The 102,313-nt window shown below is 28.1% G+C and overlaps 3 protein-coding genes and 2 long non-coding RNA genes across 12 annotated transcripts; 4 read left to right on the forward strand and 1 right to left on the reverse strand.

Moving 5' to 3' along the window:
- The first annotated feature begins 3,711 nt into the window (after positions 1 to 3,711).
- Positions 3,712 to 60,303, forward strand: LOC147816022 (uncharacterized). 5 transcript variants are annotated; one of them, XM_087158020.1, is made up of 9 exons: positions 3,712 to 4,058; positions 4,987 to 5,176; positions 10,307 to 10,476; positions 10,570 to 10,688; positions 11,718 to 11,890; positions 22,995 to 23,101; positions 41,295 to 41,412; positions 45,273 to 45,362; positions 50,394 to 53,535. In XM_087158020.1, exon 9 carries the CDS (start codon positions 50,405 to 50,407, stop codon positions 52,793 to 52,795), a length of 2,391 nt encoding a protein of 796 aa, XP_087014146.1. In that variant the 5' UTR covers positions 3,712 to 4,058; positions 4,987 to 5,176; positions 10,307 to 10,476; positions 10,570 to 10,688; positions 11,718 to 11,890; positions 22,995 to 23,101; positions 41,295 to 41,412; positions 45,273 to 45,362; positions 50,394 to 50,404; the 3' UTR covers positions 52,796 to 53,535. The 5 variants fall into 5 exon arrangements, 4 of the variants coding, with proteins under 4 accessions (XP_087014146.1, XP_087014145.1, XP_087014147.1 ...); XR_015431601.1 differs by lacking the exons at positions 10,307 to 10,476; positions 50,394 to 53,535 and adding an exon at positions 60,088 to 60,303; XM_087158019.1 differs by lacking the exon at positions 10,307 to 10,476.
- Positions 24,476 to 30,210, forward strand: LOC147816023 (uncharacterized). The gene is made up of 2 exons (XM_087158023.1): positions 24,476 to 25,092; positions 27,709 to 30,210. Exons 1-2 carry the CDS (start codon positions 25,086 to 25,088, stop codon positions 29,772 to 29,774), a joined length of 2,073 nt encoding a protein of 690 aa, XP_087014149.1. The 5' UTR covers positions 24,476 to 25,085; the 3' UTR covers positions 29,775 to 30,210.
- On the reverse strand, positions 53,689 to 55,048 carry LOC147816024 (uncharacterized). Its single transcript, XR_015431602.1, has 2 exons — positions 54,772 to 55,048; positions 53,689 to 53,786 (listed from the first exon to the last, which is right to left on the reverse strand). It is a non-coding gene; the product is annotated as an uncharacterized LOC147816024 (long non-coding RNA).
- A 4,995-nt stretch (positions 60,304 to 65,298) lies between the features above and the next one.
- Positions 65,299 to 69,477, forward strand: LOC147816025 (uncharacterized). Its single transcript, XR_015431603.1, has 3 exons — positions 65,299 to 65,402; positions 67,120 to 67,236; positions 68,182 to 69,477. It is a non-coding gene; the product is annotated as an uncharacterized LOC147816025 (long non-coding RNA).
- An 11,640-nt stretch (positions 69,478 to 81,117) lies between these two features.
- LOC147816026 (uncharacterized) lies at positions 81,118 to 97,087 on the forward strand. Of its 4 annotated transcripts, none has more exons than XM_087158014.1 (4): positions 81,118 to 81,951; positions 86,220 to 86,255; positions 86,462 to 86,578; positions 96,172 to 97,087. In XM_087158014.1, exons 1-3 carry the CDS (start codon positions 81,904 to 81,906, stop codon positions 86,564 to 86,566), a joined length of 189 nt encoding a protein of 62 aa, XP_087014140.1. In that variant the 5' UTR covers positions 81,118 to 81,903; the 3' UTR covers positions 86,567 to 86,578; positions 96,172 to 97,087. The 4 variants fall into 4 exon arrangements, with proteins under 4 accessions (XP_087014140.1, XP_087014138.1, XP_087014137.1 ...); XM_087158012.1 differs by having other exon boundaries at positions 81,121 to 81,874; XM_087158011.1 differs by having other exon boundaries at positions 81,186 to 81,655.
- The last annotated feature ends 5,226 nt before the right edge of the window (positions 97,088 to 102,313 follow it).

A 102,313-nucleotide genomic window follows, 5' to 3' on the forward strand; every position in this document is an offset into this window, starting at 1 on the left:
AATTTTCCTGATATTATGATCATTTTGTAGAAAAGTTTATCTTATAATGTGTCATTAGAATTTCTTATAAATTTTTTTTTAAAGAAAGCAGATGAAAAGACATTGGTTAATTGAATGTTATTTTATTTCATAACCACCGTTGAACGGGTAACACATTTCTGAGTTAACGTATATCGATGTTCAATTCTGTAGCCTTAAAATTTGATCCCAACCCAGAAAACAAGGAAGCTCCTGGGTCAAGCATTGCGAAAATCTAGCCTTCGTGCAGGACTTTTTGAAGAAACTAATCACACTTACGATAAGTAGGTATGTATATACCCCTTGCCTTTAGGATATAAATAGTAAAAACGCATGACCAGTTAGTAGAACAATGTGTATGTTTGAGTAGTTTTAAAGTTACGGTAGTGATTTTTATATGTTATAACCGTCGTTGAACAGCCGACCCACTTTTGTTTTGTGTTTACGACTACTGATGTTCAACTCCGTAGACTTGTACTTTTGAACTAATCCAGAAGAAGGTAACTCCTGGATCAGTACCCCCAGAGGTTTGATTTGTTATGGGGACATGGGGGGATTTTGTGACTAGACAGATTTAACGTGCATCAGTCACCATTTACTGCCCGGGAAGTATTTAGCCGGCGGGGTTCGAACCAGCGTCCTCTTGGACATGGGCCCAGTGCCCTATCAACCAGGCTATCCCAGCCCTTCGGTAGTGATTTCTGTTAAATAATTTAACTTGAGCCGCGATGGTTCAGAGGTAAGAGCGTTCACCTTCCAATGAGGTGAACCGGGGTTCGATCCCGTCGATGGCTGGTCGATACGAATTCCGCATCCGGCTTGCACTGACCACAGTGCTGATATGAGATATCCTCAGTGGTAGACGGATCCCCTAGCCGTCAGGCTAACCGTGGGAGGTGTCTTCCTCTCCATGTAACGCAAATGCGGGTTGGTTCCATCAAAAAGTCCTCACAAAGGCAAATTTCTCCCAATATTTGATCCAGGACCAATATTTGACCCTTTTAAAAAATAGAAGTCATAAAAGTCTGCGTAGTGGGAGTCATGGATTTAATAGAGAGGAAAAAAGAAAGAAAACGCTATCAATCGCCGCCGGAGGGGTCGGTCTGAAAACATCAAAACTTGGTTCACTGATAGAAGAAATATGGAGAGTTATAAAGCAATTATTAAAAACACCAAGTTTAAACCGTATTCAAGGTGGTTTTAATATTTTCTTTACCAACTTCCTTCCTATAATGGTTCGATTTTGACAGAAAAAAAAAATTCTTTTTCTCTCTATCGCTGAAATACCAATTTGAGACTTCTAATGGTCATTTTTTTTAAAGGATTCTGAAAGTTCATAATAAAAACTTTTTTACGATACAAACTGCATGTTCTGGATGTTTTAAATCCTCGGATTTCGAATTCATAACAAACTTAAAATAATAATAATAAATCTAGCTCGACCTCTTCGTATTTCACTCAAGGAAAAATGAAAAAATAGAATCCTTGAATATTAATAAATAAAATTTTTAATATTATTTTTAATCATATAAGAAATATTTTCAACTCGAAAAATTAACATATTTTAGTTTGTTTTTTCTTTATTCGTTTTTATGCGATAAGGTAAAATGAAATTTAATTCATTGAAACCAGCATACAAACACTTTTTTCCCCCACTATCATAAAAAAAAAAAAAAAAAAAATTCAAGTATTTCTCTTTATTTCAAAAGAATAATAAATCACGAAAAAAACACTCTGATTATGGCGCATCATAATTATATCTTGAAGGATGGGTTTTCAAAACAAAAAGATTAAAATTAAAGGCGTTAACTCGAATTTTTAAAAAGATACTATGATCATCAATCATTGAACAGGCGACCTTTTCCCAAATGCAAATACATCGTAACCTTCTCAAGTACTGAGGTGCAAATTTCTACGCGCATCGTTGAATTTGCCAGATTGGGCTACAAGTAGCGGATTGGGCTACTTTTATAACTCTCCGTTACACAAATCGAATTTGGGCTACCCGCTACTTTTTGGGCTACTCATTATTTTTCAAAAGCTACAAATCTTAAAAATGCGCTACTTAGAGAATTTCATGCTACTTATCGAATCATTGGCAAATTTTCCTTTCCTATTATAAAATGGGAGATTCTGTAAAATTTGCAGTTTCTTTATCTTTTTTAAAAATATTTTCTTTTATTTTTGAAAACGCATCAGCTTTAGTTTTGAATTCTTGTTTTGTTTTGCCGCGCAGAGTCCAGAATCTCTCCATACCTATGCATCTAAATCACGTGAAAACGCAAAGATATATTATGAAAAAATGCACGGCTAGTATGATGGGGGAAAAAAGCTTAAACTCTAGCCATTATTAATCGCTTATCATCTGGAAAAACCGCGTGGCCTGTAATCTAAGCTAAAACGAAATATTGAATTTGGCGAAATTATGAACGCCGCTCATTGAAATTTAAGTCCCTCAGTGGACTGATCGTTAAGACACGGTTCCCAGCAGATCATTGAAGTCAAACATTGAAGATCCCGGCGATGGCTGGTCGATACGAATTCCGCATCCTGCTTGCACCGACCACAGAGCTGACGTGAAATATCCTCAGTGGTAGACGGATCATGGGTTTGAGTCCCCTTGCCGTGAGGCTAAACGTGAGAGTACTCGTGGTTTTCCTCTCCATGTAATGCAAATGCCGGTTAGTTCCATCAAAAAGTTCTCCACGAAGGCAAAATTTCTCCCAATACTTGATCCAGGAGTTCCCTTGTCTTCTGGATTGGATTCAAAATTACAAGGCTATGGAGTTGAACATTAGCAGTCGCAAACCCAAAAAATTGGGTCGGCTGTTCAACGACGGTTATAAAAATATTTAAAGAACATCCCTGGCTGCGGTCAGTGCGCGGGTGGGTGACCAAGTGGGTCAGTCTGCGTAGGGACCGAGGTCGTGCAGTATGGGTCCTCGTTAAACTGATCTACCGTAAAGTCCTCGACTTCGCGTGCAGGTCGTTGGGCTTCTGAAGCGGGGGGTGCCATGACCTCTGCATGGGTTCAAAATTGTGATGGCATGTCTTTGGATCATCGGATGTTTCCCAGCCGTCGCCGATCGTAAATGAACTACAACTACAGCATTGAAATTTGACTTATTTTTTTTTTTTTTTTTTTTTTTTTTTTTTTTTAATTGTCCCGCAGTGGACTGATCGTTAAGACACGGTTCCCAGCAGATCACCGAAGTCAAGCATCACTGGCTGCGGTCAGTGTGCGGGTGGGTGACCACTTGGATCAGTCTGCGTAGGGACCGAGGGTGTGCGGTATTGGTCCTCGTTAAACTGTGCTACCGTAAAGTGCTCGACTTCGCGCGCAGGTCGTCGGGCTACCGAAGCGGGGGTGCCATCCACTCCGCAGAGGATCAAAATTGTGATGGCATGTCTTCGGATCATCCTCCGGGATGTTTCCCAGACCGTCGCCAATAGCCCATTGTGCAGCTCTAGTGCGACGTAAATTAACAACAACAACAACAACAATATTTTTTTAATTTAGTAAAATATATATATATATATATATATATATATATATATATATATATATATATATATATATATATATATATATATATATATAACGTAGTTTTTCGGGCTACAAAATGTTCGAATCCGCTACTTTTGAAGCTCACATTCGCTAATTTTTAATCTTAAGTTCTGGCAACACTGCGCGCATCGTTGAATTTGATTGGTTAACAAATTCAAGGCTTAGGCGAAGCGCTGTTATTGGAAATCTTAAATTAGTTCTTAATAGTCGTTCTGTCTGTGCATCTGTCTTTATTTCTAGGCAGATATATTAATTTTATTTTAGTAAATACAGTAGAATATCACATCCGTTATTTTAAATAAAGTGTTTTTATTTACAATTTTATGTATTTACTATTAGTATTTCTCAGTTACTGCTGCCATAATGAAGCAATTCATGAAATCTTTAAATTAAAAAGCACTCTTTTTATTGCTTAATTATAGTATTGACCATTTTATTTCAGTAACAAATTGACTTTTTGTTATTGGATGAAGTTAGTTCATAAGCTTAACTTTGCAAATCTACTATTTGAAATGTCTGTTGTTTCTTGTGTTTTATTTACTTTCCTATATACTACTATGATCAGCGGTGGTCTAAATTGAGTTTTAAAACTGTTTACATTTTCAAATATAATAAAATGTTTTAATTTTCCGGTAATTTTACAACACTCAAATTTAAAGAATACTTATTTATAGTTTAGCTACATAGAATTAACCATTTAATTTGAATAACATGTAAGCTTTCTGTTAGTTGCTTTGGTTTCACATTGCAATTTGTAATTTTTGTTACTTCTTTTGTTTTTTATTCTTTCTATCTACTAATTTGCTGACCCTTGGCCTAAATTAAATTTTAATATAGCTTTCATTGTGAAATATATTAAAATGCAATAGGTATTTCATGATTTTATTTTAAGGGTAATTATTTTTGAGCTCAGTTTAACCATTTATTATACTAGTAAATATTTTATGCATTTCTATATTGATTTTCTTAAAAGATATAAAATGTAATAATTTTCATTTTTAAATTTTTCTAAAATGTAGGTGTAATATCAGTAGTATATTATATTTAAAATTTCGTTTAAGTATTCATACTTAACATATGATTATAAAAATTTCTATGCTATTAGTAGTTGTGAATTAAATTTGTGATTTGGAGTTGTGTACCTGTTATATTTAGTTGTATTAATTAAAATTCATTATATTTGAATAATTCTTTAGATCATAATTTTTTGAAAAAAAGTCTTTATATTGTTTATGTAAAATATTAAAGGATTACAGCTGTTTTAAGCCGTATTTTAGTTATCACATATTTGAAAAAGATTTATTATAGCTTGAAAATCTTTATTACAATCTATATTATCAATTAGATCGTAATTATAAGATGTTTTAAAAAAAGTTGTTTTAATTTTGATATTTCTCTAGGAAAAAGTGTTACTCGGAAGTAAAAAAACATATATATTCTTGGGCAATGGGAAGATTTCCCTATCATGATCTGTAGCTGAATAATCTCCAAATATTTGCAACTTCCGGGCAGTGGTTTACAAGGTACTGGACACATTACAGACGAGGACCAACTTGAAGGATATATATCTCATGACCTCCAATCAAGCTTGTATATCTTTTTTTCTTTAAATTGAGATTTTAAAATCTATTAAATGCATTGGCAATTGCAGTTTGCACGACAGGTTTTTGTGATATGGAAAAATTCCTGGAGAGATTTCATTTACTATCCAGGGTTTTAGTTTTTGCATCAAAAGCTGGTTTTGACACGACATGTCAAAAACCTGTCGAAAAGTATAATAAACTGTTTGTCGAAATGTGGCAAAAACTTATAAAAACCAGTGACATGTTTCTTTTTTGTCATTAAAGATATTTTCAGGGTGGCCACCCACCTGGAAAACCTTGAAAACCTGGAATTATCAGGGAATTTTTTTTATACTGGAAAAAACCTGGAAAAATCAGGGAAATATGGATAAAAACCTGGAAAACCTGGAAATTTTAAAGAAAAGCTGGAAATTTTTTCTTATATATTTTTTTAATTTCACTAATTTAAATTATTTGCTACTTTTCTTAATTTAAATTGTTTCATCCATTATACCCACCTTTTTTGGACGGAAATGTATCTCCTAACAGTTAAAATATCATTAATTTACTTTGCTTTCATCAAAATTTGCTCCGTTATAACCCTGTTAAACTAGAATACAACATAAAATTCTCCCATGCAAATGTAGAAACCTTTGATCTCTATGCAGACTGTGCAATTTAGGAAAGGCAAAGATTATGGTGGATGTGGAAGACGGGGTTAGGATTCGGTTTTTAAATTCTGTCCGTGTTGACACAATGACTCAAGTTTGTTTGCAATTGAGAGTGGTAATTTTTTTCTATTTTGACAAAATGAGTCAAAATGTTTTTGTATTTTTAACTTTATTAAATTCTCTAAAAATTAGTTGGTTATAATTTAATAATAATAGATTTTATATTGCACTCCTTTTCTGAAAGCTTTTGAACTCCCATTCAAAGAAATCTGTAAATTATTTTTTCTCAGCAAACCAACCAATCACACATTTCCCCCCATCACTAACAGCAATGTTTGTCGACAAATTGTTACAATTCTATCATTAATGTTAATTTTTTTTATTTCATTTTAACCTTTTATAGTATATTTTTATTTTGAAAAAAGTTTTTTTTTTAGAACTAAGTATATATTAATATCAAATTTTATGGTTTTGTTGGTAAATATTAGTTTTTTGATTCAAAATTCAAATTGTATAGTTATCACAATATCGAAAGTTCGTAAATGTTGCTTGCATACCAGAGATGATATTTCAAAACTGTTCCTCTTTTTACCTAAAAAAGCTGACAATGACTAAGGAATATATAGGAAACATATTAAATGATGTATATACATAAAATATAATTTTTTTTATTCATGTGTGTTTAGTCAGGAGTAGGAAAACGAAACTTAGTGTTTTAGTTTTGCACTGTACAAGATTCCAGTTGTTCAAACAAAAACAATTAACTATGCTAAACTAAAAAAATGTGTGTTTAGATTTTAATTCTTTAAATGTTTTAATTTCAAATAAGAAAAAAAATCAAAAAAGTATAAATTTTAAGGAATTTTATCTATTTTTTTTTCTTCTATAGAGTATAGAACTTAAAATTAGACAATTTTACATTTCTGACATTTATTTTTTTATACTGAATCTCTTAAAATAAAAATGCTATTTTAAAATACCATTATTTAAAAATTTGACTTGAGATATTGGTTTAAGGAAAATATGATCAGTGAATTTTATAAAAAGCACTGGTAAGATGAAATACAGTATAATGCAGTATACAGTACAGCTTTATATTGAAATGTAATTACAGTGATTCACAAAAGTGTTGATACACTTATGACTTTCAATGAAATAAGACTATCCATTAATTAAAATGAATGTTTCAGAATGTATATTTAATGATAAAAAATGTGTTCTAATTTTATCAAAACTGAAATATTTTAAATGACAATATGAAATATTTTAAAAACAAAGGAAAAGTTTATTTTTAAGGAATCAATCATCAAAAAGTGACAAAAAATTTATCCCACAAAAGTCATCATACACTTTTAAAGAAAAAACTCAGTCTATTAGTAAATCTAATTTTTCGTTAAATTAACATTTAGTGGAGTTTCCTTTAGCATCTACAATAGCTTTTAAAGGTTGAAACTACGTGTAACTAGTTTTTTTTTTGTCAGGTGAAATTCATGCAGAATATTTTTTTAAAATTTTTACAGAAACTTTTACAACACTCAATTGCAAATTTATGAATTTTTCCAGAAAATTTATAATTTTAATCTCTGATATGAAGTCCTTCTTTTAAGCATTTTATCACATATTACACAGTTCAATTGAATACAGTAAACTAATTTAACATATTTATTACTGATTTAACTCTTATGAAGACAAATAATCGAATTTGGTCTATTTTATTACGACCACAAGTCATTTTTAAATGATGAAATAAAATATTACGGAGTTAGCAAGCAAAAATTAAAATATAATTATGCTATTATAGGTTTGATACTAAATTGCTAATAAAGAAATAAAAAATTTAATGAAAAATAATTAAATAAAAAAAAGCAGTTGATGATAATTTTAATTCTGAGATCCAAAACATTTAAATGTACGATGACTTTTGTGGAGTAACATTTTTGTTACTATTTGATTAAAAAATCAACTTTTGCTTTGTTTTTAAAATATTCCGTGCAGTTTTGCTAAGAATAAATTATACATCTTATTATTATCAAATACCCATTGTGAAATACTAATTTTAATTATTGAATTTTTATTTCCTATTTCAATATAAGTTATAAGTGAGTGAGCACTTTTGGGGGTTACTGTAATTATTAAAAATTATTGATATATCATCACCTGAAACGGTTTTCTTTTCCTTAATGAAAATATATTAAACAATACTTATCCAAGGTTTTATTCTGATTTTGTCATTTTGTAGGTCCACTTTGAGCAAATACTACTTAAAGTAACACATTAAATTCAATAAAAACAATTAAAATTATTCAATAAAAAAATATATTCTGCAAGCTAAACATATTATTTTCTCCACGTCTTAATTTTTTAAAATCTAATTTTGTACCAGAACATTAAAAAATAATAAAAAAATATCTTGTAAAAAAATAAATTTTTTTTCAAGATATGTTTAAAAAAATGACATTTTGAATAAGATATTTTATAATGCAGACACTTTTCTTGTACACATCCTACACTTTATAAGAAAAAAGGAAAAAAACACAAACCTGGAAATTTTAAGATTTTTACCTGGAAAACCTGGAAAAATCAGGGAAATTTGAAATCTGTTTTGAGTGGCCACCCTGATTTTATTAAACATCCATCTACATAATTATTTCAATCATGCATAATATTTGCATTTTAATTACTAATATAATTATTATTCATAATATACATCATATATTAAAAGTGTATCTAAAATAATTTATTTGCTTTCTTAATGACTAATGTATTATTTATATTTTAAGGTTATTATGTTCGATATATTATAACTGTTAAGTTTACATTACAGATAATTACTATTGTTCTAATTGTTGAGTTGGTAGTTGTTATTCGTCTGAATATTGATGGTACAATTTAGACAGATTTCTTAGCTTAATTAAAACTAAAGTTGTCACTAATAATTGTATAATCTTAACCTGTGAATTTTTTTTTTGTAATTCACATTATTTGTTTTTCATACTTATGTGTGCAGCGTGAAAAAAATAAGCAGACCACCCAGGATGATTTTTGATCTAATGACCAGATCTTCACATTCTCTGACTCAGTCCTAATGGTTTGAAAGGGTGATTTCAAATATGGCAATTAATTAGTGCAGATGACATTTTAAGGTACAAAATCAGATGGATTAAGGTATCTGATTCCCAAAATATTCTGAAGAATTAGGATTTCTGACCCACAATCGTGGAAAAGGTCCCAATAGTTTGGTCAGGAGAGTAGTCCAAAATTTGTACCCCTTGATGTTAAGTTTTATATTTCATCATATCTGAAGAACTTTTTAGTTGAATTGAAAATTTTTTGCCCACAATTATTAAAATGGTTTATCCAACGATAATTCGATGCCAAAAATTAACTTGCATGTTTTATTTAGCAATAATAATCTAAAAAATTTTATACTGTAAAGTGCACAATTATATATATTTTGCGGAATAATTTTGCTATGTAATCATTATATCATTTACTCGTATAAATCGATTAATTTTTTTCAATCAATTGGTTAAAGTGCTTTATCAAGTTGATAACAATATTTAGTACAGTTATTAAAATAAATATCCCAATACTCCGGTGATTTCACTAGCTTTGATGGAACTGCAGATCTTTAGGAGCCTGTAATTCTAAATTTCTGTTTTTTTTTTTTTTTTTTTTTTTTTTTTTTGTAAAAGCAGGTCTCTATTTGAAATTATTTAAATATCTCTATTTTAAGAATCTGCATAAAATGTAAAAATTTGAAAAACTGTGATTTGCAACTAATTCCGTAATAGTTCAACTAAGAATTTTAACAAGAAGCGCTTTGCTAAGCATAAGATAAAACTAAATCTGTCCATTGCTTGTATGCAAAATAATTTAAAAATGAGTGTATAATATTTGGTAGCTTCAGCATAACTTAATATGAAAATATTGTATTCACACAAATTTAATCAAATAGATTATTTGCAATAAATTTTAGTTATCATATAGGTAATTCAAATGAAATATACTACTAATAAACTGCAGTAGATTTGAAGTGAAAATTAAAAATTTGACTGTAGCAACTGTTACATCTGTTAAACTCTGACTTATTTTATTAGATCTGTGGGGAGGAAACAAAATTTACTTCTATTTTTTTTATTTCATAACTTTATTTATTATACTTCGTATATTTCAGTGACTGCACTTTGTGCAGGAAAAAAAATCATAATTTTTTTCAATTTCTATATATTTTTCTAGTAGTAAATTAGATAAATTGCAATTTTGCAAATTCTTAGTCATAATTATTCAATATTTATTATTGATAATCAATCATCCTCTTCACCAAAACTTATGATTGTCGACAGTGATTGTCAAAACTAAAAGGGGGGTTAATGTCAGAACAATTGAACATCATAGTTGATCACTTGTTATTTTCTATGTTTATTTATTTATAATTACTTCACATTCATATTAGCTAATAATTATTTTCTTACCTAAAATTTTAGGTTTCTGATATGAGTGTTAAAACTGTGGTTAAATCTGGATAAAACAGTCAATTGTCTAATGCGTGCCAACTTTGACTTTAGCGTTTTCTCCACTGCGAATAAACCTTGTCCTCTTTGCTTCAATTTTGATTCTTTTCCCCAGGCATGAAAATTTACTTCATTTCAATGAAGTAAGTTGTCATGTCTTTACTCGAAAACATTGTCATATACTTTTCTATGGATGTTTAGTTGAAATTTTATAACATTTTTCTATTCTCTTTCAGAGCATATTCTCAGTTAAATAGTTTGAAATGACTTTTTTTAAAGTGCACTGGATGATGAACAGAGGTTCTATATCTATTTATCCTTTTGGTATTGGTGGACAAGAGGGTACGAAAACAAGGTATTTTTCAGTTAGCTAGGCGCAAGAAATTTTATTATTTTATTTAATTTTTATGTGTTAAAAAAAAGTTGGAAGTCTACATTTTTCATCAAAAATATTTGTTTATGCAGGTGTAATTATTTCTTATTTTTTTGCTGTTTACTTATATTTTGTGGCTTTTTTTTTAAAAAATAATATTTACTTTGTAAGAGGAAGATATAATAATTTGTATTTATTAAACATTTCTATGTTTAAAATTTTTCTTTTAAATTGTAGTTTTTGACTAAGTATTGTAAAATAATAAACATTTCATTCAAATTATTTGTTGATGAAATTATTTTATCTAAAGTCTGTTTATTTTTATAGATTAGTTTTTAGCTTTCACATACAATTTATTTAATGTTTCTTTTGCTTTTGTTACATTGCTTCAGCCAAAATTTTTTAAATTTTTGCAAAAATTAATGATCAATTTAATAATTTATGCTTGCCATTTTAAAGTGTTTATAATATTTTTCTCAATGTTTTCTGTCTATTAAGTAAATAATTCTATTGTGTATTAAGTGCAAAATTTGCATGAAATACAAAATATTTTCAAGACAAAATCTACCGTCCTTTTTTTTTAAACTCTTAATTATTAAAGATTGTTACTAATTGAAGATAATCTCAATTCACATTTCAATTTTATAACTGATTTCTTGTATAGCCAGGCATGAGATTTATTTGACTTGTCCCCGGACAAAATTTCAAACTTTTTAAACTTTAGAATTCAATAGAAAATTTTTTTCATTATTATTTTGCTAATTCCTAATATTTCGACAAATTTGGCACCCATGCATATCATTTGGGTGACATTTGTAGAACATTTTACGAAGATTGTTGCCATATTGGCATAAACCTTATAAATTTTAATCAAGTTCGTTGCAGTATTTAGTTCTTATGATACCGATCTATTTAATCAATCCAAAAAGTTAGAAATTTCAAACTGTTGATAGTTTCCCATAACATATATTTATTTTATTATATATTTTATTAATAATATTTTATTTTTAGGATTAAATGGGCCTTAATAGACTTCATCCTAATGGCTGTGATAACGATGGGGCTTCATAGCTATTGTTTTGCATAGCTGCAAATGCACTGAGAGTCCCGCAGTGAACTGACTGATCATCAAGATCTCAATAGAACACTGAAGTCAAGCATCACTGGCTGCGGTCAGTGTGCGGGTGAGTAACCTCTTTGATCAGCATGCAAAGGGACCGAGAGTGTGCTGTATCGGTCCTTGTTAAACTGTTTTAAGCAAAGTGATTGACTTCGCATGTCATCAGGCTACCGAAGCAGAGGTCATCCCCTCTCCAGAGGATGAAAAATGGTGATGGCATGTCTTCGGATCATCCTCTGCGATGTTTCCCAGATTGTCGCTAATATCCCATAGTTCAGATCTAGTGGGACGTAAACCAACATCAACGGAGACTCACAGATGTTCTGTATTTTAAAAAATTTAATTTAGAACTACCTATGTATAATCATTTGTGTGGATCAGCTCTTCTTTGTCGCTTTGTTTTCGCTCTCACTTTTATGTCATTAATTTATGTAAATGCCATCTTTAATGTAAATTTAACTTCCTATGTTTGCTTTAAAATTAAGTTATTTTAAATGACCTCGGCACATAGTGATTTATTATTTAGCTACCTCTGAGTGTACATTTTTTTTTACTCTTAAGTTTATATTTTTTTTAATTACCCGTATATATTTTATTTACCTGTCCACAGTAAATTTTCATTTCAAGATCATTTAAAAAAAAAGATCATTTAAAAAAAATAATAAAATTCTGTTTTCAGTTGTTTAATAGCAATTTGTTTTGTTCATTAGTATATTTCCCTTAATTTCTTTCATGAATTATAGTTTGTCCGTTTAAAACAAGATCAAAACCAAAAAAAAAATTTTTTTTTAAAAAGATAAAGCCTGGTTTTCTTATAATTTTTTTTAATTTTAATAAACATCTTTTTCAATAAATTTTCTGCTATTTATGTGAATGTTTTCAGTTTGAATATTGAGAAATAAAATAGAAATTCTCACATTTGTTGCAATTTTGAGTTTAATTGATAATTGGAATTCACCTGTTTGAAATAGACATAAATCTGCAATTTTTAATTGCTTATGTAAAATTAATTCCCCCCCCCCCCGAAAAAAAGCCTGTGTAAAAGAAATTAATGCAATCAATTTTTAGATAAAGTCATAACTCTTAAAATGTTTAAAATAAAATAGATTGTTAGTTATTCCCTGTTATGTTAGTTTTTTTGTATTAGTTAAATTGTGTGAATTAAAGACTGAAAGACTTAAAGTTTTTCAAACTTTATTTTTACAAACTTGTAAAAGATACATTTTTGCTGCAGTCAAAGGTATAAACAGGAATGAATTACTTTTCTAAATTTTATTTTAACAGTTTAATTTCAGAATTATTTTTTATTATTTAGGTGAACAAATTTGTATTGTATTTATGCAGTATGCTTATATTTATTATTATAATATTTAAAATTGCTATTTTTATACTTTATTTTTAAAAAAAAGTGAGAAATTTTTTAAAATATTTTTAATTTTAATTTTTTTTGTTGTTGTTTATGCTGAAATATAACAATAAGAACATTGTTACATTTAAAGCTAATGACCAAAAAGTAAATTTTTTTTTTTGTGTGTGTGTTTTAGAACCATTAAGGCTGAAATATACTTTTACAATTTTAAATGTTTGTAATTATGTAGCCCATTTATCAATTTTATTATTTTCATCATTTTAATTATATTATTTAGTTGAAATATTACATTGTCTTGTTTCTCCCATGATGCTGCATTTTAAAATTGCATTGATTTCACATTTCCTTGATCACATTGATTCAAAGCAACCAGGTTGTATAATTTTTATTTGACCTATATCAGTTCTTAAAAGCATGTCTAAGCAATAACAAAAATTATCTAAAGACGACTGTTATAACTATAAACTTATGCTCACAGTAATTTGGTTTATATGTGTTATTAGTATTCATTATCTGTACAAAATTTTTTGTTGCTTAATAATTTAAAAAATATGCCGCGACAAATTTCTTTTAAAAAAAAAATATTACCAAGATGATAGACATAATAAAATAAAAATCTTAAAATTAATCAATATTCATATTTTTCTTTACAACAAAACTTGTATAATCATTCATTGATTCAGTTAGATTTTGAGAACTATGGGTCTCTAAGACTTAGAAAGTCTGCTGTTAAAGAAAATTGTTACATATGTTTGAGAAATCAAGGCTGATTAAGATTGGTCAAACACCTGCATCTAGGAAAAACTGTGTAATATGATGCTGAAAATTATTCTAATTTTCTCGTTAAGCTATTTAATTAAATAGCTTAATTAATTAAATATTTAAAGTTTTGTCTACCATCTCAGATAAAAATATTTTAGTGGATCTGTTAATAACCATTTCTTTTTAAAAACTAATTCCAATTTCTCAACATTACTTTTGTTGAAGAAAAAAAATAGTTACCTCAAAAGTCCTTGAAAATCATTAAATAGGGAGTAAAGGTTACTGAAATTTTTCGCGACTGGTATACAGGGTTTAAAAAGCTATTTTTTTCTTCATAACAACCCAAAAACCAGGTGTTTTTTTATTTTTTTTATTTTAAACGAAAGGTTAAATAGTATTTTATATCTAAATGTTATCTTAGTAATGTGTGAATATGTATATATATTGTGACGAATTTTAATGTAAAGGAGAATGAGATATTCAAGAAAATGTATTTTTTCAAATAAGAAATATTTAATAACAGATTGATGAAAAAAAATAAAATTGATAAATGTGTTACATAAATATATACACACATATTATAGTAAAGATGGGTTTTAGTTTTGACCGTTAGAAAAACAAAGAGTTATTTACTTTTGTGTCATTGATTTTAACATAATTGAGCTTTAAATATAACAATGTTCTTATTGACATATTGCAAAATTATGAAACATTTACTTAAAAAATATTTTAAATGAATTTTAAAATAATGAATGTAAGCATAAAATTCAAATTTGTATACAATTCAAATTTGTTTATCTAAGTAGCAGAAAACAATATGAAATTGAACTGAAAAAATAAAATTTAGAAAAGTACCTTATTCTTGTTTATACTTTTGTTAGAACAAGAATTACTTTTGAATTAGTTATGGTCTAATTTATTTTAAGCATTTTTACAAAACCTCATGTTTTTATTTTAAATTTGCTTACAATACTTTATTTCACATTAGTATTTTTGTGAAAACTCAAATTCTACCTTAACATTTGAAAATTGCAGTTTTGTGTTTATTTAAAATAACGGAATTTAACTCAAAATTTCCAAAAAGGTGAGAAAACCATCTTGTCACTTAAACAAATAAAAAAATCAATATGAATACAGGAAACTTTATTTATTAAAAAGATACTTTTAAAAAAATATTCTGACTATGTTTTTTTCTTTTAAATCATTTGGTTTAAACGGCATTGTTTTTAACCAGCTAAGTCTGCTAAAGAGGTGATTGTGCTCCGGAAAAATACCGGATTTTTCGCCAACAACACTCCTGAAGTTTCTGGAAATCCTAGGTCCATCAAGAAATCATCGATCACGTGTAAAAATTCTTGTCTATTTTATTTAAAAATATTAGAACTAGAATTTATACTTGGCATCTTTCATTTGTAAATATTTTTTCTGACAGAATAATAAATGTGATTAGAGATTAAAGTAAACTTATACATAATTATTCATTTAAATTATGCTGTAAATAATTTATTTAGAATTTAATGTTTTGAAAATATAAATGATTTAACTTTATAAAGACATTAATTTTTTGAAATGCGTCATTAATGATTTTAATAAGAAATTTTCAGGATTTTTGAGCAGGGTTCGTTGATTTAAATCAGCTTGATTTAAATTACGATTTAAATCATGATTAAAATCAAATGATTTTTTTAAAAAAATCATTGATTTAAATCAACTAATTTATATATATATATTATATTGATTTTAAAAGTTAAAAAACAGTGCTTTAAATATTGATACTTTTATTATTTTCTTTTCTTAGTTTTAAAATTTATTTTAAATAAATTGCTGCATTAATTAATTTTAGTTAACGAAATTACTTTCTTTCTTGGTGTGTGTGTCAGGGTCACGTGATGTAATAACACGCATTTTCTGATGTTGCGAGCTAAAAGCTTGATATTATAGATATGATCATTTTTTTTTTTGTTTTGGTTTTTGAAGAATGGATGGAAAAGAATAATAAAATGGTGAATTAGTTTTTGTAGAATTTTGCGTTATTTCTTTTGTAAAAGGTTACGACTGACAAATGTGCGGGGAAACCCCAATGGATTTCGAAATAAAAGATTGGTAGTTGTTTGTTCTATGAATTTCAAGTTGTTTGATGGAAGATAGTGAGTTATTTAGATTGTCTTGAAATTGGTTTAGGAAGTGGCATTTTTTTTTTGTAAGAAGGTGCAGTTTAGAAAGTAGTAGGTGAAAAATGGCATTTTTAGGAAGAGCTTTAAAAGTAGATTTGAAGTGTTTGGCGGAAGAGTTAGGAGAAACGGCAACGGAAGACATGAGAGTTACCGAATTAAAGAAGATTATGTTGGCAAGTACGGAGTACGAAGAGGAGTTTGTGAAGGAATTATTAAAAAGAATAGTTAGTGGAAGAGAAGAAATAAAGCGCCAACAAAAAGAAGATGAAATTAGGCGACAAGAATATGAAATTAAGCAACAGGAAAGGGAAGACGAATTAAAGCGGCGAGAACAGGAAAGGGAAGATGAATTAAAGAGGCGAGAACAGGAAAGGGAAGGTGAATTAAAGCGGCGAGAACAGGAAAGGGAAGATGAATTAAAGCGGCAAGAAAAGGAATATGAATTGGAGAGGTTGAAGATAGAAGCTTCATTGGTACATACTGGTACTATAGGAGAGACGAGCAGCTCTCGAAATGAAGAAACAAGAGAACATGTATCTGGTGGATTGCAAAAATTAATGCGTACTTTTGATCCAAAAGAAGGTGATATAAGTTTTTATCTAATATTGTTTGAAAGACAAGCACGAAGAGTCCATATAAAAGAAGAAGATTGGGTAACGCATCTTGTTGGAGTATTGCCTCTAGAAATGGCGAATTTAATTGCAAGGGAGCCTGAAGAAAAAGCAAATGATTATAAACATGTAAAATGTATGTTATTGAAAAGGTTTAAATTGAGCCCAGAAGCATTTAAAATAAAGTTTAAGAGACATTGTAAAGCGGCTGAGAGCACTTGGCGAGATTTTGGATTTGAATTGGCGAACTATTTTAACGAATGGGTTTCGGGACTAAAAATTAATGATTTCGACAGCCTGAAACAACTTGTCATTGTCGAACAGATAAAAGAACGAGTACCTGGAGACATACAAAATCATTTTATTGATGAGTGGAGTAGAATTTGCTCAGTTGACACACTTGCTGAGAAGTTAGATGAGTACGAGAATGCAAGGAAATATAACCAAACTACTAAATTCATTGCTTCTCAACCATATAGGAACTTATACCGGGAAAAACCAAACATGGTTAGTAGAAGATATCATACATTTGGTGAAGGATATAAACATGAGCATAACAACCATGGCAGAATTGATAAGCGGAGTTCTTCCCAAAATCCAGTCACATGTTTTAATTGTGGACGAGTAGGACACTTGGCACGATTTTGTCGAGATAATAAAGAGAGGAGAAGAAACATTGAAGGCAAAGTGGCCGAGGTTCAAGTATCGGAAGGGCAAGTATCCGAAGTTAAGGTACTCAGAAATGGAAATATCGAAAGCAAAGTAGTCACTGCAAGATTTAATGGTGAAGTCATGATAGGAAACAAAAAATGTAAAGGCGTTCAACCAAAAATAGCTGCCCTTAAGAAAGTTAGAATTTCATATAATGGAAATGAATACGAAGCTGTAGTAGATTCTGGTGCACAAATAAGTGTATTTAAAAACGATATAGTGGGTAAGGAAGTGGATTACAAAGGACATATAATACTACAACCTGCGTTTGGCGAAAGTCTAAAAGCTGAATTAAAAGAAGTGGAAATCGCTTTGGTAACGGAAGGATATATTACGCCTATAATTAAAACGATGATAGCAGCCGTCAATGGGTTAAATGCTGACATTTTGTTGGATGCTGAAACTTATGAGGCATTATTAGAACAAAAAAGAGTATACAATCCCAGTTTTACTGCTGCTATGAAGCTAAGATCAGATTCCCGAAAGGAGCAGTTATATATGAGTGCAAGTGACGGAGAAGAGCAGCAGGAGCCAACAGTAGGTGAATGCGGTGATAAAAAGAATGGAAATGAAACCGAACGATTCAAGATACAACAACAAAGTTGCGATACTCTCCAAGAAGCATGGAAATTGGGGAAGCAAAATAAAGGAGGGTATGTGATACAAAATAATATACTATGCCATGAAGAGCTGTTGGACGGGAATAGAATACAACAATTAGTAATTCCCGAAATTAGAAAAGGTAAAATACTAGAAATTGCCCACGAGTCAGTATTCGGAGCACATCTAGGAGCTCGTAAAACAATTCAAAGAATTAAATTTTCCTTTTATTGGCCAGGGATGGTCAAGGAAATTAAAGCTTATTGTAGCTCATGTCATGGGTGCCAAGGTAGAAGAGTTGTTCGTTCAGTAGACAAAATTCCGATCACACCTGTGTCACGTCCTGAACTTCCATTCCAAGTGGTGAACGTAGATCTAATTGGTCCTCTAGATCCAGTATCAGCACAAGGACATAAATATATCCTTTGTTTGATGGACCAACATTCAAGATGGCCTGAAGCAGTCCCGCTCAAATCGTTAACGGCAAGGAATACATGTGAAGCACTGCTCGAAATATTCTGTAGGACAGGAATTCCAGAAGTAATCGTGGTGGATAATGCGACAAATTTTACGGCAAGTTTAACGCAAGAGTTTTTGAAGGTTTTAGGAGCTTGTCCGCGATTTTCAACGCCATACCATCCGGAAGGGAACGGATTGATTGAAAGATGGAACCAAACTTTCAAAAATATGCTACATCACATTATTAGAGAAGTAGGAAGAAATTGGCATCGACACATACCATTTGTACTATGGGCTTATCGAGAAGTTCCAAATGCAACTACAGGAGTACCACCTTTTCTGCTAATGTACGGGAGAGAACCGAAAGGCCCGTTATCTATATTGAAGTCAATTTGGGCCGGAGATATGTTTTTACCTTTGAATATGAAAGGATCAGCGGAGGAATATTTAAAAGAGTTAAAAGGAAAATTAGAAATAGCAACCGAAAAGGCAAGGTTAACAAGTGATGTGCAACAAAGTAATTATGCCAAATATTACAATAGAAGGAAAAAATACCGGGAATTTGCGCCAGGAGATCAAGTACTTGTGCTAATGCATGATTCATCCAATTCATTATATGCCAGATGGATAGGTCCAGTAAAGGTAATTAGAAGAGTGAAACCGAATTCGTATTATTTGCAAATGCCTGAAGGAAATTTAAGATTATTGCATGTTAACAAAATGAGAGAATACAAAGCGAGAATTCAAACAGTTGGAGTTGTCTATGATATTGATGATGAATTTGGTGAAATATACGAAACACCAACTCTTCCTACAGATGTGGAAAGCTATGAAGCATTGAAAGGATTAAATTTGGATTACTTACCCAAAATGCAACAAAATCAATTGAAAGATCTTTTACATAGACGCAAAACGTTGTTTTCGGGGAAGATAAGGATAGCTAAAGTTGGGAAACATGCGATAAAGCTGAAAGCTGAGGAGGATACGATGAAACCAAAAACGTATAAGATACCAGAAAACTTAAAGGGGAAAGTGGATGCACAGATCAATGAATTGCTAGCGTTAGGACTGATTGAACCGGTGGTAAGTGAGATAGCACACCCGGTAGTATGTGTTCATAAGAAAGACGGAACAATCAGGTTATGCATTGATTTCAGAAGTTTGAATGCTCTTACCGTTCCGGATGCATATCCAATGCAAAATATGATGGAGTTGAATTTCTTAGTAGGAAAGAAGAAATTCATTACTGTGCTAGATATGTTGAAGGGATATTGGGCTATACCGATGGAGAACGGCAGCAAACACCTCACAGCATTCCGAACTCACCGAGGCCAGTACCAATGGAATGTATTACCCTTTGGATTAAGAAATGCTGCTGCAACCTACCAAAGAGCTATGTCTAAAGTGGTTCAGTCCATGTCTGATTTCACTTGTGCTTATATCGATGATTTAGCAGTATTTTCTGATACGTGGGAGGAACATTTGATTCATCTTGAAGAAGTTTTTAAGAGATTGGAATATTTTAATTTCTCCGTGAACTTGAGAAAGTGCGAATTTGCTAGACAAAAGGTTAAATACTTAGGACATATTATTGGTTCAGGTAAACATGCTCCTGACAAAGAACGAATAAGAGTAATACAGAAATTAGAGGCACCCAAAACCAAAAAACAACTGAGAAGTGCTTTGGGATTATGCAACTTTTACAGGCAGTATATTCCAAACTTCGCAAAGATTGCTCTTCCACTAACAGAGCTTACTAAAAAGAAAGTTCCTAATGAGATTCCTTGGAGCGAAGAAGCTGAGAAGGCATTCAAGGAATTGAAGACGTCGCTATGTAAGATCGCAGAGTTACAAGTCCCAGACATAGAGAAACCATACTACTTGCATACGGATGCATCTCAAAATGCGGTCGGATGTTGTTTAGGTCAGTTAGATGAAGAAGGAAATATTCGTCCCATAGCTTTCGGTAGCCAGAAGCTGAATTCAACTCAACAGAAATGGTCTACAATTGAAAGGGAAGCTTATGCTATTATTTGGGCTTTGCAGAGATTTGAAACCTTACTCTGTGGTGCTAAGATTATTTTATTAACTGATCATAATCCCCTAGTATTTCTGACGAGTGCGACACCCCAAAGCCCGAGGTTGCAGAGATGGGCGTTAGCCATTCAACGCCATGATATTGAGGCAAGTCACATCAAAGGATCGAAACTTAGTAATGCAGATGCATTGTCCAGACTGTAAATATAAACTAAAATAAGACTCTGAACATTTTTTCCTATTATTATTATTAGGTGATTAAAGTAAATACCTAGTGTTAAGTTAAACCTAAGATTCAGTGAATATTTGGGGGAATGTGAAACATAGTTTGTTTATGTGTAAAGTGTGACCCTTAAATTATTTGCCATATTCGATCTTTGGATCTAATATGACTCTGGGGGGAAGGTGTCAGGGTCACGTGATGTAATAACACGCATTTTCTGATGTTGCGAGCTAAAAGCTTGATATTATAGATATGATCATTTTTTTTTTTGTTTTGGTTTTTGAAGAATGGATGGAAAAGAATAATAAAATGGTGAATTAGTTTTTGTAGAATTTTGCGTTATTTCTTTTGTAAAAGGTTACGACTGACAGTGTGTTAAACACATTTAAAATTACATGTTTAAAAGTCTTTTGATTCTTAACATTGAAAGTACAGATTAAAGTAAATATTTAATGCTGTCTTAATATAGACTTGCATAGCTGTAGAAAGTAAATAAACATGATTTTTTTTCAAAAAGAAAAAAAAGCAAATGTTAATTAAAATGATTAATAAATAATAATAAAAAAGCATGGAATTCAAATCTACATTATAGTTTATTGATGGAAATTTCTATGTTTCTAAAGTGCGAGGTAATATTAAAAAGAAATTACCTTAATATGCCAAAAATAGAAAGGAAAAAAAAAGAAGCTGAGTTCAGATATTTTTTCCTGATATAGTGTCATTCTTCCCTTACAAAGTCTATTTGAAGCAGTAGGGTTTATTAACTAGTATTATTTCTTTTTCTTATAATATGTTTACGGTATCTTTGAAATTATCAGATTTTCTTTTGTGAAAAAAATTCCAATGAGTACATAGATTTTTTTAAAATGTTTTTTAGCTTAACTTATGTATTTTGATATAGGATTAAAAATGAATATTTTAACATAAAAATTTATAGATTGAATATTTATTTTTTGATGAATGACAACATTTATAAACACAATCTGTTGCATTTATTTTGCCATTTTATAAATCATGAGGAAAAAAAAAGAGATCACAATTTTAAATTTAAATTATGGTGGGCTAATTGAAACTTTGTGTTACTAGTTAAAGTAGTATTCTTTAAATTATCTATTTTATCTTGTCTTTTAATTTCAATCATGCCCTTGTATCAAAATGGTCGCTATGCATTATAATGAAAAATTATTTTAGTAAGTTAGAGCTTCTAAAATATTGTTATAATATAGTTTTAATATTAATTTAATTTTGATTAAACATTTATAAGATTTTTTTAATCATAAATTAAAGCTCTTATAGTGTTTTTGAATAGAAATAAAAAAAATCTGATTTAAATAAAAAAAATCCGATTTAAATCAAAATAATCCGATTTTTTTTAAGAAAATCAAAAAAATCACGAACCCTGTTTTTGAGTTGGGATCACAATCACCCCTGAATAATTCAACAATACATCGGAATAAAAATCCAGATAAAAAAATATATTTAGGAATAGAAATGAGGCAAATGATTGTTACAGTGATCAAGAGTTTTATGGATAAAATGTGATAATTTTCATTTCTAAAGATATGAATGTTGAACATTGTTTGATTGACATAGTCCTTTGACATTTGCTTAAAAACTTATAAAATAGTTGATATCTAACGTCTAAAATTAAATTAAGGAAATGAAAGTAAAATACAGGGTCGCCACTCCACAGGTAGAATAGGAAAACCTAAATAAGAAAGGGAATTAAAAAATCAACTAAATTAACAGGGAAAATGCAAGGAATATTTATTTCTTATTTTCTTTTTTTACAAAATATTGTCCTCTTTAAGTGCAATCTATGGGGTATTTAAATATAGTTCAGTTGTACTTTACTATTTTATTTGCTGTATTTTTATTTTTTTTATGTATGTTAAACTGTTCCTTATTTAAGTTTTTCTAGCAATTAAAACTAGTATTAGTTATCCTGATATAGCGTACAAATTTGTGCAGTAATTGTGTGTTACCTCTTAGTATATTGTGTATAATATATACAGGGAAAACGCAGGGAGCTTTTTTTTTCTTCCCAGATTTGAGTAGCAACCCTGTAATAAATCTATAAAATAACTTTTTTGCTCTATGAATTATTAATTATTTCTTTTAAATTAAATTTTGTAATTTTAAACTATATTTGTGAAAAAAATGTCATTCTTTTTCTCGTGTCTTTATGTAGATATCTCATTTTATCAATTTTTGGCATTTAGCTGAACAAGTCAAAAAGGGGCGAGTAGTAACAGCTCAACAAATAAAGTCTTGGCCATATACTCAACTGATGTTATTTCTTGGCAAGATTGGAAGTAAAAAAAAATGAGTATGTTCATTTTAATTTCATAAATTAGCTGTAGTATTTTAGTATAAAATTTTTTAATATAGCCTTGAACAAAATCCCTGTATTAAATTACACTTGTTTCAGATTGGATAAATTAGAATAGTTATGAGTGTAAATTAAATAATTTGGTTTCAAAGCTCAAAAGATTTTGAAGTTTTTTTTTTAGGTTTTACAGTTGTGTACTGTTAATTATATTTAATAACTGTGAGGCAATTATCTTTGGTGTTCATTTAGTTTTGACTTCTAATTGATCTTGCTTTTTTGAATAGCAAATGGGGAAAAAAATGTTCACACGTTCAAAAACTTTTTCAATTTATGATCAATAGAGAAACAGGTTTAAGTTCATGGTATCTACACACCAGTAAAGTCTTGAATCTTGGTATTGAACAAAATTTGTCATGAAATGTCTTGATTTTAACTATTTATTTTTAAAAAATCACGGATTCAGGGCCCCCAAAAGTCTTTTTTTAAAATAGAATTTACCCCCTCACACTCACACAATTTCATGATGTACCGAATATCTGAATTTGTAACAAAATCCCCACTTACAGTCATATTTTATTAAAGTATAAAATGTTTTTATTGTGTTCTTTAAAAATGATGGTGTTCTTTAAAAAAATGAAAGATAAAACATCATTTCTAGAGCGAATTATCTTTTAAACTTCTGTGATTTCAGAATTTTTGTTATTATTTTTATTTTGCTTTATTAATTTAAAATTCTAGCTGAAGCAAGCCAGTCATTGGCGATTTTTTTCTTTATTCCAAAAAAAGAACAGAACTATCAGGAGTATTTCTTTAATCTCCGATACACAAGAAAAGCATCTTTAAAATATATTTCTGCAGTAAAAAAGAGGAGGAACAAATTGCTTTTGTATTTTTTTCAGCTATTTTATTGCTTCAACTTTTTCTTTACTCTGTTTTTTAAATTTAAAATAAATATGAAGATGCAGAGTATGAATTTTCGTAATACCTATTATTTCAATTAATGTTATAATGCTTTTATAAATTTATTGTTGTGCTTTTGTCGGAGAAAATAGTAACTTCGTTAAGTCATGGAATATTCTTGGAATTAGTCATGGAAAGTCATGAATTTGAAAATTTAAAATGTAGTAGATCCCTGCAAGTTGCAGCTTGTTAAACAAAATGATTCATGAAACGAAGATTTTTTTCTGTTTGGAAAGTGATGATGTCCAATATTTCTGTGATGGGCAATCAAATATCTAAGTAGGCCACGCCCACCATAGCCCTTTGAATAAATGTACTTGTTAAAATTCCTGTTTGTGTGTAAATAAGAGCAATAATTTACACTAATTATGATTTTTATCTTATTCATTAATTTATCCTTACTATCAGGGTTCGTGCGGTCCTAAAATGTCCTAAAAAAGTGCTAAAATTTTTTCCCATCTTTTTTAGGGCCTAAAAAGTGATAAATTTTCTTCTGAGTGCTAAAAAAGTGCTAAATATTTTTTTATTTCGGCGTTTCGAAAATTTTTTTGTGCGATTGGTTTCGCACCATTTTCGGATTGTTGCTAATCCCGTAGAGGATGCGACGTTGCATTGAGTTCTTGTAGAAGGGGTTGAGAAACCGGGTAAAAACTGCATGGGGTAAGGGAGATAAAAAGAAGAATGGAATGGAATGCAATTCTTTATCGTCCACGGCAAGGTCGAAGGTCATCCATGTAGGTGATTGTCATTCCGTGTAGTTTGATTCATCGTAACTCCTCTTTTTAATATCGGCCTTCTCTGTATTTATTTGCCGTTATTTATTAATATTTTTTTATATTTACTTTGTAAATAATGGGGAAATGTGTTTTTAACACATTCGAAGGACGGATTAACATGGACGAAAGACGAAAGATTCAAAGACTGGCTTTGTTCTTCAGACAATCGTCACAAAGCTAAGTGCCGTCTTTGCAATAAAGAGTTTGATATTGCCGGACAGGGCGAAGGACAATTGAAGTCTCATATGAAAGGTAAGTGATCGACTTTTTATATTTCTAATAATTTCGTTCATTGGTATAATATTTTTTAATTATATTTCCTCTTCCTCTCCCCCCACCTCGAACGAACAAAAGTGTATCAAGCGCGTGTTTTTATGTTTGATGGCATTATCGAATTTATAGTTTTGTTTTGAATTATCTTGTTTTTTTTATTTTAAAGAAATTTTGTTAGTGAATAACAATTTTGTTCCTTGTAAAAGTAAGGTGGAATTTTCAGCGAATATGAGCTTTGCTTTATATTGAAAATATAAAAAGAAAGTTTCTAAACAACGAATTTTATACTATCGTTTGCTCTAAAATTGTTTTTCTAATTTCTAACATTTATTCTATACGCATAATTTTTTAAAAAGATATGGGTTAGGGATCGATGAAAGACTGTATGACGTCATCGGAATCAGAAACTAATTTTGACTCGGAATGAACTTGCTTGTCTTGTATAATAAAATTAAGCGTGTTCTTTAATAAATTGATTTGAGAATACGCATCATTACCTTGGACATGCTCGCGCTTTGTTAATCTTTTAAATAAAAAAGATCGAATTTCTTATTTTTGGCTGTTTTAATTTCAGTAGTACGACAGGACATCGATCAGTTATATTGTTTGTGAAAACGATCACTTAGCTTATATTTTTTGTGCAAAATATTTTAATAATTCTTTTCTTCATTTTTATTACGCTTATAAATTGGAATTCAGGGGATGTTTTATTATAACTTTGTGTTTTTATTTTATAGCCTGGTTGTTATAGATACGCATTAACATTAATTGTTTTTCTGATAGTTTAAAAAAATCCCCGACGTTTTTCGTTCATTTTTCTTATATCCCATTTTCAACATTTCGACTATTATGCGTCGCCGCTTTTCTCATTTTATTCAAGTAAATTAATATCCTTTATCAATGAATAAGAATAAGAACACCAATTTAAATATTAGATGCTTCATTCTTATTATATTAAATATTTAAAGTGTTCTATTTGTAACAGGGATGAGAATTTTCCTCTTAATGCCTTTCTATACTGTTTTTACTAGCATTTCTTTATTTTCGGATCGTCAAAATTGTAAAATTCGATTGTGTGGTAATGGACAAAATTAATCCGACGTCTTTTTGGTCGGGAAAAAAAAAATTCGGCACATGAAATTGAATTTTATTTAAATATGTATTGAAAGATAATACTTCGAAAATAAACTATCAATAAAAATCTCGGAAAAAAAAAGAATTTAGATGATTTGAATTCAGATTTCATGGTTCTTGAGGAATGAATTAACAGTTCTTTGTGATCGTAATACACTCAGAAAATGAAATAATCCGAATCCTCCGAAACAGAAATAATCGTTTTTTCTACAGCTCGAGATCATTGTTCTCATTTTTTTTTTACATAACATTTAGTTACAAAAGACGCTCATCCCGCAAAAAAAGAAAGAAAGAAAGCTAACAAGGAACTGCAGAAAAAAAAAAATGAACAATTAATGCTAAGAAACTAACAATGAATAACTGCAGAAAAGAACCAAACAACTGAAAAGGATTTAAAAAAAAAAAAACAAGTTAACAATTAACAAAAAAAAAGTAACAGTTAATGACAAATATAAAGATAAATTAATCGAATAAAAAAAAGCAAAAGGGATAGAATTCATTTTGTACACCACCTGGTAGGGTGTACAAAATGAATGTCAACAGGGTGTGGCCAATTTATGGTGAAACCAGAGAGGGAAATCTGGGGGGGGGGGCACAAAGCAGTGAAGCACAGCTGTCAAGATTGATTGATCAGTTTCTCCCAACTTGCATTTCTTTATTTTGTTCATTGGAAATGGAAATGTTTTTACTTTTTTTTTTCCATGATTCTTTTTAAAAGATAAAATATAGTTATTTATTTCAAGAGAAAAAATTCCAAATAAAAAGAAAATATGACTGATTTTTTTTTTCTCGTATCAATAAAAATATCTTTAGGGAAAAAAAAAAAAAAAGCGGTCGTATTAAGTGCCGAATTAGGGGTCCCATACTGTATAAAAAAATATTTTTTAAATAACTTTTTTTAATGGCTAAAGAAGTCTTTAAAATTTTAACTTGTGCCCATAAGAAGTACTCATATTTTTAACTTATTATATGAAAAATAGTATTTTCTTTTATATTATATATTTATTATATGTATAGATTTTTGGAAAATAAAATGCTGTAAGTGTAAAATAAGGGAAAATAGATTTTGTCCTGTTTTTTTTTTTTTTTTTTTTTTTTTTTTTTTTTTTTTTTTTAAAATTTAAATACTTGCCACTAATAAAATAGGTAATTGTATATTATAGCAATAGGATAGCATCATTTTCTTTGGATTGTGAAATTATTGTTCTGTGGATTAACTTAAATGACCCCGGGGTGTACCGTTTTTTATTAGGTCTACTTTAGCTTTGTGCTTTTAATTTATAATTGTTTGTTAATTTTTTTTAAAAATTTTCTTTTATCTTATTTTTATTCTATTTCATATTTAAGTCGGTTTACCCGTGAACATAGGTTTTAACCCTCTTGCTGCGTAACTTTTTTTTCTTGAAATTTAAAAAAATTTAATTTTAGAATTTAATTAAATTTTAATGCTTCATATTTTAGGAATGAAGCATCAACAACTGTTCAATGCCATGAAGACCAAAGCAATTTCAATGAATGAGTTTAGAAAGGTTGTTCCCTCCACTAAATCCTTAAATTCTGTTGCCTCCTGCTCTACTGCTGCCTCCAGTTCTCCTGCTGCCTCCAGCTCTTTAGAAGATTCTTGGGCTTTGGGGAAAGAAGTTCTTTCGTCTGAAATTTTATGGGCTTTGAAAGTTGTCGAAAGCCACTACTCCTACAATTCTTCCAAAGACACTGGAAAATTATTTAGTGTAATGTTTCCAGACAGTTCAATAGCACGTCAATTCGCCTGCAATGAATCTAAGTGCAGATATCTCTGTCATTTTGGACTTGCTCCTCATTTTAGCATGCTACTTCTGAAGTGCATTGATAATGCCAAGTTTTATACATTGCTTTTTGATGAGTCTTTGAACAAAGCGACGCAGCAGAAGCAGTTGGATATACATATCCGCTTTTGGAACTCAGATAAGAACATTGTAGAGACGCAATACTTAACATCAGCATTTCTGGGCCATTCTACAGCAGATGACCTTTTAGCTTGCTTTTATGCATCAGTCAAAAATTTAGACCTGAAGAAATTATTGCAGATTTCTATGGACGGTCCTGCTGTCAATTGGAAGTTTTATAATAGTATTCAAGAAGATTTGTTAAAAGAACATGGTGTTCAATGTATTTCAATAGGAAGCTGTGGGCTTCATATTTTAAATAACGCATTCTACAAAGGTGAATCTGAAACAGAATGGCTCGTTGGTTCCATCCTGAGCTCAATCTTCTATCTTTTTAAAGATTCACCAGCAAGAAAAGAAGATTTTATTAATCAATCAACTGAGAGCAAATTACCACTAAAATTTTGTAACCACCGTTGGCTGGAAAATGCACCTGCAGCTGAAAGAGCAATATTGATTTGGAATGATCTAAAATCTTATGTGAAAAATGTTGAAAGTGGCAAGTTTGGTAAAGTGAAGTGTAAATCCTTTTTAACTTTACAGGAAGCAACAAAAGACAAATTAATTCTTGTTAAGCTGAACTTTTTCTTAAGTGTGTCAGAGCTAGTTTCACCATTTTTGAAACTGTATCAAGCAGATCGGCCACTTTTACCATTTTTTGCTGCAGATATTCAGAATTTGGTGTTACATAGTGTGCAATTATATAACATTCTGAAGCCAGAATCTATAGAAAACTTAAATTCTCTAGAGAAACTGTGCCATTTTAATTTTTGTGATGAAAAGAATTATGGTTCTCTGACAAAAATCAGTATAGGTTTTAAAGGCGACCAAATTTTAAAACAGCTGTTGGCCTCAAAAGTTATTTCTGACCAGGATCATATGAATATAAAGAAAGATTGCAGAAAGTTTATCACCAAAATGTTGGAAAGTTTACTAGAAAAATGTCCAATAAACTATTCTGTTGTAAGAAATGCTGCTTGCATCAATCCAAAATTAATGTCAGAAAACAAAAGTAAGTGTGTTCTAAAAATGAGAAACATATTAAATTACTTGAGTCAAAAAAAGAAAATTGAGGAAAAAGATTGTGACAAAATTAAATTGCAATTTGTAGACTTTTTAGACAGAATTGTTAAGTGCAATTTAGTAGAATTTAAACGTTTTAATGAAAAAGAAACAAGGCTGGACACATTTTTGCAGAGTTATGTTGGTGATGACAAGAACTTTGCAGAACTGTGGTATGTTATGCAAATAATAATGACATTGTCCCATGGACAAGCGTCTGTTGAGAGAGGATTTTCTGTGAATCGAAATATTGAAGTTGAGAACAGAAAAGGGGACTCATATATAGCACAACGTGTTATTTGTAACTATATAAAACAAGTTGGGGGTGTATTAAATGTCCCTATAACTAAAGAACTGCGGGTGTCTGCTGCCAGTGCACGTTCTAAATATCGAAGTTTTTTAGACGATCAAAAAAAATTGCTGAACATCAGCGAAAATAAGAGGAAAAAGGAAGAGGACATTTCATATTTAAAGCAAAAAAAAAAGTTTTTTGATGAAAGATTGCGAAGAATCAGAAAAGGAAATAGAACTTCTAACTAATGAAGCAGAAGCTAAGAGAGATATAAATTTGTTCATAAAATCAAATAATTTGAGGAAATCCCTTTCTGAGAAAAAAACAAAAATAGTGGAATTAGAAGCTGAATTATTGAAGAAAACTGCTGAATAAATCTTTTCTAAGTAGTTAAAAAGGAACTAAATTCCCTTTTTATTTATTATGCAGTTCATTTGTGCAATTAAAATTCTTCCATTTTCTGTCTGAAACAAATAAATGTTATGTTTGTATGTGTATATTTGTTTTTTGTTCTTGCTTTACACCATAAATTGATGTCTTATGTTCTGTGTTTTAGGCTTTGTTAGGGGAGCGTGTTGTACCTTGCGACGCTTTTCATATTTAGAATCTGGTTTAATATCTTAAAAAATATTTAAATGCATTGTAACATTTACACGTAATAAAATACATTGTAATCCGTAATTAAATACATTGTAATCTATTTTAAAAAAATGCATACACTTTGAAAATAGAATATTGTCAGCCATAAAAGTTAGTTACAAGCTCTGCCAAAGTCTTGTTGTACCTTGGGCCATCATATATGTACTTAAAACAATTTTGTGCTTAAAAACAGCAAAAAATAAAGAAATAAATTCTACCCAATGCCTTTGCCTTAAGTCTAAAGAATAAAAATGATTGTAAAATAATCGTTTTTGCACCAAAAAATTTTAAAGGTTATTTTTTTTTACATTGTGCTAGGCTAGTTCTAATTGTTCAGTTTCATACTGCTCTCTAGTATAACTCATAACTTCACCTTAAAATTGTGTAACATATTATTTGTAAATTTTTAACATAATGTACAGATTAATTATGTAATTTTTACTTCATGAAACACTTTATTTGTATATTTTTAATATCATGCATAGATTAATTATGTTATTTTTATTTTACATCAAGTGCTAATTTTTTTTTTTTTTAGTCATAAAAAAGTGCTAAAAAAGTCCTAAATTTTTTTTGAAACAATTGAGCAAGAACCCTGACTATATTCTCCATAAAACATTTCTTAGTTAAAACTTTATTGATCTTTTTTTTTTTTTCTTTCTTTCATGATATCTCAAAATGGGCTAATACGAAATGCTATTTAATAAAGTGATGAAATTAAAACAAAATAGAAATTTTGCAAACTTATATGAAAATGACTTAAAGAATTGTGATAATATCAATCTAAAGCTCAAAATATATTTTTATAAATCAGAAAATTAAAACTGATACACCATTAGTACAAAAAAAAAGTAAAAAGTTTTAAAATATCTTTTTGTAATTTTTTATAAAAATAAAAATTTAAGATAATTTTTTATTTCTGTACATTTTTGTATTTCCAACAAAGTTTATTTCAATAGTTGTATTGAAGTTTGTTTGATGTGGAAGAAATATATATTATGATTTTTTTCTTTATAAATTAATGTTTTCTTCATTGGGATTTTTTTTTTATTTTTACATGAAATAAAAAATTACATAACTCCGATGCATAGATGAGTTTCTGTTAACTGTAAAAACAGTTACATTTTAGAACTATAATTGATTTGAAAGAGTGAAACGTTTTGAATAAGATTCAGTTTGTGTTTTTTCTAATCATATATTTTTTTAAATGTAAATAATTAGTAAGATCTATCAAAAAAGTCAAACATGGATGAAATGAGTCCAGTTTTATTTTGATAAAAGTATCTATTGTTTATAACCACTGTCTCCCTTTATACTTTTTCCTTTGAGTTTGTATAGCATTTTAAATTTTTACTTTTCGTTATTCTTATTTCAGTTCTTATACAAACTTTCTCAAACAAAATATTGAGTCTATCACTTAAAATCAAAGCATGCCAATAATTATTGCATTAATGCTCCTGAAGATTTTGCTCAATATGAGTGTAGGTTCTTTACATGATTTTCTCATGACATAGTGCAAAAAGTTACACTGGTTGTTATAAATTAAGGAAAAATGATCAAAAATTATATCTCAAAAAGTTAAGTACAAAATGTTGTACATGTAGAAAAGTTCAATAAAATTGACACGCTGGAGTGCACATATTAATGTATAAAATAACATGAAGTGATAATCCCTGTGTCAGAATCATAGAGACACGCCGTCTGAGCACGTTGGAGTTCTTGCAAAAAGATCTTTCTTTTGAAAAGTAAAAAAAATATATATTTAATTTTCTTTTTAGAAATTTACGCATAATATTTGAATCATGCATATAGATAACCAATTTTTGACATGCTCAATTTACGCAGATAGTATTGTAAATCAATATAAGGTTTTAATTGTATTTTCAGCAGTTATTGATATTGATTTTCACTTGGATATTAAATATCCCCATATATTTGAAACAATACGGAACATTCGTATCGTGCATTTGAGTATTTACTTTTTAAGGTGATAATTCTATCCCACTTTTTGCAGTTATTGCTATTGATTTCTCCATTTTTTTGAAATCTGATATTTTTTTATGCGCTGTTATTTATTGCAATAAGGTAATCTCGAAACGAAGCATTTGAGGAGCATTGCGCGCATTTAAGGAGTCTGATTCGAAACACGTATTTGTGGAGCCGGATTCACATGATTTCGTCAATCTTTGGATTTCATACTTTTTATTTATTTTTTTATTGTGATGATTATTTACAAAATGCAAAGTAGGAAATAATTTGTGTCCACCCCACCCCTACAAAATGCGAGAATATCACCCATAATATTAAAATTAAAAATTATTGGATGTTTTATTTAAAAAATATAAAAAGTTTTTTTTTTTTTTTTGTAAACACAGCACTTTTGTTATCTTAAATTTGAAACATATATGTTTGTTATTATTAAAAGTGTCTTGCAGAAAGATATTAGTGCTAGAGTTTTGTCGCAGATAGCTCGAAAAAATTCTGCCGTAAGGGTGATAATTATTATGGTATTACAGAAATAAGCCTATGCAGCATCAAATATTCCCAAAAAATCTTTGAGACATTTACTAAAAGGCTGGATATTTCCAAATCTTCTAAATATCCATGAAATGCTCCTCTGAAATCCAGGAGTTACAACTGTTAGATATCAAGCAGATATTTGGATATTGTGACATCTGTTGTATATCCTAGAAACATCTGACACATACACGTGACTTATCACAGATATCCATGAGATATCTGAGGGACTTCTTTCATTTATGAATTGTATGTATTATCTGGATATCTCAGATATATTCTTATTGGATATTAGAGCAATGTTTTAATTGTTCAAAAACTTTATTCTATTAAATTTGATGATCCTATATAAATAGTAAATTTAAGTTTTATATTCCATAATTTTATGAGTAAAACTGGTATTACATCATTTAATTTTGCAGAATAAGTTCATTAACACTAAGCATACCATCACTTAATCTATACCTATTTCTATCATAGCCGGTCATGTTTCTTGATTGAATGTATAAAATATGGATGTTATGAAAGAAATAAACTAAAAAAAACTTTTTTATGATTAAATAAATTGTATATTGGCAATTTTTATGTATTACAAACACGAAGAATAAAATTTTTTAATTCATTATTAAACTCATTTTTTACATATACAAAGTGTTTCCATTGTACATTTTCCACAGACATATTTCTTGTAATTATTATTATTTCTATAATTCTTATTATTATTCTTATAATTATAAGAATTATAATTCTTATAATTAATATTATTTCTTATAAGAACTTGTGCTGTCTTGATTGTTTTGACATTTTTCTTTGTAAAAACTAACAATTTGTTAGAAATGAAATATAGCTATCAAAATAAAATATAAGCTACTTACGAAAACAGTTTTTGCCACTTTTTCTTTCACAAAAATGTCAAAATCTAAAATTTTAGGTACTTTCTTGAAATTTGAATGCACAGTTATTCTGATTGAACTAATATGCAACAGTCTTAGCAGAAATGGGCAACTCACCGAACGCAATACATTGAATGCGCATTACATCGTAATTTCTGATCCGATAACCTTATAAAGCAATAAATTGTTCTCCCGGTCAAATGACTGGCTGTGGTAGAAACAGGTATATGACAAGTATTATTCGAAACAAACAAAATACCAAAAAATATAATATTAACTGTTTATTATTGTTAGAAAAAGTCATGAAGTCAAATGTTAAAAAATGATAAGATGATAAGCACATTTTCGATGCAAAAATTCTTAAATAGTCATTTGACCGGTAATGGTATGTTTAGTGTTAAATTTAAAGTTCTGCGAATTATTCGTGATTTATAAATAACGATGTTGGAGAGATGTGTAAAATAAAAAGTGTTTATGTTAAAAAAGAATTTACTGTATTTTGGAAACTTTTGCATGTAGAGAAAGAATCAAATTATTAATTTTTTTTTACTGACAGGGATATTTTTTATCATAAAATCAAACAAAATTATGTAAACAATTCAAGGCTAGATGGTCATTCGTGATCATACTAGTTTTATTTATTTTATTTCAAATTTATAATTGCAATAACTTTTTTTTATAATGATTTTTTATAAAGCATCAGTAATTGTAAATCTGTGTCTGTTTAACATTTGGCTTTGTGTATTTGGTAACAGAAAATTTGTTTTCAGATAAATCTGTTACAGTGAATTCTGTAATATGAAATTGTGTCTTCAACAAGATAAAATACACTTTAATTAAATAATATTTATGGTAACATGGCCCTAATATTTTGAATAGAAGTACAAACTGAATAAATTTTTCAGTACAAATGTAGCAAAGTAATTAAAATGTATACTTTTTAAACTAGATGAGAGAAAAGTTAATGACAATTAAAGTTAATAATAATTAAAAGTTTCAATCAAGAAAATGCTTAATTTTAATCTAAATACTTTGAAATTATCTGAAACCATTTGTTTTTACTTTGTTTTGGCAATTTTGTAAATGAACAAATTTCAATTATATTTCCAGTCTTAATAAATATTAGGTAATAATTTGTAATAAATCTTTTTTTAAATAATTAATATAAAAATTTTGTAACAAATATAAGTGCCTAGTTCCATTATCCTTAGAGCTTAAAAATTTTTACATCAACTTATTATGCTGTATGAATTTAAATTAACAACTACTTTCTAAATTAACAGTTAAAAAAAAAGAATTTTTTAAACAAACTTTTATTTAAGTTCTATATTAAGTTCACTTACTTAATACTTGGATTCTTAAATTTGTTTAAATGAACTATGAAAAAGTAACCACTTTTCATAACGTATATGTACATATATATATATATAAATCCCATTCAGCATGAAAGGGCAAATAAACGTCAAAAATCCGTTCGTCCGTTATAAGGTTTTGGGCTAACGTTAATTTCATGTGATTTTCAACATTTCTTCAGTCGTTAAAACGTATACGTTAAAATGACGTTATTTTAACGGTATCAATTTTCCCTTTAAATATTTCGTTAGAAATACGTACTTAAAATACGTTATTTTAACGTGTACATTTTATCCATTTTTTGACCGTTTTAAAATCGTTTTATTAAGGAAAAAGTGACGCTTTGTTGCAGAGTTATATTTACGTTATCCTTTTGGGATTATAAATGTAAATTTAAAGGTAAAAATGTTTCTAAAAAAGGGTGTGAGTGCCCAAGAAGGATATTATTTAAAAAGGAGTTTTTAAAAAATAATTTTAATAATTACTAAGAAATTTGTCTACTTTTAAATTCCATGTTCTTACTGCAATGAAAGAAACATTTATTTTAAAATAATGATTTAAATTTTTTTTATTTTTACAGAAATTTCATAAATAGCAAAAATAAAATTTAAGTATTTTGAAAAATGTATCAATCTTGTTTCTTTAATGTAGTATATATCTTCATTACTGAAAGAAAAAAAAAAGCATACGTATCAAAAGACAGATAAAAAGGAATTCTCACAATTAGTTTCCGTAATAAAATTTAGTGTAGGAAGTTTTAAAATAATTGTTCTTATTAAAAAACGTTTCTACACAGAAAAAAATTGATTACATTTTGTTTTGAATCTTGAATTTTATAATCTAGAAATTGTTTCATAATAAAATCGAATATGAAAATCATATATAATAAAAAATACGTACTAAAAATATGTTTTTTAACGTGCACTTTTTACCCATTTTTCGACTGTTTTTTAAAGTTGTTATTTTAACGAAAAATTGACGTTTTGTTGCATAGTTATATTTACGTAAATTTTTTGGGATTATAAACGTAAATTTAATATTAAAAATGTTTCAAACAAAAAGGGTGAACCTGTGAGAGCCCAAGAAAGATATTCTTTTACTTCTCTCTTGAATTCGAATAAACTGTACATTGCAGATTTTCATTACAATTCATATTTAATTTTTAAATACTTATAATTATTTTTGTTTCATTAAACTGGTTATAAATATTTGCTTGTTGATAATATTGAGTCAGCTCATCATCAGTAATTGACAAGGGAAATATGAGTTTTAATTCTTATATAACTAAACTATGATGAAAATTAAGAAATTTTCCAAAATACTGAATAAAGTAAAAATTTGCTACAACTTGACATGCAACGAACATAACGTAGAAACACATTACTTAAATTTAAATTATCTCAGTCTAGAACAAGAGTCGTGGTGTAGTGATTACAGCATTCGCCTCAAGGGTACGGCGTCCTAGGTTCGATCCTACTCTAGAGTGGGATGCTAATATGCGAATACTTATAATTATTATTATTCAAAGATCATAAATTAAAAAATGTATTTTTTTGTTATTATGTAAAAATTGATTCACTATTTTTTTATATTGCAATTATCGCTCACCGTACGAGTTTATAAAAAATAATTTTAATAATATTATTATTATTTTCTACTTCAATCAACATGAAATAGAAACGATTATTTTTGGTTAACTTTGTTAACATTCATTTATTAATTTCTTACTTTGCAATTATCGCTTACCCTATATAAGTTTTTTCGAAATAATTACTAAGAAATGTGTCTACTTTTAAATTCCATGTTCTTACTGCATGAAAGAGACATTTACTTTATTTTAAAATACTGATTTAATTTATTTTCCTTCCAAGAACTTCATAAATTATAAAAATAGAGTAAAAGTATTTTGAAAAATTTATCAATCTTGATTCTTTAATGTATATAATATTCATTAATGAAAAAAAATATATATGTATCAAAAGACGGGTAAAAAGATAATCCTCATAATTAGTTTTCGTAATAATATTTAGTGTGGGAAGTTTTAAAATATTTGTTGTTATTAAAAGACGTTTTTACACACAACAACGTTTTTACAAATTTATTAAATTTGGCTTTGAATCTTTAATTTTGTAATCTTGAAATTGTTTAATTATAAAATCTTAATTGCAATAAGTAAATTATTTATAAAAATCATATATAGTAAAAAATAATATAAATTTATAAAATATAAACAATAATATAAAATAGCATAAAATATAAATAATAATTGTAAGTTTTGTTGTAATGTCAGAAAAATAATTTTTTTTATAAAAGCAAGTAATGATAATTCTTTATTTCTTTGCAAAATATTATTTATGAGTGAGTTTTTGTGTATGTGAAATTGAAGCACTTTTAAAAATAGAGCGTTGGTTCGGTTTATTTTTCTGAACTGTCAGTTTTTGGCTTTCTTGCATTGAATAGCCTGTTTTTTTTTTTTTTTTTTTTTTCATATTGGACAATAATGTTACATAACAGGGAATTTTAGTAAAATTTACCTAGGGACACAATGCTTGGAAGATTTTAAATAGTTACTGAAGTTAAATAAATTGTTTTTAATTATTTAGATCATATAAATAAAAAAGAAAAGGATTTAAGTAAGGAAAAGAGAAAGTTCCTCAAAAATTGAAATTAAGATCTAAATTTTGCAATGCTAATACATAAACCCTAAAAAAACAAACTCACCTTTAAGAACAAAAAAAGAAAAGAGAAATTAAATATTTGTTTTTTCATATTTTGACATTAGTGCGACAAATTTTTTTCTATGTTTTTTGAGCAAGATTTTTTCATTTAAACTTAGTTCCCGGTTAATAGGGGTTTTAAGGACCATTCTAGTCCTTGACGGGGGCAATGCTCGATCCTCGACACCACCGAGTACATGCGATATATGTGCTGTTAAAATCTGTGGAATCGAGAGGCCTGTGGTCGGTCGCATTGCTGTACCAAATTTACAGGGATCTGGAGAAAATTCCCTACCCCTTCAGAGATTTACAGGGTGGCCACCCACCTGGAAAACCTGGAATTATCAGGGAATTTTTTTATACTTTAAAAAACCTAGAAAAATCAGGGAAATATGGATAAAAACTTGGAAATTTTAAAGAAAAGCTGGAAATTTTTCAAAATGAGTCAAAATGTTTTTGTATTTTTAACTTTATTAAATTCTCTAAAAATTAGTTGGTTATAATTTAATAATAATAGATTTTATATTGCACTCTTTTTCTGAAAGCTTTTGAACTCCCATTCAAAGAAATCTGTAAATTATTTTTTCTCAGCAAACCAACCAATCACGACATTTCCCCCCATCACTAGCAGCAATGTTAGTCGACAAATTGTTACAATTCTTGCATTAATGCTAATTTTTTCTATTTCATTTTAACCTTTTATAGTATATTTTTAATTTGAAAAAAGTTTTTTTTTTAGAACTAACTGTATATTAATATCAAATTTTACGGTTTTGTTGGTAAACATTAGTTTTTTGATTCAAAAATTCGAATTGTATAGTTATCACAATATCGAAAGTTCGTAAATGTTGCTTCGTTCCAGAGATGATATTTCAAAACTATTCCTCTTTTTTTCTAAAAAAGCTGACAATGACTAAGGAATATATAGGAAACATATTAAATGATGTATAAACATAAAATATTTTTTTTTATTCATATGTGTTTAGTACAAAGAAGGAAAACGAAACTTAGTGTCTTAGTTCTGCACTGTAAAAGAGTCTAGTTGTTAAAACAAAAACAATTAACTATACTAAACTAAAAAACTATGTGTTTAGATTGGAATTCTTTAAATATTTTAATTTCATTTAAGAAAAAAAAGTATAAAATTTAAAGAATTTTATCTTCTATAAATTAAGCTACAAAAAGTTAGACAATTTTACATTTGTGACGTTTATTTTTGGATACTGAATCTCTTAAAATAATAATGCTAATTCAAAAAAAAAAAAAAAAAAACATTATTTAAAAATTTCACTTGATATTGGTTTAAAGAAAATATGATCAATAAATTTTTTAAAATGCACTGTTAAGATAAAATACAGTTTACAGTACAGCTTTATATTGAAATGTAAATCCAGTGATTCAAGAAATTGTTGGTACACTTATGACTTTAAATGGAATAAGACTATTCGTTAATTTAAATGAATATTTCAGAATGGATATTTAATAGTAAAAAAATATATTCTATTCTTATCAAAACTGCATGGAATATTTTAAAAACAAAGCAAAAGTTTATTTGTAAGAAATCAATCATCAAAAAGTAACAATCACTTTATCGCACAAAAGTCATCGTACACTTTCAAAAAATCTCTGCCTATTAGTAAATATTCTAATTAGTAATATATTAGTTTCCTTTCACATCTAGAATAGCTTTTATAAGTTCGTAAATAAATGTAACTAGTTTTTTTTTTTTTTGTCTGAACAAATTCGAGCAGAACATTTTTTATAAAATTTTACAGAAACTTTTTCAACGCTCAATTGTAAATTTATGAATTTTTCCACAAATTTTATAATTTTAATCTCTGATATGAAGTCCTTCTTTTAAGCATTTTATCGCATATTACACATTTACAGCATTTTATCGCAAATTGCAATAGGACACAATATATTAATTTAACAATATTCATTACTGATTTACCTCTTATGATGACAAATAATCAACTATTGTTTTATTATGACCATGAGGCGTTTTTAAAAGATAAAAGAAAATCTTACGGTGAAGCAAAAATTAAAATATAACTTTAATTTTTAAAAATATATAATTTTGCTGTCTCAAATTTGATACTAAATTGCAAATAAATATATAAAAAATGAAATGAAAAATAATGAAGTGAAAAAATTAAAGCAACAGAAGATAATTTTAATTCAGAAATCTGAAAACATTTAATTTTTCTTACTATTTCATTATTGATGTCTTAAAAATAAACTTTTGCTTTGTTTTTAAAATATTCCATGCAGTTTTGCTTAAGATTAGATTATACATCTTATTGTCATGTATATACATCTTATATTAATTTTAATTAATGAATTTTTATTGTCTATTTCAATAACAGTTATAAGTGAACGAAGACTTTCGGGACCACTATAATTATAAAAATGTATTAATATATAATCACCTGAAACGGTTTTCCTTTTTGCTTAATGAAAATATGTTAAACAATACCTATCCAAGGTCTTATTGGTCATTCTTTTTTGCCATTTTCTAGTTACACTTTGAGCAAAAACTACTTAAAGTAACACATTAAAAAAATTGTATTCAATAAAAACAATATATTCTACAAGTTAAACATATTTTTTCTCCATGTCTTAATTTTCTAAAAGTTAATGTTGTACCAAAACATTAAAAAATAAATAAAAAAATCTTGCAAAATTGTCAAGATAAATTATTTTTTTCAAGATGCTGTGTTAAAAAAATAAGATTTTAAATAAAATATTTTGTAATATAGACACTTTTTTCGTACACATCCTGCACTTTATAAGAGAAAAGAAATACAGACCTGGAAGTTTAAGACAGTTACTTGGAAAACCTGGAAAATAAGGGAAATTTGAAATCTAATTTGAGTGACCACCCTGCTCATAAAAGTTGCTAAACCTGAAAAATGCAATATTTTAAATTTAGCAATATTTTATATCTGTTGCTGAAAAAAATATATAAAAATTTAAATTATAATATGTTTGATGATAGATAATTTTTAAAATGAGGAGTAGTTTGTAACATTTTATGATTTTCAACTTTTTCGTTTCACGATATATTTTATGTTTTCTAATGTTATGTTTGTAACATGTTATGTCCATATATTAAACCATTTTATTTTGCATTTGAAATTTGTTAATGAAAACTTTTAGCTCTATTTTGTTTTGTAAATAAGACGGCAAAATTATCGGTGTAGGTGTCTATGATTAACTAAAAATATCCTAAGTTTAGATTTAGAAAACGTATTAATTTGAAAGAGAATCACTGTAATTTGTGTAAACTAAACCACTTTCTTTAGATCTGAAATCTTTTTTTTTTTTTATTAAAAATATTTCTTTAGTTTTTTTTTATATAAAATAATTGAAAATTTTTTTAAACTGTTTTAAATGTGCTGAGAAAATAATTAATAAAAATTAGTTTTTTAATTTCTCAGAATTTTTTTTTATGTGGACCTCTGATGCCCAAATCTTCTATGCTTAATGCTTGCATATATTATGTCAAATATATTTTTGTACAAATTTTATTAAATTATTTATAATTAATGGAGATAATTAAAATGCAAATTCTTTTACCAAAACTTATATTTTGGTTATTATAATGAAAAATATTTAAAGATTGTCATTTTATTTCAAAATTTAGAACTGGTGGCCATCAGTGGGGTTCTCCAAAAATTTCTTCTGGAACTGGTGGTGTGAACTGGAGTCCAAATACACCTGTGTCAAACTATGTTGGTGTGCCACAGAATGTACCACCTGTGGTAAGAACAATATTTTTATAAAAATTGATTTTAATATCTTTCAAGGTTGCTAAAAATTTTTATTTAAGAAAAAAAAAAAGAAACAAACTTGTAATTTTGCCCTCTATGTTACCTTACTTGTTAGGCATGAATTTATACTTACAAAAGCGTATATCAAGTTTAATTAAGTTTGCATAAGTGCAATTTCAAGAATGATAATTATAGCATGTTTCTTGTAAAAATGTAATATTACATTAACTTGCATATTGTATGACTTTAAAAAAAGTGTTTATAAAATTTTGTTCGATTTGTTAAGATGTTTGTGCACTTCAAATTTCAAAAACATTTTTCACTTTTGTCTTCAGAGAAAGCTATTTCTTTTATTTTCTAACAGTTGACCACTCTTCAGAACTCCTGAGGGCTGAAATTAGTCTTGAGAAAACGCAAGAGACCAGAATGCCATAGGACAATTAATATCTTTCCAATTTGATTTTTGAATTTATCAAGAAAAAAAATTATTTCTTCTTTAAAAAATTAAACAAACATACCTGCCAAGTCTTCTGTATTTTACGATCTCCTGTTAACCCATATGTTCTCAAATTTCTCCGTATTTGTTCAAGAAATTTAAGAAAAAAAATTTGGTGATAAAATATCCACTGATGGCAAAAATAATTATCTTATTACTCAACAGATGATACTATTGCTAGTACTGTAGTATGCTGAATGTTAATAGTTTAAGAAGAGGCTGGGATAGCCTGGTTGGTAGGGCACTGGGCCCATGTCCTAGAGTTTGTGGGTTCGATCCCAAACCGACCGAAGACTCCCCGTGTAGTGAATGGTGACTGATGCATGTTAAATCTGTCGAGTCGCAAAGTCCTACATGTTCCCATAACAAATCAATATCTCTGGGGGTACTGATCCAGGAGCTCCCTCGTCTTCTGGATTGGGATCAAAATTACAAGAATACAGAGTTGAACATTGGCAATCGTAAGCCCAGAATTGGGTCAGCTGTTCAAGTAAAATAGTTTAAGTAATTATGAATAATGGTTTTAAATAATCTTCTTTGGATTAAGATTTGTATGCATATTTTTTACTTCGCTAAATGTAAGTGTTATATTATTTCTGAATTTGAATTTTTACTTTTTGACTAACATAATTATGCATCATGTGTCAAAACTTTACTCATAGCCTAAAAAATGCTGCTAGTAAAATCTCCGTTATTTTATTTTTCCAATGTGGACAGATATGAACAAATATTTTTGGTTAAAAATTATTTAAAATAATATGTACTTTATTATTACTTTATAATGAAAATATTATTTGTCGTAAATTGCAAAATAATCAAATAATGATGTGACACCGCAATGAAAGAATTGGACGGATAATACTTCCAACGTCTTCCGTGTTGGATCTGCTTCAGTTTGTTCGCGCCCCCCCCCCCCATTTTTTTAAATTTTGAAAGAATTAAAATGGAATGCTCAAATTGGAGATTTTTTAAAAAAGAAAATTTGTAGAGTTAGGAATAAAAGTTTATGATATATAGAGATATGAATGGCTCCAAGAAAAAATTATTGTTTTTCAGCAAATGGTGTTTATTTTAGGCTTTATTTTTTAAAGGTTTTTATTTTTCATGTTGTGTAGCGTTTTTAAAATGTCCTTAAAGGTACTTATTTTCGATTTTCATTTTTTTTAAAACCCTTACAGGTGCTTTTTTCTTCGAGTATTCTTAAAAAGTGCTTTTGAAAAAGAGATTTTTTTCTTTACCATGTCGATTTTCGGCACGTATTTTGCTAAAGCGTGGTTTTCACCTTGTTCTATTCAACGTTTTCGCATTTCATTCAACCACAATCCATTTCGGCCTATCGTCTGTCCAATTGCGTATGAAAGCAGCTATCACTTTTCATTTTTCATGAAATACTTGCGAGACCGCATGTGCGTCTCCTGACCTGAGTTCTTGGAGAATCTAGCACTCTCATGTGCAACTCTGCTGCATTTTGCTAGATATTCTCAATTCCAGGTTTCATTTTTCACCCTCATTTTCGGACAGAAAAATCTCTCGATCTTTTTATGGTGGCTAATATAATCAAGAAAAGAGTTCTTAGTCAAAAACTAGTTATTTTATCACGATCATGTAAACTCTTTGAAAACAATTTAGCATTTTGTTAATGTATGCTTAAAAATATTTTTTTAGAGCTTCAAAAGTACTTAAAAGGTGCTTATTTTTTGTTGAAAGATTTGGCTATGTACCCTTTTTTTGTTTTGTTTGCTGTAAAAATATCTATAAATATTTTTTTAAGAAAAAATAAACAAGTCATTTTTATAATATGTGGACCATTCTCATGGAAAAATGCGTAAAAAGTTTAAGATTATATTATCAAATTCGAAACGCATTTTTTGGAGTAACAAACTGGCTCATGTGAACATGAATAAATGTATCTTAATTATTCCCTTGTATTTTAATGTAAGCCAATTTCTTATTCACACCCATTTTGAATATATGTGTAAACTAAGTTCTCTAGCAAAGTTTGTCTCAAAGTAGTAAAGTAGTCACTACAATACAAAAATAGTTTGTAGTCAGTTCATTTTTTAAAAAAATACTTGTGGTTAACTACATTTGTAGCAAGTTGTAGTTGTAAATTCTGTGTAGTTGCAGTGAACTACAAATATAATGTGGTTTTTCAAACTACTGGCTGAAACTCTTGCTAATCATACATTGGTGAATCTGATTAATTTAAGCTTAGAGTTCATTTCAAAAATTGAAATATATTATGTCAGAATATTTTGTCTCAATTCTCAGGGGTCTGTTTAGAAGAAATTTGGGTCTGTTAATGGACCCTTCATAAAATACCTTTTCATAAAAACGGACCCTTCACAAAATAATTTATCTTTTAATCGGACCCTTCACAAGTGACACTCGAAAGATGTTTGCGTATTATTGTAAATGGGCAGGGAAAATTGACTGATGCTGAGTGTTTTGTTAATCATGTTTTTCTGCTTTAATTCTAAGGCTAAGTTTGATCTCATTTCATTTATATTAGATCCCTTAACTTCTTCGAAGTAAAAAAAAATTTATACATTCAAAATGTAGTATTCAAAGAAAATATATCTACTTCTACAAACATCGTCTGTACATTCTTATTGATATTAAAGGATATTTTTTTCTAAATAAATAATTGAGCAATATATTATTCATAAAATGTATTGATAAAATATTATGTAAATAAAAATTAACTTATATCAATTTTTAAAAAAAACTATTATAAATTTAAGAATTGTTTAAGTTTACTTAATGTGTAACACATTAAGAGTGATACATGACTAAGTTATGTTATTTAAAATGTGTTCATTGAAATTATTAAAAATGTGAGTGATTTTGTTTCCATTATTTGTCCGAAATGAATATTCTGTGTTCTAATTTAGTAGCAGCAATAGCTGTTTATTTTTGAAAATTAAATATTTTCAATTATAATTTTACAGTGTTGAGCATAATCTTGTGTCCATTTACAATTTAAAAGCTCTTTGAAAAGGTTTTTTGCAATAACGGGACCCTAATTGCACAAGTTCACAAAACAGGACCGCGGTTGAAAGAATGTGACTTAACGCTTATTTTCTATTCACAAATCACGAGTAATTTTTTCACAATTTTACAAAAACAGAACCTTTCACAAAATGTCTTGACAGACCCTTATTCTGGTATAATATTTTAAATTATAATTTTTATCTAAAAAAATAAAGATTGTTTATTTAAATAACTACATTGTTTCTCAATTCCATCATACTTTCACCGCTGGGTTTAAGTTAACCAGCTTATAAATGTTAGCAAAATGTAATTTCTTTGTGATAAGCCTAAATGGAATGAATGGAATTTTTTTTTCTTCTAGGCTGCTGTTGGGCAAGGAATGGTCAATGTTCCAGTTTATGGCTATCCTCAAACAGTAATACCTACTATGATACCTGCTCAATCCTTCAGGGTAACCAATACAGTTACATCTCTAAGTGATTTTAGGAAAAACTTTAAAAAGTTATTCCAAATTGGTTTTGCAGAAATTGTTTTATTTAACAAAAAATTTGACAAAAAGCCCATTTATTAATTTTAGAATGCCGCTGCTGGAAAAGCTGTTCTTTAGATTAGAACTATGTGCAAACAAATTGTTTAAAACTTTCTAGATTTTTTCCCCCTAAGAGTTTTAAATAATGAAAAAAAAGTCATTTAAAAAAAAGATTTTTTTTCTATGTAAAATTATTATGCGTTGCTGTTTTTAGCATTTTGAATAAATAACTCTTAATTTTTATTGTCATTTTATTTGCATGTAGCATTTTACTTGATTTATAAAATTGGAGCTGATTTCATTTGTATATTATACCACATTATCCTTTTTTTTATTGTTATCCCTGTTATTTTATTATTATTTTTTTTATTGTAATCCCTGCTATTATAGTCCTTTTTTATTGATTTGTATCAGGGTTTGTTGATTTAAATCAGCGCGATTTAAATCACGATTTAAATGAAATGATTTTTTTTTAAAAATCATTGATTTAAATCAACTAATTTTTTTTATATATATTGATTTTAAAAGTTAAAAAACAGTGTTTCAAATATTGATACTTTTATTATTTTCTTTTCTTTGTTTTAAAATTTATTTAAAATAAATTGCTACATTAATTAATTTTAGTTAACGAAATTACTCTCTTTCTTGATGTGTGTTCAATTCCAACACATTTGAAATTACATTTTTAAAAATCTATTGATTCTTGAGATTGAAAGTACAGATTAAAGTAAACATTTAATGCTGTTTTAATATAGACTTGCATAGCTGTAGAAAATAATTAATAAACATGACTTTTTTTAAAAAAAAAAAAAATGCAAATAATGCTAATTAAAATTCTACCTTTTGATTGAAAAAGTATGGAATTAAAATCCACATTATATTTTATTGATGTAGGATTAAAAATGAATATTTTTATATAAAAATATATAGATTAAATATTTATTTATTTTTTGATGAATGACTACATTTATAAACACAATCTGTTACATTTATTTTGCCATTTTAAAAATCAAGAGGAAAAAAAAGAAATCACAATTTTAAATTAAAATTGTGGTTTGCTAATTGAAACTTTGCTTTAATAATTAAAGTACAGGGGTCTGTCCGAGCCAAATTTACTACCGTTTAGAGCTACCTTCACAAATTCAACTTTAGGAAAAACTGTAGAATAATTTCACAAAATACTTTTTCTTAAAATTTTAGTTTTGTGTTTCGTAGGAAGCGATAAATACATATTTTTACAATATTTTTGTGTTGCTTTTTTAATATAATTTTTTATTTTCACAAATTATGTCTAAATTTTCACAAAATAGGTGCCTTTCAGAAAAACTTAAACAGACCCCTGAAGTACTCTTTAAATTCTCTATTTCATCTAGTCTTTAAATTTCAATCATGCATTTGTTCCAAAATGGTTGCCCATGCATTCAAAGCTATGTATTATAACGAAAAATTATTTTAGTAAGTTAAAGCTCGTAAAATATTGTTATAATATAGTTTTAATGTTAATTTAATTTTGACTAAACATTTATGAAGTATTTTTAATCATAAATTAATTTTCTTACAGTGTATTTGAGTAAAAAATCTGATTTAAATAAAAAAAAAATCTGATTTTTTAAAAATTTTTTTTAAAAAAAATCAAAAAAATCTCAAACCTTGCTATGTATACACTAAATTGAATGAGAATAAAACCAAGCTGTCTGATTTAATAGTGAAGCAATTCAAAATTTTTTAAATGTTTCATGTGTAGAAAGTACAATTTTTTGACTTTTTTATGCAACTGACATTGCTATCTAAACAAATGAGACATTTCTTCAAATTCAATTTTTTATGCTTAACTTAATAAAATAGACCTTTGAAATCATTTTTAAAAGGAAATGAGGGTTTAATGTATGAAATATGCATTTTCTGACTTACCTTTTAATCTTAAAATATTTGTAACATCAAAACTAATAGATCTATCAAATCAATTCTATTTTTTTACTTTAGTCTAAAAAATACACAATAAATAATGTCTCCGGATTTATTGTCATAAAATTAATTTACATTGCATTAAGAATTGTCGCTTTTTATTTTTTTCCTTGATTTTTATTCTTTTTTTCATTAAACTAACTGATGTTCAGAAGGATATGCACCTCCATTAACGATTTTCCATAATAAAAATCATAAATTTTTTTTTTTCATTTTATTTAGAATTTAGTTGACATTTTTATTTATATTTTTTTTATTTACTTATTTTTCTTTAGTAGAACTTTTGTTTTTATTGCCTAACATGTTAATTTAAGATAAGTGTCATTGTTCAAGTAATATAATTAACTGTTTCATAAGTAATTTCAAAAGAATTTTTATTAGATAATCACTTTAATCATAATTTATAATTTTATACTTGAAATAATAATTTATCAAAATTCTTCACTTAAAGAAAGTATTTAGTTGAATCTTCTCTCAAAAAATTTGTTCTAATTAATACTTACACATATCAAAATTCTTGCCCCCCCCCTCTAATTATCAATACTGATATTTATTATAATTAATTTTTTTTTGTTTATTTTACCGTCAGTGTTTGACTAGGGTTTTTATTTATAGTTAACTAATTGTTGCAAAATGTGTTGTAATTATTTTAGGTTTTTATCAGGTACTTAATTTTAATATAATTTGTAAATAATTGTTATGAATCTTTAAGAAAATGGAGAAAGCAGAAAAATGCAAATAAAATTTTTTGTTTAATTCATACAGAATATATAAAACTAAAGAATCACTCTTAATTTTATTAATGTACTTAATTATATAATAATCATTAATATATAATAAAAGTATAAGTTGTTATTAAAAAGTATTTTAATAAATAAGAATTTTCATTTATTCCAAAATTATTAAGTTGTACTTGATATTTCAAATTATCATCATCATAGTTGGCCAGACAGCCCAATGTGGGCCAATGCCTTTCTCTGAAGATTTCTCCATAATGACTTGATTAAATCAAATTAACAATGATAAAATTAAATCAAAACATTATTTGAAAAAAAAGTTTAAAAATGTTGTTAAATTCATACAGAAGATATAAAACTAAAGAACCACTATTAATTTTATTAATGTATTTCATTGTAAAATAATAATTAATGTAATAAAAATATAAGTTATTATTGAAAAGTATTTTAATAAATAAGAATTTTTATTCCAAAATTATTAAGTAGTACTTGATATTCCAAATCATCATCATCATAGTTGGCCAGACAGCCCAATGTGGGCCAATGCCTTTCTCTGAAGATTTCTCCATAATGACTTGATTAAATCAAATTAACAATGATAAAATTAAATCAAAATATTATTTGAATCAAAAGTTTAAAAATTGTTGTTTAATTCATGCAGAAGATATAAAACTAAAGAACCACTATTAATTTTATTAATGTATTTTATTATAGAATAATAATTAATGTAATAAAAGTATAAGTTATTATTAAAAAGTATTTTAATAAATAAGAATTTGTATTCCAAAATTATTAAGTAGTACTTGATATTTCAAATTATCATCATTATAGTTGGCCAGACAGCCCAATGTGGGCCAATGCCTTCCTCTGAAGATTTCTCCATAATGACTTGATTAAATCAAATTAACAATGATAAAATTAAATCAAAATATTATTTGAAACAAAGGTTTAAAAATGTTGTTTAATTCATACGGAAGATATAAAACTAAAGAACCACGATTAATTTTATTAATGTATTTTATTGTAGAATATTAATAAATGTAATAAAAGTATAAGTTATTATTAAAAAGTATTTTAATAAATAAGAATTTTTATTCCAAAATTATTAAGTAGTGCTTGATATTTCAAATTATCATAATCATAGTTGGCTAGACAGCCCAATGTGGGCCAATGCCTTCCTCTGAAGATTTTTCCATAATGACTTGATTAAATCAAATTAACAATGATAAAATTAAATCAAAATATTATTTGAAACCAAGGTTTAAAAATAGTCTTGCATTTATCGTGTAAGAAATAAGCTTTTTCCTAATTGGAGATTTAAAAGAAAATTAGTAAGTTTTCGCGAAAGATCTCTGTATTTATAAAAATTGATGGCATTTTGAAAGTTTAAAAAAACATGCATTTTTAATGTAATAAAATAATTATAAAACATGTTTAAGATTGCGTGTTTAGGATGATGTTAAAGATTATGAGGATTTGTTACTATTTGACTGGACAATAGTAGAGTGAAAAGCAGATGAATTTAATATCAGTGTGTTGTCATGGCTACTCATTTAAAGTTAAAGTAAAAATATATATGCTGTTTCACCTTTATAGGTTCACTTGGAAGATATTTATTTACAAGTAAAATATATTTAATCAGTGTAAAACTAAATTTATATGTCATATGCAAAAGTCCCTCATTTTTAAGTCATTCTTTCATAGCTTTATATACATTTAAGCTATTTTAAAAAAGTTATGTCTACTACTCTAGGTATATTACATTGCGTGCCTTTATGAGTGATGGCAGCCTAAGGTGAAATTAGCTCTTTTAAGTTGCCAGCATATCTTTTATCAATTTTGTTCTTTAACTGAAACATATTTTAATTATTATTTAAAACAATGTTCATTAATATTTTCTATCATTGTTAGTTTATGTTCTTAGATTAGAACTATTTAAATTTATTTACATAATTATCCCTTGGACAAGAATAATGGAAGGTATTTAACTATTTGGCCTTCCCAAAATTTATCCTACTCAAATATTTCTAAAGGTAGCCATATTTTTAATAGTAATAGCATACTTTTGGTAACGCTAATAGTTATTTGTTTTCTAAGGCCATAAATTAAGGTTCTGTAAAAATACTTCAAATTTTGAGGATATAAGGTAGTTTGCTCATTACTTTTCAACTTCATCTTTTGTATTTTTGCAAATATATTAAATTTCAATGCTATTATGGTTTAGATACTAATATTTTTTTTTATTTTTAAGGTTTAACAAAAATGGGAAAATGTAAATTTGACAGTCGATGGTTGGAGAAAACTGATGAAGATGGACATAAGATTAAAGATTGGGGAAAAGAAGAAAAAAACAGTTTATTATGCTTAGTATGTGACAGTTTAATCTCGATTGAGAAAGGATTCAATGCCATCAAAAAACATTATGAGACTGTTAAACACAAGAACAATTTTAAACTGAAGAAGGACTCCTCGCAGTTACATCTTTCATTTTGCGGGACTTCTGACGAAGACAATTCAAATAAGATGCCATCTTTACAATTATATTCTTCTAAAGAAGCTGCTTTATGCGCTGAGCTGATCTGGTGCATGAAAGTAGTTGCATGCAACATGTCGGTAGAAACGACTAAAGACATTGCTCATTTATTCAAAGGAATGTTTCCTGGAGCTATTCCGGAGCAATTTTCTTTGAATCCAACCAAAGCAAGCTACTTAATAACAGATGCGCTTGCTCCGTATTTTAAAGAAATGCTTTTAACAGAAGTACAGGGAGCTTTGTTTTCAATTCAGTATGATGAGACAACCAACAATGCGGGACAGAAAAAACTGCAAATTTTAATAAGATTTTGGTCAGAATCCACAGGAGAAGTGTGCACAAAACATCTGGAGAGTGTTTGCATGGGTCATGCCACAGCAGAAGACATAAAGAAGAACATTTTGGAATGTTTAGATAATGCAAACCTTCCTCTTTGTAAGATATTAATGTTAGGAAGTGATGGGCCAAATGTCAATAAAAAGGTATTTAGACTGATGAATGAAGAAATGAAATTGGTTCGAAATGAAGGGCTGTTTGATGTAGGCTTCTGTAATATTCATATCATGCATAATGCATTTCAAAAGGGGTTGGGGGAACTAGGATGCGATGCATCAGATTTAATTATTGGCCTTTTTAACTATTTCCAAGACTGGCCATCCCGCTGGGAAGACTTTTCAAACATCCAAATTAAGAAGAAAGTGCCACACTTGCATTTTCTTAAGCACGTGACTTCAAGGTGGCTCACTCTCGAACCTGCTGCAAACAGAGTTCTGCAGCAATGGGATGCGATTGTGGAGTATTTTTTAACTTATATTCCATCAAAACAATCAAGACTAATGGCCACAATCAGCTACAAAAAAATTGTATCTTTCTTGCAAAAGAAAAGTATGAGAGCTGAGTTGAATTTTATCTGCACAAGCTCTTCATTATTCACTAAATTCACAGGTTTATTTCAGAAAGAAGAGCCATTAATACATGTGTTATTTGATGAAATCAAGGAGTTAATATTAACTATAATGGGACGCGTTTGCAAAACAGAAGCTGTAACAGAATTCAAGCAAGAACCGAGCCCGGATGCTTTCAAAGCAGAAAATTTGTTGAAAGGAAAGGATATTTTTTTCAACGAATCACTTTTAAACTGCCTGTCATCACTTTCACAAAATGAAAGAGACAATTTTACTTTACGTGCTAGAAAACACTATGTTGCTGCTGGAGATTACATTTTAAAGAAGAGAATTGTCACTGGAAATGGAGTTTTAGAAGCTTTAGGTTGTATGCAACCTGAGAAGATCAAGAATCCTCAAAGTTTGAACGATATTGTGAAAATTGCTAGTTTATTACCCATAGAAGTAAATACCGATCATCTCATTGATGAGTGGAAGTTATTGCAATTAGAAGACATTAAACAATGTGATGGTCGGATAGACCATTATTGGAACACTTTGCTGAAAGATCAATTAAAGTACACTAATCTTAGCAAAGTAATTAAACCAGCATTAACTCTTATCCACGGTAGTGCAGATGTGGAGCGAGGATTTTCTAGATCAGCTAGAATAATGACTGAGGATAGAGCCTCCATGTCAATTCGGATGTTAAATGCAAGATTGACTGTTAGCGATGCTCTTAAAGTATATAAAAATAAACCAGAAGTAGTTCCTGTGACAAAAACGCTCCTCAATTTAGCTAGTGTAGCTTATAAAAGCTACAATAACTATATTGAACAGGAAAGAAAAAAAAAAGAGGAAGAAGCAAGAAAAATTAAAGAGGCTGATGACTTGAAAAAAGCAGCAGAAGAAAGTCTTTTGAAATTAAATAGGAACAAACAAGACATTAAAAGTTTATCAACCGAGCTGAAAGCTGCGAAAAAAGAGGAAAATCTTCAGATCAAAGTTACTGATAAACTTCTTGAAGAAGCCAATAAACGATTGAAGAAAGCTCTCGATAAAGGGGATTTTACAGAGGCTAAAATTGCACAAAGCATGATTGAAGGTGCAATGAAATCTAAAGAAGAGGGAAGTAATAAACGTAAGATTGTTGATACCCTAGAAAAAGAACTTGAGAAAAAAAAAGATTCTTTAATCACAACTTTTTTTAACAAGAAGCCAAAAACAAAAGAATAGTTTAGCATATGTGTAATAGCGTATGTGTAGCTTCAGATGTATTATTAATGTTTTTTCCTGTTTTAATTGATTTCTCTATTCTGTACAATTAAAATAAGTATTGAGAATGTTTAAATATAAAGTTAGTTTACTTCAGTGATTATTTGTTATTTTTTATATTGTTTTTTATCATGTTTGTAAATTTCCAGTCTTGCTTTGGAGATTAAATAAAAGAGGTTGGAAAAAAAATCTAGCTGTTTTTATAGTAAATTAAGGTAAAGGAAACTTGTGAAATTTATATCTTTTTAGTAGGATTCTGTTTTAAAATTTCTATGACTGATGTTTTTTAATTTTTTGGTAAAGATATCGAGTCAAACTGTATTCAGGGGTGCCACAATAGCAACTGTTACAATTGTAAATGGTGCTAAGTTTTTTTTTTTTAAAGTCTTAATTGGCCCTCCTAGGTCCTCTTTTTCCTACAAATGGTCCTCTTTTCCCTTTTTTCTTGTCTAAAATATGTTGGGAGCCCTGATTAAGGGATCATAACTTCTATTCATCATTTTCTCATTGCATATCAGGAATATCATTTTTATGAAAAACCAATTTCTTTTTAAAATTATTTTTGAAATATACGAAGATTTTCAATTTTATACTTGCAATTTATTATTGTAAAATTTAAAGCATTCATTATTGGTATATGATAATTTAATTAAAAGTTACATCATTTATTTTAAGACAAATTTATTGTAATATATACACTATATAAAATCATTAATAACTAGGAAAAAAAACTGTATTTTATAAAGAGCATACTTTTTCATGTACCCTATTATTTTGTTATTGGCTTTAAATGTGTTTTGTATTTTAAATAATACAAGAATCAATTGAAAAAGTCAAGTGAAATGTTAAGAACCTTATTCATTTACATTTTTTATTTTTTAATTTCATTCATAAAAATTTTGCAACTCTTTCCTTCTTCACCAAAAAAACCTTTCAAGATTCCACAAAATATCTGAAATAAAAGAAAGAAATCACTATCATGATAAAATTTTACACATTAACATTAGAATAAGGGGGATTAAATACCATTAATTTGAAATCAGTTAAGCCGTCAGGTATCCCTTATAAACTGATTTAAAGTTTGCCAGATATTTTGATTATAGTTCTAAGATCTAATGATCTTCTATACTCTAATGAAAGATGGCAGATATTTGGTTTTGTAGCTTTAATGTTTGGGCTGAAATTTGTTTTAAAAAAATAAATTGTATTTATAAACGAAGACTATTAAAAATGAAAGTATATTGAAAAATTAGTAAGGTAAACTTACATACTTACTACCATTGTAGAAAAGTAAAGTATCAATAGATAAATGTTAAGTATAAATAAAAAGTAAAGTATCGAGAGTTAACTTTGAATAATAATAAACAAAATATTATGCAAATCATCATTTAACAAAAAAAGAGGGGATGAATGTAGAAACAGATAAGCGAATTGGGAATTTGTATTTTTAAAAATTACTTCTTATGTATAATACTACTACGTTTTTTAAAACTTTTCAATAATTACCGAAAAATGGTGTAACTTTGTGAGAGAGAAGATAAATATTCATGTTTTCTAACTTGTTTTAAAATTAACTTTAATAAAATAATTATTTCAATAATAATGATAATAAAAATAAAATAAATTTTTCAAATAATCAAACACATGCTTTAACAATCAGCTGAAATAACGATTAAAGTTTAAAAATAAAAAAATACAATGATTATTATATTTTATGTTACAATAATGCAACAAAGTTTGGCGAGTTGCTTGGCGGATATTTCAAAATGAAGTTTTTCACCAGTATAAATCTTTACATACATTAAAATAGAAATTATTTCTATCCAAAGTAATTAAAACTTTTATTGGAATAAATTATAATAAGTTTTAATTTTATTAGTTTAAACCAAATATAAATATTTTAAAAGAAAATGTAGAAAATAGTTTACTGCACTCACCACTTTTGAAATGATGTGCAGGTTCCTGTTATGGTACATCAACTTCATTGAGATTCTCATCTCATCATGTAAAAGTATTTTTAATGCTTTAATTTAAAGGCAAATGTTATTATTGAACTAAAAAACTGTTCTGTTTCATCAACAAAAAATTTCATCTGATTATTTTCCTCATCAGCGTCGCCGCCATTTTTATTTACCTTTGTATATGTCATCCCACAAAATTGAAATGTCATAAAAAGCAAATGATCTGAATTGTTCAAGTGTTAATGGAGAGAGAAAAATTGCCTAAGCAGTTGCTAATATTTCGGGCAACCGTGATTTCTATATCGCATGAGGATTTTCGAGCAATTTTTGGAGAAAGTGGAGGATAGCGATTGACTTGCCAGTTTCATTGCCGATAATTGTCATCGTGTGATCTAACCATAATATGAATTTTGCTGCTTCTCTAAGCTGAAAACTTTTTAAGGAAATAAATTGGTTACATATTCTTATTTATATAAAATAATCATGTTTGAAAATTCGTTTGGCATTTCTCATACATTTGCATTCTTTTCCAAACTTTATTTTTTGACGTTTATTTCAAATTAGCAGTTTTTAGTGTAATGTTCTACTTTTTAAATTACTTCTAACGTTATATTAAGAACCCAATTATGTTTCTTTTTAAATCAAAATTTGTATTATTACTTTTGTGTTAAATTTGTCTTAATGTTTATTGAATTCATTGTGTCTTGTCTATGTCTTGTGTCTTGTCTATTTCTTGTGTATTTGTCTTTATTCAACTGATTGTTTTACCTTTTTCTGATATTTGCAAATAAATTCAATAACTGATAATAATAATTTTTGTAGCATGTATAAAAATGTATTCCTCTTTAGATTGTGTAACCATCAAATTGCTTCATTTTGAACTTTTCATTTTTGATTTTAGGAAATGTTGTGGGGTTTGTCAGAATCATTCGATCTCTCTCTTTCTCTGTGTGAAAGCATACATTGTTGCAGTAATGCTGTTAGATTTTTTTATTCCTAATTTTGATGAGATGAGTTAGTTAAAATTTTTGACTTATGTAAAGAAGAAAATTTTTCTGAATATAACAATATCAGCTGTATCAAAATTTGATTCAGTCTGTAACAAGCTCTCAAAAAACTTCTCAGAAGGTACTTAGCATTTCAAGGTTAGTGTTTAAGTTTCATTGAATAAGCTCAAACTTTAATAAGGCATTTTTATAAATTATGTTACTACATAATAATTTCTTTATATTTTACTAGTAATAATATAAATTTACTCAAAAATAATTTAAATAAAATTTAAATAAAGTTGTGTGTTTACAGAGCAGCACTTCATCAGGGGACACACTGTCTGTAAACACACAGGAGCCTTTCTGTTGTTAGTGGCAAAGTCAAAACTAACAGTGCCCCGAGGCCCCTAATGAAAATACAAGCACAAAGAATAATAATAATTACCACATTAAAAAAATATTTACCATTATAACATTCATATAAATTTGCAACATAATCACCTTTACTGAAACAAATATACAAAGCACTTAGATGACATCAAAAAAACTGCCCCCAAAGCACATATAAATATTCAAAACAGTTACAGTTAGTAAAAATGAAAGAAATTCCTTATATATTCGAAATCAGCTCAAAAAATAATGTGCTGACACCTAGATAAAAATCAACAAATTAAAGAGCAATAGAATCCAAGTGCTGCTATCAGTCTAAAAAATCCCAACAGAATAAGAAAACATAATCCCAAGAAATTCTGTAAATGAAAACAAAATCCCAGTAAATAACAAGATGAAAACCAAATAATTCACCGTCTAGGCCTGCTTAGACGGGCTTCAATATCGGCCAAGTTAATAGGATTTTTTTAAAATTTCTTTAATCAAAACATCAAAATTATTAAAGTCAAAAGGAAATTTATTTTTCTTTAAGCTGTTTTTTAATACCTCAATAGCGGTCAAAAAATCTATACGGTTATTGCAAATGAATTTGAATCTCAATATTTGACCAAATGCAATGTTCTTGAAAATTTTATAATAAAGGTTGGAATAAAAATGCGTAAGGCTAATAACATTAAAATTGAAATCCTTCCTTTTATCATAAACCCCTATGAGATTATTGTTATCAGAAATATTTATATCAAGATCTAAAAAATAAGCACGAGAGTCTTGTGAATTGGTTTTAATTAAACTCAGTTCTTCAGGATAAATATTATTAATCAAATCAAAATCGCAACAATTGAAGATGATTAAATCATCAATGAACCTGAAACCTTTTAAAAAATTATTCTGTAGAAATTTATGTTCATAAAAATGAAGGAAAATATTAGCAAATGCACTTGAATAACTATTACCCATAGAAATACCCTTAATTTGCCTGTAAAAACTAATACCGTTAAAAAAGTAATTTTCAAAAATGTTGACATTGCATAAATTAATCCAGTATTCCTTGTCAATACCTTCATTAATCAAATAATGTTCAAAAATTTCAATACAAATATTTTTTAAATTATTGTGAGGAATACTGGTAAAAAGATTTTCAAAATCACAGTTAAGAATTGTATTAACACGAGTGTTGTTTAAATATTTAATAACTTCTTGGTTGTTATTAATGATAAAATGCTGAAAGAAAACACAAATAATTAAGATCAAAAGGATAAAACTTTGAAAAAACTTCTTTGAAAAAAACGCACTAAGAAGCAGCAGAAATTTCAGAGAAAAGTATCAATACAAGAAACAAATAAAATAAAAATATGACCACCGAAGCCGACGTCTTCAGGGGGTACCGGCTTCGGTAGCCATTAAAAACAAAACCATTTCTATTTGAGGGAGAAGCAAAAGCTTAAAATATCTCCCTCAGTACCCCGATGGTTTTGTATAGAGGTCCAGGAAAAACAAGATACATTCAAAAGAATAAACAAATTACGAAAAGAAAATCAATAAAAATCATCAGAAAATTAAAAACTCACAGTCACAGGTCAAGAATCAACTTCAAAAGCGGAGGAAAAGAAAACACTAAAAACTGAAAAACAACGCCCCCTATAATAATGCGCAGTAAAAGTTTAAAAATGATATGAAAAGGTCAGGAGAAGGAGATACGTAGATAAATTAATAGAATGCTTAACTGGGGCTGCTCAGTTAAGACTAGAATTGCGCCCTGTTAAAAGAAAAAATATATAAAAACTTAAAAACCATCAATCATTTTTTTAATTAAAAAATTAACATTACAAAAATTAAAAGGAAAATCATTTTTACTCAAATTATTTAAAAAATTATCCACAGCTTCCCGAAAACTTTCAACATTATTGCAAATTTTCTTGATCCTAACTAATTGCGAAAAAACAAGATTTTTGAATATTTTACTACACAAATTAGTTTTGATTTTTAATAATGTTTCTAAAGTTGAACTGATTTGCTTTTTAATAATGTTTCTAAAGTTGAAAGGGTTTTTTGTACGATTAATTTTCATGATAAGAATTTTGAAAATGCTAAGTTACCACAGATTATTCATGGTCTTCCTGATTTCTTTCCTTTAGAACAAATTAGGGTTTCTGCTGCTTTTAAATATTCTTCTACACTTAGGAAAAAGGTGTGTAATCATAATTTGTTAAGTCGAAATCTTAATTGTATTTCTAAATTTGATTGTTATTGTAATGAGGAGGGTTTTTCAAAATTTATTGATAATGATTATGGACATGTTATTACCGGAAATTTAGAAATTGTGGGTGATCAAGATTTAATCAGCATTTTAAGTAAGGGTTCAAAATTTAGAACCAGAGTTAAAATGAAAAAAATTTTATATTTCCGTTCGAAAAATCCTTCTATGGGCCAGTTATATTTCCTTGAGCACTTTGCGATAAAGCCGTCTAAATCTTTACTAATTGAGGAAATGATAAAAGGCAAATTATAATTTCTTCTTGGTCTAAATTTTGTACCAAGTCCCATTAGCAACCTTAGATTTTTATCAGTAACAAGGTTACCCGTAACTATGTGTCCGTGATCTTTATCAACAAAATCTTTATAATGCAATTGGTCACACAAACAGATATCTTCAAGTTCCATTAAATTTTGACAGTAAAAATTATAGTTACATATAATATTCTTCAACGTCTTGCTATATTTGAAACAAATCGAAACACTAATCTTGTCCTTAATAGGAAAAAAGTCACCAAGACCATTAACAACCATTGGTAATGAACCTCTTTCAAAAACCCTATCAAGAAAATTAACAACACAATATTCTTTATTAGATCCTGAAACATTTAATGTATCAAAGTTGTGGATATTAAGTTTAAATTTTATAAGATCTGAAACAATAAATTTTAAATCAGGATTTGAAAATTTGACAAGTTTCATTTGAAATTTAATAAACCATTTTAACACTGAGTTCTTAATACTGAAGATGAAGCTTTTAATCTTTTTTATGTTAATATCACTAACATCCAAAGAACACAAATTTCTGAAAAGGACCACATTAAATTTATTTTTATGAGATTTGTCCTTATGCTTACCCCTGTTACCTCTTAAATTTTTAACAAACCTGTCGTTAAAAATATTTAACTTTTTGTAAATACAAACAGAATTTAAATCGAGGCTGCCTTCTCCATTAAGTTTACTATTAAGTCCATAAGGGTTTAAAGTTTTTAATTTACAAATATAAATATTTTCATGATCTAATCTCAGATTCAAATCTTCAATATGTTTAAGAATAAGTATATTAATGTCTTTAAAAGAATGTTTTTGGAAGTGAATAATTTCGATATCAGAATTATTATTTTTTTGAAAGTTTTTAATAACTGAACGATGACTATTTATTCTTTTATTAAGTTCAGTGCTTGTCTGTCCAATATATTTTTTAAAGAGCAGGTTTTGCATTCAATGAGATAGATAATATTTCTTTGTTTGCAAAAAATTAATTTACTGGAATCAGAAATTTGATCTGAATGGTCTTCTTTATATTTTCTCATATATAGCTTTTGGACATTTGGTCCTGCTTTATGAGATCCAAAAAAATGGGCATATGAGAATTTTTTTTGTCTTTGTACCTCCTCTCTGGTAATAATTTCTTTTTATATTGTATTTCTTTGCTAACCATGTATCTTGATTAGTTACCATGTATCTTGAGCCCATCAGTTTTATTAGCAAAAATTAATAAGTTTTAAAACTCTTCTCGCTTTTATAAGTAATTAGTATTGGTGGAAGTCATAAGCATTTTTTGTATCTTATACTTTTCAAGTTATTTTTTATCAGCTTTTTAAAACTTATTTTTGCTAATTAAAAATATTTCTACTAAATTTAATTTATTTTATTTCAGGTTAAAGAGGATGCTTCTGACTACAGTTTCTTATACTAGCACTGTGCAGTTTTCCCTACTTATGTTGCTGATTTGTATGACAATGGCACTGACACATGATCAAACCTGATACAGGCATGTAGATTTTGTTGTTATTTCATTAATGCTCTGCGTGTGTATATATGTCTATATAATATAGCATAATAAATAAATACAAAAAGGACAAAAAAAAAACAAAGAAAATTAAGAAAAACAAGTTTTATTTTTTAATACGTTTTTTTTGTTGTCCTTTTTAGATTTATTTATTATGCTATGTTTTAGTGATTATATTTAATGCAGATTAGCTCTTAATGTTATCTACTATTAACTTACTTTTATTTTCCTTTTGCTTCCATTTATTAATTCTTTTTTCTAATTTCGTGTGCTTGGGACGTTGTGTGTGTTTAGGGCGTTGTTCTATGAGCCTATTTTTATGTGTTTAAACAGTTATAACAATTTTGTGCCTGGTAAAAAATATGTTTAATGTTAAAAAAAAAAATTTTTCACTATTTAAATTATTCTTCATGTTGTACCCGGTACAAAGAGCCTAATTCAGAGGGGAAATGCGGATAGACATCTTGCTACTCTGGAAGATAAAAATTTTTTGAATTACATTCCATGCCTGCCAAGTCTCCTGTTTTTTAATGAAGAATCCTGTATTTTATAACTATCTCCTGTTTACCTGTACATTCTCAAATTTCTCCGTATTTGTTGAAGAAATTTTTAAAATAACTTTTTGCCTATAAAATAATTGATGGCAAAAATACTTCTCTTCTTCCTCAACAAATGGTGCTATTGCCAGGCAGTATGTTGAGTGTTTATATTTTAAGTAATTATAAATATTGCTTTAAAAAAATATTATTTTGAGATTATGAATTATATACAAATTTTTTACTTCAACTAACAGTAACTGCTTTTAATATTTCAAATTTTATATCTTTCTCTTTTTGAGTTACTTGATTATGTGTGATGTATCAAAACTTTATTTGTAGCCTAAAATATGTCATTAGTAAAATCTGTTCTTTTATTTCTCCAATGTTGGCAGGTATGACATTCAATGTCTGAAATTTTACTGGCTTATAAAGCGTGTGGTGTTAAAAGGTGCAAAACTTGCCCTAATATTGACCACAAACATACGATTCTTAATAACGATAGCTCCATTTTTTTTGTATAAGTAAAAATTTTATTTATATGTAAACCTGTGGTTTTTATAATATGAAATATGTTGGACAAACCAATAACTATATTAATATTTGAATTAATCAACACTGTTCTGATAACAATAAACAGTAATAAAATTATCAATAATCTGGAATTGAATCATTATAGGGAACATAATTTTCACAGTGTCAAAATTAATATTTTAGATATAGTAGAAGATTTAGATTTAAGACTACAAAAATAAAATTTCTGCAGACTTTTATACAAAACAATTTTGCTGTATGGGCTAAACGATACCTTCCAACATACACAGATTAACTTTAACTCCTCAACTTATTCACTTTTTCATATAAAAGATAAGCGTACAAATCGATGTAAACGGGGATCAAGACGTAATAGAAACTCTCTTAATAGTGACAAATTAAATATAAATTTCATTTCTAAAATGGAAAAAGATTTTAATAAACATTATAATATTAAACCAATTAAAGATTTTATTTCCCCCCTTAAAAATAATGATGTATATAAGCTTCAAGGTCTTATTATTAACTTTTCTTTTATTAATTTACATTACTTTGTTTGGAACTTGTAAAAGCTAAAATGAGTAAAATTTCCCCGAATAAAAAGAAAAATTTAGATAATTAATATTTCGTTAACTTTCAAAATTCTATTTTCAATAAGATCAAATTTCATAATATTTTTGAAAATGTATTTCCATTAAAAGAATTTCACATAATTAAAAGCTTTAAATATAATCTCTTGGTAGAACTATATTTAATTATAATGATGTTATCAAAAATTTTGGGAAAAGTTATATATCCGATTATGAATGTCACTGTGAAGAAGGAAAACATTAAAATATTATTGATAAACATATTATTACTGGTAATTTAAATATTATAGAGAACTTAGGAATTTAATGATAAAAGGCACAAAACTTAGACCCATTTACCATATATAGGGATGAGATTCTTCCGCGGATTCGCGGATTTCCGCTTTTTTTCAGATTTTTCCATTTTCTCCGCTAATTTCCGCTGAAATTTTTTTTTGCTTTAGTTAAAATATTTTATCAGGAATTTAATTTTCCGCGGAGCGAAATCATTGAAGTCCTTATTCCTCCCTCTGAAGTTTGTTTAAAAATCATTTTCTTGGGAGAAAACTGGTTGACCTTTATATAGGGATGAGATTTTTTTTGTCTCTCGAATTTCAGCCTTTTTATCTAAAACTCCGATTCTCTAAAAGTTTCGTTTGTGTTATATATAAATATCCCGCTTTTCTTTTAAAATTCAGTCGTTGAAGTAAAATAATTATATTTATTTACGGTTTTCAAAGATAAACAGAAAATTCAAACTACGTCCTAGCTGCTAACCCTTCCGCATTCTTACTTATATTAGCTATTTTCTCCGATTTCATGCACAGAAAATAAGATTTTCCGTATTTTTTATTTGTTGGCGGGATAGCTCGTATTTTCGTAATTCAGACGTCGCTGCTTCTTGTATTCTGGCGTGAAAACAAACAAAAAAAATAGAGAAAAAAATAGAGGTGGATTTGCGGTGAAAATATTTATTTGCTCATTCAATTAATCATGTAAATTTTTATTTATTATATCTAAACAAAAACAATACAAACAAGCCTTTTAGAAATCCCAAGTCCAGACTCAGCAAATATCTCGATTTTTATTCACGCGATTTTAATATCAATCATCGATTTTCGTATTTACCTGATTTAAAAGTTGCGCATTGCGATTCTTATTTACGCTATTTAAATATCGTACATTATGATTCTTATTTACGAGATTTAAAAGTTGCGCATTGCGATTCTTATTTACGCTATTTAAATATCGTACATTATGATTCTTATTTACGAGATTTAAAAATCCAATATTGTGTTTTGTATTTATGCATTTTTAAAATCGCGATTTTATTATCAAGCATCGATTTTCGTATTTACCTGATTTAAAAGTTGAACGTTGCGATTCTTATTCAGGCGATTTAAATATTGTACATCGAGATTCTTATTTACGAGATTTAAAAAAACCAATATCGCGATTTGTATTTACGAGCTTTTAAAACCCTATGTAGCAATTCGTATTCACGCGAGCTTAAAATCCAATGTCGTGATTCGTTTTTGCGGTTGTAATATCGCGCGATTTAAAAATTATGCATCGTGATCTAAAAATTACGCATCAAGATTTGTATTTTCGCATTTTTTAAACTCGATGTAGAGTTTCATATTTACGTGATTTAAAAGCCTTATATCGGGATTTATAATCACATGGTTAACAAGTTTAAAAATCGAACTTTTTTTGTCAAATTTTTGTTAATATATATATATATATATATATATATATATATATATATATATATATATATATATATATATATATATATATATATATATATATATATATATATTGGATTTCCTCTTTTTTACTTTCTGACTACTCTCATCCCTGCATATATCAATTAAGAAATTTCTAAAATACTTTCTTAATGATCTCAATAGTTTTTGTTGAAAGATATCAAATAGGTTCTCTTTACCTTTAAGTATGTTAACTGAATGGAAATAGGTTCTTTATTATTACTTTAAAAACTTTGTTTTTAATAATAAGGATAATTTAAATAACTGTAACAATTCAACAAATTTTTCTATAATTGTTCAATAAATAAAGCAACTACAAAAATATTTTATAGTTTCCCCATAGACAAAGCTAACAGTAACTATCCAATCTTCTGTAAAAAATTCTATATTGCACTTTTAAATACGGAGTTAAAAATAGTAAAAATTTTTGGCTTTATATAAGAGATTAAAAATTAAAATTAGCAATATACAATTTCCTTACTTAATTATCAGTCCTAAATTTCATAAAATTCCTATAAAACTTAGAACAATCCCATGTCACTAATACTTACCTAACTAAATCTGGCACCATTTTCTCTAATTACTGAAATAAAATTATTAACAATATTATTAAAGAAGGTTTTTCTTGGATTATCACTAACAATCAACCGATTTTAGAATTTATTAAACATATTAAAATTAATTCTATTGTGACTTTTGATTTCCAGGATCTTTTCAATAGCATTTTCCTTTTTAAACTAAAAGATGTACTTTTGAATTTTTACTATGCTTTTAAAAATATCCTTAGTCATGATTTTGTTTATTGGGAAATTCTAATTAATTTTTGTATTTTTAATAATTATCTTTGCGATGAAAAAGATATTTTTCTTTAAATTGATGGAATACCACAAGGATATAATTTTTCATCTCTCTTATCTAACTTATTTTTGCACTATTAGTAAAAAAATTATACTCTTAATATTAAATTTGTTTTTAGATTTATTGATGATTTAATTATCTATAATTTTCAAGATTATACTTTTTTATTAAACAACATTTACCCCGAGGAATTATTTTTGCTTTGTAATAATGATGATAATATTAATTTCAATTTTTTGGATTTGGGTATTATAAAAGAAAATATCTGCTTTGTGGATTTGTAAGATAAAAGAAATGATTTTAACTTTAATATAAATAAACTAATTACTTAGAATTCTAAGAACATCTATTTAAATACCATTTTTAATCAAATGAATAGAATTGAATGAATATGCAGTAATATTTATTTATCCAAAAAACAAATAGAAAAACTCTTTCAAAATTTATTAGAAAAAAAACAATGGACAACAACTAAAGTAATTAAATTCTATATAAAATCATTTAGTTAATTGTATATTATTGTAAATAAATTTACTAAAAAACTTCTTTGTTAATTTATATAATTTTTACCATGTGCAAATCCATGACAAAAATTATTTACAAAATAGGCAATTCATGTTTTTTTCTCTTTCCTTTTTTATTTTTTTCTTAAATAGAAGTTAATTTTCTAAAATTATTAATTGTTAACTTCTTTAAATTATCCATTATAATTATTACCTTGTGCATATCTATTTTCAGGCCCATCCTTGGTAACTAACAAATCAAACGCACTTCAGTACTGCAGTAAGAATCCACTATGAAACAAAACCCTATATTTATGCTTTTACCTCAATTTGAGCTTCTGTTTTCATATTTTGTAACCTGGCAACCTTATTGTAAAAATATTTTAAATCATTCTTGAAAAAATTCCAATTTATGTAAGTTCAATTGAATATAGATTTTGTTTTATGTTTTATTCTGTTTTTCATTTTATTTTCTGATTTTGCGTGATATTTTTACTTAATGTGTTCTATTTTATTTGTTGTAATTTTTTGTAAAATTTTCTTTTAATTGCTCCTCACACTATTGTATTGATATATTTTGCTTTGGCTATATTGATACAATATTAGAAAGCACTCCTTTCTGCGGATATAATCGCTTGAGCTGATGAAAAGATTATTTACGGCGTTTTATTAATTTCCCCCCTTTTTTCGGATTTTTATTATTATTTTTCTTTTTCCCCTTTTTTCATTGTTCTATAATTTTTTCCATGTTTTTTTCTACATTTTGAATTAAAAAAAAAAACTTATAAATTAAAATTGAAAATAATATTTTTTATCGATTTAAGAAGGTTTATTATTTATTCTATTCCTGAAATGATCATAAATGCTCGTATGCCACTATTCTTTTTGTCACCTTTACAGTCTATAGGAATCTTGAAATTTTTTTTTTTATCAGGAAAAGAAATTTGTAGAACTAGAATGTGATGAGGCTGCAGTGTTTCCATCTTGTAAGTTGAAAGCATTGCTCGGGAATCTGTTGTGTAGTGATCATCTGCATGCCAAAAGAAAAATTATAATTTGCTAATGCACAAGTCTACTCATATCGTGTCTTTATCGTGACTCATATCGTAGCTCATAGCCCAATCCACTTTTACTGATGAATTCATTAAGAGAAATAATAGCTAAAATTTTTGTAAGACAAATTCATCTATAAATTCTGATTGGGAATAAGATCTATAGAGTTCTGTCCAGATCTGGATACAGATCTACAAGTTTATTTATTAATTGTTCTTATCTCTTCAGTTTTTTTTAAAGTATGTTGAGCATTCTATATCAAAATATAATGAATAAAATGTAACAATTTATTTCTAGTTTTCTTTTCTTTCTTAGTTAATAAAACCTCAATGATTATTATGCAATTTTTATAGTAATTTTTACCTGAAAAGTATTTCAATTCACCCCTATTTGTTGTGTAGTGTATCTACCACTACAACAGAACAACTACCCGGTCACCAATGTGGGGGAGAAGTTATAGCAGATATCAACCTTCGCCTATGAAAAGCCACCCCACCATAGAATCGAATTAACATGTTTTATATACTAGTGAAATGGAATTGTATTTTTGTAGTGGTAGATACACTACAGTTGCATCCTCCCTTCCGCGCAATTAAATTCTGTATTTAGTGGTGTGCCGAGATATTTCATTAATGATTATAAATATGCTGACATAATTTAAATTCCGAAAATATACCAATAAGCAATCATGTAAGTAAATTAATTAAAAATACTTTTCACGTCTAGTTTTTTCTTTTCATAAACTTCCACCAGTGAAGGTTACCGCTCAAGTTTTGAACATAAATGACACCCGTAAGTAGTTTATGACCATAACTGGACAAATGGTGCATTTTGATTATCTTCTAAGATTAGGTTTAAGGAGTGCTTGAACTTGAAATATGTAACATTGTTGTAGAATCTGTTTCGTATATGTGATGTAAATGTAAATAATGCAAAACAGAACAAACAAACAAAACTGACAGCAAATTTTTTTTATTATTTTGTAATTTATATTATATCTGTTTTGCTTTGTATATTAGATTTAAAATCTTATAAATGTTGATGTAGTTTTGTTTCACTTGTAAAAATTTTTTTCCAGTATATGGTATCAGCATTACATGACAGTGTCATGTCAACATTATCATCTCATCATGAATTTACTCCTGAGGCTCGGCTGTTTGCATTTCAGAAGAAAATTTACCTTACTATAAAGAAAGTTAGTATTTGAAAGTTCTTTTTCTTCTTTTAAACTAAAAGAATGTTCAAAATTCGAATATTTTTATTAATGAATTAATTGTTCACTTTTCATTTCCTTTGTTCTCCAAACCTTTTTTCTTGCTAGAAAATATAATGTGTGCTTGTCTTAATATCACTTTTTTAAAAAAAATAAATTGGTTCTTATTTTGTTTTTTTTTCAGGAAACGTAGAGTTCATCTTCTATTTTTCAATAAGTAGCAATAATTACTGAGTAGTTAATAGCTTAGAAATGATTTAAAATAAAAAATTGGGAAATAAAAAATTTTCTTTAAAGAGACTTACTAAAAGTTAAAAAAAAACTGATTGATTGAGAAAGTAAATATCTCATTCATTAAAATATAGATGTTTTTAAAGTTTCTTTTGAAAACTTATAAGAAAGTTCTTTAAATTTGGCAATGATGTGATGTATATAAATTTCACATTTTTATAAAAATTTGATTTGGTTACTGACTTAAGGAAATTCATTAATATGTGCCTTCAAAAATTTTATTAAAAAAAATAGTTTAAAACCGTTTTTGTAAAAAGTTTCATTGCTTAAATACAATGTTATAAAGATTAGCTCAAGTTAATTTTATTTGTGTCATGTGTTATAAATTACGAAATCACTTGTGTTCTATCTGTTTTATTAACATCATTGATTATTTTTAAAAAAAACTTCAATAAATATATATTTTTCAAAAAATATTTTAGAAAGAATTGCAATTTATATACTAGGAAGTTTTAAAGGGCATTCGAATGAAAGGAAAGCTTAATCCAAGGTGCTTTTTGGGAGCAGTGCTTTCCTCACAATCACTCTAGTGCTGAATATTTTTAAATATAAAATAATTAAACTGAAATCTTAAGAAAACAAATAAATTTTTGTATGTTAACCCTGTTATATTTTTTAAAATAAATTATTTTTTAGGCAGACACTGTTGGAACTTGCTTCAATGAAATTGTTTTCTCCTGAAACTTATTTATCACTATGCCACTGATCTTAATATGAGGTAGAACTAATGCTGTTTCATGTAATTTTTTTTTTTTTGTACCAAGAGCTACAATTTCTTCAAAATTGTGAAGTTACATCTATAATTAAAATCAATATACTACAAAACAAATACTTTTTAAGCAAGCTTACTTTTTACAATTTTAAAATAATTTTGAACTACTGAAAAATGTTCTTACATCTATGTTTTCATAAATAGACCTCTAATATGAAAATATGTAGTAATGGGAAAGATTGAGGAAAGATAAGACAGAAACATAGCAATAAAAAGCAAAGCAAAAATGTATGTAAAGATTTATGACAAATATAAAAATTGCTTTTGAAGACTGATATAGACTATTGCTATTATTTCATAATCCTATTGCTAGTACCTAAATCATTAGATAAAAATTAAAATTATTAAAGTGAGTTTGGACTATTCTACAATTTGCATTTAGATGCTATATATTATTTGTTGTTATTCATCTGTCAATTTTCCCAACTTGTGCTGTGACAAATACTTCCATATGATTGATTGCATGCATATATTTTTACTTTCGGATCATTAATGCATTCTTTTTCCTATGAAATTGCAAAAAAAATTTCTTATTATGAACAATTAATAGTGACTAATCAGAATTTAGAAGGATATTTGAAACATTAAATTATGTTTTAATAAATTTACAATTGTTACTAGAAATGACTCATACGTATTTAATTGCAATACCAATATGCCTGTACATTATGCATAAAACAATTTAATACTTTGTTACCTGGTGAATCAAACTTCACTTATTTACATGCAATTTTAATGTTTGAAAAGGTTAATTTTAATAATAACAATTAATTAGAGCCAATAAACTATTTTTTTTTTTTTTTTGTCTGAGTAAAGGTATTTTTTCTTCCAATGGATTTGGATTATTGTATCTTAAAATAGTGGGAATTGCTATCTGGAAATTAACTAAACCAGGAGAGTAGGCATAAGTTTGGTCCCCTTAATTGTCATTTTATTTGTTTGTATTTATAGAACCATTCAAGCAAATCAAAAGAAAAATTTTGTCACTCGTAAAACTTATATAAAGAAAAAATTTTTAACTTTTGAATACCGAATTCGTAACGAGGTTCATAACTTTCTGTATTGTAAAACAGAATAATTTTCTTTGTATAATGTGTGAATTGTAAGGTATATAAATTTTGACATTGTTTAAAACTATAATTTTTAATAATGAAATGCAAAATTCAGGATTAATCACTAATATAGGAAAGAATATATAAAATAAGACTTTTCTCGAAATTTTATACTTTTTCACTGTTTCTAATTGATCTTTGGATTTTTCTTTTTTAAAATTACTTAGTTTAAAATGATGAAAAAATTTTTGTAGCTCAAAATTGAAAATGTTTTGCTCATTATTAAAATATTTTGTTAAAAAAAAATTATATAAATTACATTTTCAATGAAATTATCTTACAATAAATTATGAGTATAATATTATCTTACAATAATTGAATGAGTTTCATATCTTTTCAAAAAAAATTTTTTGATTTGCTCAAATAGTTCCAAACCCATGATCAAATATGCAAAAATTAAAATTAACACATTAACTTTCAATGGCTGTTCAGACTAAATTACTGTGGCCATATTTTACAGATGTCCACTTTGAAGATTAAGAATTTGAATCTGTGAGGGGAAAAGAATGCAGAGAGATTCAGTTAAGTTTTAACAGACAAAAAGTTTTTAAGTCTGATTTAGTTACTTTAAATATTATCTGCTCTAATTAGCATATTTAAGGTTATTCCTTTAAATCATTAGGAATAAATGTTAGGGCTATAATATGATGATTACATTAAAAATAATTTAGGTGTTTTTTTTTAGTTTGTGCATTGAGCAGTAAAACTTAGGAGCTGACTTATCTTGTATTATGTACAGAATAGATTTAGTTTCAACTATCTCCTCTTAAAATCTTCGATTTAACAATATCTCAAGTTTTTATTAAAGGAATAGTTATTTAATATGTATATTTTTTGAAAAAAAAAATAAGCATTCTCTTTTTTTATTTAAAAAAAATTAAATTTACGCTATCGCTTCTGTATATGAGAATAAGAGTTTATTTTAAAAATTGAATTTTTTTCCTTCTAGAATAACTTTAGTAATTTTGATTTAATTAACTCAAAAAACTAGTTACAATTATTTCCTCTACCTTTCTTTACTTTCTATTAACTTTTGAAATTTGATAATTACATGAAATATTTTTAAAAACAGCACACTGTTGATTTTAACTGAACTACTTTTTCACTAGATTATATGCAAATATCATGCTCATATAAAAACGTTTTGCAACTTTCACCCTTATTTGGTTCATTTTTGTCAGTGTTCTATGTTAGCAGTGAAGACATTGAAATTAAAATCTATAGCTTTTCAATTTTAATATAATGAGGAATCTGAAGCTAATTTGATCAGTATTATTTTTCTAACAATTGCTTGTAGTGATATAGAAACTGAGCTCCATTTACACACTACCATTATCATTTGCAATTAGATGACAGAAATCCATTCAAATTTGGCAGAAAAGAATTTAATTGTCTTTTCAGACTTCCATCACTTCACTTGTTTAACCACTTTGTTAGTGTTAAGTGTAAGTATCTCAATCAGTTCATATATTTCATTTTTATGAATGATTTTTTTTCCTTTAAATCATTAGGAATAAATTTTAGGGCTATAATATGATGATTACATTAAAAATAATTTAGGTGTTTTTTTTTAGTTTGTGCATTGAGCAGTAAAACTTAGGAGCTGACTTATCTTGTATTATGTACAGAATAGATTTAGTTTCAACTATCTCCTCTTAAAATCTTCGATTTAACAATATCTCAAGTTTTTATTAAAGGAATAGTTATTTAATATGTATATTTTTTGAAAAAAAAAAATAAGCATTCTCTTTTTTTATTTAAAAAAAATTAAATTTACGCTATCGCTTCTGTATATGAGAATAAGAGTTTATTTTAAAAATTGAATTTTTTTCCTTCTAGAATAACTTTAGTAATTTTGATTTAATTAACTCAAAAAACTAGTTACAATTATTTCCTCTACCTTTCTTTACTTTCTATTAACTTTTGAAATTTGATAATTACATGAAATATTTTTAAAAACAGCACACTGTTGATTTTAACTGAACTACTTTTTCACTAGATTATATGCAAATATCATGCTCATATAAAAACGTTTTGCAACTTTCACCCTTATTTGGTTCATTTTTGTCAGTGTTCTATGTTAGCAGTGAAGACATTGAAATTAAAATCTATAGCTTTTCAATTTTAATATAATGAGGAATCTGAAGCTAATTTGATCAGTATTATTTTTCTAACAATTGCTTGTAGTGATATAGAAACTGAGCTCCATTTACACACTACCATTATCATTTGCAATTAGATGACAGAAATCCATTCAAATTTGGCAGAAAAGAATTTAATTGTCTTTTCAGACTTCCATCACTTCACTTGTTTAACCACTTTGTTAGTGTTAAGTGTAAGTATCTCAATCAGTTCATATATTTCATTTTTATGAATGAAGCTTAGGTTTTAATCTTTGAATTCCAAATTGCTATACAATAAATGTTTGTATAATTTGTAATACATAAGACAAAAATAACTTCACCTTTTATTTCAAATATGTAAGTTTCCAATAAGAGAGAAAGAAATCTTACACTTGTAGCTTATAGTTTTATTCACAAAATTCATTCTACTGTGTGTCTATTTTTTTAGTTGTTTTCATAATTTTTGTGTATTAAATGAACATTAGGTAGATACTTTCCCAGTTCAAAAATATAAAATCATAAGAAGAAAGATAAAAAAATAGCATTACCAATACTATTTATTTATAAGTTTTGATAGTATTTTAGAAAAATAGTATTTAAAGTGATAAGTTTGAGGAAACTTAAAGAATAGTGGTTCTTGAAATAAACCCTAAAATGTTTCTCTTCTGCTCTGTCATATTTTAAACTTAAGTGTTAAATACTCTTAAAAGATTCTATAAAGATTGTAAAAATAAACTAATAAAAATGTAAACTTTTTTTTAAAACTTATTACCGCTGTCCTTAAATTGATGTCATATTTGTCAGCACTCATTTACTTTTTTTTAAGCTACTCAATAGAAATTCGTGGATGGCAACACTTGTTTATCATTGAAGACTGTTTCGAAAGGAAATCATCTACTTTGAATGTTCTGTTTAGTTGATGAAGCTTTTTTTTTACTATGCCTTGTCTGTTATCATAATTATTTGTATTAAAAATGTTTATTTATTCAACTGAATAATTTAGCTTTTTAATTTTTTCGTCTAAATTAAATAGAATTTATTGTTTTTGTTTTCTGATTTATTTTTTTAAGAATTAAAATACTGTTTTCTGAATTTTCATTCTTTTACAGACATGACTCTTTTTGAAAAGTTTTTTTTTAAAAACTTTGTTTGCATTCAATATTATTAAAATTATGCAAGAAATATTTTTGTCAAGAATATGTAAAAATAATAAGTATTAAGGCAACAGACTTGCCAATCTTTATCATATCGTATCTAACCGAAAATGTATTAATTAAAAATACTTATAAAAAATATGAAAAACATTTAAATAATAAAGAAGTTTATTTACTTTTGTATTTTTAAAAATTATACACTCTGCATTATTTTTAATTTTCATGTAATGAAAAAGTGTTTTTTCTTTTTCCAGTTTTCGAGTGACACCAAATTAAAAAAATGATTCTGTTTCGATTGAATGGCTGGAGTTTTTTTTAAAAAAATAATTCTAACAATTGTTTTTACAGCTATTTGTATGCCTCTTTTTATATTAGGGATGAAAATCTAATAGAATTAAAATACTGGAATATTTTATATAATGTGAGAATATGTGTGAACTTGTTTGCTTTAATTTCAGTCTTCAATAGGGAAATGCATTTATAAATTTTAATTATAAAATATATTTTTCAAAAAAGTGTGTTGCATGTTTATAATTCTTTTTTTTTTTTAAATGTAAGTATTGTTTTCCATATTATATATGTAAACATCTGTTATATATATATGTGAACATTATCTTGACAAAATATTTCATAATTTAACAACAGTTGCCCTTCACGATTGGAAAACATATGGTGAAATGAGGAGCTTAACTTCATATAAGTATCGCTTAGAAGCTGTCAATGCCCACCTTCCTAGTCAAAATTTAGAACAGGTTTGTTTTAAAATTTCAACATTTTTTCTGCTTAAATAATTTTTTTAGGGTTTAGATGTTCTTGAAATTATGAGGAATACTCATTTAAAATTTGTATTCAAACTCTCTCTCTATATATAATCTCTACCTCTACGATCTCTATAATCAAGTGAGGCTCACTATTTCAATGTACACATTATTTAATCATTTCTTTATTCATCTTAATCTTGAATTAATTTAATGTTTTCTTAAGAGTTATTAAAGAGTTATAGTCATCATTATAACTCTATTTTACATACTTTATTTTATATCCGTGTTGAACAGCTGGCCCAATTTTCTGTTTACGACTACTAATGTTTAACTCCGTAGCCTTGTAATTTTAAACTAGTCCAGAAGACTCCTAGATCAGTACCCTCAGAGCAGGGACTACAATAAGGACAGTTTACTTTCCCCTCCGGAAAAATGAAAAGCAGCTGGCCATTTATAAACCGGTTTGTTGCTCAAAAAGTGGCGCTGATTACTTTTCTTCAGGGATCAAAAAAAGTGCATTCCATACATTTTTTCCATGCGTTACAGTTGAATAGTCGCTGTGTTACTATATATTTTATGTATTAATTAAATTTTGAAATAAAATTCACAATTTTAAAATGCCAAGAGTGTGTTTTTCTACAGGATGCAATACCGGGTATGTGAAACAACGAAGAGAAACAATAAAAGATGGGAAAAAAGTACCCAGTCTTTTTCAAGCACCAAAGGTATGTGCACGTGTTATTTAAATATGTATCTAAGTTATGATTATACATCATATATTCATATAGTACATATGTCATGAATTGATAATCATTATGTAGTTTCGATTTCAAAACTGTTTTTTTATTAGCTGTATCGCATTTGGAGATGAAACGAAGCTATTGTTTAAAATTTTGCAATGATTGTTTTATGATAAATTTCTTTGAAAAATAAAATATATATATATTGACGTTAAATACAATACGATATATATATATATATAATATAATTTAAAATTGAAAAATACAATATAACAAATATGTTACATATAATGATAAACTGATCAGATGTCTTAGATTTAAAATTAAAATAACGAAGAAGTGATTAATTAAGGAAAATATATACTATGCACATAAAATAAATATTATTTAAATTAAAACATTTGTATGTAAATGAATATTTTTGTATGTATAATAGCTGAAATTAATTAAAATTCAACAATTAAATTTAATTTACTATTAATTGTACTAACTTATATAATAAAAATAATAAAACTTAATAACTTCACAGAATGATAAAAGTTAATAGCTCATTTAATGTAATTTAGTTTATTGATAGGGTTTTCATTCTTTCTGTTCAATATCAGATTTATCACTTGAATTGGTTAAGTATGAATTTGCTTTCTTTATATTGCCTTTTCTTAAAGGATGATATCAGGTAATGGCTGTTATGATTTTATCCTTGTAAACTTCTTTCGTTAAAATATTTACATGCTCTGGTTCTATGTTCTGCTGAGTGTTGAAGAAAATTTTTATTAACTTTTTTGTAAACGTGTTGTTGGAAAATGTTATTTTCATAAAAATTTCGTGATTACATCACAATTGAAATTGTTCTGACTACATGAAACATTCTGTCCATTAATATTTATTATATAATAATTTATTTATCTGTAGATAAATCAATCAATAGTGATTATAACCTTTACTATTAAAAATATTGTTCTAATTATCATTATCATGCAAGTAACATTGAATAAAGTGCATAATTATTATGATTTTTAATAGCTTAGTTATTTTGAGTAGTTGATTAATTAAATTAGTTCCTTTTATTCTGACAGCAAAACTTATCCTAGGATTTCAAATTTGGAAAAAAGGATAAAGCTGAGTGTCAAGTCTTCATGGCCAATACTAAAGAGATTAAAAAAATATTCTCATTGGCATAGCATTTCAGGCTTTTTCTTTATCATCCTAATTATTGCATAAAATTTCATGTTTTCCCTAAGAAGTAGTTGTGGTATAACATTTTATTTGTTACATTACTTATAGGATACTAGTTTACTTGATAAGTGGAAGAGATCTATTCCACGAAGTGATCGAGAATTAACTTCCAAGAACTTTGTTTGTGCTTTACACTTCAAAATGAAGATTCCAACGACCAATTTCACTTCATTATGAAGTGAAATTGGTCGATGGCTCAGTTCGTATTCATATTTAAATTATTTCATTTTCGTACTTTAATGTACCCTTTTTATTTATTAAGTATTATTTTTGTAGATATGGAAAACTGAAAGGGATGGATCTCTATTAAAGAAGGGTGCTGTACCTTCTATTTTTCCCAATCTTCCTCATTATTTGTCTGATTCCACAAGTGTTAGAAAGCCACCATCCAAAAGAGCTCGATTGGAAACATTGCCAGTAAATTTGGTACGAATATCTGCAGTAACTGGTAATTTTACACTTTGCTTTAAATAATCATTAACTTAATTGCCTGGAATTTAGATTACTATATATAGTTATAATTAATGTTAATTTTAGATGAAAACAATATCAGTACAATTTCTGAGGATGTTGTGCCCTTTTCTTATAATGAACTGAAAAAGGCTGCTATGTCTCCACTTGCAAATTCCTCATGGTCGACATCAAAAGCAACAGATTTTGTTGCTTTTCTTCTTTGGAATAATGACTGTGTAGAGATGAGTATAGTAGTTAGAGAAGATCTTATTCCAAGAGTATGAGCTTTAATTCTTTATACAAGTGTGCTTTAATTTTTAATAAAATTTTTTAAAAAAGTAGATGGCTGAAGTAACTGCTTCTAAAATACTTTTAATCGCTGGTCTGCATAGTACTTTTTAGCGCAGCTTCCAAAAATGCATTATAGACTCAGTCTTTTGTTTACTTATTACTATTTCTTTTCATATGCTTTTCATGTTATTTTTAGTTTACATGTCAAGTGTTATATTGACTTTTTTTTAAAATATTTGACTATTAATTTCAATTGTTCGGAAATTGTTTCTCACAATGTCAAAAGCAAAAGTGTTGCTTAATATAATTATTTATCCATAAATTATTTGCATTCAGGAAGTAGAATTGTAAAAATACTTTTTTTCTTGGATAATTCTGGATATTTTTCCGTATCTCAGAATTCTATGAATTTTCAAATAATTTTTTCGAAAAGTTTTTTTTATTTTTAATTTTTTAGATTATTTATAACAGTAGCAATATTGTACCAAACTCTTTAGGAAAATTGTAACCTGTAGATCAATATAAAGCTTGTTTGACTTTTCTTTAAGGCCTCTATTAAAGGAATTGCTGTTTCATTTAACATTCAAAAGTTATACTGCCAAGAAGATTTATTTTAACTTATAGGTATCCTTGAAAGAGCAGTTGTTTGTAAAGGGGCTGGAAATAATAAGTATGCTATGATAATTATTATTAATTGATTACAGAATGTTTTTTTAATTAAGATTTTGTGTGTACAAAAAGTTTTTAATTTTACCTAAATCTATCCATAACTATGCAGTGAACAGGGTTCCTACACGGTCAGGAAAACCTGCAAAAGTCAGGCTATTCTAAAATTAGCTAAAAAATCAGGAAAAAGTCAGGATTTTTCTTACATATTCATAAAGTCAGGATTTTTCTTACATTTTCATAAAGTTAGGAAAATAAAAAAAACCTATAGTTCATTCAAAAACTGACAGGTGAAAATAAAGTTTCAAGGAAAAATTCTGTAATTCAAAATATGTAAATTCCTCATAATAACATTCCTCTTTCCCTGGTAGAACCTGTCCTGTTAGCAATTTTCCTCCTGTTTATCCAATGATAAGGAATTTTTGATGGGGTTGCTAGGTTTATTGCTCTTTGTGTGAATAACTGGTTTACAGACAATAGTAGCAGAAAAATCAAAAAAGGAATTTTTACTGTTTTGTGATGCTGCCAAAAAAAAAAAAAAAGAAAAGCAAAAGAGTTTCTTCAAGTTAAATCCACAGCAATAGAGATTAGATAATTTTTTTCGAAATATTTTCAGGGAGAAAAAAAAATGTGAAAATTTGTGGGAGGTTATAAAAATTGTTCTTATCCTCTCTGGGACTGGAAACTTTTCACACAGATTTATAACTACATTTTTTCTTTTATTTGTTTACTTATTTATTTTATTTGCCTTTTAAGAATTTTTTTATAATATTTTCTTTTTCAATATATGCTTTTATTAATGTTTGAAATTTTTCATCAAGTTTCTATTATGCATAAATGTAATAATAATTACTTTTGTGTTGCATGTAATTTTAGCATCTGGCTGGAGCCTGGAAACTTTTTACAAAGATTTATATGTATTTTTTTTATATTTATTATTCAATATATACTTTTATTGATATTTGAAATTTCTTATCAAGATTTTATTGTGCATAAATTTAATAATAATTAATTTTGTTTTGCATGTAATCTTAGCATCTGGCTGGAGCCTGAAAACTTTTTACAGAAATTTATGCCTGCAGTTTTTACTTACTCTGTTTTTTCTTTCTCTTAAGAATTACTTTTATAATATTTTCTTTTTAATGGCTGGAGCTTGGAAACTTTTTACAAAGATTTATACTTACAGTGTTTTTTTAATTCACTGTATGCTTTTAATTATATTTGCAATTTTTCATCAAGATTTTATTTTGCATAAATGTAATAATAATTAATTTTGTGTCGCATGTAATCTTAGCATCTGGCTGGAGCCTGGAAACTTTTTACAGAAATTTATACCTACAGTTTTATATATTTCTTTCACGAATTACTTATATAATATTTTCTTTTGCAATGCATGCTTTTTAATGTTGGAATTTCTTCATCAAGATTTTATTTTGCATAAATGTAATAATAATTAATTTTGTGTCGCATGTAATATTAGCATCTGGCTAGAGCCTGGAAACTTTTTACAGAAATTTGTACGTACATTTTTTTTTTTAATTCAATGTATGCTTTTAATTATATTTGCAATTTTTCATCAAGATTTTAGTTTGCATAAATGTAATAACAATTAATTTTGTGTCGCATGTAATATCTGGCTGGAGCCTGGAAACTTTTTACAGAAATTTATACCTACAGTTTTTTTTTAAATTCAATGTATGCTATTAATTATATTTGCAATTTTTCATCAAGATTTTATTTTGCATGAATTTAATGATAATTAATTTTGTGTTGCATGTAATCTTAGCATCTGGCTGGAGTTTGGAAACTTTTTCTGATATCTACACATACAGTTATTTTAATTTAGATATTTATTTCTTTTTAAAAAAATTTATAATATTTTCTTTTTTGATGCATGCTTTTATTAATGTCTAGAACTTTGCAATTTTTCATCAGGATTTTTTCTATATATAAATATATTAATAATTAATTTTATGTTGCATGTGATTTTTGCATCAAGCTGAAGCTGGAAAAGTTTCCAGGTTTGCATGCAGTTTTGTTATTTATTTTTAAGTATTTTACAATATTTTTGTTCTCAATGCATGCTTTTATTAATGTCTGGAACTTTGATATTATTAATTAGTATTGTTGTTATTATTTCTTGAGTGTGGTGAGAAAAACTTTCCTGTTTGATGTTTCACTTTGATATGTATTTAATAATATTTATAGTTTATTCTGAAATTAATTCTTTAGATGATATAATAAATTCCAATATTTCTTTAAAATATTTTTTTTTAAACTATTAGATTTTTTTAGTAATTTTGTCCCATATTTTATTATATTTTTACATAGTATTTTTTTCATGTAAATTTAATCTTTTTTATTTATTATTTAGTTTCTACTTAAAAATTATTTTTAAAATCTCAGAACGTTTAAGCTATATTTTCAGATTTTCAACATATCCAAACGTAAACTAAATGTTGAACTGTATTAGGGTTTAAGTGAAATTGCAAAGATCCAATACAGTTCAAACGTTTGGTTAGATTACTTCTTGGCCAAATGGCGGACAGTGAAGCAAGAGTTATTGCCTAGTGTAATTGTGAATCCGAGTATACTATATTCTAGCCGAACGAGTTTTATGTGTAGAGTTCTTATTGAAAAGGTTGGTATAGAAGATTAGAAATTTTTGATACTTCCTGGTCTTAAATCTAGGTATGTATTCAATAATCATATAATATTTAATATAATTATTTCATTTTAATTGCTTTTTAGTAGAAAAATTATTTTATATCATTAATTTTTTATTTTTAACCCTGTATGCTATCCATGTAACCTTTTGGTATTATTCAAACTCATGTGATTGAGTCAAACAAATGGACAGAATTGAGTCAAATATTTATCATATGCAATTTTTTCTGAGCTTATGTGTATTATTTCTCTATTGTAACAAACTAAGTAATGTTTTGTTGAAAGCTTAAATTTGCAGTTGTTTTTTTAAATATTTATTTAATAGGATGTTTGTGGATTTAAGTATTTTTTATATTTTTCTTAACTCATAAGAACTGCTTGAAATTATCCAATATAGTTTTCAATAATCATACTTATATTTTATGAAATTTTAAAAGATATGTACGGGAGTCCAATTTTTATAATTCTTTTTTTCAATTGAAATAGTTATTTAATTTAACACTGTATCATGGAGACATGGAACAATTTTTTTTGTAGGCCACATAAATTGAAAATTATTTAATTATGAATTTAATTTGAAGAATATAAAGGTATAAAAAAAAACATATAAAAGCTTTAACGTTTAGCATTAATTCAATGCCTTTATTTAAACTTTGATATTAAACTTTTTTTTAAATTTAAAACTTACCTGCTTATTTTAATGTTAATTTTATTACATGTTTTGGAAGTTTAAATTATATTTTCAGATAGCTCTTTATTTTCTGAAGTTTAGAAAACTAAATGTTGAATTGCATTAGGGTTTCAGTATAATTGCTTAAAAACCCAATATAATTTAAACATTTGGTTGGATTCTTTCTTTGGCAATTTGATGAACTTGAATTATTGATTAGCAAGACATCATAGCTCAATCTTTTGGCTGAGTTAGTTTTTATTGACAAAGCATGATGGCGGAATATTGAAATTCTCATGTCTCAAATGATTCTTAAGCATGAGTATGTATACATTATTATTATTTATAGTATGTGTAGAGTTTGAAATTTTATTAGTTACACTAATATTTTATTACAATAAATATAAGTTTTCCTTTTATTGTAAGGTATGATACCTTGTTAAAAATGATTTTAACAGCTTTTTAAATGGATTTTACTATCAATAATAATTAAGCATTTATTTTTCTTGACATTAGGTCAAAATAAAGTTTTCTGTTCAATTATTAAAACGAAAATAAAAGCTTAACTATAATTTAGTTGTAATAAAAATAAATAGTTACAGTAAAGGAATTTACTAAAAGTACCATTAAAACTGAAATAATAAAGCAGTGCAATTAATTCCAAATTGTGTAAATTTCATGCATGAAAATAGCTTTTAATTATAGCTTTTTAATTTTCTTATAAATAAAATCTAGAGGTATAATTACAAAAATGCCAACTCAAAATAATTTTTTTATAAAACTATTGTAGACGTATTTATTTTTCTTACAGATGATTATTTAATCTAAAAACTTTTTATGTATTCCTTGATTTATGAATGTAATGATTTGACTTTACAATATTGGGACTTTTTTTTATTTTTGAACGAAAAGAATCGCAATTTATTTTCTTTGAAAACTACAAACAAATAAAAAAAATTTCAACAAAAAATCCTTTATGATATTTGGTATTTTTATTTGAAAGTTACTGTAGAAAATGTAAAAATACGAAATATTTAATAAAATAATACTTCACACAGTCGCTTCTTATAAATGTTATGTTTCAAACATAAGCTCTTTGATAATTCTTTAAAAATATTTGAGAACAAAATGTTATATCAATGGTCACTAGATGGCGCGAACATAGAGTACAGACTACTTCAACTTCACTGTGACGCCCTTCAGGTGAAGTGATTCATCTTCCTCCTTTATGTCTATGCCCCAGAGGTATTGATTTGTTATGGGAACATGGATGGCTTTGCCACTCGACAGATTTAACGTGCATCTGTCACCATTTACCACACGGGGAGTCTTCAACCCGCAGGGATCAAACCCACGAACTTTTGGGCATGGACTCACTGCCCTACCATATTGTTGTATTTTACTCATTCTTAACACTTTTCTCAAAGGTTATATGGTGTTAGTTTTTCTTTTGTTAAAACGCACGGTAATTTATTACTGCAGGATCCTCTTATAAAGTTCTCATGTTTAATAAGGTTCTGGATTTAATGTATAAGTATCTTAGAGTGTAGTATTTAAAGGTCAGCTACTTATCTGGAAATTATAAAAATCTGCCTGTTGTCTAAAATTATGATAGTTAAAAATGAACAAGAAGAGACTTGGAATAGTTAACATGCTTGATATTATTTTAATATTCTTTAACATGGTACGTGAATAAGTTTTGTAAAACAGATCATGAATAAAAATAAAAAATTTGAAATTCAGAAGAAAATAAAACTGCTGGTAAAGCTAATGAAATTCTTTACAATTTATTTAGTCATTTGTTTATATTTTGGTGGTTTAAAATTTTTTGTTATATGAAGATTACATTTGTTTATTTCAAAAGTATGATTTCCATTTAATTAATTAACTATAATGTAATTAGATTTTATATTATGCGTCTATTATATTTCTTATTTTTTTAAAGATATTTGTTGAACGCTCAAGTAGTAATAAGCATTTGAGTACTATAAATATTGGCCACATAACCAATTCTATACCTACTCATGGAATAGGTGTTATGTTAATTACTCAACAGTAAGCGACTTAATTATTTTTTAATATGATATAATTTTTTAAAATTAAAGTTGCATGATGTTATTGTTTAATTTTAGATAAATTTTGTTCACTAATTTCTGAGGAAAAGTTTCAAATATTTTCCTAATTTCTTTATGATGAGCACATCAAAGTAAGATTAACCCTTTGATGGTTCTAAACGGGTTCAGCTCGCAATCGAATCGTGCTTCATAATGCGTGCAAACGAGTTCTGCTCGGGAGAAAGATTTCGATCAAAATGTTTAGAAACGAGCAGTCAGTACCGTCTTTACGCATGGGCACACCCGGGCAGTGCCCAGGGGCCCCAGGCACTCAGGGGGCCCTTGAGAATCTTACTTTTAATAAATTGTATTAAAAAAAAACTAAGAATAAACAACTTTGCATTATATAATTTTTAAAATAAATCCCAAATAGCAAAATATGGTTAATTTTCACTCAGCAGAAACATTTTAATGTAAACATAAAAAGGTTGGTTATGCGGCTTACGTGTAAATCTTCTAACCTTAAAACGAGATCAGTGGCCATCTGCTCTATTCTACGCACATTACCCTCATCCAAAACCTTGGATAACAACCTTCCATATAAAAACCTTAAATCGAGGTTGACTTAGAGTTTTCAAGCTTGAAAAAAATCCTTTAATAAAGCTAGTCTCAAAGTGAAAATACTCTTAAACCTAGGTCATTATAAGGTTTCTTTGCACAAAGTCTTGCATGCTCAGCTAAAATCCACCTTGTCATGAAATTTTAATGAGCAATGCAGTTTGATCTTATCGTTAGTGTGTGACGTCAGCTAAACAGTCATTATGGACCTAAGTGAAAGTGGACCTAAGTGACCTTATTTAAAAAAAAAAGTCTTAAAAAACAATTTGTAATCCTTTTAGGATGAAAGGTTTAAAAACTGCAATATTTTTGCCCTATTAAAAAAAGCTTTTTAGTACAAACACTTTCGTTCGACAATAAGAAGAAAATTCTGACAGATGGTAGCCGTAAGGTTGCATGCTTTTTGGGATATATACTAGTGTAAAAAGTGCGCATTTTTTTTTCTAAGAATAGTGATTGATTACCATGCAAACACCAATAGTTTGAATAGTTTATCACTAGGAAAAATAAAAAGTCAGCCGAAATCTATTTTTCTTCGTTAAAATGAAGTTTTTAGGTGCTCAACTCCCTAAGCGATAATGTCTCTTAATATGCTTGAGATCACCGAAGTCAAGCATCACTGGCTACGGTCACTGTGAGGGTGGGTAACCACTTGGATCAGTCTGCGTAGGGACCGAAGATGTGCGGTATGGGTCCTCGTTAAACTGTTCTACCGTAAAGTGCTCGACTTCGCGTAGGTCATTGGGCTACCGAAGCGGGGATGCCATCCCCTCATCAGAGGATCAAAATTGGGATGGCATGTCTTCGGATCATCCTCAGGGATGTTTCCCAGACCGTCGCCAATAGCCCGTTGTGCAGCTCCAGTGTGACGTAAATGAACTACAACAACAACTCAATCTGGTTGACAACCAACTCTGTTTAGTATTCATAGTTAATTAAAGTAATAATTGAAAGTATTTCGAATCATACGACAGCAACTTTTAAACTGGTTATGTCTGATGTGCATTGAAAGATGTTTAAATATTGATATTATAATAACTGACTTTTTAATAGTTTGACGAAACAATTCATACGTTTTGAATTTTTTTAATTGCTGTACCCTAGCCTCGATGGCTCAGGTGATAGAGTGTTCGCCTTCCAATGAGGTGAACCGGGTTCGAATTCAATGATGGCTGGTCGATATGAATCTGCATCCGGCTTGCACAGACCACAGTTCTGACGTGAAATATCCTCAGTGGCAGACGGATCATGGGTTAGAGTCCCTTTGCCGTCAGACTAACCGTGGGAGGCTCACGTGGTCTTCATCTCCATGTAATGCAAATACGGGTTAGTTCCACTGAAAAAGTACTCCACGAATGCAAAATTTCTCCCGATACTTGATACAAGAGCTCCTTTGTTTTCTAAATTGAGTTCAAAAGTAAAAGGCTACAGAGTTGAACATTAGAAGTCGTAAACCCAAAAATTGGGTCGGCTGTTCAATGACGGTTATAATAAAAATGAAACAACTGTTTAACCCTTGGCCGGGATAGCCTGGTTTGTAGGGCACTGAGCCCGTGTACGTGGGTTCGATCTCTGCCGGCGAAAACTCCCTGTGTAGTAAATGGTGACTGATGCACGTTAAGTCTGTCGAGTCACAAAGTCCTCCATGTTCCCATAACAAGTCATACCTCTGGGGGTACTGATCCAGGAGTTTCCTTGTCTTCTGGATTGGTTAAAAATTACAAGGCTGCGGAATTGAACATTGGTAGACGTAAACCCAAAAATTGGGTTGGCTGTTCAGAGACGGTTACAAAATAAAATACAATACTTTTTTTTTATATCCCTATGCTTTTTAATTTACTTATTTTAATTAGCTTCTTCGTTTTGAAAATTACTTACTATTTGAGGATTGCAATTTGTTAGCATCTCATTTATTTAAGAAAAATTATGCCTAGTTTAAAAATGCTTTATTTTATGTGTATTGAGTTTTTGGGGCTATAAAAATGTGTTTTATCTTTGTTAAAATTATTGCATATCTTAAAAATGCTTAATTTTATGCATGTGAAGTTTTTTAGTTCTATTTTAAACAGTATGAAATGTAATAGGGGCCTAAAACATTTCTGTGCCCGGGGGCCCTGCTTGCTATTAAGACGGCCCTGCGAGCAGTACTCTTGTAGTGAAATTTTTCCCAATGCTGACGAGTTGAGCTCGTTCGCCGTTATTATTCTGCATTCATTATGTTGAAAACGAATCCTACTCGCGAAATTTAGTTAGTTTCACTGTGTACAGATGGCAGTACGGGTTCCATTAATTTCTTTTCATAATGAAGCTGGAATTTTTCTTTTTACCTTGTCATTTTTATGCATATTTTGGCACGTTTTTAAGGGTGCTTGTAAAGTAAAATGGCTCACAAACAAAAGCTAGATAATGATGATTATGATACAGAAAGCTTATCAAGTTTTGAGTCTGATGAAGACTTTGTTCACAGTATTTAGGTAATTACTGTATTTAAATGCTTCATAAAGTTTTACATTAGTTGTATTTATTGAGCCCTTTCAATTTAATATTTGTCTTATATTTATAATTAACTATTATTATTTATATAATTGATTATCATTTAGAATTTACTATTAAATAGTATCGTTTATTAATTATTTTAAAATACGTACAAACTATTATTTATGTACTACAAATACTTAAGAAATTTTTGAAGTGCGTGAGGCGAGCTATCTATGGCAACGCCAGAGAGTCCCGCAGTGGACTGATCGTTAAGACACGGTTCCCAGCAGATCACCGAAGTCAAGCATCACTGGCTACGGTCAGTGTGCGGGTGAGTGACCACTTGGATCAGTCTGCGTAGGGACCGAGGGTGTGCGGTATTGGTCCTCGTTAAACTGTGCTACCGTAAAGTGCTCGACTTCGCGCGCAGGTCGTCGGGCTACCGAAGCGGGGGTGCCATCCCCTCCGCAGAGGATCGAAATTGTGATGGCATGTCTTCGGATCATCCTCCGGGGTGTTTCCCAGACCGTCGCCAATAGCCCATTGTGCAGCTCTAGTGCGACGTAAATTAACAACAACAGCATCGCCAGAGAAGGAAGACATTTTCGGAAGAACGACGGGGGAAAACAGCTGCTACTTTCAAATGCTGTTTACTAGTAATACTGCGTGAATTAAGTCAACGAAAACTGCTCCTTTCCCTGACCGTCAAAGGGTTAATAAAGGGTGAATTTTTTTACTATTTTGCCTTTACAATAAGAATGATCTAAAAAAATTTGTACTTAAGTAATAAATTAAATAATTAATATTTTTTTACTTCAGTATTAGTGTGTAGTTTAATTAATGACATAATTTTTGTTTACATGTCTTTTCCTTTGACAGGATTTAAGAGAAAACAAGAATCAAAATGGTCAAAAGGTAACAATTAGTGAAATTTTAAAATTTATCCCATCCATTTATTTTTGTTATTATTTAAGTTTTTGTGTGTTTCTAGATAAAATTTAAATTGGCTAGCAATGTTTCATTTAAAGTTCACCTTGTTATTCCATTTTAGTGCACTTTAATTTGTGTTGAAAATTTAATTATGAGAAAAAAAGAGTGTTCCACTTAATATTTTTTTCCAGTATCTCTTTGATAGAGCTGAGAAATTTCACAGAGGTATTCGTAAATTAGGCTTAACTGTGTGCATGAAGATGGCTAAAGTTATTTGGACCAGTTTAAACTTTTGATCAGTGAAATAAGTATGTTCTTTACATTGTATAAAATGACTTGACTCTTTTGAATATTTTTTTTAGAAATTAAAATTTTTTTGTTTAGAAAATGTAAATAAATTTTTCTGAATGCAAAAATAATAATAAATAAATTATATTAATAAAAATAAAAAAATATTCATATAGATTACATAATATAATTTTTCCTTTTATTTATTTATTTCGCACTGAATATTAAAAATGTTCCACATATAATATTGCTTGATTGCATAAAACTTCTTAAAAACAAGTTATATTTAATGGAAATTCATACCTTTCTTTTTTTCTTCATACTTAATGGAATTTCATTTCAAAACTTACTATTTTCCTTTTTTAAAAAAAATAATAAAAAAGGTAAGAAAAAAACCTTTTGGTTCACTTTTTTCTTATCTGTAGCTGTAATTAATTATATATTATTCTAAGCGAAATAATAAATTTAGGTTTAAAAATTTTACTATTAAATTCAAATATGTATATAGTAATTCTGATATTGTCTGATTTGTATGATCAGAAAAAATTGTCCTGAAAATTCTTAAAGATGCCTTAAATGCCTTATCACAAACGAGAATCTCGAAACGCGCAGTTAATGAACCCCTTTTTGACGCGTCCGATTTTGTCATAAATACACGCGGTTTTATCAAAAATCTCTTTTTAGTTATTGTCATAGATTCCATGTTTTTTTTTATTATTATTATTAGTTTTCGTATGCGATGACGACTCGCAAAGTGAGAAAAAGAAGAAATATGTGATTTTTTTTTCTATGTATATATTCTTTTACGCTTTGATAGGAAAAAAATTTATTAAATAATCGTTTTTCTTTTGAATAAAAGTTTTTTAAATTTCATAAATGTTACTTTCGTGCATAAAAATTAGTCTTTCATTTCTCTTCTATTGACAAAAGAAGAAGAAAAGGAATGAAGTACTTTAAAAAAAAAACAAAAAAAAAACCTGCTTATTGAGGGAAAAAAGATTTCATATAATTTTTTGTCCAGCAATCACATGTCTGTTAATACAATTCGAAAACATTTGTGCGTGCATCATAAATGTTATTTTAATCATAAGTTTAATTTGTGTTATTATAAAGAAAGAGACCTTTTTTTGTAAAAAAAAATAGCGATAGCTCTGATGCCACAAGTACCTTAAGATGAAGATTCAAACGCATTCATGTTATTATATCAATTACTTCAAACAGATTTTAGAAACAATAATTAAAAATGCTAAAACAACTATGAAAGAATTAAAGAAAGATTTTAATTAGTAACATATTAAATCTGAAACAAAAATAACTTTGAACTTAAATAAATTTTATAAGAAAAATCTATTGTAAAATGAATGAATGAATGAAATTGAATATGTTATTTTGAAAGCGCGACCTCCTATAAAATTTAATACAAATTATTCTGAAGATTAATGTTATTTTATAGGTGCTAGTTCACTTTGCCTTGTCTATTTTACGTTTAATCTACTTTTTTTTTCTCTTTTGTCTTCAGTTTATTCCAATATCCTGAGAATTATAATTCTTTTTCTACATATGGAAAATCTCACATGCAATATTTATAGAGTAAATTGTGTAAAAGTTTAGATCTAATTTTTACATTGAAAATATGAAGTTAAACTTTGCTTTATTATTAACATTAGAGAGCTTAGATTCTATTTACTTAATTGTAAAACTACTATAATAAACAAAACAAAAAAAAAGAAGAAAAAAAAAAACTAAATAAAATTGCATTTGAATAGGCAATTCATATTTTTTTATAACCGTTGTTGAACAGCCGACCCAATTATTTGGGTTTACGACTACTGATGTTCAACTCCGTAGCCTTGTCATTTTGAACTCAATCCAGAAGACAAAGGAACTCTCCGATTGATTATCGGGAGTAATTTGCCTTTGTTGAGGATTTTTTGATGAAACTAACAGGCATGCGTGTAACATGGAGAGGGAAACCACGAAAACTTCCCACGGTCAGCCTGACGACAAAGTGACTCTAATCCATGATCCGTCTACCACTGAGGATATTTCTGGTCAGCACTGTGGTCGGTGTAAGCCGACCAGCCATCGCTGGGACTAGAACTCGGTTCATCTCATTGGAAGCCGAACACTCTATCTCTGATCCATCACAATGAAATGCATCAACGATAAAAAAAACTGTTGCATTGTCTGCGAAACTAAATATTTGGTTTGTGATCGGTGAAATAATATGAGAGTACCGCAGAGAGCGAATGTTTTGTGATTTGCTTATTGCTACTAACAAGGGGATGGAGGGTTATTTTAATACCCTCGTCTAACAGTCGACCCAATGTAGGTTTTACGGCTACTAATGCTCAACGCCGTGACCTTGTATGTATGAACCCAATCCAGAGGAACTCCTGGATGGAGTATCGGGAGAAATATGCCTTCGTGGAGAACATTTTAATGGAACTAACCCGCATTTGCGCTACATGGTGAGGAAAACCATGAAAACGTCCCACGGTCAGCCTATCAGCAAGGGGACTCTGACCTATGATCCGTCTACCACTGAGGATATTTTACATCAGAACTGTGGTCGGTGCTGGATATTTTTTCTTTACCATGTCGATTTTCGCGTGATTTTCACACTGTTCTATTCAACTTTTTCACAATTCATTCAACCAGAGCCGTGGTGATTCAGGGGATAGAGCGTTCGCCTTCCAATGAGGTAAACCGGGTTCGAATCCCATCTGTGGCTGGTCGATATGAATTCCCCATCTGGCTCGCACCGACCGCAGTTCTGATGTAAAATATCCTCAGTGGTAGACGGATCATGGGTTAGAGTCCCCTTGCAGTCAAGCTAATAGTGGGAGGTTCTCGTGGTTTTCCTCACCATGTAGCGCAAGTGCGGGTTTGTTCCATCAAAAAAGTCCTTGAATGCAGATTTCTCCCTAGTACTTGATCCAGGAGCTCCCTTGTTTTGGATTAGGTTCAAAATTATTAGTCGTAAACCCAATAATTGGGTCGGCTGTTCAACGACGGTTATGAAATTAAATAAAATTCATTCAACCACAATCCTTTTCGGCCTTCCGTCAGTCCGTAAGGAATGAAAGCGCCTATCATTTTTTCATATTTGATGATATAGTTGCGTATACTGAGCTGGATGCGGTGGGAGGGATTCTTGTATTCTCATGTGCAACTCCGCTACTTTTAGTTTAGTTTTATTCAGTTTCATGCTCCATTTCATACCCTCTGAAATGTAACCGAAAAATCTCTCTAATTTCTGTTGATCACCGGGAACATTAAAAATTTTTTTTTTACATTTTGCCTTGCGAAAGAAAATTTTATTTCTCTTGTTAATTTCATCATTGGGGAAGCGTCATCGTCTTTGGCAAGCTAATGGCTTTCTCGCTCTCTTCTATTTAATAATAATAAACCTTCAAGGATTATGGTACTGATAAATAGTTATATCTGCTTTGGTTTACTACATTTAATGCAGGCTTCGAAATCAATAATAATGAAATCTTGTGCCTCCACATTTATTTATTTTGAAGAAACAACCCCCCTTTTTTAATAAAAAGATATTGATGTTTCAAAAGATTTACATCAAGGGCGGCGCCAGTAGGGGGTCAGGGGAGGCAATTGCACCCCCGTCGGTCATGGCCAGCCCCACCCATCGGGAAAAATTTAGAGTCTCGTCGGGAAAATAGTCTGGTCACATTTTTTTCTAAATAATATAAAAAAATGCCTAATAAAAATTTTTGTAGTTAATTTTTTATTTTTAAGAATTAGTAACAAAAATTAGTAAAATATATTGTAAATTCTATGTAATTGTAGTTTCACTGCACTACTTGTAACTTTGCTCATACATTGTTAAACTAGAGACCGGATGCGATTAGACATGGTTGAAATTGGCGACTTTTCGAAGTCCCTTAGAAATCCTTTCCCACAGACACATTTTCATTTTCTTGGAACAAAAGCCTGGGGACAGAAAGAGACGCAGGTCCCCTTCTTTACAAATTCTTTTTTGATGTTATGTGTTTATCAATGGTTTATGGGATCACATAATTGTTTTTTGAAATTTTCAAGTAAAATGAAAGTATACGAAAAAAAAATTTCCAATTTTTTTTATACTTTTAAATGAGGAAAATCATTTACTTATTCGGATTCAAGGTTTATATTTTAATCAACGCAATAAATATGCAGTCGGAAAAAAAGAAACAAATTTTTTTAAATTTATTATTATTTTTTATCATTCTCTTAGTAGTAAAAAGATTGTTGATTGATACAGAAAAACAATTAAACTGTTCGTATTCAATATCTTTAAATATACACTGGTTATCATAAATTAAGGAAAATTCACAAAAATCGCGATAACTCAAGAAATTACACATGGAATTTTATGAAACTTACCCACAATATACAACACATAGTAAGGTATTAAACAACATAAAAAGAAATTATCAGACATTAATAGTAGTATAGAAATTAGCACATGTATAAAATAAACAAATTGGAAGTATCGGTTTGCAATAGAAAAAGTACCTTTAATATGGAATATGATTGCCTCTAGAAGCAATACAGCACAAACAGCGATGTGTGATGCTTTCAATTATGCGGTCTATCAGTTCAATAGGAAGTGAGAGCCATTGCTCTTGTAAAGCAGTTGCAAGCGTGGCAAGGGTCTGAGGGGGCGGATTGATGGCAGATACACGCCTCCCTAGAGCATCCCAAACGTGCTCGATAGGATTCAAGTCCGGGGATCGAGCTGGCCACTCCATGCGAGTAATTGTTTCCTGTTGAAGATAATCATCAACAATGCGAGCTCTGTGTGGTCTTGCATTATCGTCCTGTAACAGGAAGCAATCACCAATTGCCCCGGCATATGGGCGCACATAAGCATCAAGGATGTTGTCTCGATAAACCTGAGCATTCACGGTTCCCCTTGGAAAGACATGGAGGTATGTGCGCCCTCCTAAGGATATGCCTCCCCAAACACAGACACTGCCTCTTCCGTATGCATCTCTTTCACGGATGTTTGATGGATGATAACGGGTCCCAGGTTCTCTCCATATCAAATAACGTCTACTGTCACTTTCTAGACTAAACCTGGACTCATCCGTAAAGAGAACAGGCCTCCATTGATCTGACGTCCAGTGGACATGTTGTCGGGCCCACTGCAAACGGTCTCTCCTATGGCGTGATGTGAGCGGCACGCAAATGGCTGGTCGTCTCGCATACAGACCACCTTCGTGGAGCCTTCTGCGCACAGTTGACGTTGACACCAACCTTCCGGTGGCTGCAGCAAGAGAGGATCTAAGATGTGTCGGAGTAGCGGTTCTATTCCTGCGTGCACTTAATGTCAAATATCGGTCATCGGCACTGGTCGTAACAGTTGGCCGTCCTTGACTGAACCTCCTAGATGCCGAATCTGTGGTTTGAAATTGCCTCCAAAGTCTATGAACCACAGATGGACTCACATTTAGCCATCTGGCCACTTCTGATTGACTCTGCCCTGCCTCTAGTCTCCCGATGGCTCTCCATCGTAGTTCTTCAGGCAAATGATGCCTAGAGGTCATTATTACGAATTGGCTATCTCAGATTTTCAATGTCGCAATCACAGTAAAATTTGTGTGCTTTCTCTCAAACTTGGACTTTTATGCTCCAGGCAGATGACGTAAGCCGAGTGCAGCGCCACTAATTTGCATATTGCAATTTTACTCAGCTACTCTTAGTGGACAACATATGCAAATTTTGCACGGTTTGGCTTACTTTTGAAAGAGTTATCGCTATTTTTGTGATTTTTCCTTAATTTATGATAACCAGTGTATATTAATCAACAGATTCTCATTGACTTATTTTGTGTAGAGTGTATGAAATGGAAAAAGGGAACACCTTGATTAACTTTTGATTTAATCATATTTTCGCATACAAAGTGTCAATTTTAAGTTACGAAAATGACCAGAAAAGCGCATTCTGTTCTGGATAAACTTCCAAGGTTGTCTATAGTTTAATTTTCAAAATGAGGAAACAGCCGCAATCTGGAAGATATGGTCTGAAGTAAGATACGGCAGAGTTGGAAAGTATGGGTCCTTTAATTTTAACTTCACTCTTCTATTATAGCCTATTATCTCGAGAACTTTTTGAGTGTATTGAAAAAATTTTGCATAAAATAACGAAAAACATTTTACACACAAATTTTTAAGTAAAATTAATTTTAAATAATTATTTGTTATTTGTTTATTAAATAGTTAGTAGTAAAATATATTGAATTGTATGTTCTACATATTTTTACATCCTTTTAATTTCAAAATACAAACCTTCAGTGCAATCGATCAATTAGTTTATGAGTTATCAAATTTTAAAAAAGTCAGTTTGCTTAAAATTTTATTTATTTCGAATTATTCAACCGATTTCATTCAAATTTTGTATTTTACAATTTAAAATTACCTTCCATAAAAATTTGTATATATTTTTATTTTATCCGTCGTTGAGTAACCGACCCTCGGGTTTACGATTACTAATGTTCAACTCCGTAGCCTTGTAATTTTGAACCCAATACAGAAGACAAGGAAACTCCTGCATAAGTACCCCCATAGGTATTGATTTTTTATGGGAACCTGGAGGACTTTGCGACTCGACATATTTAACGTGCATCATCAGTATCCATTTACTACACGGGGATTTCAAAAATGGGGATTCAGAATTTTTCCAACGCATATTATAAATAAAAATATAAAAAATATTAAATATTTTATAACTATTTATAACTATATTTTTTGCATGGCATTATCTTTGGAAAAACGAATTTTTGCAATTGTATGAAAATTTTTCGATTCAATCAAAACGCAAAACGTTCTTGAGATATGACGAGATTGAGATACTATCATCATTATCATTGAGCTATTATTTTGACGCTATTACTATGCAATTATTATGAAATTAACAAAAGAGGACAAAAGGAAAGACGTTTTTATATATTTATATCTGATATTAATATTGAAAGTGAACATAATATCACCGTATTTTTCTCTTTCAATCATAATCCTTAAAATTATCAAAGCATATGTATATGGATAACCACCAGCTAAATTACCTTTCTGTATAAAAATGAAAAATTATTTTGCTATTATCAGCAATATTGACATATACTTCAAATGAATGTACAGTGCGCAAAAAAATAAATGGACCCACCGGAATAAATTTTAATCTTAAGTTCGGTAATTCATGTTCTAGGACTCATTCGTAATGGTACGAGAGGGTGACATCAAATCAGAGCCGTTTTTAAGGATGGGCCCAGTGCCTCGAGTTCTGATGGGGCCCCCGAAAAGTCTAAAGTCACATTGTATTTTTTTTTTCTTTTTTAATTGTAACTCATTTATTATTTATAACTCAAGAGGGCCCCTAGATCCCACTTTTTTCTTCTTTTTTTAAAGTTTTATTCAGAGATTTATTCAGATTATTTTTTCTTTTTTCCGTAGTCGGATGCTTTTCAAAATCTAATCGAAGTGTTTACAAATATAAAATAATTGTTATTCTTCACTTTTCTAACCAAAAGAGCAATAAAACGCTTTTTCCACTGATGAAAATATCCCCACTTTCGTAGTTACCACCCACAGAGTTGTCAAGTAGCCTGTTCACTTTGGGTCGGCCTAAACTGCGCAAAATTTTCTACCCCCTTCAATCAGTGACTCTCCTCCTCACCAAAATTCGTCATGGGAGGAGAAAGAAAGTAGGAAGTACATTTCAAAAAGACTAGTTTAAAAGGGTAGCTACAAAATTGGCTGTTTTTCGCCAAAAGATATTCTTTCTCAATATTCTCTAGTTCCTTTCCTTTTTTTTTAATTCTTCCGATTGTTAATATAAGCTTATTTTCATAATTTAGAATCAATGTTTTTCTTCCAAGCACATATAATAAATAAATATTATATTGAGAAATGTTAAATAAATATGTTTAAATGGGGCAGAATTGGACGGATTTATATTAAGATCCTTCTTTATAGCTGATAAGTTTTGGTTTCATTCGTTTAATTAGAAGACATATTAAAAATGTGAACCGCTAAATATTATTTTTAAATTTTGAGGATTTCCCCAAAGTGGGAATCAAATACTTTTTCCACCTATTTACTCTAAAATAAGTTTACGGTGAAAGTATTTTTAACAGTTTTTCATTGTAAAGCATATATTTTAGAATGTATAAAAATGTGTAATTTATATTAACCCTTCTTTCAAGAGAAGTTACAGTTTTCTATATAGTTAGAAATTCAATTGCAAGAGGGAGATAATTAATTTTAATATAGCTGCTTAAGTTTCTAATTCGAGCATACTTGTGTTTTGTTAAAAATTTAGATTAAATTAAGGTATAATCAGTTTATTTTATCTATTTACTGCTGTCTGAAATGGATAAATCATAATATGCAGTGATGCTAAAAATATCTACAATATAACAGCGTGAAAAAATTACAAAAAAGTTTAATTAAAAAGATTATGTGACTTTTTAAACTCTGTTTTTGCTTTACTTAACATGCCAATATTTAATGAATTGTGTTTTATTGCAATTCTCAAAGTATCCTCTAAATGCTAATTTGTCAAATATATTATTCTTAATTAAGTGTTCTGTTATGCTTACTTGGCATCTAATTTTATAATCTTCTAAGCCTCTGCTTTAAATTTTGTATTTCAAGTTATCTGAAATAAATTTCTTTGTACAAACTTTTTTATTTTCCTATCGAATTGTTTTAAACTGAATGTGATAATTCAGTGAGACACAAAAACATCATCAATGTTTCTTGTCCTGAAAAACCTTAGAGTTCACAATTGTCCTGATATTCCAGATTGACGTGATAAAGAAAATGTGATCTTGCTTTTAACTTTTTGATCTAATATTCCCGATTTTCGTGTATTTTCTGATCCTGCCATTTTCTACAAGCATGAACTTTAAAAGATTTGATTTGTAGAATGAAGAGATTTTGGTTTTCAAACATTTTTTGTTATTTATTATTTTAATATAAATTGATAATGCTAGTAAAAATTTCAAAATTTAATAGTTCCAATTCAGAGACCGTTTATCAACTACATAGATTAAAGATCTTTTATTGTGTGGTCTGTGGGCTAATAGAAGCACTTAGATTTTAGTTGCTTTTTGAATTATCTCATTTTGTTTAAAATAATAATAAACTACTTAGAAAAAGAAAAGGTTTATAGAATGACAATTTTTGTATTGTAATATAAGTTTTTTTTCTTCTCTCCTTTCTTTTTGCAAAATAGTGTATTTCGTATCTCAGTAATTTTGCCTACGCATTAATTGATTCTACTCTAACTTTATTTAAATTTTTAAGAACCAACATTTAGTAACATTTAATAAACTTTGTTTTAGTAGAACAAAATATGCCTTTTTACTTTGTCATTTGCTTTTTTTTTTAAAATTAGTTTAACAATGTATACTGTTCCAAAATATATCTTGTTTTTTTTTTTTTTTTGAAATTTGTTCTGATTTTTTCTTTGGTTTATTATGAGGCTTAGAAAATATATTCTAAATTATAATTTTTGTGAAATGTTTTATGTTTCACAGCTCTTTGATTGCCTTTTCTGACTGTAGTATTACTTATTTTAATGTAAGAATCTTGAATATTTTTAGGCCTCTTGCTTATAGTACTTTAGATGATCTTGTGCATCATGTGAGACAACATATAGTGGACTCTTGCTTAATTGTACTTCCATATGCTTTTATTCTTTAAAATATCAAAAATCTTATAGACTAAGAAAAACCGTTAATTGTCTGGGAATTTTATTTAAAGAAAAATAAAAGATGGAAAAAATACAATCTTAGGTTAGAACCTGGAAAAATCGTTCAGCAAACCTAGAAACTAAACAATCTATTTCAAATTGGACTATAGCACTAAATAGCCTATAAGGTTCAAAGTAAATAAGTTCACTATTTGTTTTTATTTTTTTGTTGTTAAAATTCTGTAGTAACATTGTTGAATTTTTGAATTATCGAAATTAAAGTATTAATTTGTGTTATCTTTTTATAATTGTTTCTGTAGCAAAATAAATAAAAAAATGAGGCAAAATCAGATCTGCATTTTCCAATAGTCCTGCTATGGACTGAGCGTTATGACTCGGTTCCCAGTAGATCACCGAAGTCAAGCATCACATGCTTGCATGTGCTTTTGTTCTTTAAAATATCAGGGTTTTCACTGGATAAGGAAGACCTAGAAATGGCTGGGAATTTTATTTAGGGAGAAAAGAGTCGGGGGAATGATGCACTGTTTGGCCAAAATCTAAAAAAAAATTTTTGCAAACCTTGAGTGTAAATACTCACTTGAGTGTAGATAACCAATTTCAAAATTTGCAGTAACAATATGTAGCCAATGAATTTCAAAATAAATAAGTCCAATATCTATTACTTTTATTTATTAAATTCTTTTTGATAAAATTTTACTGTAACATAGTTGAATCTTTTTAGAACATTGAAATTAGAATGTTAATTTATAAAAAATACTTGGTTTAACAATTTATGGTTTTAAATTTTTTCTTAAATATAACTATAAATCCAGATCAATAATAAAAAAGTTCTTTAAAATTAAGTTTTCTGTATAAATAAATGTTGATTTTTAATCATTAGTAAGAAGTTTGTTAGCAGACTGTATCATTGATATGACTCTATTAATAAATTATGTTTCATTGAGCTTTTCAGTTTCCAGTTTTTATGCAAAATATTGCTTTTGTTTATAATTTATATTTATGTAAAACCCTTCTAGGGAAATAAAATACATTTACAAAATTTAATATTAGGCATATTTCTAATTAAAAAATTAGTTTTAATAAAAAATATATATATATATATTTCTAAAGAAATATAATCTTGAAATTTCCTGATTTCTAATCTTGAAAATCTGTGTTTTAATCCTATAAATGACTTGGAACCTTGAATATAATTAATGTATAAAATCCCCATATCTGTGTATTTGTAATATTTTTTTTCATTAATATCAGAATCAATAATTTTTCACTGTGCATTCAAACAAAAGTTTCTACGCTAGAATTTTGAAACAACAGTATTTAAAAAAGCAGGCTCAAATATTTTTAGTTTCTTTTTCTTCCTAATTTTTAACATATAATATTTTATACATTGTGTGTAAAACATTTTACACCATCAATAATAATTTTACAATCAACTTTAAGAATATTTTATTAATTTTTGTTCCTTGACATTATTTGTATGTGTACCCATCCATATATGTCTTGACAGGGCTCATAAGTTTCAGGTTAATAAGTAGGTATAAGTTTAAATAAAATGAAAGTCAAAGTATATCTTCTATAAGACTAATTTCTTAATAGTTTTTTGAAAACTGTTGCAATAGATTTAAAGAATGCATTTAGAAACTTATATTTTTATTCATTCTAAATAAGGAAACAGGTATGCAAAAAAAGTCTATCATTAAGGTGTTGAAAGTGCTGTAGTCGCACAAACACATGAATGTTTCTGTATATTTCATTAAATCATTATTTATTAACTATTAAGAAAATTGTTATTTTGTTAGTAATTTTTTTTTAATATTAGTGAAATGTTTCATTGTTTTAAATGAATATATTTTCTAATAGTTTTTTTTAGTTTCAGGCAAAATTTGGTTTTCCTGCTTCTCAGGCAGCTAATTATAACATAGCAGAATGTAGAAGCTTAGTCAAAACTTTAGTATGTTCACCGAAAACAGTTGCTTGGAGAATTACGGCTTGCAAGTTTTCTGGCGGTAAACTTTATTTACCCCTTCTTAGAAAATTTTGTTTTAATATGACTATATCCATAACCTATATGACTATCCATAACGTATATACATACCCATATGACTATAGACATATCCTTTTATTACAAGTTTTATTATCTGGTGTAGTTTAGCTACCATTAGAATTATTAAATTCCAATTTACTTGTATATAAGACATGTTAACTCGATTCTATCTGGAGGTACCTTTGGATAGATAACAGTTGACACTGTCAGTAGCCTAGCTGTACATTGGTGACTTTTCGACTTGATCTGAACACACATACCTCAACAGAAATGCCCACTTTGATATGAACACTCCTTCTTTGACAGATGGAACACTGTGAACAGGTTGACTTGCTATTTGTGACTGTGACCTTGCTTTCCTTACGCTGTTGCTACACAGCCTTGATCAAAAACAACAGCAGCCCACACACATTCGACTGCTAATTGCAAAACAATGCTTTAGAAGTCTAATATTAATCCTAATGGGATATTTCAAACTGTTTTACATATTCCTCAATGTACATGCTTTATTGGAATTGCATTAAAGCATAGTTTATCGAAACCAGGGCTCGAAAAAACTCAGAAATTTTACCCGTCCTCCTTTGAAACTAACCCGTCGCTTCTAAATAAATAAAAAATATAATTTTCTCTTATTTATTACAAACATTTATATAAATTGCACAATGAATTAATAGTTACTGGGATTACATTATACAGTAATAAAAGAAATACTGGGTTACTAATAGTTACCTAGTATTTCTTTTATGAAATAATTTAAATGACAAAGATCAAGTTATCTGGAATGTCAATTTATCCGAGGGTACTGCGTTATTTAAATGAATCAAATATGACGTTTGCCAGTTTCACAAACAAGCCAATGATTTACAGAGGTTTCTGCACAGAAATCTGAAACGGTTTTCCATTAGGTAGATTTTCATAATTGCGTTTAACGCTTCTTGTTTATCAATTCCACCATGCGCAGTATTGTCGGTCATTTTGCTGCATTAGGTCTTTATAAATAGCTTGGGTTCGGAGGGCTGAAGTTTTCTGGTATTTAACGGTGTTATGTATCTTAAGTTTTAATGGCACCCATTCTTGAGAAAAATTTTCTTTATCTACTGCTTCAAAAAAGATTGTAAGATAACAAAAATTGAAAATGTATCATGAACATTAACAGGGAAAATGGCCGTCCGCGCGGACGTCGGATTTGAGAAATTTGTTGTCCGCTGGGAATTTTTGACCGCCGAGGACGGGTGGTTTTTCGAGCCCTGGCGCCGGGCATTCAGCTAAAACAAGCATTCAATATATCAATGGAACGCACTAAAGCTTTATATCAATTAGTTTAAGATAATTACAATTATAGAATAATTATTTTTATTTTAGAATGAAATGCTTTAAAAGACAAATATCTGTTAATGATAAATATTAAATCAATGAAAAAACATAGCCCATATTGAACTCTTACGAATTGCCCCTGATAAATTTTGAGACAGAAGAAAAAATTAAAGCCGGATAGATTTCCGAATCACCTTCTAGTTTTACTATTTAAATAAATTGATTTGGATGTCTTTCACCCGCCTGTCTCATTAGTGATTCAGCATATTTCGATATCTTTTTTGTTTCGTTCTTACTTAATATTAATTTGTTTGCGACAATTAATTTGTATACCTTTTTTACTTAATTTTTTTCAAGGAGTTTAAAAATATAATATCGAGGGCATGAACGTAAATTAAATTGGATTTTTTTGTATGCCTTTTTTACTTACATCATCCACACACCCACACGCAACTGTCTGCTCTAAATAATACGAGCATGAAATGAGATAGTGTGGAGTTATTTAAATTCATATTCAAAAGTATTAGTTAATTGTGTTTTGAATTGACAATTTCAGACATTTTTTAGGTACTATTTGAAACTGCAGCATATCATATAAAAGCACTAAAAGTAACATTTGTGCAATTTTAAATTGAAATAAAAAGGAGTTACGATCCTTAGAAATAGATATTAAATAGTTTCATATGCAAATGATGGGTCAAAATTACCTTTTAAACAAATCAAAAAAGTCTTTTACCTCTTAAATTAAAAAAATTGTTTATTTTTAAATAATTTATTAATACTCAAATTATTTAAGAGATGATATGTTCCTTTCTAATGACAACGAAGTTTTTATTTTATCCAGTCATTTATTTATATTTTTTTAATTTACTTTTTATTTGTTTTATTAAATTTAATGCACGGGCTTAAAATTAAAACAAATCTGTCAAAACTTCACAAATAGTTTTGATTTAGGATTTTAAGAAGTTGTTTCGACTTTGATTTAAAAGCCTTACTATAAACAACAAGAAAACTGAAGGAGTTAAAAATAGAAACAAGTATGATCGATAAAACCATAAGCTATATAAATAAATGAAATTTGTGTAAGAAATGTAATATTTTACAAATTAAACATATTTCATATTTAGGCAAAACATAAAAATTAGGTCAGACAGGAGGATTGAACAATTTTTTTCAAGTACAATTAAGTAAAAGATAGAGTAAATTAAGTCAGAAAATTAATGTTAAGCAAATTGCGGCGCAAAAGAAATAATGCATACTTTACTTTTAAGCATAATCGCATTTTCTCGCGCTTTGTTATGTTATCTGTTAATTATTCTTAAGCGATACTTATCTTATGCGTTACGTTTTATATTTTCCGAATTTATTCTTATGAATTACATCAAATTTTTTCATGCGCTACTTTTTTCGTATGCTTTACTTATGCATAATTTTAGGAGTTACTTTTCTTTGAGTTTGTTTTTACAAATTTACTACAGTCTTGCATTTAAAAAAAAATCATAAGTTGTATTATTCGTTTGTGCCTTACTTTTCTTTCAAGAGTGTACGCATCTCATGCGTTACTGCTAAGCTTTTCTTATATTGCGAGTTACATTTTTGCCCTACTTTTTTATGCATTAGTTGGGTGTAAATTGAAGCATGAAAATATTCGTAGCTTATTTTAAAAGATATTTTTTCTCTATGCCTTACATTTACATGATTACGTGTTAATTGTCAAGATGCTACAATATAATTCTATGACATTTTTTACTTTCGGCGATTTTTATTTTAAAGGATAGACTTTACGCGTTAAATGAGATGCTTCGCTTTACAAAAAAACTTTTATATATCAATAGACAAAAAATGGCTATATATTCGTTTACTCTTTCATGCTTTGCTTTTACTTGTTACACGCATTATAATTTCTTATCTTACCAGTACTTTATACATGATGTTGTACTTGCTCTTGCCCTTCCTTTTAATTTTACTCATGCGTCTCCATTACAGATTTTATTTTGAGCATTAATATTTTTAATTTACGTGTTTATTCTTATTATGTGTGTTTTCACTTATCCCATTCATTAATTACTTTTTATAAGCTTCTTTTAGTTTTGCCCGATATTATATATTACGCTTTACTTATCTTTATTCTCTCGCTAATTCACGAGTTTTATGTTTAGGCGTTTTATGTTTTATTTTTACTTCACTTAAGTCTGTTTAGCTTGTGTCTTACTGTTTCACTTTTGTTTACAGGAACCATAATTTTCTAATAATTATTATACAGTTTGTACAAGCACTTACTAGTATATTAGTATTTACCAAACTAATTGCCTGTTTAGAGTGCTACTTTTTATTTTGCAATAAGTGAATTTGTAACCAACGCTCAGATGTAATTACACAATGACTGAAATAGTATCTCTCTTTTCTAACTAAGCCAATTTTTTTTTAATTTTATGCCATTTGATTGCCTCAATATAAGGGTCTGTTGACCTAGAATGGCAATTTATATTTTAATTTGCTTCTAATATTGCTGGTGCTTTAAATTGAATTGTGCTTTTAATCCATACTTTAGGATCTGTTGAACTGGAATATTCATGACATACATGCCAGATATATTTGCCATGTTTTCTTAAAGATATAATATTTTGACTAATTGTAGATGGCTAATTTTGTTCGCCCGCAAAGTTTACGAGCT

The sequence above is a fragment of the Parasteatoda tepidariorum genome, chromosome 2 (genome assembly GCF_982258835.1).
Source record: "Parasteatoda tepidariorum strain Cologne lab strain chromosome 2, Ptep-v5.0, whole genome shotgun sequence".
Classification (NCBI taxonomy): Eukaryota; Metazoa; Arthropoda; class Arachnida; order Araneae; family Theridiidae; genus Parasteatoda; species Parasteatoda tepidariorum.

Coding starts and splice junctions, on each gene's coding strand:
- LOC147816022 (XM_087158020.1), top strand. CDS start 50,405: ATGGGAAAATGTAAATTTGACAGTCGATGGTTGGAGAAAACTGATGAA.
- LOC147816026 (XM_087158011.1), top strand. CDS start 81,449: ATGGGAACATGGATGGCTTTGCCACTCGACAGATTTAACGTGCATCTG. Junction 81,656..86,219: donor TTCTTTTGTTAAAACGCACG/GTAATTTATTAC, acceptor TTCCTTTGACAG/GATTTAAGAGAAAACAAGAA. Junction 86,256..86,461: donor AGAATCAAAATGGTCAAAAG/GTAACAATTAGT, acceptor ATTTTTTTCCAG/TATCTCTTTGATAGAGCTGA.